Below are 137,655 nucleotides of genomic sequence, written 5' to 3' on the forward strand. Positions count from 1 at the left end.
GGCCTGGGGTGTCTCCAGGGAGGGTTCAGCCACCACCCCTCTGGGCAAGCTGGGCCAGGCTCTCACCACCCTCAGTGTAAAACATTTCTTCCTCGTGTCCGGCCTCAATCTCCCCTCCTTTAGTTTAAAACCATCAACCCTTGTTCTGTTGTAAAAGGCCCTGCTAAAAATTCTGCCCCCATCCTTCTATGTCCTTCCTGTACCGAGGGCTCCAGAGCTGCACGCAGCACTGCGGCGGTGGGGGGTCTCACCGGAGCGGGGCGGGGGTTGCGCCGAGAGCTGCGGCCCCGGCACGGCCGCTCCCCGGCACGGCCGCGTGGTGGCGCGCGAGGCCTGCGCCGCGCGCCTGTCCCCGCCCTGCCCAGGGGGCGTGGCTTCCTCGTGCACCGCCCCGTTGAAGGCGTGGTCCCCAGGCCCCGCGCCAGCCCCGCCCCGCGCTGTCGTCATATCCTGGGCGCCGCCGTGGCTGCTAGCACTTCCTGTTGGGGCCGTCCGGACGCTCTGGCCGTGCAGGAGCGACCCCGTCAGGATGTGAGTGCGGCTGCGGCGCGACGGCCCCACCGGGACACGCGGGGAAAACCCCCCGCGGAGGCCCGGGGAGCGGCGGCGGCGCGCCTGGCCGAGGCGGTCGCGCCCAGGCGGGAGGCGGAAGCAGGGACAGGCCTACTGCGCTAGGCCGCCCGGCGGTGTCACTGGGAGGTCCCGGGAGCGGCGGTGCTGGGGTCAGGAGGCCCGGCCGAGCCGTCCCTCGGGCCGCACGGCCTGAGCCGCTGCTCGGGCCGGCTGCCGGGCGGTTGGCTGCCGCCGGGGCGGGCGGGCCTCTCCGGCGGCTCTGCCGCAGCCCGGGCCGGGTTCCGCCAGCCCTGGGCGGCTCTGAGAGCACTGCCCGCGGAGCCGGAGCCCAGAGAGAGCGCTCGCTGGTGCCTGCTCGGCTGTTGTGTTTGGAAGCTTTGCTCGCAGGAAAAGGCTTTGTTTCGCAGACGACTCAGTCTCTGGAACCAGCAGCAGAGCACTGTGAGAGGGTGACTGTGGTGCCCAGCCAGAGGAGTGGTGATGCTGCTGCACGGGGATGCTGTGGGTCCTGTCACAGCCTCCTGGATTTGCTCATCGTGCCCACAGGCATTTGTTCTCACTAAATGTAAATTAGAAGTCAATGTGTAGATACAGCTAATCTCAGATTCAGTTGTTTGAGCGTCACAATGCACTAAACAGTATGTGCTTCTGATGCAGCAGAGATGAAGACATAGAAAAACAAATTGTGTGCAGCTAGTTCTAGAGATACACAACAAAAACTTGGTAAAGCAGTGAAAAGGGTGTGAAGTTTGTACAGAGGCTCTCGCCATGCATCACAAAGATGCAGGGTGCTGCAGCTGGTAAAAAGAACTTGACTGCCTGAGGTTATGAATTGAAAGCTAACTTGCAGTAAATTGCTCTTTATGCTAAATGCCTTTTCCCTCCTGTGCTGCTTCTTGCTCCATGTCAACTGTTTCAAAAGAACAGAGAAGGAGAAAACCACTGTTTCTGTATTTAACTTTTTGTAAGCTACTGTAGCTTGACGCTTAGTATTTGTGTTCATACCAGAAAACGAGAACACCCATGAGCCCTGACGCCTGAGTGCTTGAGCGCTATGAACCATTGTAGGAGTTGTCATATGCCTTATTGAAAACTAGTATTAGCAAGCTACTGCTGTCTTTTTAGCACATCAGGCAATTGGTTGGCAAGATGCTGGGACTCTGCATGACTTACACCTATTGTCAGCTGCTAAAACATCACTTCTCCAGTAGGAAACAGCCCCGTATTTACTCCAAGGATACAAGTTCCATGTGTTCAGGGATGCCAGATAACTCATGTACTCTAGGCATATGCACTTGAAAACAAAACCACAACCTATCAAAAGCTAAACAGAATAATGATGACTTTGTTCACTGCAGGTCAGCCAATATCCCTGGAAGTTCAAATGTGGCTGCTGGCAGTAATCGTCGTCTTCAGCAGACTCAACACCAAGTAGATGAGGTAAGTCTAGTCTGATAGCAGAATAATAATTTTCCTGTGGGAAACCTATATAACTGGGAGAGGTATTTTGGCCAAGAGAGTTTCCCCTTTATTATCTGAAGAGGAAGCCTAGGATCATTCAGGTTTTTTTATTATACGTGTGTCATTTTAACTCTTGCGAAGGTTAAAAAAAAAACATCAGCTGGAGTGGGGAAGTGGAGAGAAACTACTGGTGTCCAAACATTAGCTGCAAACTCAGTGCTTGAGGATTTGGTGTAAGTAAAAACCTTTGTTCTTACTGAGAACAAGCTTTTCTCTCATCAGCAGCAACAGAGGCTGTCCACCAGACACTACATATTTCAGGGGAGTCCAAAAGCCAGCCTGGCTACCGACAGTGTTTTTTCGACACATGGTTAACTATCATGTTTGTGTGCCTCAACTCCTGAAGCAAGTGAGGAATTGTTTCCCAGGTTTAAGGGAACACCAGCACAATGGGCACAACTGACATTTTAAAGGAGATATTGGGGGCTTGCAGGTGCATTTCACTGTTTTCTTTAAGGTGGTTATACTAAAACATAATACTTCCTACTTCTGTGAAGAGACATAAGAGTACCTTGTGTTACTATCTGTTGCCTGCAATTAAATTCCACAACCAATAACTTACTGCAAGCATTAAACTGGTGCAGGTGGTTGACATCATGCGAGTGAATGTGGACAAGGTCCTGGAGCGAGACCAGAAGCTGTCGGAACTGGATGACCGTGCTGATGCGCTGCAAGCAGGAGCTTCCCAGTTTGAGACCAGTGCTGCCAAGCTGAAAAGAAAGTATTGGTGGAAGAACTGTAAGGTAACTGTGGCTTGTATACTTCCACTATGCAGTGTTGCGGTTGACACTGTTACAATTGGCAGCTCAAAAGTAAAAGTGACTTTAGCCAATGTTAAAATACAGCATCTATTTTTAAAACATGGTGTAGCAGTTCAGTGAAGTAACCAAAATCTGGATTACCAGCCATGCTGCTTGATGTAAGACCTTGTCTAAGATGATAATGGCCAGAGGGAAACACCTCAGGAATCTGAGGTTTTGGGGAACAGGAAGAAAAAGGCCACAAATGCACAGGCTGAGCTAATGTGCAGGAAGTGTTGGAAAGCAGGAGGAGCTTGCTCAGACTCCTGCACTCGTAGCTGTTCACAAAGTTTGGAATCTTCTTTGAGCAACACAGACAGTGAAAGATGTGGTACAGGGTGAGAGTAGAAATGGTGCTTGTGAGTGCTTTACTCCTGCTTGTATAGTGACCTGAGACAGGCTTTGCAGGGGGGCACAATGGAAAAGGACCTGTTGGTGTGCTCTGCCTGTGCACACAGCCTGCCATCTGAGTGGGAATGGTGAATCAAGCCTGCTTACCTGGAAGTCTTACTTGCTGTGTTAGATCTGGCACACAGTACAATGGTGCCTTGAAGGGGCTGCTTTCCTGTACCCTTAGGGCCAGTTAATGTTGCTGCATGCTTTGTAGTAAGTGTTGTGTGGCTTTCTTCACAGATGTGGGCAATACTGATAGCTGTTGTTCTCATTATCATCATCATCATTATCGGTAAGTGTCACCAAAATGGGGATTTGTCATAGAGCTGGAATAGATAGTGTTAATTCACTGACTGGTACAGTTTAAATAAAGCCAGGATACTCAAAGTATATACAACATTAATGTGAAGCAGCAGTAACTGGCTTCACAGCTGCTGCCTGCAGTGAGTGGTGAGCTGTGATCAGCTGTGGGAGCTCTAACAGCTGAATCTCAAACACCTGCAGAGCCAAATGGGTGACAATGGAAAGAGCAAGGGCTGGGAAACCAGGAACAAGCTTGGGTTTTTACAGCTGCATGTTGCAGGAGTATGAGGAGAAATACCATATGTATGCCTCCCTTGTCTGAGAACTGTTTTTCATCTGCTGTAACATCTTGCTAGATGAATCCTGTTCGGTGTGGCAGTTCCAGGGGCACTAGGGCACTGCCGTATTAGGTTGGCTTCTTTCAAGTGGAGACTTTGCTGCTGGGTGAAATGATGGCAAGCCAGGAACATATATAGTTCAGCCTTTGGTTTGAATTCTCAGGTAATCCCCAAGTTTTTCAATCAAGGACAAAATTTGTGCTGTAGTACAGTAACAAACACTGCAGTAACTGTTGGCAACAGATACATGGTCCTGGGTGAGAAATAGCAGCGTGCAAGCACAAAGACTAAAACTAGGAAAACCAATCTGGGAAACTCTTAAATCCCTCTTAACCTGTCTGTAGTATCTTACCTTCTTAAAATGCAGGGTTGTTATGGTAACAGACTGAAGGAGACTGTCCTTTGTGCAACTTTTTTCTTCTTTTTATAGTCTTGACTGTGTTTTCATGAGTTCCAGGGAGAAACTCAGATCAACTGAAGGTGCCCATCTTCAGCCTCTCCACGTCAGACCTGCTGCATTTTCAGCCCATTTCCTGCTGTTTATAGCGAAACTTTTGATTACTGACACCTTAACTAACTTTACCTGGTTGCCTTAAGACACTCCGTCACAAGTTACTAACCAGCACAGCCTGCCACTTGCACAGTGCCTGGATAACTGGGGCATGGAGCTGGGGAGGGGGTTTTGGCTCCAGAGCTCCCACGGTTGGGGCTGTAATGGGCTCTGCAGCCAGTTTAGGGATTTACCCTCTGTCGTCCTCCTCACCAGCCCCACTCGGTGCCATCGCCGTGTCTGTGCCCAGCTCGTGCCTTGCAGGGAAGCAGCCGTTTCTCACCCCGCTGAGCACGACGGCGCGGTGGGCACTGCCGCTCCCGCGGAGCGGGTCCCGTTCCGCCCCGCCCCGTTCCTGCCGGGCGGGGCCGCACGTGGCAGCGGGGCAGGCGGGAGCACGGGGGCCGCGTGCGGCGGCGCGTGACGGGCGGGGCGGTGCTCCCGCGGCCGCTCGCCCCGCCCCGCTGCGCGTGTCGCCTCCAATAAAGCGCCTCTGGTTCTGACTCCGCCTCCTCCTCTCCGTTGGGGGCGGGGCGGGGCGCGGCGCACGTGGCCGAGGTGTGTGGGAGCGCGGCGGCCGCGTGCGGCGGCCGTTACGTAAGCGCGCGGGGCCAGGGCGCGGTGCCTCGCGGCGGCGAAAGCGGGACGGCGGCGGAGGCAGGTAGGGCCCGGGGCCGGCGGGAGAGGCGCGGCTTGGGGGGCGCGGAGGGGCGGAGCGGCGGCTGCCCGGAGCAGCCGGGGTCTGTTGTCTGAACTGCGAGCGGGCGGCGCGGCCTGGCCTGAGGAGACAGGGCGCGTTTGAGAGTAGGGCAGGAGAAGGGGAACCGGCGCGGGGCGGGGCCCGCTGCTGCCGCGCTCCCTTAGCCGCCGGTTGTTCTTCCCGCAGGAGGCTCCAGGCCCGGCTGCCGTGGCGAGGAGCCCGGCCGATGCCCCGGCGGTCTGCGGGCCGGAGATGGACGCGGCCGGGCCGGAGCGGGAGGAGGCGGCCGGCCCCGGGCAGCGCCGGCGGGCTGCAGGCTCCCCCGCCGCGCTGCGGAGCTCTGGCGGGGAACGGCTCGACGCGCCGCGCTCCGGCGGGACCGACTTCTGCAGCCGGGAGCTGAACGGCTGCTCGGCGGAGACTTTTGTGCGGCAAAGCAAAGTTCCCAGGTAACTCCTGACAGCCCGCGGAACCGGTTTTCCTCGTGCTGGATGGAGGTGCTTGACTTAAGCAGGGAGCTAAAGTCAGAATCGAGGACCCGGCGTTGTTGCGATCCAGAGCTCTCTCCTTGGGCTCGATGGTTTCCGTGCACCGAGGGAGCTGGTCTGGATCGCAGCCCGCGGCGTTCACAGCGGGATTGCTGCTGCATGATTCCTCGTAAGCCGTTTGCCTAATTCTTAGATTGGCTGATCCACACACGTCATTGACCCTTTTTGTGCCTCCTATATATATCTAATCTAAAGACTGCGTTTAGCAGTAGTAAAACAGAAATTTACCTAGATAATATTTCCTCCAAAAGTTCAGCAATTCACTGAGGTGCTATTTTTTTTTAACCAAAAAAAAAGGCAGGTCAAGAGCTATAATTTATGCCATGATTAACTGGCACGTAAAGTTAGCATGCAATGCTCGAACTTATTTATTGGTTTGTATAGTAAGAGTATGACACTAATAAAAGTGCCAAATGTGTAAAAGTTATTTAAAATAATGATGTTCATATCTCATCTATAGGATTAGAATCGGTCTGCATTTTGAGAATATCGACTACTTATTTTTGCAGTCGGTGAAATAAGTGAAGGAAAGAAGAGAAAGATTTTGGTTGTTAATAACCTTGCAGCTGTTAAAAATATAATGAAGGGTCCGGAGTTATGTGACGAATGAAATCTGTGCATCAGGTGTATTTCAAGGATGTTATGTTTCCCTAAAGTGCTTAAAATCAGATGCAGACTTCAAGGCTGGAAAGACTTACGTATAGAATCATACGCATAAAAAGTCAGAATATATTCATGATTTTAATACCAGTGAAGTTTAGAAAATCTAGAGTAAAGATCAGCTTATTTTTAGTTGCTAAGCATCTTAGCACGCAGCTCAGTTATGATGTAATTTTGTGATCCATGACATACCAGAGTTGGAAAGGAGAAAGGTAGAGGAGAGGAGATTAAGTAGCCAAGAAGTGAGAAAATACAACAGGAAATATAGTGGAAGAGCATTAGGACCTTTCTGGATATTCTGCAACTCTGTGGCCAAGCTCATAAAATGTTAATTTAGTGAATAATTTTAATTAGTTGTCAGAAAAGAAGCGGCTATATCCAAAGCCTCTGGTGACATTTAGCCTCTGTTTTACAGTGAGCGGCTGAATTGGAACCAATCTCACAGAGATCTGATGTTCATGATCCAAGAAATGAAGAGGTGTTTGCCCGAAGAGAAAAGGAGTTCCAGCAAGCCCAGTACCATCAGTGCTCTCAACTACGCCTTGCAGTGTGTCCAACAGGTCCAAGGTATGTGTCGGAAAAACCTGGAAGTGTAGAAGCTATACAGCAGCTTGGTTTGAATAGGTGTGTCTGGCGCCAAATAACATTAAAACAAGCGAAAGCATTCCAGTTATCCTGGAAGGAGTTGGCTTTCTGAGGCACTGTGGGTTGTTTGGGTTTTTTAAATAGTCATGTCATCTTTTCTTTTGAAACACCCACCTACTGCTTTTGTTTTCTTCAGAATCCTATAGCTATTAGGCGCGTGCTAATAACTTTCTGTGTATATTGAAAAATAGCATTCCCATCCCACTTTGAAAACTTATTGGGTAGTCTGTGTTTTCCAACAAAACTAAGTAGCTAAAATTGTTCTTTTGCCATCACATTCCGTCCTTTCTAATTCCTCATGCTCATTTTTTGTAACATAAATATATCACTCCAAATAGTATAATTGGTATTCCTTTTTCCTTTGTCGCTACACAGACCTTCCTCATCTCACCTTGGACTTCACCAAAAAGATGACAAAAGTACAAGGGCTGTAAGAAATGCTTTCAAAATAGTCTCCTTACTGACCTCCTTGTGTTTGTTTTGCCTTTCCTGTTTTCTTTTTTTCCAACTAGCAAACAATGACTTTTTCCAGGCTCTGAATGACCGAAGAGTGTTTCAGACAGATGTGATGACATACAGCATAGAAGAGTTGGTGGCCGGTGCATCTGAACACACTCCAAAAAACACTGTAAGGAATTCAGGCAGACTTAAGGAGTTCATCACTTGCTGTTTCGCTCTCTTATTTGATCTCCTTATATTATTTTGTGGAGGTAGAATGCATAAAATTGAAAAGCCTTGAAGTTTTAGCCAGATGGGCCTTTGTGTTTTTAAAGGTAGATCAAGACTACTTCTTATCTATGCTGACTCAGGGTACCCAACAGCAGTGAGTGAAGAATTACCAATTTTTCTTGTTTGCTTTTTTCACCTGAAGCAACAAATATCTCTTTGAGAATCTGATAATTCATTTATAGCATAGTAATATCTTGAGACAGACTTAGCAGAATGTTTTCAAAGCTGATGAAGTCCACAGTTGTGAGGGTCTTTGGTTTCTGTTTGTACTCCTGGATTTAATTTTTTGTTTGTCTTGATTTGCAGTACGTCTCATGCTTTCTGGCTCTGTTTCAAAGAAGAGTGTGTTTTGTGCTATTCAGTACTGTTAGATGCCATATTAGAAATACTGCAAATGCTTTCTATTTCAAAAGTTCTCAGAATGTTTTTGTATGTGGAATTGTGGTGAATGCTCTAAAATTTGGGGAAAAGCATGTGGAGTGATAACCAGTTGTTCTGGACAATGGCAAGCATCACTGTAATCTGTTTCAGTTTTGATACTGCAGTCTTATTAGCATTTGTAAATCATGAGTAAGGTACTATAGCATTAGAGATCGTAGTAACTCACACCCAACTTTAATTGGATGCTAACTTAAGGACACATTTTTGAACATCTGTCTTAGGTTGTAGTATGTGGTGGTTTGGGGGTCATTTGGGGGTTGATTCTGTTTTGGTTTTTATCCTTATAGTATTGCCACCATGTGTTGGGGGAAGACTGCTTTTTAATGATGATTGTTTTCCAGGACACATTTGTGGCTGTGTTTTCCTTGCTTTCTGGACGCATGGTGCATATTTCTGAGCAGGCAGCATCCATTCTGAACTGCAAGAAGAAAGTGTTGGACTCCTCCCGGTTTGTAGAGCTGCTTGTCCCTCAGGATGTAAGCGTGTTCTACACACACACCGATCAGTCCCACCTGCCGCTTTGGAGCACAGAAAGTCGAACAGGTGGGACTTGGCAGCACTCCTAAATGCTTTATGTATCTTTCTGTCTTTACAGAATGAGAGTAGAATAGTTTTTCATTTTAAATGCTTATGATAGCAAGATACGTAGGCAATGCTTATTCCCTTTCCACTTTGAAAACTTGAGTAACCGTGCAGCTAGTCTTAGCTAGTCTCCTCAAGGCTTAACTCTTACTTGGGGTAAGGAGAAGGCAGATACTTCATTGTTTTGTGTGCCATCTTACTCATTCCAAATACTGATACTTTTTAAAAGGAAACTAAACACATAATTGTGAGTTTGAAGTCATTTAATCTGCATCTTAGGTGTTTAGGTGCTTTGTCTTTGTGGTCCACTTGCAGCCTGCTGTGAGCACGGCTCACTGAACCCAAGTTTTAAGGTGACTTGCTATCTAGTGCTGGATGTGGCTTTTAAGTCCTGTGTTATTTGTCAGCAATTCCAATGTAGCTTGCGTGCCAAGGCCATGTCTTTTGCCCACTTAGCTGTAGTGCTGTTCCGCCATCAGAGCTGGGAAGTCCAAAGTCTTTGCTACCAAAGGACGTGAAACATCAGAGGTTGCTAACGTAACATGCCAGGGATTCTGCAGCTTGGAAGCCAGTCGTGTGCCTACCAGCAGACCAGTGGCAGCCTTGTGGAGCTGTTGTCATTTTCTTGCTATGAACTGTTACTGAATTTTCCTGTCCCCATAACTCTTGGCTGTATCTAGTTTTTGGTATGTGGCTCCATAGTGATGCACTGGGGAAAGGAGTTTCTCAGATCATGTGGGTTTCCTCTGAATTTGGTTTCGGGTCAGCCGTTTCTCCAAGAGTGAGTGGGCTAGAGAAGAGAGAACATTTGAGATGGGAGCAGGCTGTTGAACAGCTGATTCAGTAGCTAATAAAGAGCAGGTTGTGAGACTTTGTTCTTGCTCAGAAAGTCTGGAGAATGCAGAGTTTTAAATAGTTCTTATAGCTGTGACCTTTTGAAGGTATTAACTGATATTTTTCAATGTGTTCTTATTAGCTTCTCTGTATGAGTATGCCCAGGTGAAATCCTTTTTCTGCAGGATCAGGCAAGTACATTGTAATTGTTTTGTGATGGCTGGGCAAAGGGTACAGTACTGGGCAGAAACAGTGTTCTGTTACAGCTGACCAGTGTGAGCTCATGGAACTCCATTACAAAATAGTCTTATTGTGTTTAATATCGGCATCCAGTGGGACATGTTGAATATCTTTTCCCATAGTGATGCTTAAACTTGCATGGGGGTAGACCAAATGAGTGATTCTCATGAATACATTTGGTCTGAGAATTAGCAGGTGGTCTTTAGCCATTAGAGTAACGGCATTTCCAGGACAGCCTCTGAATGCAAGTAGTGGAGGCAAAACCCTGCTTGGTGTTGAGGGGAGCAGGATCAGTATGGCTGAATGTGTTGCCCTTGAATCGCTGTGTACTCAGCATAACTTCTCTGTGCAGGGCTCTCAGCCCTGGCCTAAAGTATCTGAGTCTTGAAACCAGTGTGCTAATCCCTTTTACTTTTCTTCAGGGGTGGTAAAGATCAAAAACAAGAAACACGCTATTATCCCTTCCGAATCACCCCGTACTTGGTCCATGTGTGTACTTCTATCCACGTGGATGCAGAATCCTGCTGCTTAGCTTTGGCTGAGAAAATTCACTCTGGATATGAAGGCAAGTCAGGAACTCCAGTGGACACGAAAAAAAAGCCAATAAGAAAATGCAGTATATGAAAGTCTGCTTCCTTTGTTTAGAACTTGTGCTTGGGTAGTCTCACCCGGGTAGCTTCCAGTTTGCGTGTGTGTACATGCATGCGAATCCAGAGCATTTGTGCCTTCTTTGCAAGGCCCCAAAGCATTTGACCTCTTCTCACTTTTTTTTTTTTTTGGGGAGTAGTCTGTAGCACCTAAAAATTTGTGATTTTTCTATGAGTTACTCATCAGAAAGCAGTGAACAATTACAAAGTTCAGGAGCCAATAACTATCATGAGCAGAAGGAACAGTTAGGTCTTCTTTCTCGGTGCATATTTTGTTTCAGTAAATATTTCTTTTTCTATTAGCTCCTCGAATTCCTATGGATAAAAGAATCTTCACCACCACTCACACCCCTGGATGTGTTTTTCTTGAGATAGATGACAGGTGAGATTTGAGTCTTAAGACCTGCAAGGTGTGTATGGAGAGGTAGCAAAAAATCTTTTAGTGATGCAGCTAGAGACCCAAGCGAAGTAGTCAAGCTATGCACTCGGCAATAGTTAATTAAACAAATGAGTTTTTTGTTAGTCTGCTCATGGTAAAACATCTAGAACTCCACAGACGTAATCTCCTTTCTTGACTTAAAATGTGAAATAAACAGAACTGCAGTCAGTTTTCATTATCCAGGGCAATGGGGACCTGTGGTAACACAGTGGGAAACCCACGTAGTGCAGAGCTCTGGGGATCACAGTGTGGAGATACAGACTGAGCTGGGTCAGGTAAATTTGGACAGACTATAGCTGTCTCCTGCAAAGCCACAAAAGTGTTTTTACAAGAGACTTTGGAGCATCTGTGTCAGACTTCTTACTGATGTTTTGCCTGTGACCTGTTCTTCAAGATCCCCTTTTCTTTTTTATTTTTTTCCTTGCATGTAGACAAGCACAAAACTGTCTGCAAATGTGAAAATCTGTTACATCACCAGGCAAAGAAATGCTTCTCATTGGTATTTGCATATCTGCATTGCACTGGAGGATTATTAGATGAGCTGCACAATGTTCTTTAGCCTTAGTTCATGCCATATTAGCTCTTGCATGGGGACTTCACTGACAAGCAGAGCCTTAAGGATGTAAATACTCAAAACTGTATTATAATCAGTGCTAATGGGTTTGGGTTTCAGAGCGGTGCCTTTGTTGGGTTACTTACCTCAAGATTTAATTGGAACGTCCATACTGATGTATTTGCACCCAGAAGATCGTCCTTCGATGATTGCTATTCACAGGAAAAGTAAGTACAGTTGCTTTAAGAGGAATTTCTACTGACTGTAACATTCTTTCATGATCATATTGCTTGACATGTGACTGATCTGCAGTCTAGAGAAAAATAAACGAATTAATGAATTAAAGCAACCAGTTTAAAAGCAAATTCAAACCCAGAGTTTTAAAGGACCCCAGTCATTAGTGTTTGTGCTTGCACTACTGTGTCAAAACATAAACCGAACCTTGTTTCTTGATTGTTTTTTTTTTTTTTTTTTTCCCCCCCAGTTCTGAAATTTGCTGGCCAATCCCCTTTTGAACATTTACCTATTAGATTTTGTACTCAAAATGGGGATTATGTCATACTGGATACCAGCTGGTCCAGTTTTGTGAATCCGTGGAGCAGGAAAGTAGTGTTCATCATTGGCCGACACAAAGTCCGAACGTAAGTCAGTTGTAGAATTGATCTATTACTGTGTTTTTCTTTGAATACTCTGCAAAACAAAGTGGTCTCAGTACCAAAGTAGAGACGTAATGTTGCTCCTGCAGTCCGTGGTAAATACTGAGCGTGTCTTGCAGCTCATACCTTCAGAACAGCATTAGTCTATTTATTAAGTATGAAAATAAGTAAATTACTTAGAAATAAAAGGCAAAGCCACTTTTTTTTAACATGTTTTTGCACGTGATTAGTATCGAAATACTGTGACAATGGATGTGTCTTAATCAAAATATGAGTTTTAAACAAGCCAAGTAAAAGCTAAAAAGCAACATAAAAGGAGATCACTTCAACAAATAATTAGTTGACATCTCTTCATGATTGGCTCATCAAAAAAAACCAATGATTGACAGACATGTTGCCAAAATCACCTTCTGGTTTGTTTTGTTCTGGAGCATGCACTTGATACAGAATCTAAATATTTACCACGGTAACTTCTTTTAAAAATACAATCAGTATGGAATGTGCAACTTAATTTTTCAGATGTTTCTCCTTAGCTCACAAGAGATTTGGAAATATGACTGCCTGCCTTCCTCTTACATGGTTTCTTTTCTAGGAAATGGCTTTTGGAGATGGCCTGTGATCTTTTATTCAAGATTTTATGTGGTGTGAATTTGTCTTGTAAGTGAAGGAGGCAGAGGGGTGGATGCTTGTCCACCTGAACTCCTGTCACTGCTAGTGTGCTGACTTCCCTGAGGCGTCACATGAACACTGTTCCCATAGCACTGCCCCAGGACCCCAGCTGAGCTGATGGCGGAACAGATGACATCCCTTTGTTGACTCAGCAAAACAGTCAAAATAAAATAATTATAATGAAAAAGGAAAAAGAATCTACTGCGTTTATAGCTACCTTTTCTTCATCGAATTTAAATTAATACTGAAATTTTGTTGGCTGTCTCCAGAAGCCCTCTGAATGAAGATGTCTTTGCTGCAAGAAGTAAAGAAACGAGCAGTGTTGAGAAAGAGATAAGAGAATTGCAAGGACAAATTTACAAGCTGCTTCTGCAGGTAAAGAAGGTGAAAGAATTTCAAAATACTGGCTAGCATTCTGAATGAGAGGCCAAAGAAACTTGCGTCTGTTTAGCAGACTGCTTTGGGGATGACCTTTTAAAAGGTCTGAAAGGAAAGTTCTAATATGGAGACAGGCACATGTGACAGCAGTAAAAATATGGCTCTAGGTAGCCCACCTGATTAGAAAAAAGTATTTTGTTTGACATATTTGCCAAGTCTTTGTGTTGAAAGATAACTCTGCATCCTGTAACATTTTTAAGCATGGTAGAGAATTTATACCAAGCACATGGCAGAGCCCAGAGCCATACTGACTTTTTGTTCAATTTTCTTTGTTTACCTGAGGTTCCGTGTGGCAAAATATGTTGTTCTCTTCTTTTTGTTCTCTAAGAGGATTATTTTTTTTTAATTACTGTTTTTTCCCCTCATACAGCCAGTTCACAGCAATGTTTCCAGTGGTTATGGAAGCCTTGGAAGCAATGGCTCTTATGAACACTATATCAGCATAGCATCGTCCAGTGACTCCAATGGGAATTGTGCGGAGGAAATACAGGAACCAGTAAGTCTATAAATGTGTCACTGCCTGCAGAGTAGTAGAAATTCGGTTTTTAAAATGAAAGTTTTTACTGTGTACATGTGCACTACTCATCCTGAATTTTCCTAAAGTGGGAAGATACAGCTGTGTTCAAGCTAAATGAACTTAAATTGATCAGTTATAGAATGCCGGCTATCGTTTGTTGCTCTTAATTTTGCTGACTAAAATGAGCAGATAACTACCATGGTAGTTCACTAAAGTAAATTGAAGACTTGCTTAAGATCAGCCTTCTCGAAGAACCAGTGGACTCAGAGAAAAAAGTAGCAGAACCATGCAACCAGAAAGAGGAGGAGGGGTTTCTGTTTGCTTGGGATTTTCTGTTTTGTTTCAAAACGGGCACTAGAGGTACAGTGCTATAGAAGAGAGTGGAAACAGCGGTGTCCTAAAACAAGCTTTGCAATTACCTAATTTCCTTGTGAGGCTTCTGGGTAAGTCATTGCCTTATTCCCACTCTCAAGGCTTGCAACAGTATTAAAACAAATACTGAGGCTGTTAGAGCTCTATCATGGTTAATTAAATTAACCACAATGACTAGATTCATTAAATTTACAAATACCAATAGATACCAGGCTTAGGCTGACAGTCTACTCCCTTTCAGTCTGGAGAATACAAGAACCCAAGCCCGTCCTAATGGTCTCCTATGGACTCTTTATTAATTTTATTCTGACTTCACATTTTCACATATCTCAAGACTACATTGCAACAGGTTTGTGCAGATGTCAACCGAATAAAGAATCTGGGACAGCAACTGTATATTGCATCAAGGAGCAAGCCACAGAATGGACATGAAGAGGCTGCAAGCTCAGAAGTGCTGGGAGGTATGTTCACAAAATTATGATCCTTAATGTAAGAGGAATTTGTGTAGCTCTGTAGCTGTGAGTTTGGCCAGCTGGTGTTATGCTGAAGAACTCAGGAGAGCACTTCAGCATGACTTAAATACGGAAGTGTTTTGATGGGATTTTTGTGGTGGTCTTTGTTGGGTTTTTTTTGTTCTTGTTTTGGGTTTGTTTGTGGTTGGTTGGTTGTTTAAATAAAAAAAACACTGATTAAAAAAAAAAAAAAACACAAACCACCACAAAAAACCACCTCAGCGGATGCAATAACTTTTTAACTACTCCCCGAGATATGGAGGAATATATCTGTCTCTTTCTAGGTTAATAGACTTCACTTTTTTTATTTTAACTTTTTCTAGTGAAAATGCAGACTTTCTTGTAGCAAGTATAAGCCTCCTATGTAAGCTCCCCTTAATTACTTTATGTGGGCTCTCAGAAACAGTCCATAGGTTGGAAAACACTGCCTTACTTCCCACTGAAGTAGTGGTTTAGTTATTGAGTGCTTAATATTATGTTAATGCACATTATTTGCAGTTAGTACCTAGCACAGATATATGGAGAAAACAGGGTACTTCCTCAAATATCACAGGAATCTGTATTAAAACATTTTGCACTGTGATATTCTCTGAGAGTTACAATTAAGTCCTAGTCTTGTTGACAAGAGGACTGCACTGTGAGTGTTGGTGTGGTCTGACCAGCGTATCCATGCTATAAAAAGTTGTAAATTACTCTTAAATAACAGGTCAGATTCTGTGATGTATTAATTGAGAGAAGAGTAATATTAATTGCAGGTTTGTTTACAATTTAAATACAATATTTTTACCATCCTGTTTTCTTTGTGTTTTCTAGTTGTTCTAAGTGGATGTTTAAGGTGTTGTGTGGGGTGCTTTTAGGCATTCTTTCCCCTTCTCGATTCCCTGCCTCGTCATAAGAAAATGCAGAATAATTTGGTAATGAGAGCTTTGCTGTCATAGGCTGTATGTCCCTGTATAAAATATATATATCCTAGTGTGTGTGTGTATATATATATATATGAATGTGTGTGTGTGCGGCTTGTTAGGGATGGTATTTAAATGCCTTTGAGAGGAGTCTTTGAGGATTTCTTCTTTTCCAGGAAAGAGGCACACTGCTTCTTGTTTTCTTCAGACATTGAGAGGCGATAGCACAGAAGAACCAGGCAATGCATTTTATGCTGATTCAAAAAAGACTCCACGTGTTCCTTCCTATCAGCAGATCAATTGTGTTGATACTATCATCAGGTAATAAACTATGAAGTGATTTTAGTGATATAAGTTTAAGATAATTGGTGGAAGGTAAATTTTCAAGCAGTTTGCATTGGTCTAAACTGTGTGGGTTTCGAGTTGTGAGATAAATTTGGGATTGTTTGTAAAGTTTTTTGCCTCTCTGGGCAATCCATCCCAATGCTCAGTCAATCTGAATTGCACAGTAATGAAGAATTTAGGGCCTAAGATTCCGTTTGCAAATATTGACATTTTTATATGGCTAGTTTCACCATTGGCGCAATAGGCGTTTAAGAGAATTTTGATGGGGACAATATGTCAGTGTCTTCCCAATACACATTTTGAGAACATCTGTATAAAATAGAAAGTGAATGTAATTTGTAAAAAATGTCAGTATTTTTTAACCCAGTGGATAACAGTGTATTTTTTTCTTTTTTTTTCCTTCCTTTTTTTTTTTTTATTAAAGAGTAATTGATAGATTTTATTTAAAATACTCTTTGGAAAGCAGATAAGTATCCAGAGCTTTCTGCAGTGAATTTAAAATACTAGTTAACAACCCCTGGATCTCCAGTTTGGATTGTTCAAATGTTTGTTTCTCAAAATGGAGAAAAACACGAAGTAGAGAGAGCTTCCTGTGATATGCTTTTATTTCAGATATCTAGAGAGCTGCAGTATTCCAGCATTGAAAAGGAAATGTAAATATTCTGCAAATGCATCATCATCATCTTCAGAAGATGACAAGCAAGTCCAGCAAAATCAGCAGGAAGTTGAGGCACTGGAAGGTAACACAAAGTATACTGACCATCATAATAGAACCGCAACAACTGATTTATTTTGTATATGCTGCTGTTGTACATTCCAAGGTTTATGTCCACTTTTTAAATTGTCACACTGACAGCACAGATATTTTGGTTATGTGGCAAATATTTGCTTACCTTGTCTAGATCTCACAATTAAGCATAGGCTACAGTATTAAGTCTTTGAAAGTAGAATGCATCAAAAGAACTGTTGCTTGTAGCTAAATGAACCTGCTGTTGCTCACTCATTTCATGCCATGTATAGTATGCTATGATTGCACTGGTATATGAATGTTACATTTATTTGTATATAAGACTGTCTTATTTAATAGTCTGCGTGCTTACTGGTTGTTTCTGAACCAGTCAGACTTGATGAATTGGGAGCACAGTGCTCGCAATGCAATTCCATGTAGAAACTTTGTTATTTACCAATAGATACTGCTATGCTTTCGGCAGTTAATTCCCTGACTCCAATATCTGCTGATCGGGAGGAGATGCTGAAAGACCAGGCAGCTGCAGGTGTGGTGGGAGCTCCTCTGGCAGACCTGGGCCTCTCCACCAAGGCTCCCAGTGTGGTGTCTGTCACCAGCCAGTACAGTTACAGCAGCACCATCGTGCATGTCCCGCACCCTGAATCAGGTACTGGTCACACTCACAAAACAGTGACTTGACTCACTGAGTTTTAAACTTACACGGTGTTTCCAGCCTTAAGTACACAGTGAGAAACTTTCGTCTTTTTGAGTTACGTTCTTATGAATATAAAATCTGATATATAATCAAGGTACTTCTAGGGACACAGTGAAGAAAACTCGAGCCTGGAGATTTTTACAGTATTGTAATAAAACCTAGTTTTAACAGAGTACACTGTTTCCTTTCCCTTTAAATTCATCACATATATCTCAAAACAACATGCTTTTGGCTGTTGAGGATTAAAATAAAAATGGCTAATGGGCCAGTGTTACTTCATTTTAATGCAGAAAGAAGCATAAAAATGAGTATTTAACCGCTATTGTTCTCAGAAAGTATGAAGAAAGAAGTGCCTCTGTAACTTCCAGGTGAATTTGAAGTTTTCCAGACCATGCAAAGTAAAGTTGATGTTTGTGTAACTATATTTGAGCATAGAGGGTGTTTTCTCCCCACCCTGCCTCTGCAGCCTGTATCTGCTTGGTAGCTCAGACAAGGCTGTTTTCTGTGTAACCCTCTGGCTGTTGTGGGGATTGACACCAGAATGCCAAAGCAAAGGGTAAGTGTTTTATTTTCTTCCCTCTTCAAAGAAGTGACTACGATGGAGGATACTATGCTTGGAAATGAACAGACTGAGCTGCCTCATGTGAATGCTCAGAGTCTCACCATGGCGCCTGAGGACCTGAAGCCAGTTGGGCTAACAAAAGAGACATTGTCAGCACACACTCAAAAGGAGGAGCAGAACTACGTTGACAAGTTCCGCCAGAGGATCTTGCTCTCTCCATTTAGGACTTACCTTCAGCAGGGGAACAGAAGTAACAACGGACATTCCTGTGGCCAAGGTAGGCAGCAGCTTTGAGAACTAAAGACTTAGTAGATGACTTAGAAAGACCACCCTACCCGTGGAGTCTGGTTCTCTTTCATATGATTTGGTGAGTATCTTACTATGGCTGCAAACAGAATACTTCTTTTGAGCTGCCAAAGCTTGACAACAGCATTGCCCACACAGACATCTGCTCCATTTTGTGTGTTCCTATCTTAGACTTTGCACAAAGCAGATAATTATTGCAATAAACCCTGCAGATTCTAAGTACTTTATTGCCTTCCCTTGAAGGAATGCAGAAGATCTGATTGGGATAAGCCAAAACGATCAATAAGAGAATTGATGACGTGAAGGAAGATATTGTACATATGTCAGCAAATCCATCCACTGTAGTGTGTGGAAGAATTATCCAGAGGAAAGTCAGGTCTCCGAATAAGCCACGCTCAATTATCTGGATGTTGGTTTTTTATTTTTTTTTTCCTCCTAGGTCTGTCATTTCAGTCAATGTGTCTGTTTTTCTTCCTCCTTAGGAGATTCCCCTTCAAAGCAGATGAGCCCAGCTAGCTGTAAAAAAGGCAAACATGGAAAATTCAAGCGCCAGAAACCTCAGAGACAGTCCTCAGATAGCCACTCTTCTAGTAAAAACAGAAATAGTCTTCCATGTGAGAAGAGAACAACTCAGAAACAGTCATTCTCTCCCTCGGAACTGTCCTGTCTGAGTTCCTCCAGTGTGAATGTCCTTCCTCTTGTGGGATTTCCTGCCTGTTTGGATCCACTGCCCACTTTCCCAGCCTCTTCATTAGGAGAGGAGCTTGCCCTTCGCTGGTTACAACCCGAGTCCATGCCATTGTCCCAACAATGCTGTGAAGCACAGTCGTGCCCAGCACTGTATCCCCCAAATGTAGGCATGTTTATGGCTGTATTTTTTCAGAGCTTTCCCTTATATGCTCAGATGCCTCAATATGTCTTTCTTCCTAGCCCTCAGTCTGTTTATCCCCCCTCTTCATACCCATGCACTATGCTGCCTCCGGCCCCCCCTCCTGCTCCATCACCGATCACACCACACTCTCTGGATCAGCCCCTTCCAGCCTCTTCTGCCTCATCCATGAGGGAGCAGCCAGAGGGCCAGCGTGACCAGGCCCTGCTGTTGAGCAGCTCACGGAGCAGCTCCCCGCTTCAGCTGAATTTGCTTCAAGAAGAGCTGCCGAAGCCCATGGAGCTTTCTGTTAGTACTGATGTTAAAGCACGTGCAGAAGCTAAACGTGTAAGTAACACAATTTTTTAATGTAGAGGAGAAACTCTTGACTTTTCACGGTGCTTGGTCACCAAAACCAGTGCTGATGATCTGTGTTTCAGGGTCACCAGATTTTGTGAGCTGCCTTTTCCACAGGCTGTGCTATGTAGAGTGCAGGGCACAAATAGCACAGGAGGCGGAGAAAGCTGTTTGTACTTGCACCCATGGGAACTCATAACAGTACAGTGTTGGCACTTAGCAAATGACAGAAATGTGAGATCTTCTGATCTAGGCTGCCACAAGCCACCTTTGCTCAGCATTTTTAAGGCAGCCTTTTCAATTTCGGCAGGAATTTTGGGTTTGGGGCTTTTATGCACGTGGAACTTGGTTAGCGCTGCACAATTCGCATCCTTTTTCACCCAGTCCCACAGTCTCTGTGGAGAACCAAAACAAAGGGAAGATACGCTTCTAATTACTCCCTCTGTCTCCCAGGGATGCAGCTAATGAACGAAGAACAGGGATCCGTGTGGGTCGGTTTCCATACATGGGCATAGAAAAGGCCTCTCCAACTTCCGCGGTAAACTCAGAGACAGGAATCTGAGCTCTGCAGGCAAGGAAAAAAATGTTGGCTCCCGAATCCAGATTGGGCTGGGAAGGCTGGATCAGCTGAAACTGCAGGGTAGGGTCCTGAAAGGGGAGTTGGTGTGCCTGTAGCTGCTGAAGCGGTAAGCTTCACATAGCAAATCAGGGGAAGATCCTCTCATTTTCCCTGTAGTGCACCGTTGCTTGATGTGTCTGGCTGCTTCATGCCATCTAACAGGACATGAAGAGAACTAACTCCTGCTCTCTTGTCAGCAGAAAATATTAACTTAATGCAACAGTACAATATATTGACCCAGTGGGGAAGGATCTACAGCAGAAACCAGTAAACCTGAGTCCAGACGCTTCTTGATTTAACCCATGAAGAGTGTTATCCTGAGTTGTAGACCACCATCCATTTTCAGAGCTAGAAACTCCAAACCTATTGAATTGATACAAGAATTTAGTCAACTTCTGACAAATTCAGTAAATGCATGAACTTCCTTTTTCAAACTTAAATGTAACTTCCATGGATGTGTTTGTTTTGATTTTTGTCTCCAGGACAATGATCTGGAAGACAGCCATTGTGCTTCTAGTGATCTTACTGACTGCTGGCTGTATGAGGACTCCCGGTCTGGCACAGGTTCAGCAGCATCAGGCAGTGGATCAGCTTTATCTGGCTCTTTAGGCTCTGGCTCCAATAAGACTTCTGGTTGTGGCACAGGTAGGGAAGTTCAAGATTTGGATCTTTGGCGCTTTGCTAATACGTTGGTAATTCATAACAAGATACTGTAATGGGAAGCCCAGTAAGAGGATCTGTAGTCTTTACTTTTCACAGACTTTCAGTGTTTGAAGCAAAGTTTGTTTCAGTCACTGTAGTTGGAAATGGGAATCTATCTAAGAAGCTATTCCTTTAACGTGTAGGTCACACTTTCATTTTGCTCATTATGACTTCTCTCTGCATTAAATATTGGCTTACATCTTGTTTCAGTAAAGGTAGATCCGCCTAGAGCAGGACTTTTTGAAACAGAAGCGGAGAAGCTGAGCTGATTAATTTTGAGAAGAGTGAATAGAGCTTTGGAGATATCAAATAACTTAATAAAATGCACTTTGTCTTTGAATTCTCAATAGGTTGCAATCACTTGCTAGAGCAGTCATTTGGGAGTACCCGTGTTCATGTTGCAGAACTAGCTTGCAAGAATACACTGGTATTCTGTTACTTTTTGTGCTGGATTACTAGGATTTCTCAGGCATCTGTGTTCATTTTTTTTCATGCTAATTTTCAGCAGGTAGTGGGAAAAGCACTAAGTATTTTGCCAGTAATGATTGTTCTGAAGCTTCCAAAGAAGAGAAGAATTGGGAAGCAGGAGAAAAAGGGACAGCTCATAAATCCAAACCTGAGTCAGCCTGGGTGATGATGGATCACACACCTGAGCGAGTTCTAATGACTTACCAAATGCCAGACAGGTTGGAAAACATCAACAATTTCTGAAATGTAGTTTGGAATTGTGCATAGAACTGTGGAATTAAAAATGAGACTATGGAAGTGCATGTGCGAATGAAACTCCAAAGTGTATTAATTTAGTCTTTATTTTAAGCCCTGTTTATTTCCTTTTGTCGTCTTTTGCCATTCCCCCTCTCAGTTAAAATATGGTAACGTGTAACCTTTTTGCTGAAGTGTTAAGGGGTTTGGTTGTTGTCCTGTACTTTGAATGCATGAAGGGGTAAAAATACGTGTTATTTGCAAGTTGCTTGCAATTATCTTATATATAATGTGTAATGAAATTCCACATTTAAAAAAAAAATAATAAAACCACACCAAACACAAAAAACCCCAACAAAAACAAGAACCAAAAAACCCCTGACAGCTAGACCAGTTGTTGAAAGAAGGCTCACAAAGCAAAGAAGGTGTGACAAAGTATAGTTATTTTTCAATGGCTGATGCTCCTAGACTTCAGCCATAGATGCTGGTGAAGAGACTCTCCCATAGTGATTGTAATCAGTGCCTGCCTTGCTTCATTTAGTACAGCTGTGTTCACAGGTGTCTGTTGCCTGCAGAATTAAAGAGGAAGTTTTGAAGGAGGATCTGGAGAAGCTGACAGTCATGCAAAAGCAGCAGCCATGGTTTACAGAGGGGCAAAAGAAGGAGCTGGCAGAGGTGCATACGTGGATCCGGACCCAGACTGTCCCACTGCAAATCACCACCCAGGTAAGGAGTTGTGGAAGGAATCGACAGCTTGTTCTCTGGCCAGAGGCAGTGCCAAATCCTTAATGAGCAGCTTCCTTGTAAAGCTGAAAGGCAAGTCAAGGAAGTCACATGACTTTAAATCTGAAAGCTGAAACTGTATGTTCCACTAACCGAAGAATTCATTTCTGAGACAAGATAGGGTTGGAGGTGCAAGTATCTGTTTCTGAAAATAAGATATCTGTACAATCTCTGCTTTTAGGGAGATTTCAGCCCCATTGATGAGAGGTTTCAGGAGATTGCAACATGCTATCAGGATTTGACTCTTTGAAATACACTCATAAAAAGAAGAATTTAAATTACTGTGTTTTTGTTCCATTTTAAAGGGCTGTGCTACATGTGACATTAGGGAAGCAAGCTGTGAGGCTGCAGTGGCTGATGACAATATGGAAAACAAGGGAAAATCGCTTCCACTCCTGCAACGTTGAAGGCATCAGCACTTGTGTCAGTAAAACTACTTGGTGTGATTCCCATTCTTTGTTCCTCTGGCTTTGCCATAACACATACTTGTGGTGAATCTGTCTGGCTGTCTCTTCGCAACATGAGCAGTCGCACGTGTGACACTCAATCTTCCTCCATTCCTCTCTGCTCCCGGCATGACTTTGAAAGAGTTCTTCGCTGGGAGGCTGTTTCCCTTCCTGACCTCACAGACTTGACGCAGAATGGGTTATGTTTCTAGCTTTTTATTGCTCAATGATGAGCAAAATACTAAGGTTTTTTGGGTTTGGTACTTTTAATATCAATTCAGTTACAATCTTCTTCATTAAAACTTATTTCAAGAAAAGTTATTTTTTACAGAATTTTAAGTTTTCTAGGCTAATTTGTCTCAGGCAGTGTTCTTTTGGTTTGGTGGGTTTTTTTAATAGTATGCTTGCCTGCTTTGTTTATACCTGTTTCTTTCTATTTATGCTTAAGGTGCATTTCTTTATTTATCTTTCAGTTTTTTCACCTTGAACTTGTTTCTTATTGTGTTATAGATCAGCAGAGGGCCACACATCCTCAGTACTTTTTGTGTTTGAACTTAAAGCACTTCTTAAAACAAGAGAATTGATTAGGTGATTACATCTAGCACGTTATGTACTCAAGTAGGAAAACGTGGGCAGTACCGTATAGCTTTTCTAGTCTTTTTTCAGGACTTTCCAAATACGGTATTCTGCTTTATAACTATACTGCCGAAAATATTTGCTCTAAAACATGTAATAAGATGCTTTGTGTATATGTCCTTTTCTTAATCAGGAAGCTTTTTAACTAAATTGTCAATAGATGCACTAGAATCCTTTCTAGCTAGCTGTGCTTAAATTAAAATGACTGCTTTAATGTGTTTTGAGACGTAGTGACGTAGATTTATTTGAGGACTCCAGGTAAGGATGGTCGTCTCTTTCAAAAGAGTTTAAAAGTGTAAGCCAGAAGGAAAGTTTAGATAATCAATTATTTTGCTGTATATTATTTCCACTGTTTATTTTCTGAGTATGAAAATGAGATGGTTTGTGATGTCTTAGCAGACATACACGTCATCCTTTTTATGAAACAGTGGGACTTTGTTTAGGAGAATGGTCACATGTACCTAACACCTGAATAATGGTTTTTTATCCATAGGTCTGGAAACGTGTCAAAACGATGACTATTGTTATCCCAGTTGTATAAAAAGAGGCAGAAACACAAAGGACTTACACAGATGCATACCCCCAGTTCATACCAAACCCAGGAGTGTAACTTGGGGATCTTCACCCACTGTATCCTGTGCATCTTTGCTACAAGTGGTCAAGATTCTGATTTGTACATAGAAGCTTGATCATACTAAATGTCTTTCCTGTTTGGAGATGTTAGCCCTTTTATTACCACCTGCTACTATGAATTTGTGCCCAGTAGGATCATATAGCAACAGAAATCCTAGGTAGTTTTTGTAGTGCTGTGAACACCATGCCATCCGATCGTATGTAATGGTTGTGCGTGTGCCCAAGAGTTTGAATTAGAAGTCTGTAATCCTGTCTAGATCTTAGGTACAAGATTCCTCATCTGGGGCTACACGAGTCCTGGGTTATGGAAAAAGTTATGGTATGGCAGAAGAATGTAAGAGGGATGAAGAGGGCAATCAATGTCCTGTGTGACAATGAAGCTGAATTATTCGCTTAAAAACGCAAATGCTTAAAAGCACAAATGGTCTTGGCTGCAAAACCAGGTTTAGCTACTCTTTATCCCCCTAGAACCACAATATCTTGTAATCAAATGCCTTATCAAGCCTTTTGGGAAGGGCCTAGTTTCCAGACGTTTTTCAGGAACTGCTGGTAGTTTTTACTTCAGCTTATATTAATCTTTCAGTCTTTGTAGTTCCGTGGAGTAGCTGAAGTGAGATCCAGTTCTGATGTGAAAGACCAATGGAGTAAATATTGCAGCCAGATTTGCACGTGCAGTTTTGTTTATGTGACTTTATTTTGCCTGGCATAATTAAAATGTTCCAGACAGTTTAGAGCTGCTTGAAAGGTGAAGGTTTTTGGTGGTCAGAGGAAAAACACACAGGTACAGTAATGATGCCGTTACTACCCCCTGTGGGGGTGTCAGCAGTTTGGAAACCCTTGGTGGTGGATTTCGCTGGCAATTTTTTTGGTTATATTCATAAATACAGAATTATGTTTTTAAAAGATTAGTTGATGTGCAAATATTTTCATGGCATTGCTATGAACAGGAGGCACCCTAGTGTACTTTTACAGTATGCAATAAGTATTTGCTGAATGAGTAATGTGTTGGTAAATTTATATTCCAGCTGAATTGAGTTTTAAATTGCAATCTAATGAGTTTTTACATCAGTTGATAGGAATATTTTATTGAAATAATATTCAGCTGTGGTTGAATTTACAGTTGTGATTTTAACTGTACACTTTAAAGGAGCGTCTGGTTTTTATAAATAAAATTGAAAAATATGCTGCAAGGAACTGTTTCAAGTGTGTATTTACTTTTGTTGTTGGTAATTTCTAGAAAACAGACTTTTAAGAAAATATTAGTTACTTTTTTTTCTGATTGTGCATAGGTGTTGAGGTGGTTGGTACAGTGAAAATGGTCGTGTGGTGGTCATTCATACTGTTTTGTGGCGGTTTTTAATCTCACTCTACCTTGCCCACTTCAGGACATGTTATTTCCTTTCTAATTGCATCCTACAAAGAAGGGCAAGTACCTTTTGAATGTGAAGGATTGTATTTGGATGTGTAGGCTGTTGGGGTTGGGCATGCAGGATTTAAAGCTTCTATCTGTGCTGATTTTTTTAGAAAAGGTAAATAATAAACACCCTTGGGGCTCCTCAGCCCCACCATGCTAAAATTTGTGTTCTAGAGGAAGTACAAAGGAACAGCTCATAGATTTAATTTGCAGGGGAACCTGCCTGAGATCTCTTCATGTTGCATATTTATCTCTTTGTCCTATTACTTCCTCTTGTGCTGAACTCTAAGAAAACACTACACTGCTCACAGCATAATTGCAAAACATCAAGAATTTATTAATCTCAAGTAGCATAGAGTCTAAAGTTAGGAGCTGTCTTTGTGGTTTTTCATTCTCATTTTAGATCAAGCAACTCTATATACATGTTTTCAGACATCTGTATAAATTATGCAGCCAAAGTCGGGGAGGGTTTCTTCATCTGTTTACACGCAATATTTCCAGAAGCACTCAGAAAGATTACCACGTTTCTTGTATTGTTTCCTGTCCTTGGTCAAGAAGCGGCCCAGCAAAGCGATTCGAGGATGATTTCCGTAGGAAGCCTGAAGTCAAACAGCATTAGAGAGGTTACTGTTGGATGGTAAACGTTCCCAGCAGGAAAGTAAAGCGCGCTCTTCAGTGCCTCGACTGATCACCCAGTGCCGTGTTCCGACTGGAAGGGAAGTGCCCAGTGTGCCCTGTGGTGGTAGGTGGTGCACTAAAGTTAGTCCCTGTCTTCTGCCTTTAATTCAGCAGGCAAGTGAACAGGAATGATGTTCTCCATTTGCCTAATGCTTCATAACAAGTCTGATAATACTGTGCAGCTTGTGTTAAAGTAGGGGCGGAAATGACATGCAGCTAATACTAGTTCATGTACTGGCCTGGCCTGTCGTAGCTGGAAATTGGCCTTTATTTAGAAAGCTGGTTTTATGGGGAAAAAAGTAGAGGGTTTAGAATGAAAGGCTCTAGATTACTTGCTGTTGGTTTTGGTGTGGGGTTGGTTGTTTGTTTGTTTGTTTTCTCTGTCTAACAGCTAGGCGATTCCTGTTTTAAGAACACTGGCATACCTTAGTCCATACTGTTTATGAAGTCTGTGGATCTTAAATGATGTCTCAGTAACAATTCAGTGTAGTTTAAAATGTGGAGTCTTATTTTTCTTGTTTCATTGACAGATGGTGATTTACTTACCTCTTTGGTATTTTCCCTTGGGTTGTAGCTTCTGGGGCTAAGACCTGGTAGAGGGGAGACATAATGAAATACTTTACTGTTTAGAAATTGTGAACATCCGCAGCTCATTCTTGTGTGCCATAATGCTATAGCCAGCAGAGTCTTGACCGGGAATGTTCAGAGGACCAGCCAGAAAGCCCTGCTGCTGCAGCGTGGCCCGTTCTTGTGGCACACAATTCCAGCAGGATCTGGGACTCTGCAGATGCAAACTGCACTGTCCTCTTCACCAGGTATCTGTTATGGCTGTTGGCCCCCAAACCATCTATTGCTATTGATTCCGCACTTTCTGTTGCTGTGGTAAATCCTCACCTGCTTTGTCATCTTCAGTCAGGGTGCCCAAGAGCTCTGGCAGAAAGTGAAGCAGGGAAGTGCTTCCTAGGCTGCCCAGCTGCTCCAGATTTAATCTTGAATCTTCATCAGCTGCAAATGGAACATGACAGAAATGGGCATATGGTAAGAGTCTTTTGCTTTGAATCACTATTTCAATCTGTCTCAAATGATTTCTGAGGACAATTGCAAAGGACAGTGGGGTTTTTGATATAAGACTCTGAAGAAGAATATTGTAACTTCCCTGTGCTATGCAGAGGCAATTCATATGTGTAGCCTTGTGTTATTTCATAATTCAGAGCACTGTTAGCAGGTAAATTTGCTTTGAGATTTAGAACAAACCAACGCTCTTTAATACAGTTCTACTTCTGTCTTACCCAGCCCGGAAACTCTTTATATTGGCAAGGGAGATTTAATAAGCCTAATGGATGTCTTCAAACAAATGCAGTAATTGTTGCAGCCAGCGTGTGCAGCCTGTGATGCAATGGATGTTATCCATACTGAGTCAGGGTTGCCTGTAAATGCAAGTTACATAGTGGAAGGCTGGCTTGAGAAGATGCTGGCTTAGCGAGTCCAAGATTTTCAAAGCAAACTAAGGACTCCTGGTGCCGCTAAGCCAGCACAACAGCTGTTGCACCTGCAAAGCAGGTAAGAACAGCCACTTTTTAATTGTCAGCTTTATGCAATAGCTTTGGGTTAGATTTGCCTGTTGTTTCAGAACTCATTTAAGAAAGTCTTCAGCACAGGTCAGGTCTGGTGACAGTAACCTTCCAGACTCTGTTGTGCATTTTTACTGAGACATTTCAGTCTTGGACTTATAGTATGATTTCAGACTTTGAGGACAGCTTTTCAAGCAAAGATTTATTCTTTCACTGGACTGAATGGAATCTGCATTAGTGCAAACAGATAGTATGCTCAATACCTTGCTGGTTTTTGTAGTATAAGACAGACTTGCCTGTTCTTGATCTAAGTAGAACTGCATTAATCTTTGCATAGGTTTCCCTCTTTTAAAACTTCAGTTAAGCATAGCTCATTTTAAAGCTTGGCAAGTGGGGAGGAAGTACAACCAAGTTTCTTTAAATTACCCAATGCCTACTGATGCTGCTTCAAAGGCAGATGCTGCATGCGCCAGCTCTCACTTGGTGCTAGGAGGCTCAGGTACCTTTGCTTCCTGGATCTCAAAGCAGCAGGAAGAAATATTTAGGGCACCCAAACTCCTAATTTTATAAGACTAGCACCCACTGATGATGTCACTTGTGCTGCCAGTGTCCTGAAGTAATTCCTGCTTTTTCTATAGCTGATCTGCACAGATAAAGGCCCCCTGGAAAACACACCTGCTTCTCTTCTGGTTTTGCTGCTCCAGCCCCTGCTTTCTGACCATTAAAATCAGAAGAGTCTTACCTGAGAGCTGGTGAGACATCTCGCTGGCGTTGGTGATGGGGAGAGACAACAGAGGACAGGAGAAGCTGATGATAATGAGACAGCAGAATATTAGCTTATGCATCCTTGCTGTGTTGAATATATTTCGTCTTTGTCTACCCCTGTCACTCTGAACTGTCTGACTGTTGCCTCTGCTCCCAGTTTCACCCATTATATAGCTGCTCATGACCTCATAAATATCATCATGTTCTCTCCCCCTTTCAAAAAAAAATCCAATGAATTTATTGCCCATTGATTCTAAATGGAAACCACTTTGCATTGATGTAATTTTTCAAGGTAACAGTTCATAGACAATAAATTTACTGTCTTATAGCTTGGTGTACAAAATGGATATTATATCAAACCAAGCACAGTAAAGTTTATAAATCTGGCATTAAAAAAAACCCAAAAAACTTCCAGTTATAAATCATGAGTTAACAAAAGGGTCAGACGTTGGTTGAAATGACCAGGGCAATAAGACAGCTGATTTATGAGCCTTAGCAAGCCTGACGCAAAGCATCTGATATGAAATGCACTTTTTTTTTTTTTTCCTTTTGTGAGATGGATGGATGTGTTGTGTTGTATTTGGGGTTCTTGTGCCAGAAAAAGTGAAAGAGAAGGGGAGCTAAGATATCTAGTTAATTTACAAAGAGAATGTTAGGGGAGTTGGTTTTTTTTCCCTATAGCATTTCATATCTATTTATTTGAGAAGACCTCATCCAGTGTTGCTCTAGAGAACTGTCTTGGCAAAGAAAATACAGCTTCCACCTGCTGGAGACTTGCTTGGTACATAAAAACTACTGTGGTTGATATTAAACACGGGCCCCTCACTAGACTGGGAGACCCTTTTCCATTTTGCTTATCTTCTCTTTCAGTTGGAACTAACTACTTAATTATGTGTGCACTAGCTAGTTTTTCTTCCTGTTTGCCTTTTGCTTTTATTTAATGCTAACACAGTACTTGCTGTATGCAATCTCGTAACTTTAGTCTTTATTTCCCTCCATCTAGCTTATTTTGTCTTCTCTACTTACAATTTAATTTTTTCACATCAAAGAGCAAGGCTGGAAGGCACCTCTGGACATCACCTAGTCTAACCCCGCTGCTCAAAGCGGGGTCAGCCAGAGCAGTTTGCCCAGGAGTGTGTCCAGTCAGGTTTGAGCAGCTTCAGGGATGGACTGGGACAATTTCCAAACTAAGCTTGACAAGGCAATGAGCATCCCCGTGTAAGTTCAAATGCTCTGCTTTGAGTGCAGAGGTGGGCAGTGGGAGATCTGAGAGAGGACCTTCAGAGGTTCTTCCAGCCTCCACTTTTCTATTCTTCTGTGTGTACAGAGAGGTCTAGTGTTGGCTTATAGAACACAGGCTGCAGGTGTCTGAACTACAAATTCCGCTTCTCTGGTCTCTGCTGAAGTGAGTGGATATGACAAAATAATTTCTCTGCAGAATTAACCTAATGCATTTCATATGCCTCTTTCCCCGTGCTTCCCTGTGGGAGGAATAAGTAGCTAGAGAGAAAATCTCTCTCTTCGTCTGAGTCATGCAACTCTTCGTTCCAAAACTGCAGACAGTAATTAGGTCTGATTTGATGCATGATGTTACTGTTGGTGCTGGATGCTCTGTACAAATGCTTCTCCTTCAGTGAACTATCAATGACAATGGCATTATCAATATTCACTCTCAGCATCCTCCAAGGAAAGCTAATGAAGCACTCTTCACGAGCAGCTCATGTCCTTTGTCTTCTCTGAAGGAAGATTCAGCCTCTTAGAGCCATCATGAAGTGCGTCATGTGGAGGTTGGGCAACTTGCCCGCTCCTTATTGCCTTTACTCAGATTTGGAGCTGTCACTCGGACACTCTTTCTTCTACCAAAATGTCAAAGGCATTTTCCTCAGGGGAAAGTTCACACGTCATCATGCAAAGCAAAGAAACAGCTCATCCTAAACAAAGGTACAAAACTCTGAACACATAGGTGAGGGAAGTAAATGTGAAGTGCACTTGGAAAACTTGGAAACTGATTTGCAAGAAACTGTTTTGATTTTTATCAAAACTAGTGTTATGTGGGAAAATTTTTAAAGTTCTTGTTTATGCTAATAGACTTTCTTTCAAGTGCTTCAGTTTAAAATAACAGGGCAGCAGTAGTCCAGATAAATTACTGAACAAACTCTGTACGGTTGTTACCCTATCACAAGAGATTATCCTTAATTATCAGAAGAAACAACTATTCTTGGCTGAAAATGGTGGCTCATGAAGAATAAGTTGCTGATGAAGTCAAGAAAACTTAAAAAAAAAAAAAAAAGACACAACAAAACTAACCAAAAACATCCCCAAAATGATCCACCTGAGAAAAACAGTAAGGATGAAATCTAATCTATAATGCAAAAATTATTTCCCCTGTTTTGAAGTGTTTTATGATGAGTGAGTGGAAGTTGTTATCTTAGTCAAGTATTGTGACAATTGGCAAAAGCAGGAATTTCAGAAAAGATGTGATTTAGCAGTAGCATTTGTATGAGGGACTTTTTACCAGGATATAACTTTTGGGGTAACTTTTTTGCTTTAATTTAGTTTGCATGAAGAGAGGTGTGCAGTAGAATGTTTTGTTTTGACACTAATTGCAGATGAGCCTTTTATTATAGAAATGTCCAGCTCTTCCCTGGATTTTACTAGAATTTAACTCAACATCTTGTTTCAATTAGTTATATTAATATATGTTGGCTGGTGCGAGAAAAAAGATATTCGTAGTGTTATTTACTTCTCTGATAGGGTCTAGCATCTTATTTAGGAGTTCTGGGGGTTTTGCTTTGCTGTCACTGCTGGTTTAGCAGATACCTGTCCTAACACCTAAGAAGTTAGCTTTAACCTGAAATTTCTCGTTTTAGCTAATCATTCAGCTTCATAACATGGTTATTAGGTCTATTTTACACACTGAAATAGCTGCCTTTTGGGATCATATGTGCAATAAGTTGTTTTCCTGCCGCTAGCTTGCATTGCCTTATGTATACTCTGCATTTTAGAGTGTACTGAAAATAGCCTTTTGGGAGACTCAGTGGATCAAAGGAAAAAACTAAACATAACTTGGGCACTTGCTGTTAACTTCCTTTTTTGAAGATGCTGCTTCTGCCCACTGTGCGCAAACTGTAACGTAGTACATGTGGTGTATGTTCTATATAACCAAATAACAAGATGTGGTGTATTTGAGTGCACACAGTAGTATTTCTGTCTTCTGAATTTCTCTCGAAGTTACGTAAGATACTGAAGAAACTCTGCAGCAGAATCCCTTGTTCTGTGGCAGGCTGGAGGTGCATGGGAGAGCACGTACCTCTGCGTGAGTGAACATGGCAGGGCCACAGTCCTTTCTGAAGGTATTTTATTTTGCTCTACAACTGGCAAGTAGTCTAACAGCTCTCTAGTACAGGATCACAGCTGCCAAAACATTACTCCTTTGTAGTATAGTTTCCACCAGTTTTGGCGGCGGGGGAACCCTCTTGATTTTTGGCCCTGCTGGGCTGGCATACTGTAGTATGGGTATATTCTCCAAGTGAAGCTTGACAAACTGGTCCTTAATTCCCCTGTCCTTTCAGCACTACAGAATTAGCAAACTGAAGCTTCACACTGTTTGACATGAAAGAAAGTAAGTCTGGCATGACCGGAGTTTAGAAATGCAGCACTTCAATATCTTATGGGAATTGGATTCTGGATAATGCAGCCACAAACAGAGGAGCAGAGACCAGATCTTGAAATAAGGTTTCTTCCACAAAAAGTGTAATGGAACTAACTATGCAATTACAGTTTATTTTTAAAACTGAAATTATGAGAGCAGGTGCTAAAGGGAAAGAGAGGGATGCTTCTGCAGCAAGAATGGAACCTCACCTTTTCCTGCTCAACCAAGATATCCCAGATATCTGTTCAACCCTAATAAGAAATTATGATCTGGAGAAAAGCAGAATAAAAACCTTCTTTATCTCACTTTTTCTGGTCAGCACGCTGCACAGAAAGGAGTACAAAGCAGCCTTGCTGAAGGTCAGAGGCTGTTAGTCAGTGACTGTCCGTACTTACACTCTCAGTTCATCAGTCCCAGCTACAGAACAAGCTGGGCACATTTTCTTTGGCGGTGCGTGGCAGCTTCTGCAACACTGCTGCACTTGAAACCAATAGAAGTTTCTAATTTGGGCTGCTTTGTTGCAGAGAAGTCTGTTGTGAGGCATTTTCAAGGCAAAGTACTGGATTTTTAGAGACCTTCCAGTAATCCAGAGTAGTACAAATCAGCTCTGGTCCTAGACACAGCGTGTCAACCCTTCCCATCCTGTGTGGGGAGCGTGGAGAACTGCTGAGAAAGAACTGGGATAGCTGAATACGTTTTCCTGTTTGGTTTTCTGAGTAGGGCTAGATTAACTTTTGAGTGGCTGTATTTTTTATCAGTTACCCAGTGTGCCTCCACTAGTAACAGGTACCTTGTTTTTTCAGACTATGTTTCAAAGAAAATAAACCTTCTCTCCCTGCTCATGCTGGTTTTGTCCCCCGGTGGATTTAAGGGACCTGACAATGGAATTACTGCCCCAAAGTTGATGCTGGGAAACCTTCCAAAAATGGCCGGAGTGTGCAGGGAGCGGGCACTGGGCTTGAGGCTGCTCTAACAGGCAGGTCAGGTATCAATTTAGATAAGTGGGGAAACGTAACCGTGTGGTGTGTTTGGAGTGTTTTCTTTTCCCGGTTTTTCTCTTCTGAAGAAGGCTTTATTTCTCTTACCTTCTTGCATATGTATACCTTTCTCAGCTGAAGGGCTCTCTTACCTTTTTTTGAAGAATGATTAAATAAGGTCAAGGGACTTTTACTCTGGAGGGGAAGTATCCATACAATGTGTAATATTCCTTAGACATGAGCTTTCTTGAGTAGCTTCAGTGCTAGGAGTCAGTATCACTGCTGGCATTGGAACTACAACAGAGGTTTGATAATCCGTTCAGGACGGAGTCTTCGCTCTTGAGTGGTTCTTGCATGAAGAGTGATATGATCTGCACTGCTTTCTTCTTTACTATGACCATCTTTTTTCCTTCTCCGAATGCCTTTGCTGTCTTGGCATTTTTAGAAGTAGTCAAGGCTGCTTCTCAGGTTAAGAAGCTTGGAAGGCCTGCCTTTGTCATCTGGTTTAACTCTCTGAAAACACAGCTAAAGAATTCTGTGCAGGATTTTGACCTTCATGGTGCTTTTATGTCTCAGCCCCTTGATTAGTCCTTTCTTACACCGTGTTCCATTCCGTGGAGTAGTTTACCTTTCCTCTCCCTTCCTGCCTGTGCTCTTGTTCCATTCCTGGCACCGTTCCTCTGTTTGCAGTGCTCCGCCTTGTCTGTCTGTTTGCTACAGGTTTTTGTGGAAAGAGCGGAAAGAAAAACAGAGCTTTTCAAAGGGAGGGTCTGGGAAGGTGCTTGCAGGGCTGGGTCCGTGTTCTGGGCTCGGCACAGGGCCACGGACAGGGGACAGAGGGTGTCACAGCCGCTGGGGCCTCGTGGCTGCAGCGGCACCAGGTAGTTGCTTCTTGTATTTGTGGTGTGTGAATTAATTAATATACCAAATAAAGCTTTTTCTTTTTCTTTTTTTTCTTTTTCTTTTTTTGTCTTCTAGTTTGAGAAAATGGGCATCCTCAGCAAACAGAGCTATGGAGTTTGGCATTGCCTTCTGCTCCCCTCCATCCCTGAGCACATAAGCTTGTTCATGTCTCTGGTTCTCAGCACTCTTGGTCCTGTCCCTGCAGGTCTGTGTTCCCAGGTTGTCCCATAACACCTGTAGGGACAAATGTAGCAGTGGGGAATAGTTGCCAAACTATCCAGTAACGTTGCTATATTTTTTCTCAGGACAATTAGCTTGCATGATTCCTGTCATATACAGTCCTTTGTAACTGAAAATATAGTATATCATGTTGATAGCTTTTTTTTTCTGAAAGTATTTAAATAACTGATAGGAACCCAATACTGATTTTTGTATTTTTTGTAATAACGTTATTCAGAAATTGGTTTTAATTTGTATAGGCATTGAAACAGAACCCTTGCTCATGATAGAGCTGACGAGCATGAAGGTATAGTCCTATGCTGTGAGGACAAGATAATAAAAACTAAGGTTGATATGTATCGTGACATTGCAGGAGATTCATATAAAACTGCTACATCACTTTTTCTACTACTGTCTATCGCTGTACTACCTCGGCACAGATCGTACATCTTTTATTTTATTAGGATTTAATTAAATCAATTTTTGTCTGTCTGCCAGAGCAAAGGCACAGGCTGAAGACCTTGAGCATGGCATGAAGGTGCATATGTGCTTTAGGGGATATATCGGGGAGCAACACTTGCTGAAATGCTTTTGGGAATTGTCTTGGAGAGAAGGAATCAAATTTTGTGCATGCTCTGCGTCTATAGAAGTTTCTGCTGCAAATGATGGAAACTGCCGTGCTTGAGTCTTCTGTCACTGACTAATTAAAGAGGTATCCTAATAATCATTGCCATTTTTAATTGTCCTACGTAGTGTAGGCAGTAAAGGAATGGCTCACAAAAGCAGACTATAATTTTTTACTTTGCTTTCCAAGTGCATAATCCCTTTAATCCTTCACTACTTGGAGTTTTTTTGTTAATTAAATGGAATCTCTGTAGGCGTGGTGATTCACATCTCAGGACAAATACGTGTACTTAGCGGGGAAAGTTGGCATAGGTCTCACTGGGCAACTTGAGGTTAAAAGTGGTTCTTTCAAGGTTATTTTGTAAATGAATGAGTGTTTCTTGGCAGTCAGCCATGTAGAATCTTCCCTTCACTTTTTAAGAGATGGATTCCATGGATTACATAAACTTAGAGTAGATTTAACAGGTTTAAGATACACTATGATAAGTCGTCCTTTAATTGAAGTAGGTGTCTTTGTATGAGGTTTTGTACTTGATAAATCAAATAATACCTGATTTATTGTCTTAATGCAAACAGGAGAGATTTTTCCCTGATTTCAATGGGTGTTCAGTTGGTGTTTTTTTCTTTAAAATGTAATCCAGTTTGCCTTAGAGTACCACAGGGATAGTCTGCTGTTTTAACTGGCAGGAATCCAGGATCTGGAAGGTGAAAGGAAACATAGTAGATGATATAACCAATTCTTGCCAAATTGAGGTTAGAGGGATTTTCCATTTTCTTTGTAGATGGTATTAAAAGTTTTTGTTTACAGTGAGGGCAATGGTGGTATCCAGCAGCCTTTCTCTAGGCAGTTCCAGGGACAGAAGGATGCTCGGCTCTGTTCCTGGTGCACAGCTCACACGAACCCGTGGAACGCAGACCCTCCTTGGACAGGCTTGGGAGGAAACCCCGTGTCAGGGAAGGCTCCTTTGTAGCCAAGAGAGGAACAGAGGTGACAGTGCTAGGGTAAAACTTTGTATAATTTTAAAAGTGAAACGTACCTTGACTTTTTATCATCTGTTTAAAATGCAAGCAGAGTGATACAAGTTGCCTGTTTAGTGCTATTCCCCATGTGTCAAGTCTCTTCAGAGTGTCTCCCATGGAGGTTTTTGCATCATGAGTGTTAGTATCAGAATGACTGTCAGAGAAGAGCATGCTTCTGTCCTATGAAGGATCTGATAGAAAGACTGAAAATAAGAAATCATATTCTGCTTTAAAAAAAACCCCATGATGTTTGTATGTTTGAGAGGAGCTATTGCATTTTCAGAGTCTCTATCATCCAGAAGTATCAGGCACAGAAATGCACAAGCCTGCCTGTACAAGAGAGGGAGGTGGGAGAAAATCTTTTGCTATCAACCTCTTGCTTTCCTTAGCCACACAACTCTTGCAAGAAATTATGAAACCAAGACACATGACAAATAGAGTTTTAATTGCTGATGCCAGTAACTGCCAGGAAACAGTGCTGGTTCTGGAAGCAATAAAAAAGCAGCAGGCTCCTCTCCTTCAACTTATCTTTAAAAGAGGATTTGTCTCCTTTTTCCATGCCTTCAGAACTCTGCCTGACATCACCTGGGCCTCTGCACACAGTCTGGCCAGGAGGACACTTTTTGACTTCCAAGAAAAACAAATGGCCAAGGCAAGAAGCTTCCGTTACCTCATCCTCAGCCACCTGGGCTGCTGCAGAGTCGTCATGGTGTTCCCTGCTCCTTTTCACTTGCTACATAATAAATTTAAAATATCGTTGAGAAAAGAGACATTCACAAAAAGCAGATAACACTTAGAGCTAAAAGAGTTAGAAGGACTGATCTGCATAATTTCTGCATGAACTGGGAAGTTTCTTCAGGTATTAAAGAGTCTGTATGTTCAGCGAATCTCCCTGTGAAGCCAAGATGCACATGATCTATCAATTACTTGTCATTGCCAAAAAAATACTGCTTTTCAACAGCCCTGGTTCTGAATTACAGACAGTCAGGCTTTACACCTTCCTTCTGCCTTGATTACCAATAATTAAAGAGATACATAGTGCAGTTTTGCACTGTCTTCAGAGCATTTCAAAATATATGCAGAATTCACTAACAAAATGTAAAATTCCAACTGGAATCTCTTTTTTCCAAGGAGGAAACACCAGATGTTTTGAGTTTTTAGAGGATGTGTACATTAATTTTCATACCTTATATGTGGATTAGAAACTACTCACAAGCAGAACTGTTTTACCTTGTTCTAAAACACTGTGCACTGGTGCAAAGGTCGCTCTTTGGTTTATAAATAATTGGTGGCTTTTATGTGTCCTGTTCATGTCTCTTAAGTTTTTGAACTTGGCGTAATAATCACTTAGTCTCATGGTTGAAAGTACTACTAGAGAGGGGCCAGAAAGATTCATTTAAATATACTTCATAGTTCAGGCTTCTGTATGACATTATTTTATGACATTATTATTTTCTCACATAATGTTTTATATTTACTGGTATACAAGTTTATAAAAATGTGTAAGTGTGGTTTGGTGAAAATGATCTGCTGTCGTAATCTTCTGCTGAATAGAGAGATGGGCCATCATTCTTCAAACATAAGAATAGCGATCTCTAAGTTAAAATCACATAGAGGGGAAAATCACCCTTTACATGACATACTGTTGAGTTTTCATTCTATTTTTTTGAATAACGTTTATGGAAGAAATAAAATAAAATCTTTGCTTTTGTAAAAGGTTAAAAATGATGTTGCAAATGCCATGACTCAAACATGCGTTCTTTTTTTCTCTTTGAGACCAAAGTAACAGTAATTGATCAAAGAGACAGATACAGTGTCTGATGTTAAAATCTTTCCAACCTCAGAGTTACAAAAATAGTGCCAGAAATGTATCACATCTACACATACCTCATCTGCAATGTACATAATGTTTACATCACCTAAAAGATCAAAGCTGAGTGATGTAGGGCTGAAGGTGGTGCAGTCCAGCTGCACAGTAACATCTATTTGGAAGATTAAGTCAACCACAGCTTTTCTCAGTGTTTCCACTGCCTTTCTTGAGCCAGTCAGTGCAATACAACAGCAGATGCAAGCTATTATGAAACACTTTGCAGCTCTAGATTCTTATGGCTTCCTCTCTCCTATGTATAGGAAGGTGTACAGTGGTCAGGACAGGTACTTTTTTCTAGGGCTGATGGGATCTGAAATGAGGTTTATCTGTATTTGCTCATGAAATCGAAAACTGTTAGGTCTGAGCTGAACTTTGGGAGGAGCTGCAGCTCTAGGCTGAAGAGGATGGCTGGTAATGGTAACAGAGACCATCACTGTCACATGTAGCTCTACTATGTGCTACAGATCTTCTCTTCAGTGTCAAATGCTTTCAGACTGCATGGAAATATGGCTTAGGTGCCATTTATAAGGGGGACCAGAAATCCACCCTGCCCTTCTATTACTGCTTTTAAGTGCAGTACTACTTTCTATATGTAGATCAAGTACTTCTTAGCAATATGATTCCTAGTCCTAGAAGAAGAAAGTCAGCAAACTAGGTATTTTATTAATTAATTTTTATTTTATTTATTTATTTTTAAATTTTTTTGAAGAGATTTAAAATATACACTTTTCCCTCAGCGGCTGGGCTACTTAGCACTCTGAAATTCATAGATTTTGACACCCTCTCTATTTATGTCAACAGGTTCTTGTCCTGTGTTCCAAAAGAGAATTCAAATACGGACAGTCCAATTGCTAGTTCTCCAAAAGATCTCTGAATTCTGTGGATTTGCCATGGTCCTGATATTCACCTTGTTCTTCCTCAGGAAAGCGGCAGCTGCAGGCATCATCTTCCTGAATTGACTGTTCAGGTGTGGTGTGCACTAGAGAAAAAGATGAAATGTTCACTTTTTGTTGTATTTATTCAGCCATCTTATTTCACCCTTCGTCAGTCACAAGTGTGGGAAGTTGGCAGGAAAAATTCTTCCAAATAATTCAGTATTCTGAAGTTTTTCCTTTACGGCATGTACATCTGATAAAACTGATGTATCATACTTTGTTTTCCCTAATGCAACAGGGGCTGCTAGTGCTGTCTTTGTCACAGGAAGGAAGACCAACATGGAGTTGTTAGATTTTTTTGGAGTAACTGTCTCCTGTATTCAGAATTGCACTAGAAGATCAAGCCCTTATCTCTAGGAAAGGGGAGAGGAAGAGAGAGAAAAAAACCCAACGGAACAAAAATCCCAACTGTGTTGGATGCAATTCCACCTCGTTGCTTCCTGCAATAGAAATTCCAAAACTCTTTCCCTTTCAGTCGTTTTTATTTTCTGACATACAAGGCCAAAAAATGAAGCTGTCTGCAACTACCTTTGAAAGATACTAAAAAAAAAAAAAGGGATTCCTGATTTCTGTCTAGTTTCAAAAAGATAAAGTGAAGAGTCTAGCTATCTTACTTTTCTTGAAGATATCATGTAGTTTCTTCTTCTGCCAGATACTGAGGCATACGCATGAAGGCAGCAGAAACACTATGCACAGCACCCCAGCTACAGTGAGAGAAATTCTGACAATGTCCATCTGGAGGTCTTCCCCTAGGAAACAAACAACATTCTCTAAGCAGTGTTACAGCGCAAAATTCTACTGCCCTCAAATTAGCCGACAACTTTGTCTCAAGCTCTGCTTCTGGGTAAGTCTGCAACATTGGAAATGGATAGCAGAAAGGACTCTTGCTTTAAATAAATAGTAAGTGAATGAGCTATAGTATGTTTCCAAGTAGGTCATAATTCTGTTGCTCTATAAGCAATACTACACAACCACTTACCTGGCACAGTGATAGACAGTGGAATTGCAGGAGATGTGGTAGGTGGACTAGTGATTAAAGGGGGATTATCTGAAGCATGTTTGCAAATGACATCTTTTGCTGTGGTTCCAGGCTCCAGGACCTGGTTTGCAGAGCACCTGAAAGACATTTTAAAGCAACACAGAAAAACAGAACAGAACAAAAAACATGGAAAAAAATGCAGCCAAGTGCAATAGCTGTAGCATTTATGTTTAGATTACTTACTTTGTCCAGTTTTTACAGGAGCCGTTAGGCTGATCGTTAAAAGTTCCATAGTGGCAAGTCTGGCAACCTTCGACAGACAAGGGCAGGTAAATTTGTAAAAGATGAGCATTTAAAACAACATTTGAAACATTATTCTTGCCTGCTTGTACAGTGATGTGATGCACATTGATAGAATTACTTTTTCATCAGATGCTCTGAGTATGCAAGGCAAGTCTTTCCCTGTGAGCTATGTCCCAGTACAGTCCTCAGCTATAGAGTTGAGTTAATTTGGCACAAGGTGCCACACATCATCTCGAACTCCAGAGTTCCCAGCTCAGTTTTTCACAGGCTAGTGACAAAAGAGCTGTCATGCAGAGCACCCTAACTGGTGCATGATTGAGCTGCAGTAGGGCTCTGAGTTTGGCTCGCTCCACTCACAATTCAAACTGTGTAGCAGCAGTGGCAGCTTTTATCTTACCAGGTCCTTACTCCAGTTGTTTTCTTGCTCTGCAAGAGGCAGGGGTGCATCTGGTATGGTGAGCACAAGAGGTTTAAGCTAGTGGGGAAAGGCGACCTTACCGCTCTTGGTGTTCTCCTGGCCCACGCCGCAGCTCCGGTCGCAGCGGGAGCAACTGTCACCGCTGCAGCGGTACCCCTCCTTGCACGTGCACTCAGCATCGCTTGTTGGGGAACACTCTTTCAAATACCTGAATCTTCCTAGAAAGGGGAAACGAGTCGCGGTTTAGGTGCGTGCTCAGCGCGCAGGGCAGCAAAGGCTCGGGACCTTTGCTCGTACAGAAGTCAGGCTGGTGGCTTCAGGCAGAAGCCCCGCAGGCGCGTCGCGTTGTTCTGCCCGCGCCGCTGCCACTCGCGGCGCCGTGACAGACTCAAGATCGATGTTTCACCCCGGGGGGGAAGAAGGGCCGAGGAGCCGCCGCCTGTACCTTCGCACTTGCGGCAGAGCGTGCAGCTGCGGAGTCCGGCCGCCCTGGAGAAGGTGTCGGGCGGGCAGGGCCGGCAGCGCCCGCAGCCCGCGCCCAGCACGAAGGTACCTGCGGGCCGAGACACGGGTGGCTGCCGCGGGGCCGCGCTGCCGCGGGGCCGCGCCCGGTGCCCCCCGGCCCGGCCCGGAGCTCACCCGCGGGGCAGTCGGCGCCGCACGGCAGCGCGGCCGCGGGCCCCGGGCTCAGCGCCAGCGCCAGCAGCGCCGCCGGCAGAAGCGCCCGGGCCGCCCGCGCTGCCGCTGCTCCCATGGGCTCGGTGCTGGAGTGTGCGCGGGGCGGCAGGCGCCGACCCTTAGGGGCCGCCCCCGGAGGAGCTGGTGCGTCAGCCGGGGGCGGCGGGGGAAACCCCGGCCCCGCGGGACTTTCCGGCCCCCCCGGCGCGACCCCCGGCTCTGCCGGGCAGCGCCCGCAGCCCTGTCAGCGTTGCCCGGCAGCCGCTGCCCCCGGGGCTCCCCGGTGAGTCCCGCGCGGAATCCCCGCAGGGCACCGCGGCTTGGCCTATGCGGGCAGCGGGGCCGCTCCCCGGTCGCGCCCCCGAAGGTGAGGGGACAGTCCGGGTGGCGGGAGAGGTGCGGCCCGCGGAGGCAGCGGGGGCCAGGCCACACCGACATGTCTGCGAGCGCCGCCGCCGTGCGCGGAGATACTGCGGCTGAGACCGCCTTGGGACGCGCTGAATCCCGCAGCGCGGGGTGACCGAGCGCTGCAGCCGGCGACGGAGCCCCGCGCGGAGCGGGCCGGCGTGACCGGCGCAGGTGGGCGGGAAGCGGCGGCGCGCTGCTGAGGCGTCCGGCCGGGAAGCCCCGCCCCCTGCGGCTCCTCGCGGCCAATCGCCGCTGCTTCTGCACAGGCGCGTGGCCGCGGGCGGTGGCCGCTGGGTCGCGGCGGGGCCCTGTGAAGGCCGTCGGGCCGGGGGACAGTCGAGAGCGGGCGGCCCGCAGGCCGCGGTGCTGAGGGGGCGGGCGAGCCGCAGGCCGAGGGGCCGGCGGGGGCGGGCGGGACGCGGTGCCGTGGGGGCGGTAGCTGTGGCTGCAGCGCGGCGGGAAGGCGGGGCCACCCAGAGCCACTCGCGCCTCGGCTGAGGTGAGTCGTCGGCGCCGCCGGTCTCGGCGCCGCCGGTCCCGTCGCCCGCGCTGCGTCGTGCCCGGCTCTGGCCGGAGGAGCTGCCCGGGGGGAGGGAGGTGGCCGGGGCTGGGCCGGTGCTTGCGGAGGGCGTGAGTTTGGCGGGGCGGCCGGGCGGGGCCGCGCGGCCTCAGCAGCCGCCGCAGGGGCTCGGCCGCGGGCGGGCCGGGAAGGCCGCGAAGGCCGGGAAGGCCGCTCGCCTGTCCTCCGGGGACCGAGCCGCCCTTCTCGGCGCTCCGGGCGGCTGCAGGCTCGGCCGCCTCGCCCTGTGCGGCTCTTCCTGGTCTGCTGAAATCCTGGCTACGTGGAATGGCGCTGTGTCCTAAAATAAACGGACGAATGTGGCCTTTTCTGCAGCCTGGCTGTGCTGATGACCCGTGAAACTTCCGTTACCGCTGGTAGCTCCCTGCTTGGTCGAGGCATGGGAGAGTGGGGGGTTTTTAAAGTCAGAAACCTTAGAGTTCTGATCAGCTGCCTGCCACAGGTCACCCTTTCGAGAAACATGCACATACCACATAGGGGAAATTCGTTTAGCACAGCAGTTCAAGGCAGCCTGTGTGTACGCCGGGACCGAGAAGCAAACGGAAGATTTGTATATACTCTGCACAGATAGCTCGTTGAATGAAGTGGCTGTTACCTCTGCGTGACTTGGTTCTGCCTTCTTGGAAAATGGTCTTGCCCCAGTGGCATTTACAGCGTGACAGCTACTTCCATACGCACCCACATACAGAACAGTACTAATGCTCAAGAATTTGTCTGTGTGTTTTGGTAAATGCCTAAGGACAGGAGGGTGAAGCTGCATTTTGCTAGATTAGGGAAAAGAGAAGAGCTTTCAGGATCAGGTGCCTATTTGTGTCTAAAGAACTAATGAAAGAGAGGGTTACAAACTATGATCGAGAGTGTTTTTCTACGATAAAAGCAAACGCAGTATTTTTGCATTGTGGCTATTCAGGTAGTCTGTTGCTACTTAGTGAAATCCATATGGAAGTTATTTTTGCAGAATCAACATATTCCTTCAAGATGAATTTTTAAGAAGCTCCAGGTTGTCCTGAAGTTCTTGCTAATACCTATGATTTGAGTGTACTTGATCAGTTGGCCTTGCATTTGACAGTTCGTAAAGCTGCCCTAAAAGCAGGATTTGATACACGGAATTAGTCTGCTTTGGCTGGTTCTGCATTCTGCAGGATGTTCTACTGTATGTTACTGTATTCTGGAATAGCGTCTTGCTAAATGAGGCTGAAAGTAGGGAGCAAACCTGCAAATAGATGAAGCAGGATAAGGGGATGGTTTTCCTTCATGTAGGCAACTAAACGTGGATCTCCTTTTAAAAAGAGCCCCCAGATGCTACGTGCATTTCTGGATGGAAAGTCCCTACACAGGAAAAAATCCCTGTCTTATAGAGTGGATGAAATGCCTTCTCACGCCACAGATGATTTCACAGACTTCTGTCAGACCAGTATGAGTTAGTGTGTATTTTACATGATGTAGTTAAAGTTACTTTACATTCACATTGAAATTTGGCCATTCACCTCAACTTGAATTTAGGAGCTAAAAAAAAAAAAAGTCTTAAGCCTAGTTTGTTCCATTTTCTAAATTCTGTGGTCTGCTCCCCCATCACACATGTGCACACACATTTCTCCCACACACAATTGTGCAATACCCAGAAAATCTATTGCTCGGGCTTTGTAGGGGCACTGGTCAGGTCATTATAAGTCACAGGAAACTTCACAAAGCGTGCTGTGTGGAAACTACATACCAGACATGAGGTCAAAGCTCATGCAAGCCCTTTTTATAAACACTGACCTGGGTAGGAGTCAGTAGGCTGGGTGTGCGTGAGGGCGTGCAATTTGAAATCAGCTCTGCCATCTACCTTGAACCCTTCTCTCTGGCAGACTCAAATCTTGTAAAGTCTTGATCAGGCCAAGCTGCTTCTCGGTCTGGTGATGATGTGCTGTGCCTCCCACTGCACAAATGTCTTTATCCCTTAATATCATAACACATTATTTGTAAAAAGCTCTTTAGTGAAATGGGATCGCTGTGAATATTAATTAAAGCTAGTGAACTATTTTGAGGTGGCTTAGGTGAAAGCAAATGCAAATTTCTCACTTTTAAACTTACTATTAGGAAGGGTTTGTACTAGGGAATTTGCCTTCTACCTACATTGTCTCTTTCTACCCTCCTCAGCTCCTCCCCTCACAATTGTCTCACCCGAGAGCAATACCATAAGACATGGCCTCGAAAAGAGCGTTGGTGATTCTAGCAAAAGGGGCAGAGGAAATGGAAACTGTAATCCCCACCGATGTTATGAGAAGAGCTGGGGTGAGTATGCAGACAAACAAAAGTCTTTGTGAGTGCTCGGTGAAGGGACAAACTTTGCCTCAAGTTCATTGCTAGGAGTTCAAGGTGTAGTCTTAAAATTTACTTGTGCCTTCTTGCTGGTTAGCAAATATCTGTGCCGTGCTCCAAATAAGGATGCACGACAACAGACATTTGTGCAAAAGATAAACTTGTAAAATACGAGCCTAAGCTGGACTGGTGCAGATGTTTCAAGTAAATCTTACCCCGTCAGAAAACATGGCTACTCCCTTGCATCGCAGCAGGAAATGTTTTTTTTTGTAGGGGTCTGAACAGCTCAGTACGTTACAGCTCATGGCATTACGTAGCTTTTCTTGATTTACTTTTAAAATTGTGTTATTAACTAGAATTCTGTCTGGTGGGATTCCTCATGCCATTTGTTACTTTTGCAACTGTAGTGGTACACAGTGTTATCTGATTAGGTATGAAAATAAGATTTTAAATAAATACACTAACTTCACGTGTATACAAATGGCTAAAGTAAAAATTACCTTCTCCCACCGCCTTTGTAGTTTCATTAATGTGCGCTCTGTTTCACCTGCCATAAGAAGCACAGGCTTGTCTGTTTAGCGAATGTGAGCTGTGCCATGCATATCTATGATATTTTGACCAGGCATCTAAAAGTCAAGGGAGAAAATGGAACACACCATGAGTGTGTTTGAAAATGGCTTCAGCCTTCAGAGATACTTTAATTCATTATCTGATCTACTTAGCCTGGCTCTCCTGGGTTGTGTTGCATCGTTTTGTTTAAAACCTGTGGAATCAGATATTCTTTAAATGTCCTGTTTGAAAAGTTGAACTACTAGAAGTATTTGTTAATCTCTAGGTGAATATCACTGCTCACCTTGTGTGTTTGGGTTTACTCGTGGTTCGGGGAAGCTTAAGTGTTGCCCCATTCTTGACAGCTTTCAGTGGTGCTTCGCTTGTTCTGTGTACTACTTAAGAACCAATGTGTAAGAAAAATGCCCTAAATTCTTGGACTGTAATGATACATGTATTCTTCTATCAGATCAAGGTGACTGTTGCAGGCCTAACAGGAAAAGAACCAGTGCAGTGTAGTCGAGATGTCTTCATTTGTCCTGATGCCAGTCTTGAAGATGCCAGAAAAGAGGTTGGTCATCACTCTGGTCTGACATAGCGGCCAACATAACCTTTCTCACAGTTTCAGAGATGAATCTGGAAAGCTTATGCATTCCCTTTAGAAATATGTCGCATGTTACGTTGGCTTTATGCTACAGTGAATCACAGAACTGCACATCCCGCAGTGCTCCCCTTCGGTGTTGTCCTGCTTCACAGCATGCTAAGATCAGACAGATTTCTTAATTCTGCAGAGGTATTTGTTTTTGCAAAGCATCAAACCTAGAGCTTTATTTCGCATGTTAATCGGTTCCACAAAATACTGTGATTTGGAACAACTGAAAAGTTCCGATGGGAAGCTGCCCAATTCTGTAGTTAGACTTGTACAGCAAGGCTGGGGCAAAACCACTTGTCCTTACAGTGCAAGAGCTGCCATTTGTGTGCTGAAGCTCTCAAATGCACTAGGCTTAAAAGTTAGTTCTGTAGCAGACTTCATCAATAATAGCTCTTCCTGGAGTAGGGAACAGTATTTCGTTCCATAATTGCAACTAATTCTCCAAGTGTAATGTGTTGTTCAGTGGAAGAAAAGGTAGATCCCATTGCTTCTCGCTTGATTCAGCCGTAGTGGCTTTAAAACAGGGTAATGTACATACCAGCCTCTGTTCTACAGAACAATTTTGTCTTTTGTTTGTTTAGGGACCTTACGATGTCGTGGTCCTGCCTGGGGGTAACCTTGGAGCTCAAAACTTGGCAGAGGTAAAGTTCTGGTATCTTAAAGGTTCATGGGCATCCTGATGAATAGTGGGTGGTCTACACTTGCTTAGTAATCCTGCAAATTCAGTTCAGCATCTGAAAATTATTTTCTGAATGAATCAGTAAAATAATTGCTAATTATTAATTTCCTTGTGGGACAAGTATTTATTGGTTTCAGTTTTTCTCCTCCTTGAGTGTTTTCATTGCCGTCTGTCCTGAGGCAGGATGGAGAGTTGTCAGTTGGTTTTCCTTGTAAAACTCGTTTATGAATTTTCTGTGGAAAATACTTCCACTGTGCTTCAAACAATCAACTGCAAACAATTACTTGTGATCTGGTTTCTTTATACAGTCTGCTGCTGTCAAAGACATTTTGAAGGACCAGGAAAGCAGAAAAGGCCTGATTGCTGCTATATGTGCAGGTGGGTTAGCAGGACATCTTGCTTTTTAAAGCATTTGGATATTTTGGAGGGCCATGCAGACAGTTTCCTGTCTTAGAAATCTGTATTCCTGTAATTTAATAGCAGGGATTTGTACCATATGTGCACCCATCAGCATGTGATCCTTTTGTAAATTTAGTAGCAATCCCTAAAATATTGTGAATGCTTATCTTGCAAGTTCTGCTTGGTACCCAGTTCTTTCCAACCAGTTGTGTTACTGTCTGTAAAATTAAAAGTGAAAGGTAATGTGCTGGGATTTTTTACAAAATATTTGCTTATTCTGGTGTTCCTTCTGCGGGGACACAGTGCTGGCAGAACATTATTGCTATAAATTTATGTCACATCTGCTGCCCTTTAGCTTCAGAAGGAATGCTGTAAAGATAGAATTACAGGCTCACCCTTCCTCATCTGAGTGGTGGCTAAAGATGGAATTACTCTGAGGAGAGGGTTTTCTGCTTACATATTCTGCACAGCTAGGTATCCAGTTCATTTATTTGTAAGATTCGTAAGTAAAAAAAGGCAAGATGAACAATTTCCAGTACTCCTATCTGAACTGAGAGGCTGGCCTAGGTACCCGCAGCTAAGAATGAGGAGAGTGGCGACAAGCATGAGACAATCTGGCAGAGTGTGTTTGTGGAGTGTATTTTCACTTCTGTTTTCTGGTACATTGCTGGAGTGGTTTTGCTTTCATTCTTTAGTTAGGTGATGCACGTACAGAGTTGTGAACATTCTTGACCTTGGCAGTGGTGCTCTTCTGCAGATGATACAGCCAGAGAACTAGAACAATGGCAAATTTGCAGTTGCCCAATAAAGGCCTTTGCTTATAATCAGGATGGTCCATATATTTAAGTAAAATGCTTCCTAGAGCTGATTCCAACTGAACACAAAGAAGGTTATTTCCTGGACTATATCTGAAATGAATCAAATCTACAGAAATGAAACTCACATTAGGCAAATCCTGCCTTCAGTTTCTTTTGGAATTCCCATGAGGATTTTCTGTCAGATGACTTAAGAATTCTTGACACAAACTCCTTCCTCAATTCAGGCCAAGGAGGAAGTATGAAAATAAAAGAGAAAGGCTGTTAAACAAAAAACTTAGCAGTTAGCCCATGTCTGAAATACTTCTTGGCATGCAATTCCAACGTGTGAGGTTCCTCACTGGTGCAAACTTGTGTCTTTCAGGTCCTACTGCCCTTCTGGCACATGGGATAGGGTTTGGAAGCAAAGTCACAACACATCCTTTGGCCAAAGATAAAATGATGAATGGAGGTATGTAATGACTTTTGTAAGTTTCTAAACCCTTCTCAGAATCTTTTTTTTTTTTTTTTTTTAGCTGAACCCTTGATTTAAAGAAGCAAAATAAAAATAGTTTTTGTATCTTATTTTATACCTCTGAATTTCCTTAAGGCTTTCCTGAATGTAATCAAAATTCATCTGAATATGCTAAAACTGTACTTCTAAGGCTGTTTAACCTGAAAATACAGGGCTGTATTAACATTCGTGTTCTTGGGCAAAACAGGCTGCTGCTGTCATGCTAGGAGCATTTTTTCCCTTGTCCTCTTGAGGCTGTGCCATGTTTTACCCTTTTGGTTCTTTGCCTCAGTTCTTCCAACCACAAACTCCAGCAGGGCCTCTCCTGCTCTCCCATGAGTAATGCTTTGGTGCTGTGAGCAGCTGTTGGGTCCACACTTCCTCCTCGTACCTGAAGGAAGTGGTGGTGAAGCACTATTAAGAAGTCATTCTGTGAACATTAACAAGTCTGAAGGAGAGCAGGAGGTGGCAGGGTTCCTCTGCACACATTTGGAAAAAAAATAAAGCTGCGAACAGCTACACAAAAGCAGTCTAACTTCCAAAAGTAACCTCACGGGAACTGACAGGCACAGTGAGCACTTCTTGATGAGCTTGTGGAATCAGGGGTACCTTCCCATCCCATGTGCTTTAGCTGCCTGAGCTCCCTGCAGTCCTTTTCCTGCCTGAGGACTGCAGGCAGTGACGAGCTGTTGGTTCTGGAGGGACAGGGACGCAGAGCCCCAGGCAGGCAGGGCACACGCAGGCGGCCGAGGTGCCGGCTGCACAGCACGATGCTGCTGGCAGGAGCCGCCGCTCCTCAGTTGCTGCAGGCAGCAGTAGGCAGGTCAGTGCTCTGCAGCAGCTGTGGGCGCTGCACTGAAGACTGACCTTCTTTCTGTTGTGTCCCCGCAAGAACACTACCACTACTCTGAGAGCCGTGTGGAGAAAGATGGGAACATCCTCACCAGCCGTGGCCCTGGTACCAGCTTTGAGTTTGGGTTGGCCATTGTTGAAACGCTGCTGGGGAAGGAAGTGGCTGAGCGGGTGAAGGCACCCCTGATACTGAAAGAATGAAATCCAGGCGTGGGACAGGGAGTAGGACAATATCGGATGGAGAGTCTTGACCTCTGTAGAATAACTGTAGGATGCGCTGTTGTAAACAGAATTTAATTGTGGGTGAAGTTAGTAACTGCACTTACCTAAACTGGTGTACCTTAACAAACCAATGGTCTTTATTTCTGGAAAAAGATCCTGTTAGCAAAAAGCTTCATCACGAAGAAGCATCCAGCATCTAATAATCTTAGTTGGCTCGTGGATGGCATTTAAAAAATCGCATTGGAAAATGTTTGCTGAGTAAATAAAAATAAAGCAACTCTTGCTTGTGTGTTGTTTCTTTGTGCGTTTTCTACCAACCCAGGCCTATGAAACCTTTAAACCACTATGGCTGGCAATGTACTACTATTCAAAACAACTTCTGTCTAGAATCTCACACGGTTCTTCTGAAGTATGAGCTGAAACAATAAGGTGGCCAAGTGCTGGAACAAGCTCCCTAGAGAAGTGGTCAGGGCCCCAAGCCTGTTGGTGTTCAAGAAACATTTGGATAACACTCTTAGATACATGGCTTAACTTTTAGGTTGGCCTGTGCAGAGTCAGGAGTTGGACTTGATGAACTTGGGGTCTCCTCTTACTCAGGATATTCTATGACTCTATGAAATAGATGCTAAGAATCTAATGAAACACTAGAAATTCTGAGACAACATGGAACTACATTTAGAGTGGGAATATTCTTACCTTGTCAAGCACCCCGGAGTTCCTATAGCTAGCAGGTTGTCTAAGATACCATTGCAGTTTGTCGTCTTAAACTACTGCAAACCCATTGAGCTATTTAGGCAGCTAGTAATCAGCATAAAGCAGGAAGCTGGACTTGGTAGCTTACCACCAGTAGCAGTGCTTGTTTCTGCTTACTATAAATCGGAACTTGCTACAAACCTGACTTAAGTCAGCATAGGTCAGTTTAGAGGAATTGCTGGACAGGTTTCTGGAGGAAGTAGTGGAGCTGTATCCCCTTGTGAATAAAGAATTTGGGATCAATTTTTGTCTTTGCTACCTTTCTTTTACCAAAGAACTCCGGGGCTCTGTCGGCAGTCACAGTTACAAGGCGGCACCTCACTGGACTCCGAAGTTGTCACAGCATCTGGAGAGCTGGTTGTATGTACATTTGGAGTGTACAGTCTGAGCTTTAGAGAATGGCTGCACAGGTGCCTTTATGATTGCTTGTTTTAATGGGAAGTAAGTTCATTCTCAATTACTGCATTTTGGTGATGAAATACATAGGTACTTTGCAAATGCCTCTGTGTTGTTAGTATCTACTGGAAGAACTGCTTTAGTTGTGTGCTCTGCTTCTCATTTGTTTAGGAAATCTTTTGTATGTTTCTCTGGCTTTGAAATACACTCAAGATATGCAAAAAGTTGTAATCTATGTAAGATTGGACATGTTTGTTCATTAAATCTGCACGTCTAACTGGTATTGCCATGCAAATGTAAACCTAATGATGGAAAGAGCCTTTGTCCTAGAATCTGGAATAATCACCTGGTTGGTAAATGGGCATGATTCAGAATACAAGAAGAGCTCTGCATTCCTGGGCAGTAGTGCTGCTTTGTAGCAATAGAAGGAAAATATTTCCAAGCTTCCAGAAATCTTTTAATAGATGGCATTAACAAAGCAGCCAGGAATTTGATTATACTTTTTTATTTTTTATTGTAAGGCTGAGAGTTCCATTTACAGAAATGCATACATTTGGGCTTACCCACTCCTTCTAAAATAGCAATAGGAAAAGCTTAGAACCCATTAATGGATCTGGTTAACTTGCAGATTCTTTCACTGCATTCAGCAAAAAGGACTTGTTTAATGAAATGTGGCAATGCTGCTTGCATCACAGTTTCCTTCTATAAAGCTGATCCTGTTCTGAACCTTTTACATTGCCAATGTCCAGCAAACCTGAATTTATACGCATTCTCTGTTTCCGCCAAGGTGTCTTTAACTCAGTCTCTAAGTCAGGGGAGGTGCGTGAACTAAGATTGGGCTAATTTTCCTCTTACGGGAAGTGTTAAGAAGAAATTTGCTGATTTGAGGGGAAAAAAGTGCCTTCCAAGTTGTGAAATGCTTTTTTCCTCTCTCCTTCTCCATTTCACATTTCATAAAGAAGATCCCTGCTGGCTATATATCTCTTTTCCTAAAATCCCCTTTATCTGCCGCTGAAAGATGAGGTACTGTTCTGCTCAGTGTTTCATGAACGCTAGAAACTTTGTGCCCTGTTATTATTGGCAAGCTTTAGTTTTAGAGCCTACAGTAATTGGCTGTTTGCTGCCACAGAACTTAGCTAAAAATGAGGAGAGTGCATCCACTCTTCTCTACCTAGAATTTAGCTTTTTGTTCCCTGACCGCTGGAGGATTTGGGGGCTTGTTTGTTTTCCTGCTGAGAAGGTAGTCAGTAAGCATCTGCTGCATGCCTTGTGTCATCTCTCAATAATAGCGTGGGGGTTTTTTCTCTTGATTCTGGTTGTTGTGTAGGCTTAAATGGGTATTTGAGAATGAGCTCTTTCACTGAATTGCGAAGTATTATATGACTTAGGCACATAAACAAGATGGCATAGATGCTCACGCCTGCAGTGAATACTTGCACTGCTGAAAAATATTTTCCTTCAGAATGAAGTAGCTTATAATTGAAGAAGCAACTCTGAACCAGAAGAAAACAAAGGACATGTGGAGAGTGAGCGGTGTGGTTTTGCTGCAGGTCTTTGGCAAGTTTCTTTCCAATCAGGGAAAGTACACAGCACTGTGCTGTAAGCAGGTGCAAATCCTAACCCAGGAATACGTCCCTCGGAGCAACAGAGAGAGGATGCTCTTCCAGAGAGAGAAAGGCAGTGCTTTTAAAATAGGTGGAGACAAACACAACCATAACGGATGCAAACCAGCCCGCACACTAGTACTTACAGCTGTAAAAGTACACAGGGGAAGATGCTTCATCCAGTAATTACAAGCGTTGATCTAGCTACAAAGGCATGAAACCCACAGTGACTGTCAGTGACTTAATCCTTTCAGTCTAGTAGCATATTGAATTTTACTTAATTCTGCATTTTTATCTGCCGTTCAAGACTTAGTGAAAAGAAGTAATGCCATTTTTAATAAGAGCTTTCGAAGTCAGGTGCATTACAGCACCTCATGCTTGAGACAGACTGCTTTTACCTCAGGACACTTAAAGTATTGGCCTAAATTTGCTGCTAGTTCCTAAAAATGAAAATGTCCTTGAGCAGTGAACATCATTCCTTCAAACAGCTTGGAAACAGGTTTTTCCAGGGTCAAGCAGCAGCTGTGCCCATTATGGCATGACCAGCCTCACCTGGGCCCTCTCAGCACCTGCCGCACCCAGAGCTCCATAAAAGCTGAGGCCTGGGCCCAGCCCTGGTTTTTGCTGAGTCTGACTTCCTGGGGGGCTTCCTGGTCGACTTTGGGGATGCTTCTTTGCTTCAGAGCTGCCGGGTGATGGATCACTGGACGTCTGGCTGCCGCTCTCTTTGCACAGGTATGGTGCCTGGCGGCGGTTGCATCTGCGTTGGGCTTGGTTTGTCTGCTCTTGTGGAGAAGCCACTGCTGCTGCTCTGCACCCATCCGTACTGCTTGTTTGCTCCTTGAGAATACAGGTTTTGGTGCTGGGCAGGACAGTGTTGCTTGCTGGCTCTAAACCTGGCAACGAGGATATTTTCTGCTCTTTAGCTGGAGGCACTTCAGTTCTTAAAGACTCCGTGGATTCGTGTCTAGAATTTAGGAAATTCTGAACTGCAATACTCTTAAGAGGCATATTTCTATTGAGGTTTTTGCAGTTACAGCTCTTCTTTAGACGATGTGTTTGGTTTCTCTGTGCTGTTAAGCTTCAACGAGTTATTTTGGAGACCGATCTCTGTAGTTTCGACACTGCTTTTTAAATTGCATGCATTGCACTGTAAGTACTGTTGACTCTGGGATCTGCCTCCTTTTGTACATCAAAACATTTCTCAATTACAATGAGTTCTCAGAAGGCTTTGTTTACTTCCACATACATGCAGTTCTAGCCTCAGACTCCCACTTTTTCCTGTTTTATTTTGTATATAAATTAGAACGAGCCCTCTCACACTGAAGTTACCAGCTAGGCAAGGTAGTGACTGGCAGGTGGGAGGCAATCTGCCTTGGGTGGGGATGAATCTGACCACTGATGGGCACAGCACTGTTGCTTGCATTTTTAATAGGAAACCTGCTGTTGGGGTGGGGAATTGCTGTCTCATAAGAGAACTGGCAACAGAAGATGCATTTATCTCTGCTGACTTCTCCCATTGCCACATCTGACGTGTTAATCAGTTGCCCATCCCCTGTGTTTTGCAAGGGAGTACTTTCCCTTCCTTTTAGTTGTGCAGAAGGGAAATGAGTGCTTGTAGCTCTCTCCAGCCCTGGGCAGGGTCGTGTGACAGGAGTTTCTGCAGGTTGATAAAAGGAGTTGGCAGGTGTTAGCGTCTGGAACTTTGGGTGGAAGGTCTTGGCACTTGTGCGTTACTTTGCACAGAGCCCATTTGGGGGGAATATTCAGCCTTGCTGAATTCTCCAGGGCACTGTCTGCATCCTGTCGTGTTGCCTGTGAAGGCCCAGGTTATGTATTCGTGTTGCACTGGGCACTCCCTTGTGCACAACTGAATATCCCAATGTAAAATAAAGCTCAGGCATTAAATTGTAAGCCAGACTGTTTGCAAAACAGCTGCCTTACTTATTGTGCTGCTCCAGGGCATGCAATAGGATCCTGTCTTATCGCAGAACTTGCTTTTGGCCAGGTCGATCTGACTAAGCTCAGCTGACAGGAGAAGCGTGGCCTGCCTGGGCGAGGCACCGTGTCCAGAGCAACGGCCTATTTGGTTACTGGCAGCCCAAGGGACTGAGCAATCCTGAGCTCACTCCTGTGCCGTGTAGAGTTTCCTAAAGCTGAGACCGGACTGATGCTGGTGCCTGCTGTGTCTGTCCCATCGGAGCGCAGGCTGCTCCTCCAGTGGGAAGGTTGACTGGGGAGCGATGGGGTCCTTGGCCATTCCCATAGAACAGTGCTGCTGTGGCTGGCATCCAGCACAGGACATCGTATGACTGGTAAAAACTTTAGAAGAAAATGGCCTAATGTGGTCTTCTCACCCTTAAAAACATGTGCTTTTAGACTGTCAGTCTCTAACAAAACACTAGCATTAAACCATTTAATTTGAGGGTAGGAGCTACACAGTTCATCCTTCTTTAAGGCTAGCCCTTTGTCTTTAGAGCCCCGTGCTAGTTCTCCATCAGGCTCTTTATCAGGCGGGAGATCACTGGCACTTGCCTTGCTGCCATCCTCTTTTAAAAGTGTGTCCGAGACAGGGCTGTCGACCACTTTTGTTCATTGTGTCATTTTTCAGCATGATAAGACACTCTCTGAGAAGCGGCCCTCCATCTTCCCAGCAAGAGCAGTTCAGGCTATTTTAATCCCATGACCACAGAGTGTGTCAGGGCGTGCGCCGTTATCTCATCTCTGCCCTGAGTTGTTAGAGGCCTCTGCCTTGCCACGTGCCTATCGCAGTGCTGTAGGTTCTGCATCATAAGAGCACCATCCCAATTCAAATTTCTTAATCTCAAATGCAGGGTGTGCAACCAGGGTGCAGGAAAACTTTTCTGGAATAACTTGTCAACATGATAGATGACAAATGAAGTCACCAAGTACAAGCTAATATGGTCGGAGTCTCAGGTTTCCTCTGGACCTTGCTTAACAGCCAGTAAATGACACCACAGGAATTGCAGGGCAGTGGGCAACCTTGCAAAGGTCCACTTGCTGTTCGCCCCTGTCTCCCTTGCACCTTGCCATGCAGTAGCTGGAGTCAGCATGGCGTGAGCGGATGTGGTCCTTAGTGTGAACTTCCCTGAAACCGATAAGTTCCCTGGGAGCTTTATGCCTAAAGACTGCGAAGTGTATAGGCCTGGTTGTGTGTTCCAGTTGCCTTCTAGAAGGGTGCTCAGTAGTGCTGCCCCTGCCCTTGAAGCTGTTGTGAGCATAATAAACACATTAATGAAGGTAAAAAAAAAAATTTTGGGTGACCGGATCACGCCTCTCTGTTGCCTGGGTAGGTGGTTGGCAGGTGATCGTTCTTCTGGGTCAGGCCTGATGAGCCTATGCTTGATCTAGAGACTCTGTGCATGGAGGGCCTCTTAGTATTTCATCACGATGGCTCAATGTGCAGTGGTCAGCGTCCTCGTGCAGATTTGGGGTGGTGATGGTGTGGTCATCTGGCGTACTTTTTCTTCTGGTATTTCATGACAGTATATTTGCATGCTTCTTCCTTTGTAGTTTTCAAATGCTAAGAATTTGTGGCCAACAGTTTTAATCTTCAGCAAGAAGCTGCGCATTTTAAACATAGAAGCATCTTTTCCTCTGAATCACTTTGTAAGGAAATGAATAGCAGTAATGGTTCCCATGTTTCACTGGCATGCCACTTAAAATTTGGAATGCTTAACACTTTTTCCAAAAGTAACCGCAACCGGGATCAAGGTGCACACCAATATATAAATAATATAGCAACAGTCTATGAGCAATCACGGGTGTGGCATCCAAATATGATTCAGAAAAAATAATGAGCAGTGTGGATGAAAAAATAGGTATTTGGGTGGGGATTATGCAAGGCCTGAATTACAATGCAGGATGGGTGGGGGTAACACCTCTTTCAGCTTACAAATGCTAATCACAGGCTCGGCAGCCAGGAATCTCTGCAGTGCTATTTAGCAAATATTAATAATTAAACTTTGTGTGCTAGATTTGCAGTGCCAAGAAGCTAAGAGAAACAGAACATTTGCTATCAGTTTTCAGTTTTAAATGACTATAACCTGTTCTGGAAAGCAAGCTATCAAGAAAAGAAAATATTAGGCTACTTTAAAAAATACTAACGTTTACCCCAGGAACACACCACACACACTCAATAGGTTACCGAACTGCAGAGACCCTAGAAGCAGATAAAATCATGCGTCTTGTTACCTCCATCTCAGATTTCTTGCCAGTAGTCTAGAGAGTGTGTATTTAATGTGTAGCTTGTAATACTATTAAACGTGTTTATAAGGGCCACGGTCTGTAATCATGAGTTTGAAGGGTGGGAATTCCACTGTGACTGATCTGGTCATCATCTTAACCCTGAATTCCTGACAAGACTCGGTATGAACGCCATCAGCAGCTACTCCCTACTGTAATAACTGCCCTTGCAAAACTGCTGGTGCCTTTGTCCTGGACTAGACGGATGCTTTCCTTTACCATGTCCAACCTACAACTTCACTCAGACTGTTCAAAAACAAAACCAAGGCTGCAGCGGGAGGAAAGGCAATCTTGGCGAGAGCTCTTCTGCAGTTTCAGTACAGTGGCAATTGTGCCCATTGCAGTCTGGGATTGAACGGAAAGCTCTTAGTGACAGCAACAACAATGATGGGTAATTTTAAATTACTGCGGAACTTAATTATGTTGTCCATCAGCATGCTTCCAAATCAGGTTTATTTTCTGTTTAGATGTATCCCTTAGGATGCAAGAGAAACTGACGATCGTGAGGTTTTTAACTGACCTCCCAGTACAGCTGTGTTATTTCCTGACAACTGTTTAAGAGCAAGTTAACATGGTGGAAAAGTTAAGCTCGTGGGGTTTTCAAGTCACCAGGTACTAACACAGTCTCTTCCTTTCAGGAAAAGGCATATTGAGGCAAACATCTTATCCTTTAGTTTCCAGCTCAGCTCTTCTGGGTAGATTTACTAGTCTGAAACTCAGCAGGCGGGGGGTGTTTTGCCACTCTTGGGGCATTGTCTTTCCTTAGATGCACATCTTTCTTCCCTGCTTTAACAGAAATTCCTTGACTCTTCAGACTTCAGCGTATCGAGTTGTAACTGCTTTGAAGTGTGATTATTCCAGTCAAATCTATTTGGCAAGCGGCTTCCTCAGGGCCAAGCTGTCAGGCCTTGCCCAGGTGAGCCCAGGCTCTAAATATTCAGACATGTGACCAGGCTGTTGCAAAAGCATCTTGTGTTCTGACAAGTCTTATCATGTGTCGGGGATGAGCAGAGAAATGTCTTCTGGCCAGAACCTGCAAAGCTTCCCTCACAACTCTACAGCCTTAATTACCCACTTGGAAAACGGAATACAATTTTTGGATCACACAAACTTTGTCCCCCAAAGCACAGGAATCCAGTATCTAAGAACATACAAGCCAGGCTTCCACTTGCCTTTGTCAGTGACCCCCTCACTGTCACCCAGAGAGAACCACTGAACCATGGGCCAAGTCCTCAGTGAAACCCTATTACTCTGGATTTTTTAAGGGAAAATAGCCAAGTTACTTAAATGCTGTAGGACTTGACTGTAAATGACTTTCCTCATACTGAAGAGGCACATGAGCTCTGCAACCTGCTTGAGTGTTTTGCTCATAGCCCAGCAGTTCCAGGCACCGTTTTCCATTCAGGTTCAGTCTGTTTTGTTTCAGTTACAGTTGCACTAAAGTTCATCATTTAACTTCTGGAATAAGACTTACCTCTGTGCTGTTATTCAGCTGACATGCAGTAATTAGGCATTACTGAAAAACTACATCTGATATTTTTTCCATCAAGTAGAATTCCAAGGATGGTAACCTGCTTTATTCTGAAACAAAGTCATTCACAGAAAATGCTAAGACTTCAGTCTGCCAGATCAAGGCAAGTATTTACTTGCATACACAGCTAAAAGATGCAAGTTGCGTAATGCTTCGTATCTTCAGTAACCTTATCCATGGCTCACATACTGCAGTTAAATATACTTGCTTTGTGATGACTATTGGCTGTTTCTTTCTCCTCTTAAGAAGAAAAAAAACCAACACACTACGCTTGAGCTTTTTTCATCCTCGTGAGTAGCTCCTCTTCAGTTAGCCTTAATGTACAATTTAGTCCTTTTTAACAGGTGAGAATTTGAAGACAAGAACACTACTGTCCTCTCTTTTCTGTACAATGGTGCCTAACATGCGCTGGGTGACTAGAAATAACAGAGGTTATTAATAGTGATAGGCTGAGTAACTTAATCTTACAGGAGGGTTTACATGATGCTGCCAGGTAGTAAGGAAGAATTAATGGTGTGCAATGTGAGTTATTGAACACTTCTGCAGAAATCTTAAATGCAAGCCTAATTCAACATTTGTTGCATGTTTAACATTACTCACTTTGAAGTTTCCAGTAAATGCAGAACTCAAATGCACAATTGCATACACTACTCAAAAAAGCAAAAACCAAAATGTATCATAAATAAGTATTTTATAACTTTATTAAACTCAAGACATGACAATATTCAAAATACAAAGTGAATTCTTTTTTATTCAATACTGTACATGATGCAGAAATATCAGTGCATTTCTATAGCATGTATTTCACCTTCATTTAGTCTGTACTAAAACAAATAAAAAGTAAGCTTTAAAATAGCTCAAACATCTCATTCAGCAGTTTAAACTGTAAACAGCTTGTTTATTTCTGTTAGGAGGAACACATTCACCTTCTGTGCCTCTGTTAACGAGCACCCTTCCTCTTGTGCTTATCTGTAAGGGGATAAACGTAATCAAAACGAGCACGAGAAAGTGCTAATGCACAAATGTGGCACTTCAATGAACTTGAGTGGATCGCTGAGGCACAATGAGGAAAAATTAAACAGCCAGAAGCAGCATCTGAAGCAGCAAGAGATGGAACTGACACTGTTCATAAATGGAATAATGTTTTTTCCTCATCGCCTCTTCCTCCAAAATACTGAGTAGAAACCAAAACACAAGACCAGCTTGTGCTGCGATTCTGTATTTAATACAGTCAGAATTTCAGACTCTAGGTGAGCATGTAGTTGTCACTGCCTACCTACTAGCAACTGTGCAGTTGCTCACATCCTCTGCCGCTTTCAGGACACTCTCACACGTTTCTATGATCCAGCAGGAAAAGAGCAGCAGCAGAGGCTTACCAATAGCTCGTCCAAGTCTTTCCTAGGAAAAACGGAGCTGTGTTTGGCAACTGAAAGAATCCACAAAACCTAACTCACTTTAAAAGTCTATTAGGGTCAAATTAAGTTGTAAAATAGATTAGTCTTTCGAAACACACTTCCAGTATGCCTGCCAAGTCTTGAAGTGGATATCAGATCTTGCAGTTACCTTCTTACCAGGCTGGCATATCCTAGTCAGAGAGGACAGAGTCTGTTCTCAGCAGAGTTACTAGTCTGTGAAAGAAATTTTGCAAATGCCTGTTGCAAAAACTGTACCGCGTTATCTGCTCTGTCAGCTTTATAAAGGACTCGTAACCAAAGCTACTATTTTGTTTGTTTTGGATAATGTGACTACCAAATATGTTCGTCTAGGTAGCATATAACTGGCCAACTGTGACTACTATCCCTTCATATGTTTCTATGGAATCTTTGCGGGTTTTCAGCTATACATACCAAGACAAAAAACAGTCTAAAGAAACACATCAGAGATATGCAGCATAAGAGGACTTTAGCATCCATTTTCCAGTTCTCGGAGGTCAAACTGGTCCTACTTCATTATCTGAGAACCTTAAGAACTTTGTAACATGGTAAAGTTCAGCTCCATCCTGAACAACTGAGCTGAGACTGTGCTCCCAGAGACTACGGGGAAACCACATAAGACAGGTGTTTTCGTTTGAGGTGACCAGCTATGTCCATTCGAGGTTTTGAGTCCAGTTTTGTTGGGGCTGAAGTGGCTGTGCAGTCACCAGACCAGGACTGAACCTCAGTGTTAGAACTACTCTCTTCTGCTTCTCTGAAGAATTTCTCGTACTTGTCCAAATACGGAGGCCTTTCGGGCAGCAGATAGTAGTGCGTGGAACTGGCCTTCTTACCATTTTCAATAATGGGCAGAATGCAAGGGATCCTGTTGGAAGATCCTTCACTATTTTGTCTTTGTAGAGCTTTGCTGCTGACGTACTTAGGATCAGGTGCAAAACTCTGGGTGGGGGGCATAACCCCATTGAGGTATGATGGCAGGCTTTTGGGACTCGGCGTACGGGAATTGCTGCGTGACAAAGGTTCTCTTGGGGGCACTTTTGGAGGCCTGTCTTCATCACTGTATGCACTAGAAGCAACTTCTGCTGACCACCTTCTGTAATCTGGTTTGAGAGCCCTTGGAGGTATGGGAACCCTTGGTGGAATCTCTGGTTTATCTTCATCAGAGTTTGGAGAAGACCGATTTAAGTGTCCAGATAGCCTTACTACTGGTTTATTAAGAGATCCAGCTGGCCCGGAATGGGACCTTCGCAAACGTCGATGCAGCTGCTGTGGAGGAGGATAAATACTGGATATGTATCCACTTAGGCTTTGTGTAGGGTTGGCATCTTCTGGTTTTGGTCCTGTTGGAGTATCAAAGTATGCATAGTTGATTTGTCCACAGCCCCTAAAGCTCCGCCGGCTTGGAGCACTGGATTTGAAAGGAGGAAGTTCGTAATCTTCTAACAAAAAGTCAGTATCTGAGCTAGTCAGGAATTCCACCTCTTTGTCAACCTCATCTGGAGTAAGGTCTTCAGAAATAGGCAGAGGGGGTAATGGTCTGGAGCTACGCTCATTGGAAGAAGCAGACAGAAATTGAATTGGCCCATTTTTTATTGGCATGTGAGGAGGCGTTTCTTCAGAAACACAGCCCATGGTTAATGACAGTTTACTAAAGCCAGGAACGAGATGGTCTTCGTATCTTGAAACTGGCTGTTCATTTCTGGGACTTACAGGAGGTGGACTGGATTTCTGAGATGGGACTTGGATGCAACTTTCAGGAAAGCTGTGGTCATTCATGGAAGCATGGTTGGAAGAGTGCCCTAAAAACACGAGAAAGTATTAGAAATGCTTTTTTAAGTAACGCTCTAGCACAAGACTTTACCACTGCATATTTAACTGTCGTTCCTTCTAATGCAACAATAGGTAACGTCTGCTTAATGATTCCAGTAGCAAAAGTTAGCTATTATAGATATTTTCTGGTCATGGATTTATGCGTGTCAAGTTGAGAGCAGCTGTTTCAAGCCAGTGCTCCAGTTAAATGAGGTAGTTCAGGAGACCCCAAGCATAAGCACCAGGACAGAGCTACAAAGATCCCAGCAGAGGACTACAAGGAAACAAGTGCTGTTTTACTAAGTGGCTTTTCTGTCAGAAGTGTAATGGCAATTCAGAGGCCTCTGAGTAAAAGGTTTTGTTTAACTTGATCATGTTATTTAAAATGTTCGGAGTTTTTTGTTTGGGGTTTTTTTGTTGTTTGGCTTGCAGTAGTATTTTCTTGAAATGTTTGAATTCTGTCACCAGAGGGCAGCCTTATATGCAGAATGAGAACGCATTTAGTGTCTTAGTGAAGACCTGAGGATTTTTTTTTCCAAGACGAATCCATTACACCACCTAAATACCTATGTTAGTCTTTATACTTACCAATGGATGGTAAACGTTGCTCTGTTGATGGATTCAGATTATATGCCACTGCTATAGGATCCACATTAAAGAAAGTACTAAAAAAAAAAAAAGCCTTCGCTGTAAATAAACTGTAAGTTGGTACTGGTCTGGTACAAATATTCTTAATGCTCATTTCATATATCTGAAGATGCAATAGATCAAATTTTAGCCTCACTCACTTTTCAAATCCACTGTGGCTACCCCAGCAGGTTTTCAGACTCCCCATGCCTTGACTAGTGTGAAGAAATCCAGTTTTTAATGGGACTCTGATCTCTTGAGCAGCAACTCCTGCAGCTGACATTATGCACTGCTCTCTTGTGATGTCTCACGACCCTAGAAATTCACAGTCCTTGACAGGTTTCCTGCAGTTTTCATTCCCTTCAAAAGAGAGGAGGACACAAATATCAGAATTGCAAACTTGATGACTTCATCTCCCGTACGAAATTTCAGTATGTCAAGGAATTAAATAGCTCTGTAGAAAGGCCTTCTGTCCTAATGCCTGCCAATAAGAAAACTTTACCAAACTTGTTTATTTTGTCTGACCGCAAAACTAAAGTACAAAATAGGTAAGTTCTCTTACACAAACTGTATAGGAAAAAGAAAAATATGTTCAATAAAGCTATTGATAGATGGCAAACGTGCACCAACAACTTCGGTTCTTGTACATAAACTGCCAGTTAGTTATGCAAAATAAGCTTTCCAGAACAATCTCTTTAACTTTCTAGTAGCTATCTCTAGTTTCTTCTTTCTGCTGGTGAGTTTATGGTTTCCAGTATAGCCAACATGTAACAGCCTAATCTGTTTTTAAGTATTACCTTCAATAGCTTAACAAATGGCCTATTCTCCAATAAACATAATTACCGACTACTTAAATCAGAATTACCAAACTTCTTTTATATAAAGCAGTCACTATTATTACCAAACTTAAGCATGAAGATACTTTAAATCAGCCTCAAGTCTTTCTAGCTGTTTCAAACAAATTGGAAATCTAGGGATTTGAAATAATCTCAGCTTAAACTGTCCTGCTATATTGAGCTTTATTTTGAATGTGTGAATGATGCTTTACCTGGCCCACTTACAACAGGAAAAAAAAGCGTTGGCAATTGCTTTATAATGAATAAGTAATCATAGTCTGAGGAACGAGTTGATTCACGGGGCTTTGTTTAGGAAATTCAAAATGGATTGAGGGGGCGGGGACAGTCAACATTCTGAAGGCTGGAGAAATTAAGTCCGAGACTATAAGCAAACATGTTCCCTGGGTCTATGCTTCATCTACACGAATATCCTAACTTCAGCAAGTACAATACGGTGTTATATGGCTGTTTAAGACAAAAAATATTAAAACCAACCATCCAAACAACCAAAAACCAACGGACCCAAAACAGTTTCACTCTTCTCTCTCTTGAGAATCAAGACTATTTCTTAACACAAACGTCCTTGCTTCTTTCCCACAAAAGAAAAAAATCCACCTGAAGTCAACCAACAATGGAGGGCCAGCTACAGACATCACAAAAAATCCCCTTCTCAGTATGGTACTGTAAGAAATCATAGAATCATAATAGTTTGGGTTGAAGGGACCTTCCATTCTCACCCAGTCCCACCCCTGCCATGAGCAGGGACATCTTCACCAGATCAGGTCGCTCAGAGCCCCACCCAGCCTGGCCTGGGGTGTCTGCAGGGATGGGGCATCTAGTGGGGTACAGAAACAAGTAACAGCTTACGGTAAATCTGTTCGAACCCAGTGCATTTTAGCCAGGCATCTAAGAACTCCAGACGAGAGTCTATCAGCTTGAATAGAAGTGGACAAGGGCCGAACCAGCATCCTGTCTGCTGCAGCAGAGCATGAGAGTTCTACTTACTTCAGCCCTCCTGATTTTAGTGAAGACCTTCCTTTTCAGGCAATCTCCTTAAAAGCTAGCTTAACCCTGGACATTTTTGCATTACACAGTCAAGCTGGATCCTTCACAGTAATGGGAATTGCAGATTTTTCATAGTAAAATTAACTACATACACCCCCGGGAAGCAATAACATAGTTCTGATTACCAAATGAGTTCAAAATGTCTAGTAGTCCTGCAGCAGCAGTTCATCCCTCCAGTTCTGTAAGTGCAAGCAGAACCATTGTCTGTGTGCAAGCAGAAGACTGGAGAAACCCATTTGTCAAAAAGACTTAAGCAGCACAGGGCCAGTATAACACCAATTCTAAAATTACTTCCTATCATGTTAACACAATTTGCAAATGAAACAGCTATCACATCAGCTCACACTGTGTTGAGCAGTGATTTTTTTTGTGCCTCACAGATCCTATCCTATTACCAATGAATCTGCAAAAGACACGAAGGAGAATGAGTTAGTGAACCTAAGGCTAATGCCTGTGGAGTTTGTGCTTCCATTTTGGTATTTTTTGAAGTCAAATGCAAGTTAACAAGTTGAAAAATCACTGATACAGCACACTGATTAGTCAGGAAATGACAGTACTCCATCTCAGCGCACATACAAGATCTGACGAGACCATGAACGAGACATTGATTATGATACAAAAATGAGACAGGAAGGGGGGGTGGCATTGCTGTAGCTGAGAGCACATGTAACGTGCTTGCTATGATAACATAGAACCCTCGCAGGGCTTGTTAAGAAGCCCAACCTCCATCAGATCCCATGCCAAAACCACTGCTCGTAATTACTGTGTCAGCTTTCTGAATGCTGGCTAAATCTCAGCTCTCAAGACTGATTGTTGCACAATCGCCTGTCTGAAATCCCTCTGGAATGCTAAGTTCAATTTCTGAAATGGACTTAAATATTTACATATGCTAGGAAAAGGTAATTTTCACTTGTTTCAATCAACTCTTTATTTTTAAAAAATAAGGCACGCAAATTTTGCAGCCATAGAACTTGCTTCTAACAATAACGTCTTTGTGAATTCAAAGAAGGTGACTTGCCTTGACGTTTCGGGAGGAGTTGTGAATGGACAGTTACGAAACTGTCCTCCATGCCTTAAGCAAGGAGTATCAAGAGAGGTAGCACGTGTGCTCTTTCACTAAATCACCCAGTTACTTTTTCAGCGGAGTCTAGAGAGCTGATGCTTATATTTTAAAACATGCACAAGCTTGTTTGAAGAAATAGTATCTTAAGAGGGAGCCACGAGGATGTGTAATCGAGAAGTACAAACTCTGTATGTACGAACTCCGGTTATTCTGCTTCTCTGGCCTAGTTAGGCATAGGTTACGGCACTTGGAAAGATCGGAACACTTTTGAAGATGTTACAGTTTCAGTGTTATTCAAAAGGAACTGAGTTAATTCAAACTAAAACTATAGCTAGTAATTACTACAGGGCAGATAGAAGCCAAGGCAATTCAAAGGTTTGTCGGTGCATTAGGAAGCTATCAACACCATCCAGTCTAAGGGAAGGTAACTGTACAAAGGAAGATACTTTTTAATCATTCATGCTGCTCACATTAACAAATACAAATTATTCTAAATATCAGAGATGTGATTGATTTTTAAGGTTTTTTTTTACAAGGCCAAATATACTTTTAGACTTGAACTGATGAGTGAATAATAGGATGGATAAGTGTAAGCTGAAAATGGTCTAATGTATCCATAAACAGCAGGGTATCTACATAGTGAAGGATGTATATGGGAAGCTATAAAAAAATTCTTGTGAGATGAACTTTCATTACATAAAACATCCCAAACATACAGTTTTCATAATGACACATATCACTAAATACTTTTGTTATAGTGACAATAATCCTCTATTTGGAAATTAAGAAGCATTGGCATGTATTTTAGCTCAACACCTATAACTGATCACACAGATAGTCTTGTTGCTCTGTTCCCTGCTCTCCCAGCCCCAATGCGACCAAATATTTGAGGCTAGTCAGGTTCAGAATAAAGAAAATCTTTCTGGTATTCACAGTAGAACAAAGCATGCTCTAATATGTTTCACTTAATGGGTATGGAATATAGCAATTTTATGTTCGGATTTTTGAATGCCTGTACAAATTTTGGACATGTTTTTATAAAGGCAACACTCTTGAAAAGCAGCTTTTATGTATTTCTTGTAAGAAATGGGGAGGTGGGAAGTAAGCCCTACTTACCACTTTCGGGAGGGGAAGAAATGTGGCTACCTTAAATCCACAACCTATTTTTGCTCACCTTGCCATCACATATCTTTAACAAATCTCAGAAGCAATTCACAGGAGGAGGGGCACATTTTTGCACTACAAGTCATCTGCTCCAGCTAGCTGTTCCTTATTTGACAGTGTGATGTCATTTCCTCTTCTTCCTTTGACTTTCTATTTAATTTAAGCACCTAAGATAGACCCATCTCTTTTAATATTTAAGTATTTCAGACTTCTAATTGGATTTTTAAAAGCCTAGGAGCTGTTAGTATACTTTCTGGAACTCCATATACTTAAAAAAAAAAAATTCCTGCTTCTCCTAGTGGTCATATCATCCCTTAAATGCCCTTGTCTTTGCAACTAGATGCATGATCAGTAACTGACATACAGCAGAAACAGCATCATGAGAAGATTAAGTTAAATCTATTACTTTAATAACTAACTAGATATTATTTACTATGCACCAAACCTCCACAGTGCGGTTCTGTATTCCTTGGAGTCACAAGCCAAATCATGCTCAGATACAGGCCACAGAAGATTTTTCCATTTATAGGAATTATATTTTTTACAGTTATTATATGAGACATATTCTTAGCTTTGGGAGATTTTTTTTCTACGCATTTTGCCAACCAGAAACGGACCATTCTATGGTAGAAAATTTAAGACTATGATCACTTAGCGAAGATGGATAAAAAAAGCTGTTCAAACCACAGGAGGTTGCAAATAAAATTAATTCTACGTGTATACCCCAGATGACGATGGGCATAACTTTAAACAGATAAATCAACTGAACAGCAGACAAACAACGTATCTAGATTATAACAGTCAGCTGTTTTGGAATATATTCAAAGAACTGCAGTTCGTCAAGGAGTTTAAGTTCAGTTAAAATTTGGACTACCACTTCATGGTCCTACACAGCAACTGGGAGAAACTTGTAAGTTGCTGGTACAAAACTAATAATTAAATAGCAAGACGATTGCCTTGCCTCTGCTTGTCAGATTTCAGGTGCATGTTTAAAGTATGGTACTTCACCCTCCTGAAAATTTTAATGTGATTATAGCTAGCTTGCATTCAGGAAATAAAAATTCCTTTATAGCTGACTCAGAGTCATATAACTATAGCATTAGACATGCTGTGATAAGTTTTAATTCGGTTTTCCACTACAGAGAAGTGGAACAGTTTTCCTGTGAAATAATTCCTGTCTTGGAGAGGATGGCAGACAAAGGGCTTCGCCAAGATCATATGCCACCTCAAATGACAGGTTTCTATTTAAGAAAAAAAAGAAGTTTGTGTGTAAAGTAACCTGGATGAATTGAGCAGATTAGTTTCCTCTCTTAGTTTTACGAGCTTATAAATGCAATTCACAGATGTGTTTGTGATGCAGAGGCATCGTTCATCTGTCATTCCAGTACGATGGCAAAGATTTGAGTATCCCCCAACTGACCAAAGAGACCTTGTCCCCAGAGTCTTTCCCACATATCTGTTATCTTTAGATCAAGCATAATGAGTTTTTGGCTTATTGCTTCAGCAATACTGCACAGGGTCCTTAGTCTGTGTGCTAGTGACACGAGACCACTGGAGTCTCAGAGTCACTTGGGACTGCTCGCTTGGCATGACCAACATCGTGCGTGTCCACAGCGGGCAGACACGCTCGAGAGATGCTCTGTAAATACTTGAAGGGTAGAGTGGTGTCTCCAGATTTAACCACCACAGACTGGTTATTTTAGAAAATCGAGGATAGGGGTGTACTGGGGTATTAAGTCATAGAGAAATGTCTATTCTAAATTAAGCCATCCTAAATTAGAGTGCAAAGCCGAGAGCCTGAGCCCACAATGCTGTTTCTGTTTACGCAGAGAGGAGCAGCTTGGAGTCAAGTGAGAGGAAACGCTGCCGCTCCTCCGGGCCAGGAGGGAAGCGCGGGGCTTTCCGGGAGCGCGGCTGCGGACACCGCTGACCCCGGGATCCCCCCCGAGGGGGGTGCCCCTGAGCGCCGCCGAGCCCAGCACCCCCCTCGCGGCCAGACGCCTCCAGGCAGCCCGCGCAGGTAAGCGGCGCAGCGGCGGCTCTAGGCCCGGGTTCCCCCCGCCAGCACCGCGGCAGACAACGCGCTCCCGCTCGGCCCCGGCGCGCCTCCCGGGCCGCCGCCTCCTTCCGCGCACGCTGGCGTGGGCCGCGCCGGCACGGCGGCTCCGTTCCAGAGGCCTGGCCAGCGCTGGCGCCACGGCCCGGCCGGGCCCGGCCGATCCGCTGCTGCCGCCGGCGGCCGCCCGCTCCTCTCCCCAGCGGCGGGGCCCGGGACGGCCCGCGGCCGAGGAAGCTCCGGTGCGTGGCGGGCGGGAGCGGATCCGTAGGCCGCAGCAGCGAGGGGCCCCGCCGCCATGGCAACGAGCGGCGCGGGGCGGCGGAAGTGCCGCCGCGGGGACCGTCACTCACCCCGAAAGCGTCGCGCAGCTCCGCATGTCCCCGCGCAGCAGCTGGCGCTACACGCATGCGCCGAACCGCAACAGCGCCGACCACTGCAGCGCCGGGCGCGGACGGTAGTTCTTATACTGGGGGGCGGAGCCGCAAGGGAGCCACGCCTCCCGGCCGCGCCCCTCCTCACGTTGCGCTGCCGTCGGAAAGAGCCTTAAAGAGGCCGCGGCCGCGCGCGGGCCTCTGCAGGGGCTGCGGCGGCGTTCGGGCGGCCGCTGCCGGGACGGCGCGGGCCTCGCCGGGCACGGGCGGGAGCTGCAGTGGGCCCCGGTGGGGGAGTGGGCGCTGGCAGCGATGTCCGCTCTTCTGGGCCGGTCTGCGCGAGTGGCCGCCGACGCGTCCGCTAGGCAGCGCTGCTGGCGCGGTGCCGCCCCCGCCTCGGAGGACGCCCCGCCTCCGCCCGCGTCTGGGAGCCTGGCCGCCTCCGGGCCGAGCGACAGGCACGTCCGCTGAACGGCCTCCGCGCGGGGGCGAGCGGGGCGCGGGGCCGGCCGGGGAGCTGCTGCCCTGCGGCGGGAGTGAGGCCGCGCCGGGGGGCGGAGGCGGCGCGGCCCGGCCCCGCGGGAGCTCGCGCTCGGTTTCCGCAGGGCGCCGCGCTCCCGCCGGCGGCTCTGGGGGCAGCGGGTGCCGCGGGGCGGGAGGCGGGAAGCCCCTTCCCCCGGCTCGGGAGCCCTTTCCCGGTGACGCCGCCGCCGTCCGGGCGCGCTGGCTCTGCGTCCCGCAGCGCCGGGGTCCCGCCGCCCGGCCGTGCCGGCTGCTGCCGGCTCCGCTCCCGCCGCCGCGTGCTGTGGCGGCGGGAGCAGCGAGGCGGAGCTGGTCCTCGCCGCACGCGCTCGGTGCCCTAGTGCTTTGCAGTCAAAGGAAACGCTCGCCCTTCGGTATCACCAGAAGGAGAAAAATACTAACGCTTTAACCGTTGTACGGATTGCAACTGTGAATGTCCGTTTTCATGGACTTTGTGTTGAAATTAATCCATCCTCACGTATAATGATTTATTGGACATCTTGAGTAATCGTATGTGGGTTATCGCAGACTTGACAGTGTGTTTTGTGTCTAGACTTGGGCATTTGTGATGGTAAAATGCAGTGGTTAGGGCAGTAGGATTCTCAGTGAAAGCTGCTGTGTTAAGACTGTTTATTGAACGTTTGTGGGTGATGCTGGTTTTCACACCATAAACAAAGAGAATCTGGTTTTTGATCAGTTTTGCTGTACAGTTCAATTGTTTGTTTGCTGGACAAAGAAGTGTCAGCGTGGGGCTCTAAAACTCCCAGCACTGAGAGCTGCTAACAACAAGATTAACAGAATGTGTCCGCTGTGCTCTTTGAGCTGGAATAGTTATTAATATTGCTGAGAAGGAAGAATGCTTGATTTCACTGCACTATGTGGTGCATGGTGCAGTTGACTTCTGCTTTCTCTTTTGTGTTTTCTATTGACCTCTGATGCAAGTCCCCCATCTGCCCTTGTTCTTCTGGACAGGAAACTTTCCTACTGCATATTTGTGTCATAAGAACTGCTGTATTGCTGTATAAATGAAGGTGATGTGAGAAGAAAAGGAAGGAACATAAGCTAGGAGAGATTCTCTGTTGTTTATTTCTTTTTTTTTTCATTGGATGTGATGGAGAGGTTCTCCAAAGTTGGCTGGGCATGTTATCAGATGAGAAAAAGTGAAAAGAATTCAAGAGGGGGCGGTGGACGTGGAAGCCATCAAAAGAGAGGAGGAGAGCAGACAAGCAAGGTTGTGTGGTTTTGATTAATTAGGGCTTGCTCTGTTAAAGGTGAGGCTTAGAGGGGGTAGCAACTAGTGGTGATGGCTTGTGCTGAACTGTACGTGCTCAAAGGCTTCTTCCAAATGCTTTGCTGTAGTTCTGTTGATCTGACCGTAAAGACTGCAACTAATTGTTTCTGTGGATGAACTGTGCATGCAACATGAGTTATTTTGAGTTTAAAGTGTCCTGGTTGCATATACGCGTTGAGGAGAAAGTTGTCTTTCTAAAAAAAAAATATATATTCTGGTGTCTTCATGCACATACTTGCTGATGGTGCAAATAGACCTAAATGTTATCATGAATGGGTACAAAGGACAAACTTTTTTAAAAACGCATTTCAGAAAGTTGACGTGACTTCCGTAGGACAAACTGCTGCAGCGCCTCGCCTCCGTGGTGGAACGTGAGGACTGGTAGATGTTTGGCTTTTAAACTTGTTTGTGCCTGAGAATCTTTGGTCCAGGAAAAGGTCATTCTGGCTTTCCTGCCGACGTTAGCATACGGTCTCAGTGCTTCCATCAGCAGGCCTGGTTTTGCTCTCTTGGATAATTTAGGAGTTAGTTCACGTGCAGGTAATGGTATGGAATTTTTGTGTCTTGCTGTTAAATGACTTTATCTATGGCCTTTGTTCGCTAAAACCCCATCGCCTTAAGTTTCTGATTGTTCTGCTGAATAAAAATGTTTAGTAATAGTGTCACTTGTAATGGTTTCTGTACTTGTGCACAGCAGAATTTGAATTCTGTACCAGAATTCTTGTTTCTCTTCCTTCTTTGCAATATGAAGTTATTTCAGGACTCTTAAACCACCTCACAGTTCTGTAGGCATGTGTAAACCACTCTTTGCAATTTGCTAATTAGCCTAAAGACTAACTCCTAAGTAATCTTGGACATCCTGGTTGGTTAATACTAGTTAATAACAAGTCTGCTAAAAAGCAGCTCAAGTAGTATTACAAGGCGCTTTAAACCTCTTTTGCACCCTCTTTTGGAAAAGGGGAAGAAGACTTGTCTATTTAATAAACAAAATGTCTGAATTATGTAAAGAAAAAAATAATATCATGGACTTTCATTCCTGATAGTCCCTTTCATTCAAGGATTCCCTTTGCAGAGGGAATCCCTGTGATACTGGCTGTGATTTGATCAGAGTTGCTCCTATTTCTAGCTTGCTTTGCAGCATATGCCTTTTCAATGATCTCAATTCCCTTGATATTTCCCATTTTCAACACTTAAAATTTCTGGTTGCTACTTCTGTTGTTTTTGAGAGGAGAGAGGTGTAAATGTAAGCAGCAGCTGGAGAGGCAAAATGCAAAATCTCTTTAGGAAGCTAGAAAATGATGAAAGTAAAATTTCATACTGAAAGACTAACATGGGAAGTAATAGATCTGTATTTTTAAGATAGAATGTCAGATACAGTTCTTGTGTGGTTATTCTGTAGATTGTAGTGGGGTTTTTTTATGAGCCAAGTTCTATAAACAATATCATTGTTTTACAGCAGCTGCTGCTGCATTATTCCTTAGTCCTACTTATTCGTGGCAGCTGCTCTTCAGCAGGAAGTTTGGGGTTTTTTTCCGTGTTTTCGAGTAAGCATGCCTCAGGTCTGGTTACCTGAAAGGGAATGACTAGCTTAGACACTGTTCTGCGTTGTTAGTGACTAGAAGAGGTAATTGTGGTAAGTCATCAGAGAGGAAAAGCTTTTCTGAAGAGAAGTAAACAAAGTGTAAGTTGGATGCTGTGGTGCTAGTTTTTGCATGACTGGTTATGTGAATGAGGGTGGTGTAGATACAATTCTACAGCAACTCTAGAGGTGCTTCTGCAGAGCCGAGACCATCTGTCACTTCAGTTTTTTCAGATGTAGCCTTTATGAACCCTTTAGTAGGGGACTGCTTGGGAAAAGCAAACCTAGCAAAAAGCAATGCAGAAGGTGGCCTATGAATAAATCTTTCCCACTTGACAAGTCCCAAATTCTGTCATTATTCGATAGAATAAAATACAACACCTTGGCCTTGGCTTGGATATGGACTTCCAAAATGAATGAGTTGTCACGTCCCTCATCTCTTTCTTAAAAAATCACAGTCTTTACCTTAAGCAGAATCAAGATGCGCACAGTAGAAGTTAAACTATGCGCGATCCTTACACAGTTTCATTTCATAGGTCTTAATCAGGTCCTTATCTTCTGTTTTGTGGTAGTCTGACAGAGTGGATCTACATATGAATGCTGAGGTTAAGGAGTCTATGTGGTACTGTCTTACTGTAGTGATGCTTCCATGATGACTATGTAAACAAAGTATGCAGGTAACAACATTCTTACCTAAGTTTTGAACATTTGTCACCCTAAAGTGAGGGAAATCAACTCGAAGGTTTGTTAATTCGAGGGAAAAAACCAATACCTACGGGATGCATTGGAATTGCCGTAGTCTCACTGAACTAATAACAAGCCAGAGACTGTGGTGCAGCGGTGGTAAACTCATGTGCTGGTACGTGGGTGGAGAAGTCATATTGCCCAACTTACAAGTGGTTAAACTTCATGCTTACTGTACGGGGGATTTTCTATGGTGGTACTTACTGTGGGACAGAGAAAGATGCATAGGTTTGCAAGGAGTGGGCAAAGTCAATGAGTTTGAGCGTAAGGTGCATCCTAAGGTTACCAATGCAGACTCTGGTATTGCAAGGGTAACAATACACAGCTGTGCAGACCTGACGCTGATATTCAGACTCCTACAGGGGCCATTACTCGGGCTTTGTGCAAATTCACCCCATACAAGACTTTAAAGCAATTGGATAATGCTAAATTGCCTCTAAAGTCACCTGTAGAAACTGAGGCAGATAGCAAATCTTTTATGCTTCAGGCGTATGGAAGTGGTTTGTGATGCAAACATACTATCTGAAGTGGAAGTACAGCACGGCTTTTGTGAGCTCTCATCTGTGTGCCTTGATTACATCTCTGTCTGAACACTGCAAATGCCAGAAGTTTTACATGGCTTCAAAAACTAGGCACAGAGAGCCTGATGAAAGAAAAATCCATTAAGGCTGTAGAGAGAGTGCCTTAGGTTAGGCTGCTGGGAATTAGGAGAGGACATTGTTCACTGCCCTAAACACCTTGTTACCTTTTTTCCCCGTGCTAGGGCAATATCGGGTTAGGCGGACCTCGGATCTGAGGCAGCGTGGCTGCTGTTAGGATACATCTGTATTTTCTTCTCCCTTTCATATTTCAATCGGACTCTTCTATTGTTGTCTGCCTGTGTAACTGGGTACACAATGATTTAATTCTGCTTACAAGATTCAGCTCAGGTCCTTGTCTCTGCAGATGTGTCTTGAATCCTTCCTGGAAAGGACTGCACAGTTCTTTAAGTCTGGAGACAGCAAAGAAGCGAACAGGATTAGGAGAGCACTACAAAACTTCTTCAGTGTGAGGATTTGTCATTGCTATGAATGAGGGAAATGTGCTTACTTCACTGGTCAGGTTGGTATGAATGCAGTTACACCGGGCAGGTGTAGGGCAGAATGAGTGTGTTGCATTTCCAGTTTAGCCAGAAGGCCCACAGAAGGGAGGAAACTCATGGGTCAGTAAAGGAGGGCTAAATTAGAGGTTAGCGTATTCAAGTGTCTAGACAGCAAACACAGACATACTGCAAAAGTCAGTCTGTCAGGGAGTGGAGAGCCTAGATTAAAAAGCCATTTCAAAGGCATGTTGCCTGGATGGGGTAATCATGTGCTCAGACTTTTTCAGTACATAAGCATAAGCCGAGTGAGGAAAGAGATCAAAAAAGGACACAAAGGTTGAAACAGATTCTGTAGGAGCTTAGAGCAGAATGGAACTTGATAAATTAAAAATAGCTGTTTGTTCACACTTGTGTTTCCCAGAAATGGCCACAGCCACATCTGGTTTCTGCCATCCATTCTGTAATATTTGAATGCCTCGCAGAAACGTTACATCCATCCCGCTGCTGTAGGGACATTGTTATACAGTCCTCCAGGCTGAATTCATTCGTGCTCTCAAGCACGTGAGCTGGTCATCGAGAAGCAGAGCTCCAGTCTGATGAAATATCCGGTGTTCACTCAATCCCTTTGGATTGGATTGGATTCTTTCAGGGCAGTGTTGGGAGACGTTCCACTGCAGGATGCTGGGCAGATGAGCAGAAACAGAGGAGCTGACTCAGTTCCCAGTTGAACTGCCCTGTTGCATCCCATCTCCCACCATGCAGAGCCAGAGGCCTTGCTGTTAGCTGGCCCACTCAGCTGTGTTTTTATGCCCTTTAGGCACAGCGTTTCACACAAGTGTAGAGTTACGCATAATGACAGTTTGGGGGAAGTTCCTGGAATCTATCCACATGCAGTCTTAGGGTCTGCAGTAGCACTGAAGTTCCTTTTCATCCTTTCCAAGAACATGTTGTATTCTGTTACCTTGGTCTGTTACGCTGTTTTTCCGTGTGCTTTTTCTGCCATGGTCATCTCACTAGATAGATAGATGTTGTCTTTGTGGTGAAGCTAAATGGCCGGCGAACAATATGATGCATTCACACAGTATTTTGCAAGTAGAAGTGGCTGCTCTTCAAAACAGCTAGAAGCTATGTGAGTAGTGGCATATTGCTCAGTTTGAGCTGTTATACCGCTCTTTGTATGTTGGCTTTGATAAACAGCCAAAGTGAGCTTGCATCTGAAAACTGCAAAATACTCTGTAGTGTTTCTTATCCTTGCCAGGGAAGGATTTCTGTCTCTTTGCTCCAAGAGGTCTCAACTGGCTTGCACACTGCAAGGAGCATATCCCATGCTGGGAGGGCTCTGAATTGGTCCTTGCACAAGGTAAAGTTTATTAATTACTCTGTCAAAGACACTGAGGTAAGGGACATGCATTAGATCAGGGAGGCTGTCTGTGGAAGGAGCCAGTCCTGGGCAACGCGCTGCAGCGCGTGCTGCTGAGGCCGTGTCCACCGAGTCCGTCCCCAGGCACACCGCAGGCATTGCCCAGCGTAAGATGCGTGGATTGCCATGGCCAGACCCTTGTTTGTCAATACTGAACAGGAACTCTTGAGAAATAACTAAACATTGTCAGCACCTATAGCTGTTGGGTATTTTGTGGTGGCAAGCCTAGAAGTGGTCAGTCTTTCACAGTCATAATCGGGCAGTCGGCTTCACTGAGATTGGAAAGAGTGGTAGCAATCCGCTATTTGCTTTCTTTGTGTCTTTTCCTGTGGCTTGTTCTATCCCTTTTACCTATTAAAGGCAGTTCCATAGTCTGTTCTTTTGATAAAACAATTTATTTATCGAGTATCATCAATAGGTGCGGCTTATGACCTCTACAAAATAAATAGTAAAGAAAACTGACAGCCCGGAAGCATAGCATGCCATTAAAAACATAACCCAGGAAAGCTCTGGATGTCTTGTGTGTCAGGTGGGTATTTGTGAGACCTCTGAAAGCAGGGGAAGGAGATTTCATGAATTTTGCAGGATCTGAAGGTGGAATACTATGTGGCTTTGGTGAGCCAGGAAGGTTAGAGCAGTTTGAGCAGGAAGGACAGTGGGGGTGGAGTTCGGCTTGTTCTCATTCTGAAACAGTAATTTTAGTCGAAAAGCTATATATATAGAAACAGCATTTGGAAACAGTTCTAAGTGTGTCGTTGTAGAAATTAATAGTTCGGTAACTTGATTCCCGAACAGTAGAAAGTTAATTTTATTCATATTTGAGATTCTGCCTGTATAGAGTATGTGGAAGGGGACACAACAGTCTGTCGAGCCTTTGTATTTTGAGATGCGTGCTCGTATTTGCACTACTGATCCCTTGCTACAGACATCCCCAAACCAGCGAGACTCTGCTGCTGAACGTGCTTCTGTTTTTTTGTCAGGTCAAAGTCTGACGTGGAGTTTTGATGTCTGTCTATTGAATTCCCTTCAGTGTTCAAATTTTTAAAATTTACAACACATAATTCACTAATGCAATTTCTTGTTTTTAACTACATTGCAGAAAATTAATGGGAAATACTTCTCATTTGATTTGAGGGATGAATCCAAATGATGGTGGAGGTTTTTTTGAGGAGCTAAATAAGTTGAGTTTTTAGCACATCTTTGATTTCAACTGCTGAAGTTATATGGTGTCTGTTTTGTCATAAGCATCATCTTCTAATTGTTAATCAAAATGGTGTGAGTACCATAGTCAAAAATAAAAAACTATAGTCAGTTCAGAGGCATTTGAGTTTTACATTTTTCATGTAGATTTGCGGTAGTGAGATGGGGCTGTTGAAAGGAGATGCGAAGAGTCAAGTATGATTGAACTGAATTTGCTATTGAGCTAAAAATGTGGGGAGGAAAAAAGTATTTCTGTAGTGTGGCTGGAAGCCGCTGTGCCGGGGGTCTGGTGGACGTGGCGATGGTTGGAAACTCCTCTCCTGGGTTTTGTTCTCCTGCCGTCGCCTGCGCTTCCTCCTTTTGCCAGTTCTGCGTGCTCATATGAACACAGGAAGAATAATTTTCTTTGTAATTTAGCAACTGGGAATCCCGTCCCAGATAAGCTTTAACATTTCCAGGAAGTCATAGGTACTTCTCTTTAAAACATAATGAGTTTGTCTTTGTTTTCTCCTTCTCTAATTGGCACTTTCCATTCTAATAAACCAACACCCACAAACTATGCAGCCACATGATCTTTTCAGTTAATACAAATCGTCATTTCCAGTCCAATAGACTCAGTTAATTGTGCAAACCTGCAACACACCCATAAAGTGGCTATCTAGTTTGTTATGCAATGATGAATCATGAAGGAAATGTGGAGTGTAATTAAATACAGTGATGCAAAGATAGTAGCATGAAGCCAAAATCAAAGTATAAGTGATAATCATCTGTATTAAATATTTGTTTCTGCATGCTGTTTTCAGAAATTACTTAAATGATAAGTTATCCGGCTGCTGCAGACATGCCTGGCATATGTTTTGACAAGTTTAAAAATGACCCGCAAACCTGTAAATAAACTGAACCAAGTCTGCTATCAAGAGAGTTTTCTGGGGAAGGAAAGGCGTGGGGTTCAATCTCAGACTTGGCGCACAGGCGCTTTCTAATTCTGGTGTGACCTCCCAGGTTTTCTGCTCTTGCTGGAAGCAGTGATTTCAAACTAAATCCTTAACGAAATTTCTGCTGTGAAATGATTTCTAGTAATACAGTCCTTATCTCCAAGTTACTTTAGTATCCACTAAATCTAGCAGGGAAAGATGCTGTCTCTATATTGATGGAGAACTTGGGGCTTACAAAGAGGACAAGTTTTCTAGTGGTGGGTTCGTGATTTCTCTTAAATCTTCTTTTTATAACTTTGACGGTAAGCTTTACAGACAGAAGGGAACACGTGCAGAGCGTTGGCTGCACAGTACTCTGCAAATATGTTATTTTTGCCCTTTCCCAAGCTGCTCGTTGTAGATGAGAGTGTTTGTCTGCTTATTTGCTTGTCTTCCACACACAGCAAACACCGGTGATAACCTCGGCATGTTCATGGTAAACATGTCAAGAATTCTTTTCCTTGTCTGTCAAAGGGCATTGTGTTCCAGCACAGCACCTGACAGCAGCTCAGCAGCATCATCTCCTGAAGTCAGCTGGCTGGCTCCCAAAAGACAGCCTATATTTCGATGGAAAAGAGAGATGATCTAGAACTATGTGTAATGAAAATGATGTCTGTTCAGGATCTCATGTGTGTGCGTGAATATTAAGACAGCGCACAAACTGAAGGTGTGAATTTGAATCTTCTGTTTGACTGTGGATCCAACTAAAGCTGAGAGATTTGTGTGTGGGAGTAAAATTAACATGGGTCAGACGAACAGTCCAGCTAGGCCTGTAGCTGTTTTCAGGCTTTTTAGATTGCTTTCGGGGCATTTTTTCTGGGAGTTGTTGGAGGGTGTGCTTTACGTTTTAATGCTTGGAGGTTCCAAAATCAGTCCATAGCGTGAGGTGGTTATGGCTTACTTTAAAACAAAGACACGGTGTAAGGAACAGGAGGCTTTAAGCAGCCTGTGTTCTAGGACGGTCAACCAGCAAATGTCGTGAAGGATATTGGCAAATGTCTCAGGGATAATGCCTTCCCTATCCGTTTGCTTGCTGAAGAGTTGCTGTGCAATACCTGACACACTCCCTAGTGCCTTTCAGTGCATGCTTTGAAATTGCCACAGGTAGTAGGATAAATTAGACTCAGCCTAGATTCGAGAGATTATTTTACACTTTCCTGTTTCTTCTTTGAGGTTGCACCAATAGCCAACGTCTCCATCTGTATCCATAAGGCTGGTGGGTCTGTAATTCATGTCAGCGCCAGATGGCTGGGCCAGACGAGATAGCAGAGCTTTGTATCTCACCTCAAAGCCCCAGGATGCCTGTGAATCTGCAGAGTATTTTTGCTTTGTGGCATTTCCAGAGGCCGCTCTGCTGCTTTTAAAATGGAGATGCTGAAGAATATTCTATGCCATGAAAGTAATGTTAAGTGTATTTAATCACTTGAATTTACAGGTTTGGGAAATTACATAAACTGTACCATTGCTATCTGTACTTGAGAGAAGCTGGAGCAGCTTGCTTGTCCATCAGGTTCTGGTAGCTGGTGTTTATTTTGTAAAGAAGATATCAACAATGTTATTTGGCAAGCAAGTGAACAGGAAGAAATGTCACGAGAGTGATTATTTCTTGGTGTCAAAGTGAAAGGGTTGGCTTGATAATTTGTCCTGATAGCTGAGTAACCCTGAGTCACCCAACGTAAGGCTTGACTGCTGAAGTCAGATTTAAGGTAGCTGGAGTATCGCAGTCTGTAATCTGCTGTGGCAAAATTGAAATCCGTTTCCCTTCTGAAGACTCTTTCACCCTAAATTGTCATATAATCCAATTAGTACCAAGCCCAGGAAAACAGAAAGCTTTAGGAGTGCCTTTGTCCAGCTTGCTTGAATTCCATTTTTCCAGGTGACCCTGCCCAGAATATACATGCGTTGTTTGCTTTCACAATTCTTAAAGCTGACACAGTGATTAACTTTTGAAGAGTTCCCTTCTAAGTATGCTAGGCTGAGGAATTACGCTTACTAGTGTAAGGTTTTTCTTATGGTGAGTAAAGCCTTCTTACAATTTTAGAAGAAATAGTCTTCCCCAATGAGGAGCTAAGGACAGAAACTCCTGACCAGCTGCTGTGTTTAAAGACAGTTTCGGAACTGCCAGACCCAGCTGCTGATGGTATGTGCCAGGAATTTATTTGAACACTTAGTTTAACTTTTTTTTTTTTTTTTTTTTTTTTTTTAAGTCAGCTAGCTGTGGCATGGCTAGAGAAAGATTTATAAACATCTCAAGTCACCATGGAGGTTCAGGATTCTGTCTGAAACTAAGTCTGTGCAAAGAACCTGGATTCTCTGTGTGTAGAAGCCTACAAGACTCTTATTTGGGCCAAACAGTAAGAGAGAAAAGGACGTTGCTTCCTCGAGGCTGAGTCAGGAGGGGTGGGACAGAGTGAGCAGTTGGCCGAAGGTGTGGGTGCCGCTGAGCCCCTCCCGGGACGGGCTGGCGGCTCCTGGGGCCGCTGGGTGCTTGTGAGACGCAGCGTCTGGCTCGGGGTTTGGAAGGGACTGCGCTGATGGCAGCTGCTGCGGTGCAGCATGTTAGGCATGCTCAGTTGGAAAGGGAAATAAAAAAATATGTGAAATCCTCTTTGTTGCTAAGATGTCAAAATATCCAGAGTACATTCTGTCGGTGTGGGAGGGAAAAGGTTAAGCAAAGGCAGTGCATGTAGTGTCACAGTTACAGCCTCACCTGGGCCTCCGGCCAACAAAGCCAGTATTTCAGGTTGGATAGGATTCAGAAGAGGCCAGCCCTCCTCTTAGGAATGTTAGATCTGACTGCCGTCTCTGAAGAAACTAGACTGGAAAACAGAAATGAGAGAAAAGCTGAGCCGAAGTGTCACCTTCAATGCTGCTTTTCTGTGGAAACAGGGAAAATGCAGTTGTGCTTCATCTGTGTATACCCAAGCGAGGAAGGCCATGCCACGGGCACGCTCCAGGCCGCTGCAGACGTGGCTCAGGTGGGTCCCCAGGCACTGCGGCCTTTGAGGGCCCCCCCTGGCTCCGGGGAGCTGCCACGTGTGCCAGAGGGGACAGGCCACAGGTGCCTCGTGTTGGCAGCAGGGCTGAGCAGTCTGCCCACAGTCCTTCGCAGAGGGGGACTCCAGCCCCAGAAGGACTCCCTGTGACTAGCAATTCTGACTTTTATTTGGCTAGGCTCTTGCAGTATCGTGTCTTTAAAGCACGATTATAACTAGTCAGCAGAGTTCCTAGAGAAATTCCCTTCAGAACAGGTAAGGCCTCGTGGACGGGAGGGCAGCTTGCTGAGCCGTATGCACCCTCACTTGTGTCTTCTGCCATTGAGAGAGGCGGTTGCCTAGAACCTGCGTTAGAGGATTTCTCAAGTGCTGGCGTTTCCACCGATCCTGTCTCACCGGGGGTCCTGTCCTGTGGTCACCTGCTGATGGTCCTTGCTGAAGGATTAATTTTCCCCGGTCGTAGAACTGCTGGCTCAGACATTTGCCAAGGTGAAGTGAGAGCTGGATCTCGGCCAAAAGTCTGTTGGTGATTTTTCCAGAGAGAAGCGTTGGAGCCAGGAGGATCACTTGGAGTGTAGTGGGTGTTATTGGCCTTTATAGTTCAAAGTGATGGGGCATTGCACAAAGAAAAGTCGATAACCAGGTTAGTTCTTTCTCTGTGAGGAAAGCTCTTTCTTATCTGTAGGGCTTTTGTTTTGCATCCTGCTTTAAGGAACTTGGTATTGGCAACTCTCTTAGGCAAGGCACAGAATTAGATGGATCCTTTTTATTTTTTTTTTCTCTCTCCAGAATATCTACTCCTTTATTGCTACCAGCAATGGAAAGGCTACCTCTTTCTGTGCTTAATGCAATGACTGCTATTGTTCATCGTGGTGTTGTATAGGAAGTTACAGCAGTTATTTGCATTGGGCTCAGCACACAACCTCTGGAATTGTCACAGCAGGCAGCTCAAGTTTGCTTTGCAGCTTCCCTTTGATGTGACGAATGTGTTAACTACAGAAATGTTGTCCTAACCTCGTGGCCTCCTTTGTAGTTAGCCTTTCGTAGAACCAGTAAGGCGATTTCCATCACTCTAGCCTCTGCTTGCCTAACGCAGATGTCTCTTAAGCAATACCAAAATATGTCCGGCGCTTGCCATGTGTAAATTTACGTGTGTGTTAATCAGAGGAAAAGGCAAAAACCCTTTGTGCTGATTCTTCTGCTTGGAATGCTGAGAGGGAAAGCTGGAATGCTTACTGGGCCACGAGTGGCTCTGGGGCCAAATAATTTCTGTGTCTTACTGACCAAAGAGACTAAGGGAACAGAGATGTTTTCTGTTTTGTTGAAAGTTGGCAAGGCAAGGTGTACTTTTAATCTCTGCCTCCTCCAAGCCTTTCTAAAACGTGCTCATGCCCATCGAGAACTAGTAGTGTAAAGGTCCTGAGCTGATTTTTATGAAGCTGAAACAATGTCAGGCTTACTATCTGCATCCTGAAGGATAAGAAAATGGAAGTCCACAAAGCGGCTAGTAAGGAAGAGAAATGGATTTACGCAAACGCAAAGCAAAAATTGGAGATGATCAGTCTCCGGTGATGGAGAGCCTGAAGTTCTCAGGGGCTCTTTTCTCTGAGGTGAGAGGTGATGCATATAGCCCAGTGTGTACTGATTGGAGGGGAATTCATTGCTCAGCTGTTTGCCCTTCTCCTTGTTATTCTGCTCCCACAGCCTTGTCACAAACATGGGATATCAGGGCTGTGCAGAAGCTGCAGCTTCAGTCATGTGGCTTGGAGTATATTGGGAACCACGTACATATCAGGCAGATGTCACTGCCTGTCTGCAAAGACCATGTGCAGTTAGTGAGAGTACTTTATTCAGCAGTGTAAGAAACTGCTTGATGGGGATCTGAGATTTTTGCCTATTAGTATATGTTCTTTTTTCATTTAAGCTTATTTACCATTCTGATTTTACTGTATAAACTGTAGAGGCTAGTGAAGCATTAACCCAGGCCTGCTGTCCAAATACACACAAATTCCCAGCTGCATAGACAACAGCAGATTCTTTTTCTTAATCGAACATGCCAATTCCTTTTCTTTCCACCTCACATTTAAGAGATCCGGGCCTACGTTGCTGAGAAGGTAACTGGAGCTGGCAAGTTAAACAGTGCAGCTTTCCTTGCATCCTGGCCTTGCCAGCTCTCAAGTATTTAGCCTTAAAATAAGTCAATATGTGTTTGTGCTAGAATATGACAAATACTAAGGTGCTTTCTGCCAAGATTCTTTTATGAAAACTCTTTGCAATTTTGAGTTAAATTTTTTTGTAATTAGAAGTTAAAATCTCTTGATGTTTTGTATGGAAAAGGAAAGTGAAGCATTCATGGGACAGAGAAGGCTTTTCTGGTTTTGTCAGAGTAACCGTGACCTGGAGCAGCAAAAGGATGATTCCCCATTTCAATGGATCCAATGCAGAAATGCATCTGTTTTAGTGAATAGATATATGTAAACACAGAGGAGCACAGATCACGAAGCACTAGTTGGTTGGGGCACACTTGAGTGAGTCATTGAGGGGATGTAGTAGGGATGTAGCCAGCATCACAGATGTGCTCATACTATGTGCCCGGTTTGGGAAACGTTGGCTTGTAGTAGAAGAACATGAGGAGGAGGGTTACACAAAGCTGTAGGAGATGCCAAGTCTCTGGTTCATGACTCACCAAGGCAGTGGCAGCTTGTACTTGCTGCTCCCTGACTAATGCAGGGGTTATTCCTGCGTGTTCAAAGAATATTGGAGGTTACTAGTTCAGAATTTTTACACATTACATCATTTTGTTGCAATGACTGACTCATCGGGTCAGTGTATTTAGCAAGTAAGCAGTGGTAAGCGAGGGAACTGTAACAGGGTATACCTGCATTGGCTCAGCTGACAGTACAGTTTGCTCCCTGTTCTAATTACTTCTTGATAAGATTATCTCTTTTCCCAGAGGCAGAGATAGCACAGTAGTACCTGCAGGCAATCTATGAGTCTTAAACAGAAACCCAGTTGTGGCGGGGGGAGGGCTTTATTTTGTGGATTAAAAAAAAAAAAAAAAATCTATTATTTCCCGAAATCTCATTTTACATGGCATTGTGTACAGGAAGCAGTATCTGTTATCTGTAAAGCAGATTTTTTTTTTTTTCTTTTTTTTTTTCAAATTTTAAAGCTTGCCTGTGATGATACTACCAGTGCTTGAACTTGCTGATGCAAGGTGGCAGATCTCAAATGGTTCAAGACTCAGGACAGATGTCTTCCATACACCATGATGTGTTAAATCACAAGGAATATTCCCTATTCTGAGGCAAAAAGAAACTGCCTTACTTTTACTTTCACCAGAACAAAATTGAGTTTGATCTCAGCACATGAAAATATTCTACATGGAAGACGTTATAATATAATATTATATTTCTAAAAGGGCTTATGCTAATCAGCTGGAATACATTTAACTGATGTGGTGTTTTCAGTCCGGAGTGGTAGGCTTCGCTGTTTGTAAAGCCCACTGAAGTTACTCTATGATTTTTCAGACGTGGCAGACATTTGTTATGAACCTATCTATGTTCAAGACATGCCCGTAGAACTGTGCTGCCATCTTCGTGGTGGTCCTGTCCACTGCCCCTGAACAATAACTGCACTAATTCACCTATCACTGAGACACTGCTATGTACCCACCTTCTGATGTCACTTTTGTTGTTGTCATAAGGTCATGGGTGCTCTCAGCATCTTGCAGCAGAAAGCTGCAATCTGGAAGGATTTGTGAAAAGACAGGGTAGAGAGAAGATAGACAATCTGGGGAAGGTCTATGTACTAGTGGAAAAATCAGGCGAGATAAGCTTCCTGCAGAAGGAATGTGGCATTAGAACAATTTTCGCATGGACTGGAGCAACTGATTTGGTTTGAGTTGGTGCTACCAAGATTCTGTTAAGGAGCTGAAAGACCATGGGTGTTTTAGAGGGCTTACCTCCTCTTCTTGCCCCAGGATCCATTATGCCTTTTGTTGTGTGTGCATTAGCTGAAGAAATCAAATTCACTGAACTCCATAAATTGACTTGCAGTCCCTCAGTTTAGAAGGTAATTTAGAAAGCTACGTTCCCGGCCTGATTTTAGCTCTTGTCAGGCACAGGATCTTTCCCCTGATGTGGAGAGAAATGCTGTACCAACTGGAGCCCAAGGCACTGCTGATTCATGTACATTATCTGTCTCTTGCACTCTGAAATCACTATGCTGCAGGCTGCCCCACCCTATCCAGGCCTTCCAGAAAACATCCTCTTGTAAAACAAAACAAAACAAAACAAACCCAAAAAACAAAAAACCCCTTTGCCTTCTGATTTCTATAGTGACACAGAAGAGTCGATAGCTTAGTGAAGGATTTGAAATAGGTAGTATTTCCTTATACTACAAAAAAGCTCTTTTGGTAGTAAGACTTTTGGCAAAATTAATAGTATTTTTTGAGGAAGGGATATTGAAGGCTCTGCAGACAGTATTGAACACTTGAATGCTAGCAGAAACATGCACACAAATCCTGCCTGCTTGGTAATAACCATAATGAAATGAGAGACTACTAAGACTCTGAGTTTACCTAAAACCTGTGTGCTGATTTTACAATGAGCTGTGAGAACATTGTGAAGTCCTCACTAAAACCTCCTCCAAAGGAACTGAAGTTTTCTCTGAGTCCAGTGTGGGTTTTCTTTGGTGGTTTTTTGGTTTGGTTCTGGCTCCCCCTCCTGCGCTGCCCTCCCCTTCCTTTGTGACTTGTGCGAATACACATGCATTAACCTTTATGGTTAAGGACACTAAATCTTTGCTTGCTAGTTTTTTCTTGTTCAAGTTTGTCAGGAACTGAGTAGAACCATAGAGAAGTGTGCTATGATTACTTAGGATGTAGAGATTTCAGCAGGAGTAGGCAAGCACAAACCATCATGAGAAAGGGAACAGTGCAGAGAAGCATCCCTGTTAATGCTCAGCAGATATCAGATGCTGTGTCGAGGTTAAGAAGCAGACTCTTCAAGATCCTGCTTCTGCCGTCATCCAGGTCAGGTACCTACCTAAAATAGAGTGTGCTCCGTCTACATGCTGGTGCGCGTGTTCCTTTTCTGACCGTGGAAATGAAGCGGGGATGGAAAATGCCCAACTCTTACTTCAGTGTAGCATCAAATTGTGGCTGGACCAAATGCACGTTTAGATTTAGCCTGTTACAGATTTTGCTTCATGAGTTTAAAGTAAGGCACTCTAGGCTTTTTAGGAAAAAATATATTAATACTTGTGAAAAAGTTTTTGTGAATGTTTTATATCTATTCTTGCTTTCATTGCTTAGATGTCTGAGCATGAAGAGAGAATTCACTGTTAACTGTCATGATTGGAGGTGAAGGGGGTGGTATTGTGTAGCTGTGGCAATTGGGGAACAATTTGCAGCCTTTTCAGTTGTTATGTAGGGTCTGTTTTTAACGTGGGAATGCTTGAATCAGCTGCTTTCTCCTTAAAAGGACAATGGAGCTTTTTCTTCCATCAGTTCAGTGATTACAAGGCTGGTGGAAAAGAGGAGTATAGGTAATTTCCTTTCAGCAAAGTGTGGCCTGATAGATCAAGTTACTATTAAGCTCCCATTCTGCTTGAAGAGTGGGAGGAAAAACTAAGAGCTTTGGTTTGGCTCATTCTCTGAGTTTGCTCCCAAACTTGGTTAATCAGAGACATTCTCCCAGCAGCTCTGAGTCTAGCCAGACACAGTGAGACAGGAGCGGGCATTGTTGCTTCCAGACTGCGATTTTGGATGAACAATGATTTCTTGCCTAAAAGGAAGAAGAAGCATAACCTAAACATGAAACGTTTTCTCAGCAGTTTTGCATTATGCTTTTGTCACAAGTGCAGGAGGTGCCTGAGGGGTAGACAAGGCTTCTCTTGGACCTTCCTGTTTGCGCTTCCTGTGGTCAACTTAAAATACAGTGCTAAATGATGTTTAGGAAGTTTTTAAAGAGGCAAGGTTAGCAAGAGTAGACTTTGAACTTCACGTAGATAGTTGAGAATCAATCCCTACACTTCCGTGTTGTTGCTGCCTCAGTGACACTCCAGGTTACTTCGTGTGAAGGGCGGATTTCATCGTACAGAGTGAACTGATAACCATTATTAGTGGGCAAAGCCTAAAAACTTTAATGCAAGGCCGTAGTTAGATACGCAGGAGCTGTACTCTGTAAACTGGATCAAACAGGCAGCACCCCCTGCCCCCTCTGCACTGGAGTTAGCGTGGCACAGCTGTGAACTGGTGGCTTGGAGAACTGGTTGAGCTGTTGGACCTGTGCATGTAGAATCAAAACAGGGGTATGGTAGAATTTGTGTTGCGGCGTACCGCTTGTATACCTGTGCAGTTCTTTCCCTGGAGTTTCTGCAGATGGTCTGAGGCGGCGCATCGCACTGGTACCGTCGCAGAGCTCGCGTGGTTCCTCAGGCAGAGGTGAGGGCAGCGCGGTGGACGGGCCCCTTCCGGCCTTGCTGTGGGCGCTGCGGCGTCGGCCCGGAGCCGCGGCCGAGCGGGTCTCGGTCTCTAGCACCGCGCAGTGGTGCCGGACTCGGCCTGTCAGAACGACCCACGCGCTCTCTTTCCTGCTCACTCCTTGTGAGCCTAACGCTTCGGGCTATTGGTTGCTGCAAAACTACAAATGCTAAGAGACAGCTCTTCTGGAATCCGTTTCGTGTCTGAGCAGCTGATTGACAGCGTGGTTGGTATTTTCTATGTCACAATTTGCGCTCCAACTCAAATTTCTTGCTTTCGGTTTGCCTTATGCTGCAAACGTGCCTATGAGGGTAGGAAGTGACATTTCAAAGGCATCGCTAATCTGTCATATAGAGCTGTAATTGCAGCACCTGCTTTTTAAAACGAGCGTTTTCTGGCAATTCATGCCAAAAAAGGTAACCAGACTTGGCTACCTGATATTGTTAAACACCAGGGTTTTATCAAGAGCATCACAGTTTCCTGGCACCATGCTGTGGTTACTAAAGATGAGTAAAAGCATACTATGTGTGTATTCGTGGTGTAGTATGAACGTAGATCCTGCAAACATCAGAATTTGGAGCGCTACATTTTTCCTCTGTGGTTTCCGATGGCCCCTTGATGGTTTCTGACCGACGGATAAATCTTCCCCTTCCTGCCAATAAAAAGTAATCCCCATATGAAAACTACTCGAGAGTCAGTTTTATAGTGATGCCCATGTCCATCTGACCTCTTCTGGGAATGCATGAATAATAAAATTAACTTCTCAGCACATGGCATAGCCATGACTGAGGAACATCCTTTCATTTCCAGATTCCATCTTCATACTGTCATGAGCAATTTACTATAAAGAACAAGCGTTAAGACTGAACAGGAGTAAAGCTCTAGGAAAGATGAAGTTTACTTTTATCTTGCTTAGAGTGTGCATTGCAGAAAATGGCTATATCATATGTCTATGAGTTATATACCATTGGGATCTATAGCGGTACTTAGCATCCAGAAATAAGTTTAAGACTGATATGGCTTTATTAGTACTCAGCTAAGTTCCTGAGGGGAAAACACCGCCACCAAAAAAACCCCACAAACAACAATACGAACAAATAAAAGAAACAAAAAACAAACCAAGCTCATAAGGTACCTGAAAGACCTTTACAGATATAGATAGCGTTTTAAAAATATTTGCCACGTTCATTCCTATGTGTTAACAAACGGTAGATAATGTTCATCCTTGTAATCAATAATTTTGAGTGCTTATGCTTGTAACAGTGTGGGGTTTTTATTTCTGTCATAACACCAGGAAACTGTTATTTGCATTCAGTTGCATGGTAATAAGCTGTTAGAAATATGCTCATAATGTATGTGTAAAAGTAAATAGGGCCAGTGAAGCAGCGCCTGTGTTTGTCCTCAGTACCCTGAGCCTCACCTCTCTCCTTGCTACGGTATCTTTTTAACCCTCTGACAACAGACCTTGTGTCACAAAGCAGTCATTCCTAGAAATAGTTTTGGTCTTGTAGGAATCCTGCCAAAAGACTATAATAAGGTCCACGTAGATGGTCTGGAATACGAGTCACTTCCGAGTTCTCTGACTCACCCCCATAGATGAACAATTTTATGACTTTTAAATAATTGCTTCTGAATCATCTGGAGGGCTGTAAAGGAAGATGCGTGGCACTCGTTTTTTGCCAGCACTCTTCTCCGATTGTTACAGGGTATTAGTGAATCATAACCAAGGGAGGGGAGCACTTATATGAACATCTGCAGAAGCACTGGGACCTCACAGAGAGTAGAGGCAGCACAAAACATGGAATTTCTTTGCTTGCTTTTTCTTGTTAGGATTTTTGAATTTGTGTTACCTTTCCACGTCAGTATTTCTTTCCTTGAATCATTGCCCTGTTATTAATGTCTTGATGGTTACACTTCTGTCCATTATTTTACTTTTTCGTATCTCGCATAGCTTTAAGCATGTACACTTCATCACACCTTCACAGCAGTGTTCTCGGCACAAGAGAACCATGGCTACACACCTATGCTGTATTAAATTTGGCTTTGGATCGCAGCCTGAAATGCTATGCTGAGTGTTACAGGGAGACAGAAGTGTCCCCCTGCACTCTTTGTTCTAATGTGGACCGCACCATGAGATGGGCACGAGATCTCTCTGCTTTACAGAGGTGGGGTTTCTTCAGGCTCTTTAACAAGATATATTTGATGTTTGTTCATTGCTGCTGCATGGTCTCAGATTTCCCTTCTGAGAAGGTTTGAAACATGAGGGACAGTGTCGTAATGGAGCACAGCTCATTTCTGTCACTGAGGCTTTTCTTACTAACTTTAGCCTGCTTGTTTGCATGAGAGCGCGAGTCTTTACCATTTACTTGGTGTCATCAAGCTGTAATGATTCAGCTCTGAAAATCTGTATTTACGGTCAGCCAAATGAAACACCGAAGTACATGTAAGTATATAAAGAAGAGGGCTTTTCCTTCTGATTTTTAGAATAAAATATGGTGGTATGTTTTAAAAACCACTGTGGATGTTTCTATTTAAATTCCGTGTTAGCCAAGAGACTGAGATACATGTAATTCTTCAGCAACACAGCAGATGTCCACCGTTCCAAGAAATTTTGCTGGCAAACTTTTTATTGTGTCATAGTCTTTTCTGAGTCATTTTGAAGGAAAATGAAATGTCTTTCATGCTTGCATTATTTCTGTGGCTGGAGGTCAGTACTTTTTTACATAATACGAAATTACAAATGCAATAAAGTAATAGCCCTTTTGCATCTCAGTGTCCCATTTTGTAAAATGGAGTGACTTGATGGAATTGGAATGGAATTCAGTAATATTGCTAAAGCACTCTGTATCGTATTACCCATTTGCGAATTATTGGTGGTGGTGTTTCAGTCTTCAAACATAGCTTAAAATGCTGTTTGAGTAGGATGGCATGGGATATAAGATAGTTTGTGTAGGAAGATGTTTTCTCTATTTACATGATGGTATTGACTTGGGAATGACAATCCTGTTGACTTGTCAAAATATACCCACAGTCACGTGGGAACTTGAAGATTTGAAGACTTTTGACCATTTTGAAATGAAGAGCCTGGCCTGGCTGATCAGGTCTGAGCTGTAAAAAGCTGAGCTTTGCCTCGTAACCTAGAGGAGTGAGGAGTCTACTGGCACAGGTTGCTGTGAACGACAAAGCTCATATCTAGTGATGAGGAGAGTACTTGTGGCCAGAATAGCTGGCCCGGGAATGTTCCCATCAGCTTTGTGAAGAAGATTTTTGAGTTGTGTCCAGGAATTTCAGTGCATTGGTGAGGTATGTGGCTGGCTGTTTGTAGAATGGACGGTCCTGTAGAAATCTGTGGTTTTCCAGTCAGACGTGTAATCCTCCTGCTGCCTTAGGCCAATGGTAGATGTTTTCAGCCTCTTTAATGACACCAGGAGCTGGATACATGCTCACCATCTCAGAAGAGTGCGCAGGTTGCTCTCCAGTTTGAATGGGGCTCCTGTGCTGCCAGCCAGCTACAGAACAAGTGCCGCTCACTTCATGCTTAAGCCGCTTGGAAGGTGGAAGGTTTGGTTAATACGTGTCTGCTCGGTGAGCCACAGTTCAGGCCTTTTTAGAATGTTTTTCCCCCTCCAGATTTGGGATTCCCCTGCATATGCTGGAAAAGGTCTCACTTTGTGCTGTTGAGGTTAGGGTCTTTGAGAAGGTGAAGTTTTCCAGACTCTGCAGGCACACCGGTCTCTTCAGGTCCTATAGTTGTTGCTTAACCAGTGAACTGCGTACTGTGCTCAGGAATAGGCAGAGCAGGAAGGATTTGCCTGTCCAAATATAGACTTCTGCTTCGGAACTGGTTGTCTTGGTTTCCTCGGTAGTCAGTGGAGAGAAACAGGTGTTGTTGGGGTGTGACTCATCCCGTCCAAGGCTGTGTCCCAATAAACCTCTGCCGCTCAGACCATCAGAAACAGTGCGGTCAAAGTTTCATCAGGACTCATTTGTGTCTGGACTGGATATTCCAAGTTTTCTTCACGAGCTCTGAGCACGATCGCAATTAGCTGAGAATTACATTATGTTTACTTGACCCATGCATATTCCTTTTGAAAAGAATAGCTTGATTACTATTGTGAATAGGTTTTCATTGGCTAAACACGGTGCTTTTTTTCCTCATGTAAATTGACAGAGGAAGAATATACATACAGGTTGAGAAAGTTTTTGGCTACTTTTAATGGATTAGGTGGCCAAGCAGCTCTCCAAGTGAATTCATACTTCATCGATTGAGAGCGAAACTGCAGGTTGTCTATTCATAACAAGCCAAGAGTAACAGTCTTATTCCTATTAAATGGTTGTTCTTATTTTACGTTCATGCTGGCAAATGCAGCTTCTGAAGGGCTCTGAATTTGAGTAGGGTCTTCATCGTTTCGAGCAGAGGTAAGCCTTGTGTTGCAGGAAGCTCTGCACGCTCGCGGCTCTGCCTGTGCCATAGCTCTTGCTTTCAAGCGTGTCAAAAAGGCTGGCCTTCAAGGGTGGTCTCAAGAGGTTAGTCTTTCTCCGTTAACCAGTCTTGGTGAATAAATCCTAGCAATATTCCTCTTTCAAGATCTTGACAGAATACTCTCAGACTTCTAATGTTTCTTCAAGAATACGAAAACAGACTGGAAGAATTGCTGGAGTGTTAATTTACTACCTGGCGTCTGTCTCCTGGAGGAAGAGGAAAAAAACTGGAAAGCAGTAGTCTCCCACTGGAGTCTTGGCTTGAGGTGAATAGAGGAATGACAGCATCTCTGTCCTGCAGTGTGGGCTCTCTGACCTTTCGCTTCCTGTCGAGTTGTGAAATAACAAAGTAAACATTTAGCTGAATGTGGCAGCCTGAGACAATTGGCCCTATTGTAGAAGGAACTCCAGTCCCTTCTCTCTCAGCATAAATTCTCTTCGCTGGCCATGCTAATAGAGCTGCAGTGGAAGAAAGCCAGGCCTTTCATTGGGCAGGGCCCAAGTGTGAGCAGAAATTCAAGTGGTGTGTGGTTTGGTTGCTGGAAGTGACTTGGACATGGCAGGGCTGCTGAGGATTGCCCACGGTCAGAGCCTTTTCAAAAGGATTGTCTTTGTAGCATAGGAAATTGATTTGCAATGCAGAAGTCTTCAAAGCTCTGCATGGGGGCTGGTGGGTGTGGTTGGATTTGGCGTCATTTTTGTACCGATATGGAGTGGAATTGCGGAGATGTGTTCCTTGTAGCAAGAGGAGTCATTCTTCAAACTCGCTTCCTTGATCGCATAGCGCTGCCGTGACTCTGCATTGCTAGTGGCGTTAGGCTTCTCAGCATGAATAAAACCACAAGTTCTAAAACGCTATCGATTTACCTGAACTTATTGTTCATCCAACTCAGGTGTAAATAGTCTGTTCCCATGTTCCAGGCTCACCAGTGCATACCTGCCTTCAACCGTGCTACAGACAGCCCTCGCTTTGGGTGATCCTTGAAATTCATTACTTCTGTCATGGATGCAGAATTAGACTATTTCAGGGAAAATGTCCAAAAAAAAAAAAAAAAAATTAACGAAGTGGGTGGTATATACACAGCTGACCACTGAGCCCTGCCATTTCGTGAATGGGAAAGTCTTAGTTGTTTTGGACTCCCTTCCTGGATCCACTGTCGTCTTCCTTGAGACTGGTCTAGGTGGTTTTCACAAGCATGGAGTTCCAAGCAGCTTTCTAGGGGGACTTCTAAATGTCATGTACTTTGATTTGCCAAGTCCCTAGCCTTGCAAGGCAAGCTTGCCATTTCTCTGTGAGAAAAATTAAGGGCTTTAAAACTGATACTTCCCCAGTTTTTCCAACATATTGTTCCTCTGTTTATTCTTCCGGCACCACCCAATGTAGATGAGTTCCCGTTAGTCACATAATAATTTTTTTATAACCTAGTATGCAATGATGTACTCTCAGTCCAGTGTTCATTAAATTCTGGTACCTTCCTGTTCATAACATGATTGTACATCGGTTCCTTGCCAGATGGGCAGCTGTAAGCCGCTTAGAAGATGTCTTACAGATGTCTCCAAATTCTCGTAGCTTAGATCTGCCAAAGTTCTCATGTCTTCTGTTTTGTGAGGCTCCATTTGAATGAGGTTGAACTTCAAGAGTGGTAGTTCAGACAGCACTCTAAAATTACTAAGCTCTCATTGAAATTAATTTTCTTCAATGTTCGTTGCTTTCTCACACTTGCCACCATGATCGCTGCTATGCTGAGTTTTCTAATTTTTTACTACTGCCTGCTAGTGAATCTTTTAGATGGACTTGTTGGAGTGTAACTTGATGGGCTTTGATACATATATTAAAATTGGACTGTGCAAAAATATTATAGTATATACAAATCATAATACCTATTACTTCTGCTCTGTGGCTGAAAATGGACCGCTATGTTGTTTAAAGAGAAAAGGAGTCTAAACAGCTGCACTGTTTGAGGTGTCCTAGGATGTAGACTGTTACAGCCTGAGGCTGGCTCTGCTGGAAGCACAGAGAGGACAAAGCCACTCCTGTGTGTTTTTCTTCTTTGTAGCAAGCTGATTAATTCCTGAAGCAGAATTTTCATCGGAGCTGGGGATGAAAACCCTATTGTGCCTTTGCTTGTGTGGATGAAGAATTATGGGGAGAGCTGGTATTGCCAATGAATGCCAGATGCTGATTGATGCTTCTTCCATTGTAGTCACTTTAAACTTTTTTAAGTTTATGCAAATGAGCTGCTGTGCCCTCTTGCTTTTACCACGCTGGAAATACGAGAGAAGTTAACTGTCTAGCAGAAGCAGTGAAACCAGACAGAACACTATCTTGCTCTTTTATGTGTTGTTGTGTGACAAACGTAGCCATGCACGTTTGCCTCACTTTCTGCCTCTGTTTCATTTTGTCATTGTACTTGCACTGATTTTTTTTTTTTTTTTTTTTTTCTTTTCCCCCAGAGGTTACCAAGGCTTATTCCTAATAACAGACCTTACAGGCTTCTCTGCCTGTGTTGCTGTATTTTTGAGTAACTATCTCTAAACAGAAAATGTTTTCCAAAATCGGGGGGGTTGGGGGAGAAGAAAAGAGTGAATTGACTTTAGGGGCTAGAATGCAAGAGAGGAGTGACCTCACATGGAGATATTGAAAAAATTTTCTCCTTTTGTGCCTTTGGGGAAATAGGCTCTTTGCTGCTCATGCTAGGTGTTACCTGAACGCTGTGTGGGACTGTGTGTGCGCAGCACTGCAAGTCAAACTCAGTGCTTTCGTTCACGGGTTCTTTAAAACTTATTCCAGTGATATGCTCTTTCTGCTTTAGTCTTTCATCTCCAAAAGATTATTTTAACTTCTGGAAATTTAATGGAAGGCTGTGCAGATCGATGGCTTATAAACTATCGTTCAGCTCCTTCCCTCTTGGGAATGTTTTTTGGTGTCCTGTTGGCAGGCAAAACACAGCTCTTTTTTCCAAAAGCAAAATTTATCATTCTTCCTGCCTGTTTAAATTCACTCAGTCCTTCTGCAGTTCATCCAACTGTAAGTTTTCAGACTTGAAATCAAACACTGGCATTCATTTCTTTAGACCTATCTCAAGTAGGAGAGTTTTAAAGCTGGTATTTTAAAAAATACTTTTCTGCTTCTCTAAGTAAAGACAAATGAAGACACTTAGTCTTGGAATGGATAAATAATTTTGCAGTAATTTTGCTAATTATTGATTAATTTATCTGCTTAGTTTCAGAATAGGTCTGTTCGGACTAATTAAAATGTCTCTCTAAAATGTCTTATTGTAAAATTCTGACAGTAAGTCCTGCTTCCCTTACACTACAGTATTTGAGACAATTTGGTTTGAAATGGCATTTGTCCAATACATTGATTTACTGGCTCTTATTATAAAATATAACTCCATGTTAGTATAACTTTTGCATTGTGCAGTTTATTCTTATTTTGGGGATCTGGAAATCTAGAGGGTTTTTAGTTGTCGTGTTGTTTTTTTGTTTGGGTCCCCCACCGCCCTCGAGTATGCTGACGCAGTTTCAGTAATTTATCCATTAGGTATTACACAAATGGGGCAGAGGGAGAAGAACTGAGGCACTCTGTAAACTTTGAGCAACATGGTAGAAATCAAAGAGACTGAATAAAACCTGTTATCCAACTTGCGAAAGCATGAATCGGGTTGATGAGGCTAGAAAGAGGATTTACTGCTGTCGGATATGCCCTTCTCCAGTGGGCATTGTGCAGGCTCTCCAGGTTATGCATGGTTCAGGAGGCACCAGTGGTAGAACCCAGAATTTTTGTGAAAGTCATCCGTGAATCTGTGGTGTTAGCAGTTTAGTGGTAAGTTTACTTTCAATATATTCTGCTCATAACAGTGTCAGTGACTTGGAGCTGTATTTGGTGGTTTCCTAATTTTGGAAGTAGAAAAACGATACGAATTTTTGAGATTAGTTTAACATGCCCCCAAACCCAGAACCTTCTGCACAAAACCAGAAAAACCGATCACTTTAGGATGAAACATTAACGTTATGACCTTAGCGTGAAAATACATAAAGTGAGCACATTTGAGGATGTCTGAGAAACATAGCAGTAGCAATAGCTGAATAGCTTCTTATGAGCAGTTGGTCTTAAGAAATTTATCAGGTGCTAGCCTTTCCCTTACAGTTTTTTCCTGTCTTTGGAGAGGAGAAGGGTTTCCTCTTGGAGGTGGAGGGAGACATGGGGCTATCTGTTTGTATGTCTTATAAGCAGGTTCTTTTTATTCTTCAGGAAAATACAGTAATACAAACTCTACCGATTGGTTTTAAATTGACACAGGGTTTCCAGAGCAAGCCAAAAATACACACGTGTAGTCTGGATTCAGTCCAAAGCATCTTTACCTCTGAACTGGTTTAGGCTAGAGAGACAGGATGTTCCATGGAGCAAAAAACCATGTGATTAAACAGCATGAACAAACACAGAGTATAATATTAACAAAACACCGGGCTGCATTTCAGGTTGGGTTTTCTAGCTGGTCACCGTGGAGTTGACTCAAAAAGTTAACAGAGACACAAAGGTCCAGTCTGTTCTAACAGAACTGATAATCACAAAGGACTCCCTGAAGCCCTCTTCCTATATGGCGGTGTTAAAAAGCTGTTCACACTGGTCCTGACAGTGGTACAAATACACCACAGTGAGACTCTGCTTGGGAGTGTGTGCTGAATGTTTCGGCATCTGCCATGGGGGGTTTTACCTTGATTCACTGTTCTGTAAGTGTCTAGCAATTAGGCTCCCTGATCTCCAGGGTCCTCACGCTGCCAACATCATCTTTCATTTCTCCCTTGTGTTCTGACTCTCAGATCTGTCATTGTCATTCCATCTGTCCTACCTTGTGGCCCCTTTCCTTTTCAGGATGTGGCTGATACCTCCGCATCCTGATCAGCAGCTGTCTAGGCCATGATCCCCACGGGCAGACGATGAGTCACTGCTTTGTGGTGAAGATGCGTGTAGCAGAGGCACGAGGTGAAGGGTATAGGGTGTTTGAAGACTTGCGGAGCACTTCTCAAGTGGCTGACGAGAAATTTTCCTCATAAGCTGGTAGATAAGATGGAGGTGCCTTGGCTGGTCACATGCAAGGAAGAGAATTGAGAAAAAAAAAAAAAAATTGAACCTTTTTTGCAGTAGTTGATAGCATTGGGAGATTCTGCTCCTGGGAATTTGCATGTCTTTGGCCTCAGAAAGCCTGAAGAGATCCACAAATCTTAACCGTGTAGAAGTTTCTTCAGGAAATTCAGTGAAAGAGCATCAGAACTGCTGTGTCCCATCCTGTCCATGTGTGTGCCGTTTTCCTAGGAGGCTGCATTTCTGCTCTCTTCTCTGTTAGCAGAGGGCTGAGATGCCAGTGAGCTTGTGAGCGTGTGTGAATCCTGGTGGTGTTTTTCAAAAGCCGCTTTCTGCTCTCTGGGCAGCGTGTGTGGATATCGGGAAGGGGAGCGTCAGGCCCATTTGCATTTATTTTTCACAGAAAGTCACTTTATTACAAATGGACTTGCGTATCCTGGGTTTTTCTTTTCAGGGCTCCACAAATTCTGTCAGTTTTTCCATTTGTACTGAACGCTTTTAGCCACACATAGAGAGCTCTAGCTGTAGTTTAAGCCCTCCTTACTGTTGCAGGTTCGTCATATTTAACATGCGTTTTAGCCGGGAGGAGAAGGAGCATTTGGTGCCGTGGAAGCAGTGGGTGTTGGATCGCTGAGAGGCAATGCGCTGCTGTTGAAGGGGACAGCTTTTCTAGTACTGCCCAAAGCATCTCCTCCCTCGCAGAGAGGCCAGCTGCCTTCCCTTCCTGTCTGGTCCCCGCTGTTAGTCAGCAGATGCACTCCACTCCTCCGGATCCAAAGCAGAAGACATTTTTACTAGCACTTCCTCACCCTTCTTTGTTATTGCTGAAACTGAGCTTTCCTGAGGTGCTCTGGGCATGGGGTTGCTGCGAGTGCAGGAGAGGTGCTGTGGAGCAGCAGGTTCAGGAGCCGCTCCCCGGGGCGCCTGCCCGGAGTGGGGGCTGCGAGCGCGAGGCACAGGCGGCAGACCCGGCGCGGGGCGGCCGTGCTGGGGGCGGCAGACCCGGCGCGGGGCGGCCGTGCTGGGGGCACCGGAGCCGGCAGTGGGTCGGCTGGCGGGGGCTGCAGCCCCAAGTGAAAGCCTACAGCTCGCCAGCCAGTGTGTGGTTCCAAAAGTGAATATCTGCATTTCATCAGCGTCTCATATTGTCTTTCTGAGAAATGGTATGCAATTGCAGGTAATTGGTAGTGCTTCGGTTTCCTGTGGCTGTCCACCTGTCATTTGTGTCGGGTCAGCTCAGCTGCTTTATAAACATGGAAATGTGCTTGAAATCTGATGAGCTTGCAATGCAAAAGAAAACTTAAAATGCCATTAGATCTCGAATGCCAGAACTGTGGGGCTTTCTACCAGGCTTCTGTTCAGGTTTGTGTGTAATGATGAAATTAAAACTTGGTGCTTCTTTTGGTCTGAGTCAGATAAATCATTCCTAGGTACTGTGAACAATTAAAAGACCAAATTATACTTCAGTGCTTGTATTCTTCCAAAAAGACAAATAAGTGGAATCCCGTAGCAGTCGAGAGGAAACTGTGGTATCAGCCAAGTCAGCTGGCCTAGAAATTGTTTCATGTGTCCTTGGTATGAAAACACACTGAAGTTTTGCAACAAAATGGCAAACATAAGGTACTATGACCTGTTTACTAACCATGGAACAAGATTAAATTTGAACTGGTGACAGGTATCAGAGTATTTGCCTAAGCAAACACGGTAAAAGTTGTGTTAAGCCTTTTGGAATGTTCAGTCAGCCACTTCTGCTTGATTTGCATGATAACATCTCAAAGAATGGAATAGAAACACTTTTCATATGTAAAGTAAGAATCATCAAGTTCTTCCAGAATGTTCTATCTTTATACTGAAATGTTCTGCAGATTTTGCTGTGTTAGGTGGAATAAAAGGGTAATTTTTACCACCTTAAGTGCAGTTTTCTGGTTGCACCCCAAATACATTAAGCTACGGTGTGCTTCCTTAATCCAAACATTTTGAAGGTAAAATCGCTTTTACTTGGAGTCTCTCACTATTGCTCTTACAGCATTTTATTTACTAGCAGAGAAGTTCTAGTCAGAGACCATGAATCACAGGTTTCTGTCTCTTCGGTTCTTCTTGCAAGACCTCCCAAGTTCGTCGTGACTCTTGGAAGTATTCCTGCTTTTTCGTGAACGGTTTTCCATGGTGCGGGCTTAGAGGTATTTTAGCTGTTTCCTGGCGATTGTCTCCAAATACATGAGAGATTATTTTGTCCTGGTACCCTGCTGCACTGGTACTGAAACTTGTTTTACAGCCCAGCATCCTCCCAGCTCCGTGTTCGCTCAGGAGCAAAGCTCTGCTGGTAGGTGCTCTGATCAGTCAGTGCTTGTGGAGCATCTTTGACCCAATGCAGAACACCGAGCATTTCTTATTAAGGCCTTCGGTGAAAACGTTGGTGCCTGTGGCTTCCTGGGGAGCTGAGCAGCTTGGCAAGAGTGTGACAGGTGGTTGGCTAGGTTGTGCCCACGTGGCAGCTGCTTGCTTTGGGAATGCCTCCCCTTATTCTGCAAAAAGGGTGTTCCTTCTCCCGCTTTTAAGATGGCCTTGAGTTCTTAGTCCCGGATTGTCTTGTTCCTACTTCTAGAGATTAGCTTTCTCCCTGACCTATGGAGCTTACTTATTTTTCAATGACTTGCAGAAAGTCAGTGTCGGCAGTTAGATCCTCAGACATCTCTTTTAGGGCTCTGGGGTGCTGGTTCACTGATATCTCACCTTTGGTAATGTTTAAATATCAGTCCGAGTTGTTGGTTTTAAAAGAGATGATGTGATATATGATATGCATCGTCTTGCAGTCCAGAGCAGAAATAACTGTGAGAAATATCTACCTTTTCTGTGTTACTTTGACAGATTTTACTCTACGAATGTAGTATGGACAATCTGATTATTACAGATGTTTTAATAGATTGTTATATTTTTTTTTTCCTACCATATGTAAACACTTCTGTTTGACTTCTGGTTGTCTTTGTCTGCTGGAAGGTGGGTTTTTTGGGGGGGTGTTTGTGTGGTTTTTGTTGTTGCTGTTTGTTCGGGTTTTTTTGTTGTTGCCCCCCCTCCTCACTGCCTCTTACTTCTGTTACCTGTTTCCCAAGCTGGTTATGTATAGTTGCTGCTATTTTTAGCTCCTTTCTGGCTTCCATTAATCTTATATTTACAAAATTGTCAATATCACATCTGGAACAAGTGTTTTCTGAATAAAATCAGCTCTTTTTTCATCTGCCCTGATTTATAAAATCTGACCAAGAAAAGATGTATTTTAAATAAAAGTTCTGATTGCTAGAGATGTACCTTTTCCTGCCACAGGTACAGTCAACAGCCCAAGGTTTGGCTACAAACCTACTTTGTTTCTTGTTTTTCAGGTCAAAGTAACATCCAGTCAGACTTTGCATGGTATGAGGCAGAAACAGGATTTTCTAGCACGGTAAGTACTTGCAGAATCAACAGGCGGCTGATTTCTAGTGACCAAGAATCTGAGACACTGGATCCTAAATAAGAAGCAAAAGGAGGTCAGTAATCACTGAGTAAATTCAGTTTCACCTCTACTGGTTTTATAGGTGGCTTCAGGGAGGAATTTAGGAAAGGTGCATTAGGCAATGCCTTAACGTGAGCTCTCATGATGATTGCGAGGAGCACTACCAGGAGATGTTCACAAATAGAGTTTTGAAGGAGCTATTTAAAATGATAGTATGGGTAGGAATTTTATGATGGTGTTCATGAGAAGACCTTACATAGGGATCACGTAGCAGAGCACGTGTATCCCTTCAGCGCTCACTGTCTTTGACTTCAATTGTAAACTCTTTTCTCTCTCATCACTTCACTAGATGTAGACTTTTCAAGCCTCTTTCGGCTTTTTTTGCTTCCACAGCTGAACACAGACTAGAAGTGTCTCTCTTGCCATTTTTTAGTTTTCTAGAGAGCAATTGTGTCAAATGCATTTATTCAGAGCCAGGCCCTTCCTACACAATAGCCAATCTATTACAAATACAGATTTCTCTGGTAACTGCATGTTCTTTGATTTATTTGAATGCTATGATACAAATAGTTTCTTGTGATCTAGGTGCCTGCAATACACTAAAGACTTGCTTCTGCGGCAGAAGTAATTACTTCTCATTAAATCTAAAAAATTGGTTACAAAGTCCATCAGGTTGTACCTACCTACAGGTCGCGCTCGTTGCAACCGAAACCCTCAGAGTGACGATCTGTTGCTGTGCAAGAGTCGCATCCACAGGCCCACGGTCAGTCCCACTCTGCTCCACGATGATCAATAAGTGCCACTTCAGTGCTGTCTTTTCCACTTACCTCTTGGCCAAAGGAAATCAGTAGTATGATGTTCAGTGACACAGCAGATGTTTCAAAGTCCTCATCAACAAGGAGATCACCCTGTTACCTAAATAAGACATGTTATGGAATTTCAGAAATGCAAAAATAAATGTGCGAGCGAGGTTCGAATCGGCTAATACAGTTTTGGGATTAAAGCATGTAGGGGAGGCCTCCTATGACACTGGCTTTTGACCAGAGTTTTATGGCCTTTTATTTGTCTGGTGCCTGTTCTGTCCCAAAAACACTACTGCAAGGAGCAGATCAGAAGAGAAGATACAACTGGACAATGCACTTGGTTTGCTGTAGAAGAATCATTTACCTTTGCATTGCTTACTTGCCTCCTGTCTTCTGATTTACCGTGACCTGCAAGGGAACATTCCTCTACCACAGCCAAGGCATTCAGGCGGAGCTAATTGGGCAATTAAAATATCAGGCGGTGGAAGTAAAAATCTCATCCACACAGCAGATGGATTTAGCAATCTGACTCCTTTTAGATTATGACTTACTATTATGTAATGTGTGTTGCTACATAGGTGCACACTCTCTGGAAAAAAAAAAAAAAAAAAAAGAGGTAAGCAGCTGTTCTGCCGTATGCTCTAGCTGACCTGGGTTTCATGACTTCTATCAACTGACCGTGGAAGAAGGTGACAGTGGGGGTTTCTGAGGACAAACTGTGAATGCGGACAGTCCATTTCATAGAACCTTCCTTCCCAACAACTCCTTTCTTGGAAGTCTCCTGTCAGGACACTCTTATTTTCTTACTTGATGGGAGAAGAAAAAACCAAGCAAACCCTGAAGTAGAGATGTCAAACTAACAGCAAGCCTATTCTTATTCTACCAGGCAGGAGATTAATTAGATTATTTTGAGGTCTGACCTCCAATTTTGTATCTAAAAGTCATGGCTCTTGTTGGAGAGGTCAATTAATATAACAGCGTATCAGGCTCAACACAGAAATGCCATCCAAACAGTGTACAGGGAACCTTTGTGTACTGTGTATTTGCCTTAGCAGATAGTTAATCTGGGTTACTGTTTGCTACCTGTTCCATTTGTCTTGCTCGAGAGCATTAGCAAATGTTTATTTGACAGAATGTTCTGTTCCTCTCCTCTCCACTTTTTTTTCTTCTTTGCCTCCTCTCTTCTAAGGAAATGCAGGCTGACCCAGAGTGACTCCAGGCTGCAAACATGGTGTTGCACACTGGACTCCAGCCAGAGGAGTTTCTTTACTGCTGATGGGGGAGTAGAAAACATCTTGAGAATGATCTGCCAGACAGGGAAAGGGCCTTTAACTCAAGGGTAAGAAATCAGAAGAAAGAAGATACTTAGAGCACTTTGACTTACCTAAAAAAACTCAACAAATTGAATACCAGGGTGAATAGTTTACTTAGACTAGCAGAAGCAAAAAGCTGGTTTGTGAATAGCAGCAACCAAGTGTCTGCTACTAACCCCTGTTGGAAACAGGACTGCTATCTGATCTAGTGTTGTAGCTTGGGTGTTTTAGGCAGACAGAGGCCCTGAAACAGACTGCCAAGCTCCAAGAGTGGCACAGGAGTGTCCTCGTTCTGTTACTTCACCTCCACCCTTCTCTCTGCCTCAGAGGATGCGAGAGGCGAGGAAGGCTGTCAGAGCGGCTTTGGGGCCATCCAGGAATATTAAAGCACCTGTCTGTATCTGTTTACAACAAGTGGCCGTACCGCACCCCAACATCTGTCAGTCTCCGTAAGGTAACTGATTGTTTGGGATGGCATGTAGACATCCCTATAGTCTCTGCCTCATTGCTAGACACTTTCAGGCAGAAAGGGGATGACAGCCCCTGCCTCTCCTGTCTGACAGGCACTCTGTATTGATGGAAGAGAATAAATTAAAAACAGCAGGAGCAGACTTTCTGGTTTTTCTTGATAACTGGTATAAAGGAGAAAAGGGAGCAGTCTGTTCACTGCAATTAACATTGGGTGCTATTGCAACTCATCCCGTAATGCGACATAGATACAATCTTAGCAGAAAATTGAATGCTGCACTGAGTCAGAAACGTAGAGTGGTGCTGGGTTTTGAAGAAAGTAATTAGCCCCAGGGACTCGGTGATTTCTCATTTCCCCTGTGGTAAACACGGGCAAGCGGGGCAGTACTTCCCATAAGCTTCCAAAGTCAATTTTGACAAGGTACAGACCCAATTTATAAACTGAAGTTTTCGTGAATGCTTAGCAAGTAGCAGGCGCACCTCCAGTCTTCCTGCAGTGCCCACTACTCAAGCGTTGTGCTGCGTTTCTTTGGTCAGCTCCGAGTACCCTGTTTCTGCGCGAGCACTGCCCAGCCAGCCCAAGCCCTGCTCGGGCAGTGGCTGGAGAACACAGCCCGGTGCAGTGCCGGTTTGGTTCCCTTTGCCACCTCTCCCGTCGAGGGCTGTGCTGTGTGACGGACCTGCCGGGGGTCACATTTCCCACCTTCCCTGCAGCCAGGTGCTGTGCCTGCCCTCTGCACGGTGCCTCACCTGGCCACCTTGTCCTGGTACAGCAGCGGTCGTGCTCTTCTTTGTGCTGCCCTGCACTTGGCCTTCACAAAAGCAGTGATTTGAGGTTTTCCAGAACTCACTGGTCCCATGAGTTCTGCTCTCCTTCTCCAACAGAAGATCGGAAGTGTATTGAATCACAGGAAAAAGACATCCGGTATCCAAGAAAACTTTGATCTTACTAATGACAGGGCCTACTGACTGGAAGCTGCAGCTCAGAATTAATATGAGAGGCAAGGAATTGAGCTGTTCAGATGACATAGCAGGGATGACAGCAATCTCTGTTTATGCTCTATCTTTAAATGAAAATAGAGTTTAGTTCTCAAATACATGTAGCCCATGACCGCAAGTTCCTGCATCCGGGATTCTCGCTCCTGCTTTCCTGACATACTGCTTGTCACCTTTCTGTGGTTTGTCACATCCAGAAAAAAACCTGCAGGGTCTTTGGGGCATAATCACATCCTTGACTTTTATGAAATGTACAGTCCACTTGAGGCATCACAGTGAAACAAAACACTGTACTTCAGTGAGTTTGCCACCCTGCTTTGTGTTCCTGCACCTCTGTCCCTGAAGCTGCACCCAACAGTGACACTTAGCACCAGTATCCTGCATGGTAAATATCTTACATGCCTGCAGTTAACACTCGTGTTCAGCATTTGTCCAGAAATGCGTGGTCAACGTAGCCCAGCGTGCGTGTTGCCTCAGAAGAGATTTTTTTCCTCAGCCTGCTTTCATTTAGTCGATGGAAAAAGAGAAGATGATAAACCTCTTCCGAAATATAATTATGTCCGTGGTTCTGTATCTTAAAGTGTTGGTCGCAGGAGCTGGTTAGGAAGTAAATGCAAAACTTGTCACTTGGACTCTTTAAACTGTTTGTTGGACTGTAGCCTTCTGATACCAAATGCCTTCTCAATCTTCTGGATTCTCTAAGTGCCCTCTAGTGACTAATTATCTGAACTGTACTGAGTTTTCAGTGTCGGAGAGAGACCAGCTATTGAAGGAGTTGTGTGGTGAGGGCAGGAGCTAGGTGAATGTCCTCACGTTATTTTGAGGGTGGCACTAGTTTGTCCTGCAGAAGCAAATAGAAATGCTCAGTGAGAAGTCACTGCACAAAGCTCAAGAAAGCAAAGGACTAAATGCGTGCTATTGTGGAAATTGCATGTCTGAACTGAAACATGAGCCAAATCAAGTGCAAACCTATTGGGCTGTCACTGCACCATATTTTAATGGTTTCAGTGAAGCGTGACATTAGAGAAATGTTTCTGAATAATTGCTCTCTGAGGTTTGAGAAGGGGCCACAGCTTTCTGTTTTTCATTTGATACAGCACCTGTAGACTAGGCTGATGGATTACCGACGTTTCATTTGTACCGTTAACAGCATTCCAGTTTTTCTAAAACCAAATTGTTTTACTTACTTTACTTACTTACTTACTGAAGACTTTGCTTGTTTAAAAAAAGTTTCATTTGTTTTGCAAAACAGTTTGAACTGCAGTCCAAGACTATGTTCATCCTCTGTGTATTTGTCAACAGTGGGGGCATTTCTGTCTCTTCCTATTATTAGAGCTCAATGTGCCATGTTGTGCGTTGTAGTTGCCTGGCACACTTGTCGGGGCATCTTGAGAATATTTCTTAATGGATAGTTTCAGGAACGTGGCCTCATCTTGCATCTGAAAAGAATAGGGTAGATTTGCTTCGTTCCCAGAAAGGATAGGAGCAGACACAAAACTCCTTTTGTATTTTGTTATATCCACGCGAGTGCAGATTTACAAAGTACAGACGGCAGTTGTCGGAAATGCATACTCGTTTCTTTAAAAACTCACGTTCTTATCTTGTCTAGTCGTCCACTATGTTGAATTTCATTTCTCGATGAATCGACAACTCAATTTTAATGGAAATGGATCAGTGCTGTTATCATTGCTGTTCACTCTGCAGCAAAAGACTGGGTTTCATTTCTGATGGCGTTTTGGGTGTGTTTTTTTTTTTCCTTATGCTTTCCCTCTTACATAAAAAATCGAGCGCCCTTTTAAATGTTTAATTGCATTCGTTAATGTAGCCAGCATAGGAGTTTGGTGAATCCAGGTTCAGGAACTGATATATCTGGGCTGTTAAAGTCATATGACAATATGCTAAGGGCCAGGTATGGAGGTGGTGTGCAAACTGGCATACATGAGTCTTCTTTATGTTCTTGCATTGTATTAGCCTCCCACCAACTTCCTTACACCTACTCAGCTGACACGTAAGGGATGCTAGGGCGGTGTAATTTATGTGGTAATCTCCTCTAACCATATAGGCATTATGAACATATAATTGAAAGGCACCTCCCCTCGTTTGAACTTTCTTCTTTTTTTCTGTCTTACTCTGTATTTGCACTGAGTTCAATACCATAGGCCATAGACCTTATCGGCATGACCGGGCAATTACGGAAATATAAATTTACTTCTTCAACTGATATAATAAGTGTTGCAGAAAGCAGTTTCTTTTGGATTTAGCAATGGAATAAAAGCTCTTGTGTACCTGGAATACATGTACTGGAAGAGTTTGAGGGTCAAGAGCAAACTGGCATTGGCTCCAGAAATGATCAAGAAAAGTGGATTGCGGAAGGAGCGAGCATAGTTGGGGTCTAGAGAGTGCTTCAGCCTGTATGATGAACGCCTGTATTCTTCTGGGTGACTCCAGCTGTAACCAGTGATAGCACACGAAGAGATGGAAGGAAGCTGAGTCGGGGAAAGTTCAGATTGGACATTAGGAAAAGGTTTGTCACTAGAAGGGTGGCTGGTTGCTAGAACAGGCTCCCCCGAGAGATGGTCTTCGTGCCAAGCCTGTCAGAGTTCAAGGAGCATCTGGATGATGCTCCTAGTCATATGGTAACCTCTGGAGATAAAAATAAGTATCCTTAATGCTCTGAGGTTGAAGTTTTTGAAAAAATACATAACGGCATTTTTGTTTGCAAACCATGAGAAAATCGGGAACTCCAGCACAAAATATGGTGCTGTGAAACAAAATTGCTGAATCGCCTTACCCAAGGAAGGGGAAGACTGAGCGCTACTGTTAATTAGAAGAGAGGGAAGTGCAGCGTCATCTCTGGCATCTACTCAGCCTAGCAAAAAATATCCCCGCTCCACCTAAAAATCCTACTATCGCGGCCCACTTTCCCTGCGATTCCAGTGCCAGTATGGGATGAGTCTGTGGCAGTGACGGTGCGGCGGCTCGCTCCGCTCCGGGGCGAGCTCGGGCACGGAGGGCAGGCGCGGGGGCTGCGCCGGGAGCTCGCAGCGAGAGCGCTGGATTTCTTTCCCTCTCGGCTGGCGCGGAGCCAACCCCGCCGCAGCCTGGGGGGCTGCTCCTGGTCAGGCCTGACGGTTCCGGGATGGCTCTGGGGGAGCGGAGCGCGGTCGCACCCGTTGCCGGCACAGCTCTGCGGGGACGCGGAGCCGCAAAGCGGGGCAGGGGCAGCGCCGGCCGGGCGCCCGCCCGTGCGGCGGCAGACGCGGCCGTGACGGCCCTGCGGGGGCGGCCGCTTCCGCCGGCGAATCGCGGGGGGCGATTCAGCCGCGCGGGCCGACGTCACCGGGAGCGGCCGGTGTCAGCGCGCGGCGCAGAGCGGGCCCGGCCGGGCGCCGCTGCAGGTGAGGTCCCCGGGCTGGGGGCGCTGCGGCCCGGTGGGCCCGGGACCGTGGCGGGGCGATGGCGGCGGCCCCGCCCGGCGCCGGGGCTGTCGCTCAGCACGGGCAGTGCGGCCCGTTCCGGCCGACACGGGCGTGGGGAAGGCGGCGAGAGCGGGCAGGGTCCGCGGCGTGTTCGGAGCCCCGGGTACCCACCGCAGAAAAATCGGGGCCGGGTTCCGCCAAAGGAGAAACGCTTTTTGGGCGTAGAGGTGTCCGGGAGGAGCGGCGGTGACCGGTCCCTGCGCGCGTTTGGCGGTGCAGGCAGCTGGCGGCAGAGCCTGGATCGCCGAGGCCCTGTGGATGGAGATGCGCAGCTGTTGGTGTAACGAATGTCAAGTGCTAAAAGTCACAAATAACTATTGACAGTGAAAGCTAACAGCCATGTAATTGTCTTTCACGCCAAAAGAGAGATTTCCTGCCTCGGAGCTCTTGCGAACACCGGGTGGATTCACCTGAGGACGGGCATAAATCCTTTGAATACGTCCTCTGATGAGCAATGCGTAAGTTGAGGAAAATGGGCGATGAGGAATAGAGGCTCAGGTCACGGTTTTACACTGACCTTCTGCTGGTCCAGTGACACGCTGTCAGTAATATCCTTTTAATAGCTAAGTAATAGCAAATCACCATGTGTGTTTTTGAGCCGTGCAGAGTTCTTTCTTTCTGTCACTAAAATGTTGCTGCTTAACGGCTTGCGATACAATGTCTTTGTAATGCATGGTACAGAGCAGGAAGAGGAAGGAGGATCCAGGATGGGGACACGCGTTGCATAGACCAAGGGCTACAGGAAGAAAGACCGGTGTGTGAAATGCGCCAGAGGAAGTGACAGAAAAAGGGAGATCGTGGGATTTCTGTACAGCCAAAGTAGCAAAACAGCTGGGAGTCTTTTCCGCAGGGGAACTGCAAACAAAAACGTTAGAGTCTTGTTTTGCTTACTAGCGTGTAGGTGAGGTGTGGCGTGATGCGGGGCCATTCCTGTGCAGCAGCAGCAGCCTTTGGTCCACGGGCAATAAAGCAGAAGGAAAAGGTCAGGCTTACGAGCTGTTTCCATTTCTGGCAATAAGAGGCAATAAATCACGTGTAGTTTGTTAATTCAGCAGATCTGTCGGCATCTATCGCGAGATGCTCTTTTGGAGTCCCTTTGGCTGTTTTATACACCGCAGTGTGCACACTTTGGCTACGGGAGTGATTCTGATGAGACCCGAGGAGGCCGTTCGACACTTGACCGCCATTACTCGCCGAGAGAGGAGCAGCAGTGTTGAGGGTGGCTTGTGGGGTGTGTTTCACCTTCTCAGGAGTTAGTTTGAAACTTCAGTTCATGCACTGAAAAGTGATATCAACTTCTTGTTCCAAGCATATTTGTTGTCAGCTGACCTCATCCAAGCGTTCAGCTTGTGTAATCTGAACTTGAAAAACATATTCTTTGGGCACTCCTGTAAAGTCTTACGGAAATAGAACCAGCGAGAAGCAGAGGATCTGACCTTGTCTTTGCAACAGCGCATCTCTGCTGAATTCAGGAATGCAAACGGGAAGAAAACCAAACTCGGTCATTGCGAAAAACCAGAGGTCTGGATCTGCAGCCAAGCCACAGTTTTGCTTCACTGTAAACTTAGACTGAGGTCGTGATTCATCTTAATTTAGCTCGAGTGAATTGCGGATACATGTAAACCCATTGCTGTTAGGGGAACCTCTGGGGAAATGTGACGTGTCTGACTGCTAATTGTTTTAAATATTTTAATGTTAATCCTTGATGATGGTAGGCAATTCCTAGTTAACCAAGCTAGGATCTCTGGTGTCTCCTTTGTGCAAAGATGGAGGAGACGTGCCCATAAAATGTATATGCCTTGTGTCAAGAGACAGAGAGAAGAGGTGGTAACTAATACAAGGGCTATATTCAGTATGTGAAATGTTGAGAAATGACTTGAACTTCAATAAATGAAATAGAGCAAAGTTTTTCTTGCTCGACTGTTTTATTCTGAGCTATTTTTCTTTCAGACACCTAGTCGTGATGATTCCATCATCTGCAACAACCCCGGTCGGCGATGCTGCACTCTTGCCAGGCGCGGCTTCTCAGGAAGTCTGGAGATCACAAGTTCCAGGCTATTCTGGATCGGTCATGCGGCATATAAGTCATCGGGCCAACAACTTCAAGAGACATCCGAAAAGGAGAAAGCACATCCGCCCTTCGCCGCCGCCGCCACCAAATACTCCGTGTCCTGTTGATTTGATGGACTTCGGGGATCTCCAGCCTCAGAGGTCTTTCCTAGAACTCCTGTTTAATGGGTGCATTCTCTTTGGGCTGGAGTTCAGCTATGCTATGGAAACAGCTTACGTTACCCCTGTGCTGCTTCAGATGGGGCTCCCAGACCAGCTTTACGGAATGGTGTGGTTCATCAGCCCTATATTAGGTAACTTTTCTTTATGCTATTTCTTTCCTCTTGTTTTTTCCACTAGACGGGGGTTATATGTTTTTGTTTTCCCAGTCTTAGCTGTTCACAAGTATATTCTGTGTGCTCGTGAGGTTAAGAAACACTAGCCGTAATTTTAGACAACCGAATGGAGAATAAATCTTGCTGTGTCTTGCCTGAAAGGGTCCTGGCCTGATCAAAAGATCTGTTCTTTTAATGGCTTCCCAACCCCTTACATCTTGGGCAAGGGTAAGTTTTGGTTACTCCGTTCCTGTATTTAAAAACTAGCAAAAGGGGTTCAGTATATCCATTTATGTCCTTACTAACAAAAAAAAAAAAGCATACAGCGACAGTTTTCAAGGGTGTCCGAAAAAAGCAGAGTGGAATTGCCTTTTCCCGTTTAACTTCCTGACATGAAGTGTTATAGTCGTGAAAGACTGTCGACCACTACTGTTATGGGCATTAGATCACTTGCCTTAGCAAGGGCTGGGAGCATGTCTGTTACTATGGGAAGAACCGCAGGATGGGCTATTACCGTTTGGAAACGTTATTCTGCCTGTTCCTTGTACTCACAGGATGTGCTTCGGAAGAAAAGAGTAGATAGGCCCCAACTCACAGACGGGCCCAGAATAGTACAGGCATCTTTCTAAGTCGCGTGTTTGCTTCTTGCTGTCTTCCCAGCTGGTTCTACAGGGGATTTCCTATCTAAGATGGGGTAAATGAAATAGCCAGTAAGGATCAGAGTCCTTTAGAAAGTAAAACCGCTGTACTTCTACTCCTCACCTGACGTCAAACTCTGCTGTATTAATGATGTGGTGTGAACTGCCATGACAGTGAGCAGTTGCACGTGACATTAATCAGTCCCTGACCTGGGAAACGCCAGGAAGCACACTGTGTGTGCGCTGGGGTGACTAATACCAACTGGGGATATCACTATGCCATGGTGTTCTACCCTTAACTGCTCTTTAAGCTACCTGTTGTAACTCGGCTGTGAAACAGGCTTGTTGAAAAATGCTACCTAATGGTGATTCCCTTTTTCCTAGGGTTCTTGCTACAGCCTTTGCTGGGGGCCTGGAGTGACAGATGCACCTCAAGATTCGGGAGGAGAAGACCTTTCATTCTGGTCTTGGCAGTAGGTGCGTCTCTTAGAAATGATGGGCATAATGCTTGTAAAGTAGAAACATTGCGCATCTCTCTTCTGACATCTCCTGTAGCACGAGGCCGAACAAAATGCCTCTCAATTGTTGGGTGTTATGGGTCTGAAAAATGTGGTGAGCGGCGCCGAGGTGATGCTTTGGCAGCCAGAGATCCACATGTAAAAAAGCTTGTCTTATCAGAGTCTGAAGAGGTGATGTTTTGAGGGTCAAGAATGTTTTTCCTTGACCGAAACCAACTCCAGACATTTGTAAGCTTGAACGGTGGAAAAGGATTATGTGTATCCTGTCAGCCACGCTCATTCCGCAGACCGCGATGATCTAAACAAGAACAATAGTGCTTGCCCCAAGGCTGTGCAGGTACTATAATGCTTTTAGAGCACGGAGCGATGCGGGCTTTTTGTTTACAAGCAGTCAATGGTTCGATTTTGATTTGGTTTTGTTCCCAGGAGCTTTGCTTGGGCTCTCACTTACGCTGAATGGCAAAGATATAGGGAGCGCCTTGTCTGACACTGCGAATAACCACAAGTGGGGGATCATTCTAACGATCTGTGGTGTTGTCCTCATGGACTTCAGCGCAGACTCAGCAGACAATCCCAGTCACGCGTACATGATGGATGTATGCAGCCCGGTGGATCAAGACAGGGGCCTCAACATCCACGCTTTGTTAGCAGGTATGCTTTCTTGGTGCTTCCTAGGTGACGTGAACCCTAAGTAAACAAGCCCTGCTGTGAGAAAGCAGAGTATATATTGCTGATCTATTCCTGTATAAGCATAGTAACCGAATACCTGGAGAGGTAGCACTAGTTAACTTTGAAAAGAAGCTTCTGCTTACGGCAAAAGACTTTTGTAACTACCAAAAGTCAAACAAGACACAGTCCTTGGTTGTTCATCTGAAGGTTCTCCTGTCATTTATAACACCTATGGAAAGAAAATTGTCAGCTGAGGGAGGAGGTTCAGCATCCCGCAGGCATGGAAAATGCCTTATTTAATTGATCTATGGGAGGAAAACGCGCATTCTAGGCGCTGTGACCCTTCACTGCCGCCATCTTCAATTGCTGTACTGCCCTAGTCTAGTTTTCCTCTCCATCGGGAGACTTGTCCGTGCTCTTGAATGTGTTCATAAGAAAGAAAGGATAGCAGCATAAGGCTTTTACCCTGGGAATGGTGTGAGACAAGTATGCGGTGCCCTCGGAACTTCCCTGTTCATTGGTAGTAATGCAGTGGCAGTTTTGTATGCTGTCAACACATTGCTGAGTAATGAGCTTGCTGTGCTTCTGAAGTGATTCAGTCTGTCTTGGACGCAGTTAGATCTGCGTTCCCCTAACTGAGTGAGGAAAATGGATTTTCACTTACTTTCAGGAAAACAGTCTTAGCTGACTGATTGCAGAGCCTTGCCACGAGGCTGGTGGACACTTCTGTTTTACGGACTGAAATAGCTGAAGGTAAAGTGGTTTGTTCTTGGCAAAGAAAGAACTACCATTTTTAATTCTTTGTATCATCGCTTTTACAGCACTGACCTTCTCCCTCTTTCTGTACCGTGTTTGTACATCCAAACTGTCCTTGTAGCGCGGATAACTGTGTCTATTACTGCATTTGAATTGAAAAAGGGGTTGAGTGGTAAAACAGAAGTAACACGTCGGATTCTACTCACGAATCATTAGACGAGTGGTGCTGTGCTGTTACTGACTTCCAGGATTGGCTAGGGAAGATAATCTTGGCTCTGTTTTTCCACCAGGTCTTGGAGGTGGCTTTGGTTATGTTGTTGGAGGAATACACTGGGATAAAACCAGTTTTGGAAAAGCTGTGGGAGGGCAACTTCGCGTCATCTATGTCTTCACCTCAGTTATACTGACTATCGCTACTGTGCTGACTCTAATTAGCATTCCAGAAAGACCCTTAAGGTCCTTTAGCAGGACGAAAAAGGTGATGAAGAGTCCAAGTCTTCCTCTCCCTCCTTCTCCACCTCTCTTCTTTGAGGAGGGCGTAAATGAAAACTTTGCTTCTGATAACTCAGCTCACTTGTATGCGAGTTTTACGAGTCCCGTGTCCCCCCTCAGCCCACTCACGCCCAAATACGGGAGTTTTGTAAGCAGAGACAATTCCCTGACAGGAATTAATGAGTTTGCATCATCATTTGGGACTTCAAATATTGACAGTGTGCTTATAGACTGTTTTACAGGCGGGCCCAATAGTTACTTAGCACTTCCAGCCAGCCTGCCCAGGCAGCCTGTCAGCGTCAGCTTTCCTCGGGTGCCTGACGGCCGTTACCGAGGAGAAAATGGAGTTCTGGAGCAAGGGGAGAGCGGCGTAATGCCAGGGCCTGACGGCGCGGCGCTAAGGGTGGGCTCACTGGATGCGATAAAGCCACGGTCGTCGGGGATCCTGAAAAGACCTCAGACCTTGGCCATTCCAGATATTGTAACAGGACACTGTCCAGAAAATAGCAGAAGAAGAAATGTAACCTTCAGCCAACAGGTAAGGGCAGAAAATCAATGATACGACCACGTAAACCGGACTGTCCATTTAATCTCTTCATACAGTTTTAAATGTGTGGTGCACAAATCCATCGTTAAAGACTGCTTGTGACAGTTTGCCTATGAAAGTCATTACGGGAACAGCATACCCGCTATGCCTTGATCGGTAAAATAGCAGTTAGGATGTGAATTATGACTGGCAGTCTGTCAACTGCCTTTGTTAAGATGGCAGAAATGGGAGCGTTCCGCTCTCACAGGGCCACGTGTGAAAGTCAGGTTGATATTGTTAGCCCTGCTTCACCGCCCAGGGAGTTATCACGAGAGCAGAACACGACACGTTTTTATTGAGTCTGTATCTTCCCTTTCCACAGAAATACCCGCAAGATAGGGCCAGGGATAGAATTCTCCCATGAGCTTCTTCTTATGACAGTCATTACATCTGGTTCCATCAGGGAGGTGAGGTTTCCCTTACCCAGGGATAAGACTCTGACCTCACCTCCCACTGTTGGTGATAACTTGGAATGTCTGAGACCTCTGTATGCTGGCCCCTTTTTTTTATGATCCGAGATGAGGTAAACTGTCAACTGTCCTCTGTTGTTTTTTTTTTTTTTTTTCTTTGTGTGTTGTTTTTTGTGTGTGTGTGTGGTTTTTTATTTTGGTTTGGTTTGTTTGGTGGGGGATTTTTTGTTTGTTTTTGTTTTGGGTTTTTTTGGCTTGGTTTTTGGGGGGTGGTGTATTGTGGTGTTGTAGTTTTGGTTGATTTGTTTGTTGCTGTACCTTCACCCAGTTTGTGAGAGCAGACTTTGTTAGGGCCAGGGTTTTACATGCTGTGCACGCAGAGATCGAGCATCAGGGTTAGCAAGCGATGAGGATATGTTTCAGTTAAGACCGGCCCCTTCTTCCTTAATGTCTCTACGAGTTCGGGAACCAAAATCACCTAAATGTGGGTACAACTCCTATTAAATGCAATGAAATTTATGCCTTCCCTATGCTAGCATCAAGATTTGGTTGCCAAATACCCTAGAGAAGTGAAGAGTAGTGTTTCAAGTATGCTGAAAGCTGCAGCACAGTGCTGCCGTTTAACACTTGTTACAAGGCTGAACCTAACAGCCGAGCTAAATACACCGTTCTTAATCTCCAAGTCAACATACCACAGCAGCAGAGCTTAACTTTCAGGTGATCGGATAGGTGCGTCATATCGCATAGATTTGTTCAAAGGATGTGTGGGTTTTTCTTACCGTGTTGTTTTTTGACCTGGGACTCCTTATGGTGCAGGTTGCTAATATCTTGCTGAATGGTGTTAAGTACGAGAGCGAGCTGAATGGATCAGGCGAGACCTCCGAGCAGCCGCTCTCCGTGAAGCTTCTTTGTTCGACCATCTGCCAGATGCCCAAGGCTCTTCGTAACCTCTGCATCAACCACTTCCTAGGTATTCAGAAAGTGCTGTCTTGCTTTGACTGTGAAGTAGTCCGCCTCGGGTGCATGTTTTTGAATATATTATCTATTGCTGCAACAGCCACGAAGTAGAGAGGACACGATGTGTTCCATATACTCTCACCAATAGGGTACTTTCTGGTATTTAGTTTCTTAGAACACTGAGAAGGGAAAAAAACCCCAATCAACCAAACAATAAACCAGTAATGCCCACATCTCTAGAAAGGGAATAAGCACGGCCTAAATCAGTGCACTAATTAAATGGAATGTTTACATTGGGATGAGAAATGCCATTGAACCAAGAACTTGAAACTGTCGACCTTCTCTTTTTTTTTCTTTAACACTCCGGAACTGGCCTTACTGAGCAGAAAGATAAGTTGTATTTCCCTACTTACACACCCGAGACCAGCATTCACTTTCTTCCCTGTGACAGCACGTGTGTAAGGGGTCCCAGAACAGGCCACGACGGGGCGCAGAACGTGACTGCAGGAGGGCCCGTAACCAACGCACTGTTACCTTTACTCGTACCAGCGCGTGACTGATTGTTAGGAAGGGCATGGAGGCAATTCAGTTTACACAAAACTGGACAGAAGGTAACAGGTAGTTAATACTTATTGGCTGTGAAAGGAATTAAGAGATTGCCTGCACCAGTGGCCCTGACGCTGGTTTGTGAGCAGTTTTTCACTGTGTCGGAGGCGCTCTAGAGGCTGCGACCATGACGTAAGAAGCACTCCTTCCAGTTCTGTGTGGGAGGACAACAGCAACCTGAAACAACTATGTGATGAGCTACTCTGTGAAACCGAGCGTTGGGTCCTGTCAAAACCTGAAGGCAGCTCAGACTGCTGCAGTCTGTTTTTCTGTCCTGCTAAACCGGTATTCTGTGGCCTGCGGTCAGCCTCTAGGATTCCACTTGGGAAATCCACTTCCACTTATCGAAGGATAAGTCTTGGTCTTTAAAATCTTGAGTGTCTTTGACAAACATTGTAGCATAATGCATGGGGAACAGCAGACTCGGGTAAAATGTGGCTGAACGTTATACAGTACTCACATCGCGCAACCTGTCTTCAGTTGTGATTTGTAAAATAACTGCTAGCATTCATGTAAGCTTACAAGGGCAAAGAGTCTGCAGTCCTAATAGGTTACTTCTGGCTTCTTTCAGGGTGGCTTTCGTTTGAGGGGATGTTACTCTTCTATACCGACTTCATGGGAGAAGTAGTGTTTCAAGGGAATCCGAAAGCACCTCACAACTCAGATGAGTATCAGAAGTACAACGCTGGGGTCACCATGGGCTGCTGGGGAATGTGCATCTATGCATTCAGCGCTGCTCTCTATTCAGGTACTTAGTACAGCCATCTTAGCCGCTGCTGTGAGAAAAATGCACCTGCCCCTGAAGTGGTGTTTCTGTAACAAGCAGTCTAGTGTTTATGTTGCTCAGAGCCTACCACACAGTGTGAGTGCTGCAGCAAAGTGTTGTTTTTCATTGTATTATCTCTGTGAGTTAGCTTGGCTTGCACTGGCAGCAGTTGAGGTCAGCAGACCAGGGAAAACACATCTCTGTTAGCATATAGTTCCTTTCACAAGTGGCATTTTCAACATACATTGCATCCAGAAATACAAGCAGCCACCATAGGCATAGTTCTGGTGCAGCAGCACTCAGTGCCCGTGCGTCCCTGGCAGAACACCCTGGTGTCACACACTACCCCAGCACCTTGTCATGTGTGTTGCGTGTGTGTCCACTTCCCCCGCTCCGCAACAGTTCCCATTTAACTCTCTGGGACAGTGGGCACTGCCAGGCTTCAGCTCTGCTGTGCTGCCACAGAGGTAGGGCAGCAAGGCTGCATGGTGGCAGCGGGATTTGGAAGGGGGTTTTTGGCACTCACTCGCGAGCCCGGGGTTACTCAAAGGTGTAATGGTTGCTGCTGAGATGTGACTGCCCAATGACTGTGTTGCGGGGCCCGAAGGTGCACCCCTGGGGTCCACTGGCTGGCTAGCGGCAGTTCACCCCGAATGCTGTCGTCTTGCAGCCATGCTGGAGAAGCTGGAGGAGCGGTTCAGTGCACGGACGCTGTACTTTGCGGCGTATTTGGCCTTTGGGCTGGGCACAGGGCTGGCCACGCTCTCCAGAAACGTCTATGTGGTGCTGTCGCTGTGCGCTACCTACGGCATCCTCTTTGCCACGCTCTGCACGCTGCCCTACTCCCTGCTCTGCGACTACTACCAGAGCCGCGAGGTGAGCCCCGGGCTTGGGGAGGGAGAGGGGCTCCCGCGGCAACCACTTACGCTGTGTTCCCTGCAGTTTGTAGGCTCGCAGGCGGAGGGCTCGCGTCGTGGGATGGGCGTTGACATCTCCCTGCTGAGCTGCCAGTACTTCCTGGCGCAGATCCTCGTGGCCCTGGTCATGGGGCCGCTGACGACGGCCGTGGGCAGCGCCAGTGGCGCCATGTACTTTGCCAGCCTGGTGTCCTTCCTGGGCTGTCTCTTCTCCTCCCTCTGTGTCACCTATGAGCTGCTGCCCACCGACGAGCTGCTGCCCGCTGATGAGCAGCGCCCGCTCTTGCCGCGCGCACGGAATGAATAAATGGGAGAAGCTGCCACAGCCTCCGCTGCCTCATTGCGTTGCCCTCAGCTTCTCCATCGTGGTGCGGTGGGCTCGCGCACCCCCAGGACGGCAGAAGCGGGCGTGGCAAACGGTCAGAAGGTCTGCGCTGGCTTTGCCAAGCTTTCCCCTGCTGGCCGGAGGGTGAGGGGCGAGGTGGTGGCACCTGGCAGCGCTCATCCTTCCCGTGAGGTGGCGAAGGGCCCATCTGTGCCCAGGGGCCACATCAACAGGATGCGGTGGTGTCAGTGCGAGGCGGTTCCCTCCGGCCGCCCCACGGTGCCGTCATTCCCCGGGGGGACCAGCGGTGTTGTCCGGCCTGGGGCAGGGGACCTGGAAGTCTGGTGCCCGGGCAGGGCAACCGCTGTCTCTCTCTCTCGAGCAGCAGCTGCAGGGCTGCGCACCCACTGCGGGCATTGCTGCTGCGGGAGCGCAGGGTCTGCGGCATTCCGCCAGCTTTGCGGGCAGAACGTGCCATCTCATGGCCAGGCAGAGCGGCCCAGTCCTTGGTCGCCAAGGGCAGCGGTGACTCCTGCGAGGCCTCAGGGAGCACCAGGGAGAACCTGCGGGTCCTGGCTCCTGCCTGTGGTAGGCCTGGCTCTGGAGGGTACGTGTCAAAACCTGGTAAAGGCTGACAGCGACTGGTCTTGCTCGTGTGGCGTGAATACTCTGCCAAGTGGCACGGCCGGGCTCCTGGGCGTGCAGAGCTCCTACCAGCAGAACGACGCCGAGTAAGCCGCTGTGAGGTAAAGCCGCAGCAGCCTGGCTCCCAAACCCTGCTTGGTAGGTTCTGGCTGCGATGCACAGGGATGGTTGCTGATATGTATTTCCTTCCATCTTAGACTTCTAACTAAGACTACAGGGACTTGCGATGACTTAGCATAACCCAGCTTTGAGGAGCAGGGTCTTTTGCTTCCCTTGGGTAGAAGCTTACTCTCCGAGTTGAGAATTTAAGAAAAATCATTTGCGTGAAAGCCTGCAGCACATCATCCTTGTTTTTCTTACAGTTGTGCCTGTGACGTTAAAATCTGCATGGGGATCAGTGATTAAGCACTTGTCAGCTAAAGCTGGATCTTCCGTATCTCACTGAAACTAGTAAAAGGGCTTTGGGTCTCATTTTCCATGAGAATTCTTAACTGTCCTGATTTTGGAAGGTGGTAAATGTGTGAGATCTCCTACAAGTTCTGGTTAAGCAAAGATGAAAACGGAAATAAAACTACTACTAGGATTCCTGTCAGCCTACCTCTGTACTTGAATAGGCAGCCAAGGTTTTACCAAGGCTGATGGGCATTTTGGTGTTTATGTGTGCTGTGTGCGGCATCCCCGGAGAGGTTATTTTTGCTTACCTCATCTTTAGGTCCAGAAGAAGGGTTTTCTCTCGAGGGTCGCTCTTTTAAACGAGTTGTACTTGACCATTCACCTAAGTTTATTCTGGTTCTTGATCTATGATGCCAAGATGAAGTAACGTGTGTAATCTTTAGCCGTTGTGGCTTACCGTACTCCAGCTGAAAGCGTAATGCACAACTTGTAAGAACCTCTTGTTTTTATTGTCCGCCCCCGAGTATTACTTTTTTTTTAATTTGAGAAGCTAATTTCGTGCTACTCAGTATTTAGTTAAACGGAGGAACACTGCTGAAGTTATGAAGTCAAGCACTCAGAGTTACGTAAAGGACTTTGGAGAATTTTTCTTTTCTTTTTGGCCCTTAATTTCTCTTCCGTATCAAACTTTTTAACTATTTTTTTTTTTTGGTCCCACTAGCTAGTGGGGTACTACTTCTTAAAATGTTTTCTCCGCTTAAGTTTTGTAGCTACCATTATTGCACTAAATGGGTCGTGAGCACTTTCCTTTTCTAGGTAGCTGGAGTTGCAGATCGTTTCACTGTAAGCAAGGATCTTCAAAAGATTCACAGAATGGATGAAATCAATGTATTTGATGGTAATGTTTGTCTCTGCTCCCATCTGTAAATAATATTACAAAGTAAGTTTCTGTAGTTATAAGACTATTTCTATGCCCGTATGCATTGCCCGATAGAATATATATTACGTTTTCAATTTTATGGAATGTGGACTTTATCGCGCATATGTATTTGTGTAGTGCGTACACGCATAGTACTTTTAAGTCAACGCCAATGTATGTTAATTTGAGGCTTGGAGCAATGCTGGTGGTGTCTGGAAAAAAAAACCCAGTGCCTGGCACCATCATGCTGAGTTGGAAATCACACAGTCCATAGAAATAACTTTGAAAATAGGCACTGCTTACTTGCTTGTTCTCTTCCTTTGCCATACATTTGTGTTTTGCAGAAATTACTGTATGTGGTCACTGTTGAACTGTGAGCTGCAAAGTGATGTTTGCCTTTTGCGATCCAAACCCTTCAAATACTCTGTCTGAATCTGCAAGCAGCTGTTTAGAAGTGAGATGCATGAATTTAGGCTGGGGAGTGATTTTACACCGTGATGTAGTTCAATCTCTTCAGCAATGCCAAAAGGTTAATTTTTATTAAGTCCTTATCATTAAAAGTTGTTTGATGGCAACTATTTGTGGATATTCATAGATGTAAATATAACACATGTACAGAAGGAAAATGGGGAGAGGGATGGAGAAAACACCTAATGGTCTCCTAATTAAGCACCTAATTAACCTAGCTGTAACCATTTCAGAGTGTGTCTGCAGTTCACTCGACCTCTGCCGTGTCTCTCAAAAAAGACGACCTAATGATTTAGGAAGTTCTGCCGTATCTTTGAATGAAGAAAATAAGTATTTTCAGGAATTAAAATCAAATTGCACGACTGTATATATACATATATAAAAACTATATTGGGAACTATTTGAAAAGAGTTGTCTAGACAATTTATTTTCTACTAACGGAGCAGTCAGTCATCTTTTACTCTATAGGAGATGCGCTTTATTAAAAAAAATAATTTGCCTTTGGGTAAAAGGTGGCTTTCTTAAGGTATGTTCTCCCTCAGATTGGAAGACAGCTTTAGTGAGAGACTTCTAGATGCCATTACCATAACAACACCCAATGGATTGCATTAAGTACAATAACCTGAGAATTCCATGACTACAGGAGCTGAAATGCCAAGGGAAATCTCCGGCATCTGCGTAATTTGTCTAAATCGACATTTTCCGTACTTCTGGTTGTTAAAATGTAATGATTCATTTAGCCTGTCTTTTTTGATGGAAGGTTTTTGTCGATGTTCACTACGGAGATGGCTGCAGCAATTCTCCACTGCTGTTCCCCTGCCCCAGGCTGTTGCTTCTGTAGCAGCATCAGTGGAAAGGAAGGTGCCAGTGAAAGTGGGCCTGTGTTTAAGGTGGCAAATTTCCAGCTGTCCGGTGTATGGAAAACAGAAGTATTCTTGGACCACGAAGAAAGCAGGGAACGAGTCACGTTAATCAGATGAATTAAAATGTGAAATATGCACAGAGTCTGCAGACCGAGGAACAGTCTGCAGCGGGGATGATGCAGTATTCGCCATATATATAAACCGTACGTAAGCATATTTGTTTTGGTTTTGCTTTTTCTAGGATCCAGCCATAGTTTCTCAATCAAAAGATAAATTTTGTCGCAGTAGCCAATGGAACAGCCAACAGAAGAAATCACAGCGTCAGAGCGGCAATGAAGAATTTGGTATATGTGAGTAGGCTGCTAACCAAGCTAACAAGAGCTACTTAAACATGAAGAATTTAACAGCATTGCTGTGAAATGCTATGAAGATTTACTATGCTAGAGAGTAAAACTTCATCCGTTGCTTTCTTTAAGGCTAGCTTTTGCCGTGCATCAGTCTGATGCTACTCTGCTTTCCTTCTGGCTTATGCTCCTTGTATGCCACTATTTTTTTTTTAGCCCACACCACTTTTGGGGGAGGAGGGGAAGGTGACCGTATAGCTGAGTAAGTGTAATAGCTTCTTCCCACCAAGAAAGGAAAATTCCTGTAAGTGGCGTTCAGTGCTTGTAGGCAACTGCCGCTGGTTTTCTCCAGCAAACTCCAGGAAGCCTCAGCCATACCCTTCCTCCAGCACTGCGCTTGGACCATTTGCAAGATACTAGAAGTGCTCATTGTAACTGGTTTATAGTCCTCACCTGCTGACAGCATCACAACAGCTGTCTGAGAATTACGCTTTACAAGCTCAGTATACCAGGTTTTATTTATTTATTTATTTAAAAGCTCGGGCTAAGTTGTACTAGGAAGAATCCCTTTTACTTTTGCTGCACTAAATTTGGCAGCAACGGTAAAGGGAGAGCGCGGCACACGCACGGTGTGGAGTGTGCAAACGCCGCTTTAATGCGGTCAGGCGCGCTGGAGGGGCGGTGCAGCCCGTCGGCCGGCGTGTCTCAGGGCGCGGCGCCGGGCCCGGGGGAGCCGTCCGCAGGCGCTGCGGGGGCCTCCTGCGCCCGCCGCCGCCGCCGCAGCCTCTCGGCGCCCGTCACCGTCATGGGGTGGAGCGGCAGGAACCCCGCCAGACCTGCAGGAAGAGGCGGAGAGCTGGGCCGAGCTGCGCCGAGCCGCCCTGGGCCCCCGCACGGTCGCCAGCCGCGGGCCTACCCAGGAGCTTCTCGGCGGGCCGGGAGAGCTGCGCGCCGCAGCCCAGCCAGTGGCGCAGCCGCTCCAGGTTGAGCCCTGCCACCCGCTCGCCGTGGGCGTTGGGCAGCGGGTCGAGGCAGCCGAGCTGCTCCAGGTACTTCCCGTCCCGGGCGCGCCTGCTGTGCGCCGCCACAATGCGGAAGAAGGGCCGGTTGGTGCAGCCCCCGAGGGCGAGGCGGATGACGACGTGCCCGCCGCGGTAACCCCTCAGGAGGCGGCTGCCTGCAAGAGAGGTGAGCGGTGAGCCGCGGGGCCGGGCCGGGCGGCTGAGCCGCGTCCGCGGGCACTTACCGAGCTGCACCATGGCGGCGACCGCGCGCTCCCTGCGGCGCGGCGCGATGACGTACGAGGGGCCGGGAGCGCGGTGCGGGGGGGCGCGCTCCGGGGCTCCGGGGACGCGGTGGCCCCGCCGCAGGCGATCGATCAGCTCGTCAGCCTCTTCGGGAAGGACGATGGCGACTTCGAGACCAACGCGCCGATAGACTGCACCTTCCAGGTACCCCCGAGGGGGACCCAGGTGTCCGGGAGAGGGAAGCCAATGTGGGGGAACCGAAGTTCGGGCGTGCGGCAGTGGGGAGCAAGGGGAAGGGAGAGGAAGAGGTACGGGGGGAACATTCCGGCGCGGGGGCGGAGGCCGGAGCCTCGTCAGTTGCAGCAGGTGGGGGCCGGGGGCGCCGGGCAGACCATGGGTGCCGGGAGGTCTCCTGCCCTCTGCGGGGTCCGGAGGGGCTCGGGCAGCCCGGGCCGGGGAGCGGGAGGGCTGGTCGGGGCTGCGGGCAGGGCCCGGCGGGAGGGGGAGCCGGGGCACGGGCCGGGCCGCTCCGCGGGTGCGGGCGTTCGGGGCGGGCGAGGGGTGTGCAGCTCCGCCGCTTGGCTGTCCCCAAATCCTGCGAGTGGGGGCCCGCGGGGTTCGCGGCTTCTCCTGTGGGGCGTCTTTCTCCGTTTCTGACCGATCCTTACCTTCCTTCCGCGCTGCCCCGTGCTCCGGCGCTGTTTGCTTTCACCGCCCGCTCTGTCCGGCTCCTCGCCGCTGCTTTATTTCCTCCCTGTCAGTCCTGTAGCCCGTTGCTCCTCTTTAGCTCTTTGTCCCTGTCCGATTGCCTGTGCCTGTTTGTTAATTTCTCCTTTTCTGCCCCGTACACGCTGCTGCCGTCTGGGGAGCGAAACCGCAGCCGTGGGGGGGGCCGGGTGCCGCCGAGTGCCACGTTCCACCCACCGGTACCGGTGCCGCGGGGCTCGTGAGGAGGAGGCGCCGCCGCGGGGCCCCCGCCCGAGCAGGTGTGGGTGGGCAGTGCAAACCGCTCTCAGCTCCCGGCCTGGGGTTTCTGTGCGTGTAACTAAGTTTGTAGTGATATGTGGTGTCAGTGTAGTTAATTTTTGAGCATCTAGATGCTAGCAGAAATGTAATGAATGAAACATAATGAAAACCGATATCTTTATTTGATTTTTTCATTAGACTGCTGATGGCAAGTTGTCCCGCGGCTTAGTTCTGTTCAGTGGAGTCTTCAGTCTAGAACTTTTAAGTAAAAGCATTTCTCCTTCCAAAAAAGGACTACTTGACCGTAAAATTGAGAGTCCTTGAAGTACACGATCAGAATTAAAACAAAATTTCATTTTCACACGTTTCCGCATCTGGAAGGGCTCCTCCTGCGGGGAAGGAGGTGGGGTCGCGCTGCCACGCTGGCCTTGCTGCTGGGAGTCGGGGGGATTCGTCTCGCACGCGGTTCCTCTAGCGGGAAACGCCGTCTGGCCGCTGCAGTCAGCACTTCTGGAGCGGCAGAAGGGCCGTCAGCGGCTGGGAAACGGACGTGGGGCAGCGTGTCGGACCAGAGAAGTGGGCCAAGGAAAAACCCTGGCCTGCTGCTGCGGATGGGGGAAAACTGGGGCCAGGGCGAGGAGACGGGCGTTACCGTGGGGTCGGGACTCGGAGGCGCTGCCTCCGGGCGCGTTCGCCTTCCGGCACCGGGCTGGCGGGCAGCGGTGCTCGTTTTCGGGACCTGCGCCGGGTCTCAGTGCTGCCGTCCTGTGGGCGAAGCGCGGTACTGCAGCGCACGGCCAGCAAGCGCTGCCGCTGGCCGATCCCTTATTCTGACCAATTCCTCTGCTTTGTTCTGCGCTATTTTTTTAGGATGCTGAACTCTAATTTGGAATTCTTGTTTTTCAGAGGGGGAGCTGTGAATGCCTGATGCTCAGCAGATCTCCCAGCCCAGGTGGGGAACAGAACGTGGGGAGCAGAGCCCAAGCGGGAGACGTGGCAACTTCCTCCGTCCCCACCGTGCCGTGGGGCAGCTGCCGGCTTGTGGGACAAGGGCTGTGACTGTTTGGGGTGCTGCCCCCCCTGTTTTTGGGGGTTGGGGTATGTACATATGTAAATGGCATTATGAGAGTAAGGAGCTGCCCGTTGGGGCTGTTTCCCTTGTCCACCTTTTTTTTGGAGGGAATAAAAGGTGGGATCCGGGCGGGGCGTGATGCTGATGTTACTGGGGGGTGTGCTGATGGTACTGGAGGAGCAGGCCAGTGAGAGATGGGGGGGGTTACAGCCCCAAAATGCCTGAAGAATCACAGGTGGGGTGTTTAGTGGTACTGTGGGGAGGAGAAATTTCTCCCTGTCCTCTGCAGGGAAAACAAAATAAAACAATCCTACACCAAAGCTGTCCTGGAGAAGTACTTGCTGTTTGTCATTCAAGTTCTAGAACTGCCCAATGTCCTGTTAAAGGTTGTGGTGGTGCAGGTCAGGAATCCCCAGGCTGTGCCGAGACCACAGGACGGCTGCTGGTGGAACAAAAGTCAAGGACAACTTCTCAGAGGTAAGAACCTTTCGATTTGCTCTCCTCAGGACACATCCATTTGCCTCTGGGCCTCTCACAGGCTTTTACTCGCCACCTTGTTCCCTCAGAAACCCGTTTCCTTCCGGTTCCTCTGTGATTGCCCCGCCTGCCTTTGCGTGCCCGCAGGCTCTATGGTGGCATCAAGGTGCCCGTTTGACCTTTTGCCCCATTAAATTCCCTTCTTTTTCTCTCTTCCCCTCAAAACTTCCTTGTTTGCTTTTGGCACATCCCAGAGGCCTCATTTTTCCCTCTTGTACCCTCTCAAGACCGCTCTGTTTGCCCCTCCGCTCCCTTTAGAACTCCTCTGAGTTCCACCTGCTCCTCTCAGGACAGCTGAGCTTGTCTTTTGGTTACCTGAGAGCCCCCATTTACCTTCCTTGTAGCTGCCCCCCGTGTTCTTGTTGCCTGGGGACCTGTTTGTGTATTTTGCAGCCCAGAGGCCTCTGTTTGCCTTTCTTCTGACCCAGAGCCCTTCACGTGGCCCCAGTTGCTGCAGGACCTCTCCCTGGGGCAGCGTGCCCTGGAGCCATCGCAGGCACCCCATCAGCTCCCCACATCCCCCCGTACCCTTCGTGTGCCCCTGTCCCCTCGAGTCCCCTCCATTGTCCTTCCAGGCACCTGAATCAACCTGTGTGACAAGTGGCCTCGTCAAACCACGTCCCTTCCAAGCGCCTCTGTCCCCCACACGGTCCTCTCGGGAGGAGGGCGTCAGTATCGCTCTCTGTGGACTCGTTTGTCTTTCTTTAGACCTCTCCCGAAGGGTTTTGTCATTTATTTTCGTCCGAGATGCTTGAGTGTTACTTAAGGTGCTTGGTACTGTTTCTGCCATGTGGGGTTTGTTGTTGTTTCCAGCCTATCCCGGTGTTTTCTGTCCTTTGGGATTTATTTATTACTGTTGTGAGAGTCAGAGAGAAAACGAGGAGTCTCTGTGACTTACAACTGTTGTTGATCTGCAGTGTTTTAGAGGAGGATTCTTACGGGATGTATTTCTCCCCGGAATGCGGCGCTGGTACAAGTTCCCCAGGACCCGTGCCCAGCAGGTCTGCCGGGCTGGGCGGGCGCTGAACGGACGCGCTGCAGCGGCCGCTGGACCAGCCGGGGTTGGTCTGACCGTGTCCGGCCTCGAACGTGGGGTTTGTTTGCACTTGCGGGCTGAAACAGCAGTTTCCTTAATTAAAAATACCCCAACATGGCCCCCGGCTGTTTATAAATGGAGGTATTAAAAAACCTCCCAGGTAGTAATGATTCCCAACATAACATTAAAAGATTTAGATGCAAAATAAAATTAGAAAACAGTGAGTCATGACTGTCTATATTTAAACACAGCTTTTTTGGGAGGTGTGTGAAAACATCACAGGTATGAATTACCTCTAAGTAGAGTCAAAATAAAAAGACAGCAAACTACATCTGATTAACAACAGTTAATTTTAATTTTTGACTGTGATATCCAGGCTGGGCTTCTGCAGGGGCGTGTCCTCGAGAGGCCACGCCCCCAACTCCATCCCCTTTAAAGCTCCGCCCCTGCCAGTGTGAGCCCTCCCCAAGGGGCGTGTCCCATGCAGGCCCCTCCCCTTTCACCGCATTGCCCGAGGAGCATGACGCACTGAGGCCCCGCCCCCAACTCCTCCCAACCACCTCCCCTAAGCCACGCCCCCTCAGAGCATGTCCTGTAAAGGCTCCACCCCCTCCAAAGCTCCTCCCTTGCTAAGCCACGCCCCCTTGGGGCACATCCCCGGCTGACCCCACCCCCGAGCGGGCTGTCCAAGGGGTGACGCCTGCACAGGCTCCACCCCCAGGCTCCTCCCACAGGGCGTGACACGCGGAGGCTCCACCCCCTTCCCCAGGCGGGGCTCCCCGTGGGCGTGTCCTCTCATAGTCCCCGCCCCTCCGCACTGACCCCACCCCCTGCATGCGGTGCCCCCCCCATCTGTGCCCCATAAGTAACCCCATAGCAGCCCCACAGGTACCGCTATAGCAGCCCTGTACCTGCCCATAAGTGCTCCAGACACGCCTCTGAAGAGCCCCTATAGCAGCCCCACAGGTGCCCCACAGGTACCGCCACAGCCGCCCCATCCCGCCCCGCGGCCGCCGCTGCGGGACCGCCGGAGCCCCCGGCCCCACACCCGCCCCGCAGCCCCACAGCGCGCGGCCTCGCGGCCCCGGTGAAGCCACGTCCTGGCTGCGGCCGGAGGAGCCGCCGCTTTTCCCCCCCCACATCCCAGATCGCCGTTGCTGCTGCGGCCGGAGGAGCCGCCGCTTTTCCCCCCCCACATCCCAGATCGCCGTTGCTGCTGCGGCCGGAGGAGCCGCCGCTTTTCCCCCCCCACATCCCAGATCGCCGTTGCTGCTGCGGCCGGAGGAGCCGCCGCTTTTCCCCCCCCACATCCCCCGATCGCCGTTGCCGCTGCGGCCGGAGGAGCCGCCGCTCTTCCCACCCCCCCATCCCCCGATCGCCGTTGCTGCTGCGGCCGGAGGAGCCGCCGCTTTTCGCCCCCCCCACATCCCCCGATCGCCGTTGCTGCTGCTGCCGCCGCTGCCTCAGGAGCTGCCGCTTTTCCGCCCAGCCCCGACTCCCCCCACCCCGCCTCAATCGCCGCCGCCGGACGAGCAACCGCCTCCTGCTTCTTCCGCCATCTTGTCTCCCCCCCTCCTTTTCGCCGTCGCTATTTTATAGTGAGGTAGGAGGGGGCGCCCGCTGATTGGCTGCTGGCGCCCGGCGCGAAAGCCGCCCATTGGCTCATCCCCGCGCGGGCTTCTCCGAGGGGGTGGGAGAAAGGTGCTGATTGGTGATCGTATCGCTGAGGAGAGAAAGGCGCTGATTGGTCACTGCCTTCCCGCCGAGGTTCGCCCAGCCCGTGCCAGGCGCTGATTCGCTAGTGCCTCTGAGGTAAAAAAGGCGCTGATTGGTCGCCGTCTTCCCGCCGACGTTCTTCCACAGTAACGAGGCGCTGATTGGCCAGCGCGGCTGAGGCGGGCGTCTCGTCCATTGGCCGGAGGGCGGGCGGAGGGCGGGACCGGGCGGGACAGCGAGGTGATAAAGGACGTGGCGGCGGCGTCCGCGCGCGCGCGCTGCTCGGGGCTGCCGAGCCGGCTGATTCACCTCCTCCCCGCGGGACCCGAGGGACCGAGAGCAGCGGGAGCGGCGGCTGGAACCGATTAACGGGCGGGTCAGGGCGTTAATTATCGTGCGGGAGTTAATTGGGGCTCGGCGGGGTGACGAGTGCCCGGCGGGCTTGGGTGTATTTGGGGCTTTGATCGAAACTGGGGGTTTAAAAGCCGCGGGTTTGTGGCTGTTGGGGTGGGGGCTGAGGCTCCCGCAGCCGCTTTAACTGTTCGAATCGTTGTGTTCAAAGCGGGAGGAGCCGGTTTGGGGCTTTTCTCGGGAGTCCGGGGAGGTTTGGGTCTAGTTCGGCTTCTAGAAGTTTTTTTAATATATTTTAGGGGGGTTTTGGGTGCCAATTTGTGCTAAAAGGCACCTTTAAAATCTCTTTATTGTCATTTTATCAGGAGAATTAATGTTTAAAGCTCGGGAGGAGGTTTGGGGCTTTTTCCCAGGAGTTTGAGTCCAGATTAGGGTTTTTTTTTAATGTTATTTTTTTTAATATGTTCAAAAAGTTTATTTGAGGATTTATTTGGAACATTTTGGGCGGGTTTGAGGCTCCTAAAATTTAATGGTTCGATTTATTAAAGTTAATGTCGAAATGACTGTATCTAAAGTCGGGAGGGGCCATTTGGGTCGAAATCGCATTTTAAACGTATTTAAAGTTGCGGATCCCACTTTGGGGCTGATTCGTGACTTTAAAGCTTTTAAAACTGTTCATTTGAACCGGTTTATGGAGCAGTTCAACCCGGGGATTCGGGTTTTCTGGGTTTGGAGCCGAATTGGGGTTTTTACCAACCGGCCGATTTATTTGGGCTCTTGCACTTCAATGGTTTTTGCGGTTTTATTTTACCGGGTTCGGGCGGTTCGAGGCTCCTGGAGCCGCTGAATTGTTTTAATTATTTAAAGCTGCGAGGAGCCGTTTTGGGGCTGTTTGGGTCTAAATCGGCTTTATAAAGGTTTATTTAACGCTTCTAAAGCTCGAGGGGCAGATTTGGGGCTTTAAAGCTTTTAGAATCTATTTACTGATAACGAATTTATTCAATAGATTAATATTTAAAACGCAGGGGGAGATTTGGGGCTGTTTCCCAGGATTACGAGTCCAAATTCGGCTTTTTATTTTAACTGCTTATTAATTTAAATTATTATATTTAAACGGGGCTTTATGAGGTTTTTTTTTAATTGAGGTTTTTAGGGGTTTTTTTTAGCTTTTTGGGCGGTTGTGAGGCTCCTAAAGCCGCTTAATTGTTGAAATAATTTAATTGTTTATTGTATTTAAAGTCGGGAGGGGCATTTTGTTGCTTTTTGAGGCGATTTGGGGGCTGAATTCACTTTACCGAACATATCTAAAGTTCGGGGTCCCAGATCTGGTGCTTTTAAAATCTATTTATCGATAATTTACTAAATTAATATTTAAGCGGGAACAAACTCGGCTTTTTTAACCCGCCGCCATTTTGTCTCCCCCCTCTCCCTGAGCGGGGTGAGGAGACGCCCGCTGATTGGCCGGTGCCGTCTGGCGGGAAAGCCTCCCATTGGCTCAGCCCCGCGCGGCTGTCGCCCAGGGGAGGAAGGCGCTGATTGGTCGCCGCGTCCCTAAACCCGCTTAATTCTTTAAATTGTATTATTTAAGTATTACTATATTATTTAATATGGTAATATATGAATTTAAAAAATATAGATCTATAAAATTAACATATTAGTGTATTAACAATATAATATAAATTATATAATAATATGATGAATAATAAAAATGTATCTTGTATTATATACTAACCATCAATTACTATTATTAATTAATATATAATAACATAATATAATAATGTGATGTATAATGTATTATAACAATATTTATGATATGTTAATATTCATTAATATTAATATCTGTATTGATATAGTAATATATAATTACAATACAATATATCTAATACATTAATATATATCTTATTCTATTATATAAAGCTGGGAGGGACCATATTTGGGTGGGTTTTTGATATTTTTGGGCTGTTTTTAGGATAATTTGTGCTCCAAGAAGCTTTTAAGATCTATTTTTTTTTTGCAATCAATTTGCTCACCTAGTTAATATTTAAGCAGGGCGGGGTTGGGGCTATTTCCCAGGATTTTGAAGCAAATAACGTCTTTTTTTTGTTGTTTGTTTGTTTTTTTTTTTTTTTTTTACAACTGCAGCTCCTGCTCAGAGAACACTGAAGGCAGCCGGGCCACGCCCCCATCTGCTCCCGCCTGGCCACGCCCCCATCTGCTCCCGCCTGGCCACGCCCCCCATCTGCTCCACCCTGGCCACGCCCCCCATCTGCTCCACCCTGGCCACGCCCCCCATCTGCTCCCGCCGGGCCACGCCCCCCATCTGCTCCCACCGGGCCACGCCCCCATCTGCTCCCACCGGGCCACGCCCCCATCTGCTCCACCCTGGCCACGCCCCCCTCTCCCCCGGCCACGCCTCCACTGCCCACTATGGGGGGAGTCACAAGGGTCTATGGGGCGGTTGTGGGGGGTCACAGGGGTGTGGGGTCAATGGGGCTGTTGTGGGGTGAAACACCCCACAAGAGGCTGAACCCCCTGCAGGTGAGTGACCAACACACTGACCCACACCCTGTAGTTGTTCCACTCTGCCCCATAGATTCACAGCACCTCATAGCTCCTCTACTCTGCCTCATAGACCCACAGCACCCCATAGCTCTTCCACTCTCCCCCATAGATCCACAGCACTGCCCCACAGTAACTCATACCTCTCCCACTCTGCCCCATAGACCCACAGTGCTGACCCACAGCACCCTAGAGCTCCTGCACTCTAACCCATAGACCCACAGCGCCCTGTAGTTCCCCCCCTCTGCCCCATAGATCCACAGCACTGCCCCACAGCACCCCATGGCTCCTGCACTCTGACCCATAGACCCACAGTGCTGCCCCACAGCACCCCATGGCTCCTGCACTCTGCCCCTTAGGCCCACAGTGCTGCCCTGCAGCACCCTTTACGTGCTGCACCCTGCCCTATACATACATAGCACCTCATGGCTTCTACATTTTCCCCCACAGATCCACGTTTCTGCCCCACAGCACCCCACACCTCTGTCCATGTCACCACCCTTTCTGACCATGCCTCCACTGCCCACTGTGGCGGGGGGGCACAAGGGTCTATGGGGTGGGTGTGGGGAGTCATGGGGGCTGTGGGGTCAATGGGGCTGTTGTGGGGCGAAACACCCCAGAAGAGGCTGAACCCCCAGCAGGTGAGTGACCCACACACTGACCCACAGTGACCCATAGCACGCCATAGCCCCTCTACTCTGCCCCATAGGTCAACAGCACCCTGTAGCTGCTCTCACTCTGCCCCATAGATGGACAGCACTGCCACACAGCACCCCATAGAATCTTCACTCTGCCCCACAGATGGACAGCACCGCCTCACAGCACCTCATATCTTGTTCCCTCTGCCCCATAGATGGACAGCACTGCCACACAGCACCCCATAGAATCTTCACTCTGCCCCATAGATGGCAAAGCACTGCCCCACAGCACCCCATGGCTCCTGCACTCTGACCCATAGACCCACAGCAGTGCTGCACAGCACCCCATAGCTCATCCACTCTGCCCCATAGATCCAGTGCAGTGCCCCGCAGCACCCTGCTTCCTCCACTCTGCCCCATACATACATAGCACTGCCCCACAATGTCATGGCTCCTCCACTCTGCCTCAAACATTCACACCAGTGCCCTCAGTAGCTCGTACATCTTCCACTCTGCCCCATAGATGCACAGTGCTGCCCCATAACACCCTAGAGCAGCTCCACTCTGGCCTCGAGACCCACAGTGCTGCCCCACAGGACCCCATACCTCCTCCAATCTGCCCCATAGATCCACAGCACTGCCCTACAGCACCCCATGGCTCCTGCATGCTGCCCCACAGCAGCCCATAGCTCCTCTACTCTGCCCCATAGTCCCACAGCACCCCATAGCTCTTCCTCTCTGCCCCATAGATCCACACCAGTGCCCCACAGTACCTCATACCTCTTCCACTCTGGCCCGTAGCCCCACAGTGTTGACCCACAGCACCCTAGAGCTCCTCCACTCTGCCCCATAGACCCACAGCACCCTGTAGTTCCCCCCTCTGCCCCATAGATCCACAGGACCGCCCCACAGCACCGCATAGCTCTTCCGCTCTGCCCCATAGACCCACAGTGCTGACCCACAGCACCCTAGAGCTCCTCCACTCTGCCCCATAGACCCACAGCACCCTGTATTTCCCCCCCTCCGCCCCATAGATCCACAGCACTGCCCCACAGCACCCCATGGCTCCTGCACTCTGACCCATAGACCCACAGTGCTGCTCCACAGCACCCCGTATCTTGTTCACTCTTGCCTCATAGAACTGCAGCACCCCATAGCTCCTCCCCTCTGCCCCCTAGATCCAAAGCACCCCATAGCCCCTCTACTCTGCCCCATAGGTCAACAGCACCCTGTAGCTGCTCTCACTCTGCCTCATAGATGGACAGCACTGCTGTGCAGCACCCCATAGAATCTTCACTCTGCCCCATAGATGGCACAGCACTGCCCCACAGCACCCCCTTGCTCCTGGACTCTGACCCATACACCCACACTGTTGCCCCACAGCACCCCATATCTTGTTCCCTCTGCCTCACAGACCCACAGCACTGCTGCACAGCATCCCATAGCTCATCCACTCAGCCCCACAGATCCACTGCAGTGCCCCACAGCACCCGTGCTTCCTCCACTCTGCCCCATGCATGCATAGCACTGCCCCATACCCTCATAGCTCCTCCGCTCTGCCCCATACATTCACACCAGTGCCCCCAGTACCTCATACATCTTCCACTCTGCGCCATAGATACACAGTGCTGCCCCATAACACCCTAGAGCTCCTCCACTCTGCCCTCAAGACCCACAGTGCTGCCCCACAGCACCCCAGAGCTCCTCCACTCTGCCCCATAGTCCCACAGTGCTGCCCCACAGCACCACGTGGCTCCTCTACTCTGCCCCTTATAGCCACAGTGCTGCCCTACAACACCCTTTAGCTGCTGCACTCTACCCTAGAGATGCGTACCACCCCATAGCTTCTGCATTGTGCCCCATAGATCCAGGTTTCTGCCCCACAGCACCCCACACCTCTGTCCACATCACCACCCTTCCCTCCTGACCACACCTCCACTGCCCACTATGGGGCGGTCACAAGGGTCTATGGGGCGGTTGTGGGGGGTCCCGGGGTCTGCGGAGTCAATGGGGCTGTTCCCGGGTTAGGGGGTAGGGTCATGAGGGTTAGGGAACATGGGGACACAGAGACCCCCGTGGGGTGAGTGTGGACATGGGGACACTGAGACCCCTGTGGAGGGAGTGGGGACACTGGAGACCCCCTGCAGTGAGGGGGGGGGCATGGGGGACCCCGACCCCCGTTCTCCCCGGGTGTCAGCTCTGCGGGTTCTGCCACCAACGCGCGTCCCTGACGTGGCACGTGCTGCGCCATGGGGGGGCGGGGCCATCCCTGCCCTGCCCCCGCTGCCTCTGGACCCCCCAGCGCCTCCAGTTCCAGGCAATCAAGAGCCTCCGTGAGCTCCCCCGAACCGCCCCTGTGGCACCCTGGGGACCCCCGACCCCCCGGCACCCTGTGCTTGGTGACCCCCAGCCCCCCGCGCCCCTTTGCCCTTGGGCCCCTCCTCTGTTATTTATTTCCTGTCGGCCCCCCAGGGTGTGTGGGACTGGGGGGACCGTGGGGCCCACGGTTTTATCTTGGGGGAGGGTCACCCTTGGCCCCCCCATTCCATTAAAGTGATGGATTTTGCTGCTGTCGTTGCTCTCTGGGGGGGGGCGGGGCGCCGTTTGGGGTCACAGCTCCACCCCCAGTGCTGAACGCGGGGGATCGGGGGGGCTATGGGAAGAGCCTATAGGGGCAGCGGGACACCCCGAGGATGTTGTGGGGACCCCCCCTCCATGGGAGCCAAGGACACAGCAGGGACCCCTTGGGGCCACGGGGACACTGAGGGGACCCCCAGGGATCTTCCCGAGGGGACCCCCCTGGGAATCACGAAGGCGCCTGGGTCCCAGTGGGGGTGTCACCTCCAGCGCCCCCCAAATGCCGTGGGCACCCCCTCGGCCCCTTCCCCAGTACCCAGGAGCTGCCCTGCCCCCCGCAAGGAGCCCCAACGCCCCCGGGCTGGTGTCAGACCATCACCTGCCCCCCCTTTTTGTGCCCCCCCAAATGGGAGTAAGTGGGTTCCCCCCTCCCATCCCCCGGGGGTTGTCCTGGTCCCTGGAGCTGGGGGGGCGCCAGGACCCAGGGGGAACCCGGACCGAGCCCCGGCTTGGAGGCCACGGCCTCGGGCCCGACAGAAACCGGCAGAGCACGACAGAGCCCGATAAGGGCCGACGGGGCCTGACAGGGCCCGACAAAACTTGAAAGAGCACGATAGAGCCCCACAGAACCTGACCAAAGTCAACAGACCCTGACAGCGCCCGATAAAGCCCGACAGAGCCCAACAAAGTCCGATAGAGCTTGACAGAGTCTGTCACATCCCGACAAAATCTGACAGAGCCCGAGGAAGTCCAACAGAGCCTGACAGAGCCCGTCAAAGCCCGATAAAGACCGACAGAGGTCAACAGAGCCCGGCAGGGCCTGACAGATCCCGACAAGGCGCGACAGGGCCTGACAAAGCCCGACCGATCTTGACACAGCCCAAGAAACCTGAGAGAGCCCGACAGAGCCCAAGAGAGCACCACAGGGCCTGACAAAGCCCGACAAGGAGTGACGGAGCCTGCCGAGGCCTCACACAGCGCGACAGAGCCTTACAGGGCCTGGCAGGGTTCGACAGGGCCTGACAGCGCCCGACCGAATCTGAGAGAGTCTGATGGAGGCCTGTAGGGGAGCCTGGGGAGGAATGGGGAGCTCTGGGGAGTCGAGACATGTTTTGGGGAGCTCTGGGGAGGAATGTGGAGCCCTGAGGAGCCAAGATACATTTTGGGGAGCCCTGGGGAGGAATGGGGAGCCCTGAGGAGCCAAGACACGTTTTGGGGAGTCCTCGGGAGGAATATGGAGCCCTGAGGAACCAAGACACATCTTGGGGAGCCCTGAGGAACCAAGGCGAGCCCTGGGGAGAACTTGGCAGCCTCGGGGAATCGATGCGAACCCTGGGGAGGACGGTGGATCTCAGGGGAGCCCCAGGGAGACGAGGCGATAGCTGGGGAGGGTCTGGGGAGCCCTGGAGCATGAGGGGGGTCCTGGGGAGACCTTTGGAGTCCTGGGGAGGCAAAGAAAGCCCTGGGTTACTTTTTAGAAGAGATTCTCGTAGAATCTATTTATTACCATATTAATTATTGACCCTGCCCCTTCCCCAGGTGGTTTGGCCAGGGTGGTGGGCGGGGCCTGGGCTGATTGACCCCTCCCCTTCCCCAGGGGATTGTGGGAGGGGGGTGGGCGGGGCCCGGGGTATTTGAGCCGCAGCCCCTGGGCAGGAGCTCATTCTGCTCCAGGGCTGCTTTGGTGCTGGTTCTCTGCTGCTCCTTCAGCAGTGGGCAGCTTTTGAGCTGTTTAGTCAGCATGGACAGACCTGTTTGGAGAAGTGGAGGTGTCTGCTAGAGGTAAGAGCTCCAGGAGCAGCAAAGGTTCAACAGCAGCTGTAGCAGAAAGTGTGTTTGTAACTATGTGTAATTTACTAAATCAATTTCAGGTGCTTCACATTTTCCCAGAACCCCTGACTGCAATGAAAATGGAGCATTGTTTCTTTGGTTTTTACTGCTGTATACCAAGCTGCTGGTATAATCTTTTCTCCTAGGACTGACGCTCAGGTGATCTAGCAGGGGTTAGAGTGAGCGTCTTGTATCTGTAGATGGAGTTCTAGCACTTCTGCAGGAAGCAGCGGGGCCATAAGGCAGAGTGTCTTTCTGGCTCTGGGGTGGCTCATCGCCTCCCTGATCACCCACAGAACACGGTGTTGTCCCCAGAACCCTTGCAGTGGGCGGTGGCCCCTGGTGGATGGATGATTCAAATGTCCTTCCCAGAACTCAGCCAAGGTGCGCAGTGGCTATTAGACTAGTACTGGTAAATATTACCCTGGTGCTCAATAGTGTGTGTCTGTTTTCTTTTCTTATTGCAGGGGATGAAGGGGAAACTGGCAACTGCAGGAAGATCCCCGTGAGCCCATGTGGTGTTTTCCTCCCCGGATGGATTCAGTCCCTTGGCCCTCTGAAAGCTAAGTGGAGGCACGGGGGCTGGGAAGGGGCTGGGAACTGCAGGGGCGGGGGGCTAAAGGTCTCAGAGGGGAAAGGGCCGTCCAGGACCAGTCCCCTTTGGGTGGGTAAAGGGCGCAGGGAACCTTACAGTGCGATGCCAGCTTGGGCAGGGCAGCTCCAGCCTGTGTCTGCGTTGTTGTGCACTTCGGGAAGCCTGCCTTGCGCCGTTCAGACGATCCTGGGGTCTCGTCGTGCCCGAGGGGCATGACAGACATCTCAGGTGCCATCCCGGGGTCTGGAATGCGGGTGCCGATTGGCCTAGAGCCAATTGGGTGCCAGTTTTCTTGTATCAGCAGCCGAAAGCGTGGATGGTTCTTGCGCCTTGGACATTTCTGGTCAGTTGTTTTATGGTGGTGTTCAGGGCTGCGTGGGCAGCTCTCCTCTCTACCCATCCAGTCTAAGGGACTGGCACTTCAGGATGCTGGGAAGAAGTTCTTAGGTCTTGCGGGAGCGTTTTGCCAGTGCCGCCGTCTCGGTTGGTTGGTTGGTTGGTGCCAGTGCCGCCGTCTCGGTTGGTTGGTTGGTGCCAGTGCCACCGTCTCGGTTGGTTGGTTGGTTTGTGCCAGTGCCACCGTCTCGTAAGGGGCCGTGACGTTCGGCTCCTTTTTGTTTTGGGGTTGCAGTAGAGGCTTCTCGCCTCTCTTCTGCCTCCCCACAGGTTCTTTTGATTGATGCAGTCTCTGGTCTTGGAGTCATTCTCATTGTCGAGCGTTTTTGGTGCTGTTGCAGTCGTGCTGTTTGTAGCGTTCTGTGGAGCGTCAGTCTTCGCATGTGCGCGTTTGGCTTGGAGCTGCTCTGCCTGGAGACGTAGAGTCATGGGTGGGTGGACTGAGCCCTAGGAGTCCATGGTTAATCTCTTGATATATGTAATAGTGTGGGCAAAGGTTGTTCAGTCATCTAGGACGGAGCAGCTGTGGGCAGGGGCAGTGGGCAGTCCCTTCACCAGTAATTTAGGGGCTCGATTAGGGCTTCTGGTGTTATTTGTGAATAGAAAGCAGACCTGTGGAATGGTCAAGCTGTTGATCAGCATCTGGGTGACCTGTTGAATACCTTGATTTCAGATGCAGAGGGAAAACTTGGCCCAAAAGAGCGACGGAAGAGGCAAGCCGAGCGCCGTGAGCAGGTGGGCCGGTGCGAGGTCTCAGAGGGAAGGTGTGCCATGTGCCTCTATGTAAGTTTGGTTGTTTCTCTATTTTATAGGTGCGAAGCGAGGAGGAAAGCCGGGTATTGGCACCGCAGCTCCTCGGTCGAGGTGAGCAAGGAGCGCTGGGCCGAAGCAGCGTCTCATTTCAGGTGTTGTGTTTCTGGTGCAGGTCTCAGCATCCTTTGCTTGTGTTTTACAGGTGGTAGCTGGGCCTCAACGCGGTCAACAGCGTGGCAGGTGAAGGTGACGGAGGCCAGGTGGGTGAGCAGCCAAGGTAAAGGGGCGGGACATGGGACCGTCTGCGGGCAGGCTGTGCTTTTGGGCAGTATCTGAGCATGCGCCTTTGTTTTAGCAGGCGCTACAGGCAAGCTCGGAGGGGCAAAGCCGCACGCCGACCAGCAGCCAAGAAGGTGAGGAGGTGGCTGGTGTTCAGGAGCACAGTACTGCCTGGTGACTCGGTTCAGCGTTTCCTTCTTGTTTTGCAGGGGCTTTGTGGACCCCTTTGGACTCAGAGGACCGTTTGCAGTGAGCAGGGGTAGGGGTGAGGAGGAGTGTGGGGCTGGGGACTTGTCCCAAGCACTAGAGCTCTTTTTCTGCTGTCTTAGGTGCAACAAGTGATGAGGGTTTCTGCCTGCGCCCATGGCACGAGAGGCTGAATGGAACGCCTGGGAACTTCGGGGGAGGTGGGTGCTGTGGATGTCGTCGGTGTTGATGCACATGATATTTAGTGCTGGCACTGCTTAGTGAGTGTGTGTTAACTTGTGTTGTTGCAGATGTTGATGAGGAACCCGGCAATGCAGGAAGATCCCCGTGAGCCCATGTGGTGTTTTCCTCCGTGGATGGATTTGGTCCCTCGGCCCTCTGAAAGCTAAGTGGAGGCACGGGGGCTGGGGAGGGGCTGGGAACTGCAGGGGCAGGGGGCTAAAGGTCTCAGAGGGGAAAGGACTGTCCAGGAACAGTCCCCTTTGGGTGGGTAAAGGGCGCAGGGAACCTTACAGTGCGATGCCAGCTTGGGCAGGGCAGCTCCAGCCTGTGTCTGCATTGTTGTGCACTTCGGGAAGCCTGCCTTGCGCCGTTCAGACGATCCTGGGGTCTCGTCGTGCCCGAGGGGCACAACCGGCATCTCAGGTGCCATCCCGGGGTCTGGAATGCCGGTGCCAATTGGCCTGTTGCCAGTTGGGTGCCGGTTTTCTTGTATCAGCAGCTGAAAGCGTGGATGGTTCCTGCATCTCGGACATTTCTGGTCAGTCGTGTTTTATAGTGTAGTTCTGGGCTGCGTGGGCAGCTCTGCTCCCTACCCATCCAGTCTAAGGGACTGGCACTTCTTCCCAGCATCCTGAAGTCTTTAGGTTTTGCAGGAGTTACTTGCACTTGCGCCGTCTCTGTTTGTTGTGCCAGTGGCGCCGTCTCGTA

At 46.0% G+C, this 137,655-nt stretch overlaps 9 protein-coding genes and 1 long non-coding RNA gene across 29 annotated transcripts; 5 read left to right on the forward strand and 5 right to left on the reverse strand.

Annotated features, from left to right (window-relative positions):
• Positions 1 to 455: 455 nt before the first annotated feature.
• Positions 456 to 4,952, forward strand: VAMP3 (vesicle associated membrane protein 3). Of its 2 annotated transcripts, none has more exons than XM_065650266.1 (5): positions 456 to 531; positions 1,932 to 2,013; positions 2,679 to 2,837; positions 3,528 to 3,579; positions 4,386 to 4,952. In XM_065650266.1, coding segments are annotated over exons 1-5 (384 nt in total). In that variant the 5' UTR covers positions 456 to 529; the 3' UTR covers positions 4,475 to 4,952. The 2 variants fall into 2 exon arrangements, with proteins under 2 accessions (XP_065506338.1, XP_065506339.1); XM_065650267.1 differs by having other exon boundaries at positions 4,359 to 4,479.
• A 57-nt stretch (positions 4,953 to 5,009) lies between these two features.
• On the forward strand, positions 5,010 to 37,243 carry PER3 (period circadian regulator 3). 12 transcript variants are annotated; one of them, XR_010607459.1, is made up of 25 exons: positions 5,010 to 5,139; positions 5,365 to 5,627; positions 6,802 to 6,953; positions 7,544 to 7,659; positions 8,543 to 8,744; positions 9,760 to 9,808; positions 10,280 to 10,422; positions 10,808 to 10,886; positions 11,617 to 11,723; positions 11,981 to 12,137; positions 13,091 to 13,196; positions 13,630 to 13,755; positions 14,483 to 14,609; positions 15,739 to 15,883; positions 16,520 to 16,647; positions 17,098 to 17,301; positions 17,937 to 18,188; positions 18,700 to 19,433; positions 20,544 to 20,706; positions 21,269 to 21,449; positions 22,041 to 22,191; positions 22,554 to 22,671; positions 33,999 to 34,128; positions 34,641 to 34,854; positions 36,354 to 37,243. XR_010607459.1 is itself a non-coding variant. In XM_065650258.1 (23 exons), the coding sequence occupies exons 2-22, from the start codon at positions 5,431 to 5,433 to the stop codon at positions 22,653 to 22,655; spliced, it is 3,621 nt and encodes a 1,206-aa protein (XP_065506330.1). In that variant the 5' UTR covers positions 5,010 to 5,139; positions 5,365 to 5,430; the 3' UTR covers positions 22,656 to 22,671; positions 33,999 to 34,211. The 12 variants fall into 12 exon arrangements, 8 of the variants coding, with proteins under 8 accessions (XP_065506330.1, XP_065506331.1, XP_065506332.1 ...); XR_010607458.1 differs by lacking the exon at positions 36,354 to 37,243 and having other exon boundaries at positions 34,641 to 35,344; XR_010607457.1 differs by lacking the exons at positions 33,999 to 34,128; positions 34,641 to 34,854; positions 36,354 to 37,243 and adding an exon at positions 23,824 to 25,147 and having other exon boundaries at positions 22,554 to 22,893.
• UTS2 (urotensin 2) lies at positions 25,860 to 28,471 on the reverse strand. Its single transcript, XM_065650203.1, has 4 exons — positions 28,369 to 28,471; positions 26,950 to 27,060; positions 26,602 to 26,645; positions 25,860 to 25,976 (listed from the first exon to the last, which is right to left on the reverse strand). The coding sequence occupies exons 1-4, from the start codon at positions 28,469 to 28,471 to the stop codon at positions 25,860 to 25,862; spliced, it is 375 nt and encodes a 124-aa protein (XP_065506275.1).
• A 1,157-nt stretch (positions 37,244 to 38,400) lies between the features above and the next one.
• Positions 38,401 to 41,047, reverse strand: TNFRSF9 (TNF receptor superfamily member 9). Its single transcript, XM_065650166.1, has 7 exons — positions 40,931 to 41,047; positions 40,737 to 40,844; positions 40,372 to 40,509; positions 39,814 to 39,880; positions 39,571 to 39,707; positions 39,206 to 39,340; positions 38,401 to 38,635 (listed from the first exon to the last, which is right to left on the reverse strand). Exons 1-7 carry the CDS (start codon positions 41,043 to 41,045, stop codon positions 38,508 to 38,510), a joined length of 828 nt encoding a protein of 275 aa, XP_065506238.1. The 5' UTR covers positions 41,046 to 41,047; the 3' UTR covers positions 38,401 to 38,507.
• Positions 41,048 to 41,648: 601 nt separating this feature from the next.
• PARK7 (Parkinsonism associated deglycase) lies at positions 41,649 to 49,204 on the forward strand. Its single transcript, XM_065649993.1, has 7 exons — positions 41,649 to 41,876; positions 44,100 to 44,234; positions 45,280 to 45,381; positions 46,044 to 46,103; positions 46,450 to 46,519; positions 47,720 to 47,806; positions 48,741 to 49,204. Exons 2-7 carry the CDS (start codon positions 44,145 to 44,147, stop codon positions 48,899 to 48,901), a joined length of 570 nt encoding a protein of 189 aa, XP_065506065.1. The 5' UTR covers positions 41,649 to 41,876; positions 44,100 to 44,144; the 3' UTR covers positions 48,902 to 49,204.
• A 328-nt stretch (positions 49,205 to 49,532) lies between these two features.
• Positions 49,533 to 117,355, forward strand: SLC45A1 (solute carrier family 45 member 1). Of its 8 annotated transcripts, none has more exons than XM_065650171.1 (11): positions 49,533 to 50,035; positions 99,139 to 99,200; positions 101,244 to 101,393; positions 108,261 to 108,673; positions 109,717 to 109,809; positions 110,277 to 110,501; positions 111,566 to 112,305; positions 113,580 to 113,733; positions 114,898 to 115,074; positions 115,763 to 115,968; positions 116,035 to 117,355. In XM_065650171.1, the coding sequence occupies exons 2-11, from the start codon at positions 99,172 to 99,174 to the stop codon at positions 116,314 to 116,316; spliced, it is 2,469 nt and encodes an 822-aa protein (XP_065506243.1). In that variant the 5' UTR covers positions 49,533 to 50,035; positions 99,139 to 99,171; the 3' UTR covers positions 116,317 to 117,355. The 8 variants fall into 8 exon arrangements, with proteins under 8 accessions (XP_065506243.1, XP_065506241.1, XP_065506245.1 ...); XM_065650169.1 differs by lacking the exon at positions 49,533 to 50,035 and adding an exon at positions 67,310 to 67,489; XM_065650170.1 differs by lacking the exon at positions 49,533 to 50,035 and adding an exon at positions 79,607 to 79,688.
• Positions 58,263 to 67,956, reverse strand: ERRFI1 (ERBB receptor feedback inhibitor 1). Its single transcript, XM_065650177.1, has 4 exons — positions 67,879 to 67,956; positions 61,503 to 61,701; positions 61,303 to 61,379; positions 58,263 to 60,704 (listed from the first exon to the last, which is right to left on the reverse strand). Exons 2-4 carry the CDS (start codon positions 61,622 to 61,624, stop codon positions 59,506 to 59,508), a joined length of 1,398 nt encoding a protein of 465 aa, XP_065506249.1. The 5' UTR covers positions 61,625 to 61,701; positions 67,879 to 67,956; the 3' UTR covers positions 58,263 to 59,505.
• Positions 68,044 to 69,371, reverse strand: LOC135997598 (basic salivary proline-rich protein 3-like). Its single transcript, XM_065650301.1, has 2 exons — positions 69,292 to 69,371; positions 68,044 to 68,764 (listed from the first exon to the last, which is right to left on the reverse strand). Exons 1-2 carry the CDS (start codon positions 69,369 to 69,371, stop codon positions 68,044 to 68,046), a joined length of 801 nt encoding a protein of 266 aa, XP_065506373.1.
• Positions 117,356 to 120,466: 3,111 nt separating the features above from the next.
• Positions 120,467 to 121,274, reverse strand: MRPS16 (mitochondrial ribosomal protein S16). Its single transcript, XM_065650178.1, has 3 exons — positions 121,213 to 121,274; positions 120,883 to 121,143; positions 120,467 to 120,802 (listed from the first exon to the last, which is right to left on the reverse strand). Exons 1-3 carry the CDS (start codon positions 121,223 to 121,225, stop codon positions 120,672 to 120,674), a joined length of 405 nt encoding a protein of 134 aa, XP_065506250.1. The 5' UTR covers positions 121,226 to 121,274; the 3' UTR covers positions 120,467 to 120,671.
• On the forward strand, positions 121,138 to 125,123 carry LOC135997528 (uncharacterized). Its single transcript, XR_010607453.1, has 5 exons — positions 121,138 to 121,417; positions 122,094 to 122,199; positions 123,086 to 123,277; positions 123,638 to 123,728; positions 124,706 to 125,123. It is a non-coding gene; the product is annotated as an uncharacterized LOC135997528 (long non-coding RNA).
• The last annotated feature ends 12,532 nt before the right edge of the window (positions 125,124 to 137,655 follow it).

Source organism: Caloenas nicobarica, chromosome 22 (assembly GCF_036013445.1).
Source record: "Caloenas nicobarica isolate bCalNic1 chromosome 22, bCalNic1.hap1, whole genome shotgun sequence".
NCBI classification, from domain to species: domain Eukaryota; kingdom Metazoa; phylum Chordata; class Aves; order Columbiformes; family Columbidae; genus Caloenas; species Caloenas nicobarica.

What these genes read in the sequence shown, in the direction of transcription:
- VAMP3 (XM_065650266.1), top strand. An exon ending in ATTGGTGGAAGAACTGTAAG is followed by an intron (nt 2,838 to 3,527) that starts GTAACTGTGGCT and finishes CTTTCTTCACAG; the next exon opens with ATGTGGGCAATACTGATAGC. An exon ending in TATCATCATCATCATTATCG is followed by an intron (nt 3,580 to 4,385) that starts GTAAGTGTCACC and finishes CATGAGTTCCAG; the next exon opens with GGAGAAACTCAGATCAACTG.
- PER3 (XM_065650258.1), top strand. Translation starts at nt 5,431, where the DNA reads ATGGACGCGGCCGGGCCGGAGCGGGAGGAGGCGGCCGGCCCCGGGCAG. An exon ending in GAGCACAGAAAGTCGAACAG is followed by an intron (nt 8,745 to 9,759) that starts GTGGGACTTGGC and finishes TGTTCTTATTAG; the next exon opens with CTTCTCTGTATGAGTATGCC. An exon ending in GACTTCTGGTTGTGGCACAG is followed by an intron (nt 20,707 to 21,268) that starts GTAGGGAAGTTC and finishes GCTAATTTTCAG; the next exon opens with CAGGTAGTGGGAAAAGCACT.
- UTS2 (XM_065650203.1), bottom strand. Translation starts at nt 28,471, where the DNA reads ATGCATAAGCTAATATTCTGCTGTCTCATTATCATCAGCTTCTCCTGT. An exon ending in GATGTCTCACCAGCTCTCAG is followed by an intron (nt 27,061 to 28,368) that starts GTAAGACTCTTC and finishes TTCCATTTGCAG; the next exon opens with CTGATGAAGATTCAAGATTA. An exon ending in GACTGAAGATGACAAAGCAG is followed by an intron (nt 26,646 to 26,949) that starts GTGAGGATTTAC and finishes CCCCTCTACCAG; the next exon opens with GTCTTAGCCCCAGAAGCTAC.
- TNFRSF9 (XM_065650166.1), bottom strand. Translation starts at nt 41,045, where the DNA reads ATGGGAGCAGCGGCAGCGCGGGCGGCCCGGGCGCTTCTGCCGGCGGCG. An exon ending in GCTCTGCCGCAAGTGCGAAG is followed by an intron (nt 40,510 to 40,736) that starts GTACAGGCGGCG and finishes TCCCCTTTCTAG; the next exon opens with GAAGATTCAGGTATTTGAAA. An exon ending in CCAGGAGAACACCAAGAGCG is followed by an intron (nt 39,881 to 40,371) that starts GTAAGGTCGCCT and finishes TGTCTGTCGAAG; the next exon opens with GTTGCCAGACTTGCCACTAT.
- PARK7 (XM_065649993.1), top strand. Translation starts at nt 44,145, where the DNA reads ATGGCCTCGAAAAGAGCGTTGGTGATTCTAGCAAAAGGGGCAGAGGAA. An exon ending in ATGTTATGAGAAGAGCTGGG is followed by an intron (nt 44,235 to 45,279) that starts GTGAGTATGCAG and finishes TTCTTCTATCAG; the next exon opens with ATCAAGGTGACTGTTGCAGG. An exon ending in GAGCTCAAAACTTGGCAGAG is followed by an intron (nt 46,104 to 46,449) that starts GTAAAGTTCTGG and finishes TTCTTTATACAG; the next exon opens with TCTGCTGCTGTCAAAGACAT.
- ERRFI1 (XM_065650177.1), bottom strand. Translation starts at nt 61,624, where the DNA reads ATGTCAGCTGCAGGAGTTGCTGCTCAAGAGATCAGAGTCCCATTAAAA. An exon ending in AGCCACAGTGGATTTGAAAA is followed by an intron (nt 61,380 to 61,502) that starts GTGAGTGAGGCT and finishes TTTTTTTTTTAG; the next exon opens with TACTTTCTTTAATGTGGATC. An exon ending in GCAACGTTTACCATCCATTG is followed by an intron (nt 60,705 to 61,302) that starts GTAAGTATAAAG and finishes TCGTGTTTTTAG; the next exon opens with GGCACTCTTCCAACCATGCT.
- LOC135997598 (XM_065650301.1), bottom strand. Translation starts at nt 69,371, where the DNA reads ATGGGGGACTTGCATCAGAGGTCAATAGAAAACACAAAAGAGAAAGCA. An exon ending in ACCATGCACCACATAGTGCA is followed by an intron (nt 68,765 to 69,291) that starts GTGAAATCAAGC and finishes TTGACTGCAAAG; the next exon opens with CACTAGGGCACCGAGCGCGT.
- SLC45A1 (XM_065650168.1), top strand. Translation starts at nt 101,188, where the DNA reads ATGTTCTGTTCCTCTCCTCTCCACTTTTTTTTCTTCTTTGCCTCCTCT. An exon ending in AAAGGGCCTTTAACTCAAGG is followed by an intron (nt 101,394 to 108,260) that starts GTAAGAAATCAG and finishes TTTTTCTTTCAG; the next exon opens with ACACCTAGTCGTGATGATTC. An exon ending in ACTACTACCAGAGCCGCGAG is followed by an intron (nt 115,969 to 116,034) that starts GTGAGCCCCGGG and finishes TGTTCCCTGCAG; the next exon opens with TTTGTAGGCTCGCAGGCGGA.
- MRPS16 (XM_065650178.1), bottom strand. An exon ending in GCCCGCCGAGAAGCTCCTGG is followed by an intron (nt 120,803 to 120,882) that starts GTAGGCCCGCGG and finishes CTCTTCCTGCAG; the next exon opens with GTCTGGCGGGGTTCCTGCCG.